Source organism: Myzus persicae, unplaced genomic scaffold (assembly GCF_001856785.1).
Source record: "Myzus persicae strain clone G006 unplaced genomic scaffold, MPER_G0061.0, whole genome shotgun sequence".
NCBI lineage: Eukaryota > Metazoa > Arthropoda > Insecta > Hemiptera > Aphididae > Myzus > Myzus persicae.
The window spans coordinates 64,036-167,030 of NW_019102521.1; the positions used below are offsets into that span (position 1 = coordinate 64,036).

General features: G+C 30.5%; 8 protein-coding genes, 1 long non-coding RNA gene and 2 pseudogenes across 25 annotated transcripts in view; 5 read left to right on the plus strand and 6 right to left on the minus strand.

Annotated features, from left to right (window-relative positions):
• The first annotated feature begins 2,850 nt into the window (after positions 1-2,850).
• LOC111032428 (N-alpha-acetyltransferase 11) lies at positions 2,851-4,613 on the plus strand. The gene is made up of 2 exons (XM_022312756.1): positions 2,851-3,056; positions 3,891-4,613. Exon 2 carries the CDS (start codon positions 4,023-4,025, stop codon positions 4,563-4,565), a length of 543 nt encoding a protein of 180 aa, XP_022168448.1. The 5' UTR covers positions 2,851-3,056; positions 3,891-4,022; the 3' UTR covers positions 4,566-4,613.
• Positions 4,614-6,259: 1,646 nt separating this feature from the next.
• On the minus strand, positions 6,260-14,662 carry LOC111032414 (breast cancer anti-estrogen resistance protein 1). 3 transcript variants are annotated; one of them, XM_022312726.1, is made up of 10 exons: positions 14,204-14,661; positions 13,609-13,752; positions 13,399-13,545; positions 13,218-13,314; positions 12,796-13,118; positions 12,461-12,734; positions 11,766-11,986; positions 11,244-11,405; positions 9,367-9,600; positions 6,260-6,319 (listed from the first exon to the last, which is right to left on the minus strand). In XM_022312726.1, exons 1-10 carry the CDS (start codon positions 14,246-14,248, stop codon positions 6,293-6,295), a joined length of 1,674 nt encoding a protein of 557 aa, XP_022168418.1. In that variant the 5' UTR covers positions 14,249-14,661; the 3' UTR covers positions 6,260-6,292. The 3 variants fall into 3 exon arrangements, with proteins under 3 accessions (XP_022168418.1, XP_022168416.1, XP_022168417.1); XM_022312724.1 differs by lacking the exon at positions 6,260-6,319 and adding an exon at positions 7,260-8,385 and having other exon boundaries at positions 14,204-14,662; XM_022312725.1 differs by lacking the exon at positions 6,260-6,319 and having other exon boundaries at positions 8,888-9,600.
• A 916-nt stretch (positions 14,663-15,578) lies between these two features.
• On the plus strand, positions 15,579-35,332 carry LOC111032416. Of its 10 annotated transcripts, XM_022312730.1 has the most exons (11): positions 27,188-27,304; positions 27,653-27,974; positions 28,583-29,250; positions 29,791-30,075; positions 30,612-30,734; positions 32,585-33,075; positions 33,135-33,350; positions 33,433-33,504; positions 33,573-33,751; positions 33,833-33,913; positions 35,238-35,332. In XM_022312730.1, the coding sequence occupies exons 4-10, from the start codon at positions 29,872-29,874 to the stop codon at positions 33,904-33,906; spliced, it is 1,359 nt and encodes a 452-aa protein (XP_022168422.1). In that variant the 5' UTR covers positions 27,188-27,304; positions 27,653-27,974; positions 28,583-29,250; positions 29,791-29,871; the 3' UTR covers positions 33,907-33,913; positions 35,238-35,332. The 10 variants fall into 10 exon arrangements, with proteins under 10 accessions (XP_022168425.1, XP_022168420.1, XP_022168423.1 ...); XM_022312733.1 differs by lacking the exons at positions 27,188-27,304; positions 27,653-27,974 and adding an exon at positions 15,579-15,674; XM_022312728.1 differs by lacking the exon at positions 27,188-27,304 and adding an exon at positions 25,701-26,218 and having other exon boundaries at positions 27,653-29,250.
• A 4,678-nt stretch (positions 35,333-40,010) lies between these two features.
• Positions 40,011-40,938, minus strand: LOC111032426 (annotated as a pseudogene).
• A 6,131-nt stretch (positions 40,939-47,069) lies between these two features.
• On the minus strand, positions 47,070-52,161 carry LOC111032427 (GILT-like protein 1). The gene is made up of 5 exons (XM_022312754.1): positions 51,718-52,161; positions 51,363-51,494; positions 48,245-48,406; positions 47,545-47,691; positions 47,070-47,430 (listed from the first exon to the last, which is right to left on the minus strand). Exons 1-5 carry the CDS (start codon positions 51,790-51,792, stop codon positions 47,302-47,304), a joined length of 645 nt encoding a protein of 214 aa, XP_022168446.1. The 5' UTR covers positions 51,793-52,161; the 3' UTR covers positions 47,070-47,301.
• Positions 52,162-54,763: 2,602 nt separating this feature from the next.
• Positions 54,764-57,191, minus strand: LOC111032417 (annotated as a pseudogene).
• A 12,038-nt stretch (positions 57,192-69,229) lies between these two features.
• Positions 69,230-71,924, plus strand: LOC111032430. Its single transcript, XR_002604307.1, has 3 exons — positions 69,230-69,480; positions 70,093-70,238; positions 71,043-71,924. It is a non-coding gene; the product is annotated as an uncharacterized LOC111032430 (long non-coding RNA).
• A 7,981-nt stretch (positions 71,925-79,905) lies between these two features.
• On the plus strand, positions 79,906-84,684 carry LOC111032422 (MAGUK p55 subfamily member 7). 3 transcript variants are annotated; one of them, XM_022312748.1, is made up of 13 exons: positions 79,906-80,159; positions 80,226-80,292; positions 80,366-80,652; positions 80,714-80,845; positions 81,301-81,333; positions 81,967-82,134; positions 82,209-82,405; positions 82,474-82,592; positions 83,341-83,700; positions 83,843-84,045; positions 84,118-84,258; positions 84,312-84,497; positions 84,579-84,684. In XM_022312748.1, exons 2-12 carry the CDS (start codon positions 80,244-80,246, stop codon positions 84,486-84,488), a joined length of 1,866 nt encoding a protein of 621 aa, XP_022168440.1. In that variant the 5' UTR covers positions 79,906-80,159; positions 80,226-80,243; the 3' UTR covers positions 84,489-84,497; positions 84,579-84,684. The 3 variants fall into 3 exon arrangements, with proteins under 3 accessions (XP_022168440.1, XP_022168442.1, XP_022168441.1); XM_022312750.1 differs by having other exon boundaries at positions 83,521-83,700; XM_022312749.1 differs by lacking the exon at positions 81,301-81,333.
• Positions 84,685-86,165: 1,481 nt separating this feature from the next.
• On the minus strand, positions 86,166-88,164 carry LOC111032423 (protein canopy 4). The gene is made up of 5 exons (XM_022312751.1): positions 87,816-88,164; positions 87,617-87,737; positions 87,410-87,544; positions 87,254-87,338; positions 86,166-87,195 (listed from the first exon to the last, which is right to left on the minus strand). Exons 1-5 carry the CDS (start codon positions 87,913-87,915, stop codon positions 87,016-87,018), a joined length of 621 nt encoding a protein of 206 aa, XP_022168443.1. The 5' UTR covers positions 87,916-88,164; the 3' UTR covers positions 86,166-87,015.
• A 381-nt stretch (positions 88,165-88,545) lies between these two features.
• On the minus strand, positions 88,546-90,082 carry LOC111032425 (PXMP2/4 family protein 3). Of its 2 annotated transcripts, none has more exons than XM_022312752.1 (6): positions 89,854-90,082; positions 89,648-89,782; positions 89,490-89,585; positions 89,198-89,360; positions 89,009-89,128; positions 88,546-88,941 (listed from the first exon to the last, which is right to left on the minus strand). In XM_022312752.1, exons 2-6 carry the CDS (start codon positions 89,743-89,745, stop codon positions 88,840-88,842), a joined length of 579 nt encoding a protein of 192 aa, XP_022168444.1. In that variant the 5' UTR covers positions 89,746-89,782; positions 89,854-90,082; the 3' UTR covers positions 88,546-88,839. The 2 variants fall into 2 exon arrangements, with proteins under 2 accessions (XP_022168444.1, XP_022168445.1); XM_022312753.1 differs by having other exon boundaries at positions 89,930-90,081.
• Positions 90,083-96,225: 6,143 nt separating this feature from the next.
• LOC111032421 (mitogen-activated protein kinase kinase kinase 13-A) overlaps positions 96,226-102,995 on the plus strand; it is an 18,084-nt gene continuing 11,314 nt past the window's right edge. For 2 of the 3 annotated variants that reach the window (XM_022312741.1, XM_022312743.1), the window contains exon 1: positions 101,600-101,762. In XM_022312741.1, the coding sequence (XP_022168433.1) occupies positions 101,626-101,762 (137 nt within the window). In that variant the 5' untranslated portion in view covers positions 101,600-101,625. Of the gene's footprint in view, positions 97,031-101,599; positions 101,763-102,995 lie in introns of those variants that run through there. The other variant, XM_022312744.1, reaches the window with a different exon arrangement.

Genomic DNA, 102,995 nt, shown 5'->3' on the forward strand with positions numbered 1-102,995 from the left:
AAGTCGTACGAGAGAAGAGCAATATAAAGCTTTGAGAGAATTGGAAAGTTTGAATTCTGATGATGCGCGTATGAAAATTAAAGCATCTTAACTCACGACAGCAAACAGACTCAATATGGTAATGAAATTCAAGATTTAGACGAAAAAGATTAAAGAATACCTGACTCTTTCTTTCTAGTAACAATATTAGTACTTGAACCATTTATCGAGTACCTACGTGTAGTTATGATATTTCTATTCCTAGCAAAAGACATAATGGATTGGCATTTTCCTACATTGAAGCTTAGTGTCGTAGAACTAAACTACAAGACAAGAACATCAAGCTGGAGGATAACACAATCTGTTATTGACTCAATTCTCCTGAAGGTTTTTAAATCGTCAGCAAACATAAGGAACTTAGACTCTGGGTTAACCAATTTAACATAGGCGCAAATGGGGGGGGGGGGGGGGTAGTGGGTATTAGCACCCCCAAATTTAAAATTAGCACCCTCAAATAATTGTTGTGCTTATGCATCAAAACGTCTCTTTACAAAAAAAAAAAATAATTAATGTTAATAAAGTTATTGACTCATTTGCAGAAAAAGACAGACGTATAAATCTTGTATAAACTTATACATAATTCTTGTTCCTGTAAATTGTAATACTTATATTGACAATTGTATTAATTTTTAAAAATGTAATAAACTAAATATTCAAGGTTAAATTGTTAAAAAACATTTTTGCTCGAAAAACTAAAAAGTCATTAATGCCTCATAGTTATAATTTAATTTTAATTTAAGAAAATTGCAGAAAATTGCACCTATGCAATTTAAGACAATTGACCAACAGAGAAGTTTTAGATTTAGACTCTTGCTAGTTTTATTTTGAATTTTATTGAAATCTGATACTTATTAGTTATTATTACAGAATGTGATTAGATATTAGTAGTTTATGAATTCATGATGTATATATATTATAGGAACAATTCTAGTTTGGCAACCTATAGAATTTTTGATTTTTTTTTTTTTATGTGTATTTTTGCATGCTTTATAAGAATGCAAAAAAAAAGGTCGGACAAACTTAGTTTTGAAGTTATCGACAAAAAACTTCAAAAAGTACTATTTTTTCGCAACACGGATTTTTTTTACCAAAAACACGCAGAATTGAATATTTTCAATTTTTTTTTTCAAATTGTGTCCCCTCTGATATCTTCACCTCTCAAATTTAGACTCATATATTTCAACAATAGTCTCTCGACCACCTAAATACAAAGAATATATTTTTTTGTTAACTTTATTCAAAAACATACAATCTGTAATTTAAATTTACAATAAGCATGTATGCGGATAATGGATATACCATATACATTAATTTATTTGGCATGCGACGCGTGAATAAAGAAGCCACCCAATTGCGACACTTTAATAATTTATAACAGAAGTTACAAAGTATATTTAAAACTAATGCACTTATAATTAATTGTTTCAAAAATTATTTTTCTTGCTCGGTGATTACGCGTGTATCGGCACTCGTTACGCCCCGAGGTCTGTTTTAAACTAAATCGAGTATCTACTAATCTACTGTTCTACTTACCGATTTTTTGGTGTAGTAATATCATCTCGTCAAATACAACTTCTCGGTTGAAGGACGTCCAATCAACAAATGATTGCCTAGCAATATTAATTTGATGACGAATAAATTCGAGAGACACTTTTTCGGTCCACAAGTATGAAAATTTCACAATTTGATAAATCGACAAATGAGATTTTAAAAAAAAAGTGTACTTTCGAATGGACTGGTAAAAATCACACTTACCTTTTTTTTGGTTATTAGTATATAATATGACTGTTTACAACGCCAAACAAAACCGTCACATGTGCTGTACTCGGACACAATACTAAAAAGTGGCCTTTTTTACATTTAATTACATTATTTTTTGCAATAAGGCCTCAGGACAATAAAATGGCATGGACAGAGGACCATTCATTTGATGTTCAAACACTTCATAAATTTCAATGATTATTGTCATTTTCACTTAATACCATTTAAAGGCTGAATAAAAACAATACATGTTTCAGTTTCACCAACTAAGTCACTGATCGTAATGAGAAAGTATGACGATTACTTGGTTCGTTATCGGACAAAGTAAATAATAATAAGCTTAATTCATCTTTATTGTAAATTAACTATGACTTATGAGTTTGTTTTCCACATAAATGATTTTAATTTGGTAACTTTAAAATGACTTTTTAATTTCGTGTATACTTTCATTACCGACCTATTTATCTGCATTATTTTAAAATTAAAATAGATTTTCCGCTATTTTTAAAAGAATGTTATTTTTCAAGGTATAAGTGCAAAAACTTTAAAAATAAATAGGATATAGGTAGGTCATTTTTGATTTTACTAATGTATTGAGCGTTGAAAACCACACAATGTGAAAAAACAAATTGAACATATTCAATTCTGCGTATTGTTGGTAAAAAAATACGTGTTACGGAAAAACAGTATTTTTTGAAGTTTTTTTGCCGATAACTTCAAAACGAAGATGTCAGACAATTTTTTTTTACATTCTTACAAAGCATGCAAAAGCACACATTAAAAAAAAAATTTTTAAAAATCGATAGGTTGCTAAATCAGTATGGGTACGTCGTACGTCATGTTTAAATTAGGTACACGACTACGAGACTTCGGTGTAGGTAGTAGGTACTATATACTTATTTTTTCTCTACACCGAGGTTCAAAAGTTTAGACAATAGACACTTCTGGGTATGCAATAGATATATTATTATTAAATATATCTGTGGTGGATGCACTGTTTATATATCAGACTAGACCACAGTGATCAGACTGTTTGTCTTTGATAAGAGCATGTGAACTTGATACGAAATGGTGTATTTGAGTTGCGTGTAGTTGTGTTTATAATAATTAATAATTTTTGGCCAAGTAGTGTTCCATCTTCATTGCTGGACGACAAATAAATTATTTAAGTTTATAGAATTATGTTATGGAGTGGTTGTTTGTTTTAGCTTCAGTAGCCGCATCTTTCATCGTCGTAATTTTTTTTATACTCATAGGTAAGAACCGTCTATATCTTTTGTTTTACGCATTTCAACTACAAACACATGACTGCTTTGTTTAGGCAATGACATTATTCTCAATGGCGTTAGAATCGGATTAATCAATATTGTATGATAGTTAAAAAAAAAATACCTCAAGCTTTTAAATTTTTTATCTTTAATAGTAGTAGTTGAATTTTATTTATTTCATTATCGGGTTAATGTTTTTGAGTAATATGTTTCAAAGAAATCAAAAAAATATATAATACAGAATTAATAGTACAGTACAAATATTAACATTGAAAAAACAATGACAAAATAAATCTTTAAAAATACCATTTTGTTATGATTTGACCTATGTAATAAAGTCTAATAAAAATAAATTATATAATAATGAACCTATAAGTATAGTTTTACTAAATTTATTTTGATAGAAAAGTGACTATTTTTATTTTTATGTAGAGAATATACTTATATTTTTTTTTTCGAATTATTAAATATGAATATTAAGTTAATCATAATAACACACTAACTAAAACTAATATTATATTTTCCATCTGCTCAAAATTTGTCTTACAAATGTAAAATAGGACAAATTTGTGTTTAGCATTCCCATTTGTTTTTCTTTCTACTAATTTAAGAGTGATTGGATCTATTATAAAACCTAAAGATACAAATACTATTTGTTTTTTTTTTAATTTTAATTTGAAAGTAAAATAATATGAGCAATTTAAAACTGTAACAATACAGTCACATCTTACTTGAAAATAAAGTTACAGAAAAAAAATCGAATTAGCTACCCATCTATTTTATTAATTGTGTAAGTAACTATATTTGTTTTTACTTTTATAGGGTGGTGCTTGGTTTGGAAGTTATACTTGTCAAAATTTAAACTAGTACGGGAACTTCTTTCTCAGCAGACACCTGAAGTTAATAGTCCTAATAAAACTCAAAAGACTCTTTAAGTAACTAAACTGCCAAAATATGAATATTCGCTGTGCTAAACCAGATGACTTAATGAATATGCAGCACTGCAATCTGCTCTGTCTTCCTGAAAATTATCAAATGAAGTACTACTTCTACCATGGTTTGTCATGGCCACAATTAAGTTATGTGGGAGAGGATGAAAAAGGAAACATTGTGGGTTATGTTTTGGCAAAAATGGAAGAAGATTGTGAAGATAATCCTCATGGGCATATAACATCACTTGCTGTCAAACGGTCGCATAGACGATTGGGACTTGCACAAAAATTGATGGATCAAGCAGCGAGAGCGATGGTTGAATGTTTTCAGGCAAAATATGTATCATTGCATGTGCGAAAAAGCAACAGAGCTGCATTGAATTTATATACTAATACATTGAAATTTACTATTTCTGAGATTGAACCAAAATATTATGCTGATGGTGAAGATGCATATGCAATGAAAAAAGACTTATCGCACTTCACATTGATGTGTGCTGATGATGAGATACCAAGTAGTGACTGTCTGTCCAATGCTATGAAAAAAATTGAAATTGATTCTTAATGATTTGTATATTTTCTTATAATATTAAAATAACAATTTTAATATCAATATGTTTGGATATTTTTCTTTAAATTTAACTCACAATATATAAATATATTAATTGGTGATCGTGTAAAATATACATGACGTATGATGCTTAAATATAATATGAAATGTACTGAAACTATAATGTCATCAAATAAAAAATAAAACTATTTATATCGTTTCTTATAATTATTGCACAATTGAAATGAGTGGTTTCTTCACATATTCCTATTCATTGCAAAATAATAAACCCTACTTATTATTTTATGATTAAATAAAACCAAATTAGTAAAATTCTCTAAGTATGCGAGTACGGTTAATTCAATTAAAGTATCTATAGCACTGTATTAATAGATAATATGTTACTAGACAATAGTAATATATCATGTTTGTAATAAATTATACAATGTATGTTATTCTTTGTAGTCTTGATAATACACTTTTTTAAATACTGTTGATTGAACATTATGCAATACTAGTTACCTAATATCTCCTGCTATTACACAATAAACTCAAAGGTAATGAATTGATTCAAATCAAAAGTTGTAGTTAAGATTGAAAAGTATATACTCAACAATAATATATTAATATGTACTTTAGAGTAGTTACATCATTGGTAGAAAACAATTATATATTTTAAAGAAAATTCACATTTCATTGTTTTCATTTGATTAAGTATAATATTGTCTTTTTGGCCGCCACGATTATAGATACCTATATTCGGCCCTCAAATATTTTTAATTAATAGGCTACTTAAACATTTATTAGATTAAATAACATGTAATGTACAATTTCAATGTAGTTTTTTCTTTTAACTTAATGATAAAACTATCTTTAGATCAGTGCGATAGTAATAAAATCTAAAAATAATAACACATTTCCCAGATCAATATCAGTGCCGGCCTGGCCAGGGCTGTGATTGCAGCCGTGGCTCTGAGCTTTTATTGTTGTTAATTTATAAGCAATGTCCCCAGTGGGGGCATTTTCACCTCCCACAAAAAGAGATAAAAAAACTGACAAGATTTCAATTATATTTTAGTTTTTATTTATTGCAAATGCATTTATTCAAATTTGAATTCTAACATATACCATTATAAAGTTGGCTTACAAAATATATCTCGTTAACATTTCTACTGGTGGTGGGTAGGAGTAGGAGGAGACATCAGATATACATTTACCCACTACCCTAGGCATAGTTAATGAAAAAAATAAAAGGCCCCCGAGGAAAACTGCATTCGAGGCCTTTTACTTGCAGGGCCGACACATTTATCAAAACTGCATGAATTATTGTATCACTTGCTGCAACTAATAGGAACCAGAAAAGTAGAAAACATTTAAATTTATCGCTTTTTGTTAGGAAGTAATTGCTCATTGGCCTTTATAAAATATATTTGGATTTGTATTAAATTCAAAATTAGTGATAAAAGTTCAAGTTTAATCTAAATACGCAGATTAAGAGAATTCTTAGTAGTTAAAATTTAACTTGAAGACATTTATTTGATTTTACCATTAGTAAAAGGTTTAATATTCGGGTAACTTTGTTTAATGAATAATAGAAGAAATAAAAAAAAAAACAAAAATTTCTTGGTACACAATAATTTAATTTATGTATTTTCCATATATACCATATTTAAAATAAATAATTATATTTACTTCTAAAATTGGTAAAAAATATTGCTTGTTTTATGGAATGTTAAATTATTTCATATCCTCACCATAGCAGTCAATTTCTACAATACAAAAATTTTTTTAAAAAAAATGCTCATAATAAAAGTAAATAGTAATACAATTTTAGATTTATTATAAAAGTAAAAAAAATATGAACATGTTAATAAGTTACTCACATTGTTTAATTAGTTATTAATTACCTATTATATTTAACACTATTAGCTTCTTAAGATCCAATGAAAATATCCTACTTTTCATATTATAAACTATCTAGTGTAAAAAGATGTAGTTCTTAAATCGTAATAACATATCATATTAATCTAAATAAATATAGTTATCAATAAACACGATAAATCTAATATTTAAATTAAAAATTATTATAAAATATTGCACAACCTTGTTATGATAAATAAATACTCTATTGTTCATAAGAACATTATATAAGTTGTACGCTATATTAATTAGTATATTAGGTAATTATAAATATATCAAAACACACTACTGATTTGCCATTTATCGATAAAATATGTCAATTTTTAAATGAATAATATTAAGTCAAACTTGGATAAATATAAATGTATTACAAAATTATTCGACTATAAGCAAAGTAGCAATTGTAAATTATGTTACAAATATCGGCGGTTTTTTTAAACCGTATTTCAATATTAGAGGTTTGATGGAAACACAATAAACACAATAATTTTAATCTAAAAAAAATTTGAGGTTAACTAAAAAATACAATTTTTTATCAAATTTTGTACAACATGTATGAATATTTATGCACAAAAAACACGTAGGAACAAATCAAAATCACAGAATATATAAATGTTTATAAAAATAATAAATATACCATGGTTAAAATAAATTATATATAGACTAGATTTACAAATAAAGCTGATTTAAAAAAAATCAAATCCACAGCTACCTTATTTCATTTGTTTAAGTATAAGAAATTATTTAAAGGGAAAAGGTATACATTTAAAAAATAAAAATCCTAATGAGTTCAAAAAATGCAATTAAGATGTTAGTAAATAAGTAAAATTTTAAATGATTGTAACGGTATGCTGTTGAATAAAAAGTACAAATAGATGTTTAAATTGAGTGTACTATATTTTTCCCATACTTAAAAAAATGCATTGTAGGTAGTTATTTTTAATACTGAATGTAGAAATATAATATTATGTAAATTGTACTTTAAAAGAAATCTCAATAAATAAAAATTAAATAATGAACAAAATACAAAATTTTGAATAGTTTATTTTTGGATTATTCTTTGTAGTTAGCGGATCAGTGGGCTATGAACACTTCACTACTAAAGACTAAACTTTCAATGAATATTTATATTCAACAATAAAATTATTTGAGCAGAATGTTTTGAATGGCCAAATAAATTTCATTTATTGACATTTAAAACTTTTTTCATGCTAACATTTAAAATTTTAAACATAATATAAAACTTATAGACACAAATAATATAAAAATAAATAGTATATTATTTGTCAAATAGTTTTGTAATATGAATTAATTATTGTCAAATTATCATTTAGGTGTTTCAATGTTCAGAATGTCTGCCTTTAGATTTCCATAACCTTAATAATACTTTACAATATGCTAACAGATCTTTAGAAGTTAGTTGTAATGTAAGCAAATTAATTTTATATGGTACCATTTCAAGGTTAAATGATTAACATCTACATTCTCACAACTATAGTGACTGAATAACAATAGGTTTAAAAATTTTAACATAATTATTGTTTTAGGGTAGCTAGAACTTTTTTTTCAAATTTAATTTTGTAATGCTAACTGTACTTTTTTCGGCGAGAGAATGCATAGCAGACCATCCAAAATCAGTTTCCTGATTTCAAATTTTTCTTACATAAGTATAAAGCCAAAACAGAAAATAAGTCTTCATTCTTAAGATCCGAAACCAAAATTCACTATATGTATACCGAATATCATTGATTGTAAATATTTTTTATGATCGGTAAAGTCTTACATAAAATGTATTCAATAATAAAAGATTTTTATTATTAATTTTAATTTGAAATAAGTATGACAACGTGATATTAGCTGTATTTGATACATTTCTTTTTTTTAATTTCTGACTTAGTGAATAATGCTTCAAGATCTATAAACAAAAAATAAATACAACTACTCTGTAACCTTTTTTTGTTATAAAAATAATTGTTAAGCTATAATAGTTCTTAACTGAAAGCTCAGAAAAAAAAATTATAAAATATTTGTGCTTTTTCCAAGATTAACTCCCCTTTGACAAAAAAAAATAATTGCATATAATAATGCATATATGAGCTTTTTTTAAATGTATATATGTATGCACATATTTCATTGATTTTTAGCACATCAAGTTCCGATTGCTGCTTATAATATTCATTACTGTTACCATGGTAGTTGTAATAATATTCACATCAATAGAAAACTAGATATAACGAGAAAAAATGTCTCCAATGTTCATTAATTGGTTTAAAAAAAAAAAATTAATAGACAAAGTTCAGTGTCCCTCCCACCAAAATTGTTGCTAGGAGTGATAGACAAATGATAAATAGTTAACATAATGTATCTAAAATGTAAAGTATATTGAGTTTATATTGTTACTGCATTCCATTTTTTCTAAGATATTAATATTGTTGAATAGTTAGAAGTTTATAAGCTGCTAATAATGTAACTTTCACTGCTAATAATTGTCATTATTTTTTGTTTGGTAAATTGTTTACTAATTAGGAAGAATAACTTTAAAAATAAATTACTTAATGTATAGATTATAAAGTTAATATAAAATTTATTTCATCATATAAATAGTCGCCTAATTGTTACCTACACTTATATTGTTTTCATTTTTACTGACTTTATTAAAATGAAGTACAATAATAGACCATTTGCTATACATTTCAGCAAAAAGCACTAAGAGCTACATATCAAACAGAATACGGACAAAACATAAGGTTCATTTAACTTTTAAAACAGATATTTTCAAATCATTCACAATATGCGAGATTTCTACAACGCTGTCTACCATTTCTTGTACAGCAGTAACACTAGGAAATAACTGTGTGGCTATTTTAGATTTTTGAACTACTGTTGAAATACCTACAGATAAAGCTTTTGAACACTGTTCCACATGATTCTTCACAGTTGACTCTTGTACGTTTCGACATATTGTATCACCAACAACAACCAATTGATGTGCAATTAATATTATGTACTTGACTTTCATAACAAATACTGGTGGTGGGCGGTTCTCTTCAACTATTTGTAAAAACGTGTTAATGTGACTAGTTAACAAATCAGATTGACTGCCAATTTGGTGACTGTAGAAATTAAATATCTGAAACAAAATTTAATTTTTAAATATTTTAAAAGCTAAGAGATGTTAGGTTTACAGAGTGATACAGAGAGGTATACAGAGTGATTACCACACATGCTCATCCGTCATTTTTTCATTTAATAATTAATTTGTTCAAATTCTGATTTTAGTAATATATTGTTAAATTTACTTTAAAACCATATCATACAATTATTGCGATTTTTTGTACTACTTTAAGAGTGTTCTGTAATGATACATATCTCTGTTTTTTTTTTCAAATGAGAACCCCTATGTTTTACTGCCAATGGTTTAAATAGTTTCTCAGTTATTAAAATGTATTTACTAAAGATAATAGTTCTTAATAATCGCAAAACTTCAATAAATATAAAATGGATGTAATATTAAACATCCAGTGCCAGATTTAGAGGGAATGCAGGGTGTGAAATGCTCCAAAGCCTTAAAGCTGAGTTTGTTTTAGAGGCCTCAGGTTGATAACCTAGATTTTCTAACCATATAAAGGAATAAATTATTTAATGAAGAAAATAAGTATTTAAAAAAATCTAATATACTTTTATTTTTAACTGTTGGACTCAGTTTAATATCAACTTATTATTCAATTTAATGGAACACATGAGCCATGAGGTATAAACTTATTTGAAATGTTTAATTTTTAAATCCACCATCACTTTTATCAAATAAATACAAAAAAAGAATAATTAAAGACTTATAAATACCAATTTTTTTAAGGGACTACCAATATTAGTAGTTGCGCCACAGCCTCCGAGACTTAAGATTTGGCATAGATCTAGTATTTATATACTTAAGAATTAAGAATATTTATACAAATTTTATTATAACTGTTGAATAATATTTATTAAAATTTCCATCTTACCATGGGCAAATTTAAGTTTCTACACTAGACATAGCAGGTAAAAAAAATACATAGTATGTTAGTTCCTACACAATAGAAAAAAATACAAAAGTAAGTTCCTACATTGTAAAAAAAAGGTGCTTATGTTCCTCCACGGCAGAAAAATATATTATTATATATGTACAATTATGTGTCATAGTTTAATATATTATGAAATATAGAATATTTTTTTGTAACAATTATGAAATATTACATTCAAATATACTGAAATTAATTATGTATTATGATATTTTTGAGGTATAATATTTTATAAAATATTGAATTATAAAATGCATTTAAATTAAATATAATAGTATTTTTTAATACCATGTAGAAATCTACATACACACCTTTTTTTACTATGTAGTAATTAGCGTATGTAATTTTTTACTCAATACTGTTGAGTATTAATTTACGATTCCCCTTTAATAGACACTCATAACTTTCAAACTTGTTTGTATAGACCTATTATCTTTAGTACACGAAGGTTCCTAACAACTCAAAAAAGGTTTGTATGAATTTTAATATTGATGCTTCAACATTTTTAGAGAAATTATCTGTTAAACAATTTACAGGAGCAAAAAAGGGGTTGGTTGTGTTTGAAAAATAAAAGTTTGTATCTTCTCAGGAATTATTAAATAGGTGGTACAAGAAATTTAAAGATTTCGAATAATAAAAAGAGAGTGAGCATGCTCAGTAAAACACAATATATGTATCATATTAACATAAAAATAAAGATATTTAAATATTTTACTTTTTTATCATTAGTAGAAAGTCCAGGAGGACTGTCATTTTTAATGGAAGCACTAGTTGTATTTCTATTTTTGCCACTTTCATCACCTATGTATTCATAATCATCATCTTCTTCATCTTCAGCACAAATTAAATTTTTTTTAAACAATAACGTTGAATTACCCTACAAAAATAAATTAAATAGGTAATAAAAAAAGGTATCATTTTATTGTTTTTATTGACAATATTGAACAAACAACATACAATAAAGAAAAATAATAAATATTCCGCTAAGTAAAACTGATTGTCTATAGTTCAATATAATAAATAAAATATAAATTGATTTAACATACAACTATATAATATCTTTTGAAACTATACAATAATTTACTTCAATAGTCAATAAAAACTTATAACTTAAGTATCTAATGTATTGATTGTGACATGGAAGGTAAATTATATTTAGATTGCAAGTGCAAAATTGGTGTATTAGAGAATAATATGCAATATGCATAATATACTATAATAAAAATATTAATATTACCTTAATAAATGATGTGATCTGACGTATGTCATCAGTCAATAATTTGGCACATGAAATTAGCTTATCCAAGGCGTCTTCAGAGTATTCACATTCATTGTTTGAATCTCTGTATAATATGTGTGGTTTCCAATCAAGGCAATCCAAAGTATTGGTGGAAAAACTTATCATTTTATCAGTTTTCATTAAATCAAATACTAATGGATGAAGTTTAGTTGAGATCCCTAAAAAATGATATTTGTATAATTACTATAATTATTTTTGATGGTAATTATGGATACACGTCAATTTACCGCACGACAATTAATCAGAAAATAACATTTTCAGTAATAATTATTAATTTGAATATATGTTTAATTTGAATAAATTTGGCTCAACTCTGGTTACTAGTATGGTAAAAAATTTATTTTTTCGCCTTAGACTAAAAATGTTATAAAATTAATTAAATATATAATGTATGTACATTTAATTGAATATAAAAAAATAATAATTAATTATCAAGGTAGGTATGTAATAATAGTCTATACAACTATTAGAGAAAAATACGGACTGATAAAATAGGGTCTGAGTATAATGTTAGCTAAGACTGGATCGTTATCGATCAAGACCCTGCCTTAAAATTACCCTGAAAATAACCTATGTAGCTATGTTTGCGGTCAATTGCTTACGATAAATTGACGGAATACCGGTAAATATACCTTTATCACGAGCATTAACTGCATTTCCTAGACATCCTTCTGAAAATGCAATAAATTTATGTAAACTATTTTTTAGCCGCAAAGATACAATTTTGATATCAAGTAGATTAGCTTCCAAATTTTTTTGACTCCTCCAATTTGGTCCAGCATAATTTAAAAGCTGAGTAGTATTAGAAGAGACTTCTGATGTTAATTTGTCTAAGCATTCCAAAGCACTGTTCAAGTCCATAGATAATTCTTTAGGTTGTAAACTATTTGATGGAACATCATAATCCTATTTTCATATGAATTTTTTTTTAAAACAAATACAATATTTATTTCTGATATGTTTATACCTGACTACTTATAGTTAAATTCTGAAATTCGGATGGCAAAGAAGCTAATGTTCGATTTCTAGGAACATCATAATCCAGTCCAATACTACTGGACCGATTAGATTCACTTCCGCTTGTGCTACTACAAATACCACCAGTTGATAATGAGCTGATTGAACTACTTGGAGTGACTTGTCTATTCAGCGGTCTTGGTACATCATAGCTTTCTTTTGAAACAAGGGGATGTTGGTTTGGGAGAGGATCATAGCTATCACTACAGCAGCCACTGCTGCTTCCAATACTGAGTGGTCGTTTTGTAAAATCATTTGTTAGCCGATCTAATGCTAATCAAAAAAATGTTGAGATAATTTTGTAGATTGTATGTTGCAAATACTGTTATTTATAAAGTTATGGATAAAATTTAATATAATCAATTTACTTACCATGATTGGTAGGTGGAATATTATAGCCATTAGTATCAACAGTTTTTTGAGGAGTATCATATGTAAGGAGGTCACCCAGTTTCTTTTGTGACGTCACCTGTTTACAATTACATAAAACAAAATAAAAATAAATAAGAACAAAAATAAATAGGTAAAAAAAAATGTCAAATATATTAATTACAGTATTTAGGTTTGAGTGCCAGCTTTGATGCTTGCTTTCGTGATTGAAATGATTTTGATCTTGGATACAAGTTGATGATATAGTTTGAGGTTCCGTCACTTCATACACACCTGGTATTAGTCTAAGGCGATTTCCAGGACATATCCCCTAGATGAAAAAAGAAAATGAGATATACAACATACTAACATGGTCAATTGTATAGAAATATACTTGACGGCCTCTTAATGAACATAACCACCATCCTTCAAGACCAGCTGTATTTTGTTCTAATACTGTTAATATGTCATCTTTTCTAAATGCTAATTCATCAGGAGCTTCAGCAATATTATCATACATGGCTCTAGCAATACAGTTCTAAAAATAAAAATACCTACTATAAATTTAAGCAAAACCATTTAGCATATTCATAGTATACGTTATCATTAGAATCAATAGGATATGAATGCCAATTCTACAATAAGCCTAGACACATTTTTTTTAAGTGTGAAGATTGATCAACATTTGTTTTGTCTACATGAAAATGCACGAAAACGGACCAAACAATATTCTTACAAACTCAATTTTACAAACGTAGGTCATTTCACCAGGTCTAAACAATTATTATCGTTGGGAAGAATACATTGGGAGAAATTTTCTGTTAAACTACAAATGGATTCGGAGAGAAAACGTCCAATTTATGACTTGTATCTGGCTGGATATTATTTGTACCAGATAATTGGACATTACGTTGACTCGTGGACAAAAACTTAATACTTGATACACATTCCTACATCATGTTTTCAAATACTGAAATATAGGTACTCACAGTGTAACCATTATTTACCGAACCGTTTTGATGAAGCTGTAACATTTTGAGCGTTTAAAGGTAACAACTATATTATTCTTCATAGAAGATATGTCGTCTTGATCGTATTATTCGTGTCCGGCACAACGTACAGACTTAACGAAAAACCACGTCCAACCATATGCTGCACGTCGTCCATGATATTATGTTTAGTACGATTGTTTACAGTTTTTGGCGACAAATTATCTAGGTCTCCGTTGGAGTTGCGAAAAATCGGACGAATCGACATTTTTTCCGCCGTCTGTCCGTGACTCATACCGCGGCGACGACGCATGAGTCACGCGCCGAGAAGTCGACGAGCCGGCCGATGCAGTACGCGGTTCATGGCGTCCCGCGTCTGGTCCGGGACTCTGGAAGTTGGGCGACGGGCGAGCGACGGGCGGTCCGTCCTCGTAACTTGTTGTTATCGTCGGATTCGGGGATCGCCGAAATGATAACGACGCCGATACCCTTATCGGCCCCAGTCTCGATGACTTTTGGTTTTTGACGAAGGCGCCGCGGCCGTCAGGTGGCACCACTGATCCGTAGGACGGCTACGGCCGCGGCGCCCGACCGGGCTACCTACGCCACTACGCGAGGACGGTAACCGGTTACATAATATATATGTTGTATTTCTTCCGAGGTATATTACAGAATACTTATCCGTTGAAAAGAAAATTTTCGTTTCTTCCGAGTTCCGATCATTCCGTAAGTCCGAATTCCGATTTCCGATCGTGTAGAACGCATTCGGGCATTCCTGTTCGGCCATTAATTTAGCATTTTTATGCGATTAGTGTGTAGCACAGGTATACAATAATTTAACAATAATACAGGTATAAATTATCATTATTATGGGTCGAAATGGAATTAAAACAAACAATCTATAATTCCGTAATCCGTATTTCCGTGAACGTGACCATACATTTATAATATTATTATCTTAATCCAACAACAGCCTAGTCCCGGCTGGTCGAAAACCGATACCTATCGGCTATCGTCATTCGTCACTCGTCAATCGTCACTGCTCGACGGCAAGTCGCGCGTCGATTTATGAAATATTAATAACATGTCCTGCAGTGTCGTATTTTCCGGTGTTTTCCGCACGCATTTCTAGACGATAGGTTAGAAACTATTATTCATGTAAATTGTTTTCACAGTTTTTTATTTTACGTATAGACTTGCCCACTATTATACTATTTCAGGTGATCTATACTTTTATTTTATATTAGCAGTCGACTGCGAACAAAACTAAAATAAAACCTTTTTAATTTACCTTTCAATTCGTCAACCTGCCGTCCGTATCCATCTATCGATTTTTAAACATCGTTAATGATTTATTTTCTCTAATATAGGCGGTACCTACGAATTCAGCTGGTGATATCTGTGCACGAAACATAACTGCCTGTTGCTCATGCCAGAATCTCAAACGAATTTCAGACGGGGAACAAAATATGTAAGTGATCATTTTCAATATTGTTGTAATAATATTTAATCGACCGTTTTAAAATTTACATAACGCACGTTTTACATGTAGCGGTCCACGGCTTTTACCTATTATTTATATTAATATCATTGAGCACTATAAGTTATTTATTATATATATCTTATTTATGTATCTATACGATCTATATATAGATATATACCTAATATAAGTGTTATCGGCATTATTTTAAGTAGGTACTAACAGTTATTAGGTATGGGTACCTCGTACTATAGGTAATAGCTAATAATTAATATTAATTAGGTATTTAAGTATTATTCAATGTAGCACTGTATGATAAGTGTTAGTTTTTGTGTTTAATCTTCCTTACCTATATTATAATTATTGTCCACATAATATGAGTGTAATATGACATTATGACGTATTGACTTATGTATACCTACTAACTGCAGATAATTAGTTATTATCACCGAGATAACAATATTGTATACTTATGGTTATTTATCTCTGTGATTATTATACAATTATAGATGTAATAGAACCACAGACTTCTATATTTTAATAGTCTGTCTGTGGATAGAACACTGATAACGTGAATGAAGTACGCCTATCGAAGTTTCTCGCATTATAGATTTACAAAAAGTCGAGCTACTTTATTTGTACAAAAATTAATAATATATTACACGGGAAACGTGAAAACTCATTTATTTTAATTTTGTGTTTTATTCACTACAATTATTTATATAAAAAATAAATTATTAAGATATACACACGTAATAAATTTTAAATTTGACAAGTATAGATTAAAATATATCGCGTTATTTAGATATTAAATGTTTGCGAATGATATTCTATAATAATTCCTACGGGCTTTATGATATTATATAGGTATTATAGTATATTTATTAATGCAGGTAATTTTATAGCCAAAACAGCTAGTATAGAACTGTTATATAAACAATATAATATGATAATAGATTAATATTATAATTTATGAACTACTTATCTGGTATTCCGTGTGCTTACTTCTTTAGAAAACTACACTAATAAATGTATTATCTTAGTCCATCATATTCGTTTACATAGCACATTTACATTTTCACAGGTCCAACACTGCTGCAGTGACTTCTGAGTCAATATTATAATATTAATTGATGTAATATAAGTATTAACTATTAAGTATACAAAATATGTAATGTGAGATGTAGCGTTGAACTTAGTGTATTTATTAATTTTCTTTACTATGAAGTTGTTAAACTGCAATATTCTATTATATTTTAATCAAACAATATTTAAAATATCTGTTTGTCATATTATATCATTATAATTTTATTATTATTTATACTTCGATTTTAAAGTATGGTAGGTACCTTTTATCTTTACCGACTACCCAGTGATGAATTTGCTAAAAAAAATATGCATTTTCCACGCAAGGAGTTAAAAATGGTAAAAACCTTACGATTAGGCAAGTTAAAAATGTTCACGTTTCTCTCAAATTGATTACTTTCTTACATCCCTAAAATACAAATAACTTAATATTTATGGCCATTGTCTTTTGTGGATATCTATATAATTGTAAATTGTATTAATTATCAAAAAAAAACCATGAAAACTTGAAAGAAAAAGAGCCTCACTTATAACACATTCTATTTTTGGAAATTTAAATTCATAAAAATGACATACAATTTTATCTACCCATAAAGTAAAGTACACAGTTATATACTCTTAAACGGTATACCAGCTATATGGACTATGGTTGATAAAAGGTCATTGATCCTCAAAACGGTTTTTTGATAATCACCTAGAAGTGATATCAGGTGATTATCAAAATAATAAATACCATCTGCGAATTGAAAAATATAAATAATTATGGAATATTTTTATATTGTCACTTTATTTACTATATTATTATAGTTTATGCTGTAGACCCAATATACCAGTATAATACCACCTTTACCTATTATCTATAACATCATAAATGTTGGTATTCATAATTCATATATAAATATACTGTCCGAATTACTATGTTCATCCTCATCTTTACATTTAATATATTATATTGAATTATTTCTTATGGAAAATATGGATACACATCAATTGATCGGAAAATAACATTTTCAGTATTAATTTTTAATTTGAATAATTAAATTAATTCAAATCCTGATTTTTGTAATTTTTAAGTAGGTATACTTAAATATCACATTTTCAGTAATTTTGCTACAATAAAGAGCGATTCAATCGTCTTTATTAAATAAGAACCATGTACCAACCTATTTTACTTTAATTTCTTCAAGCGGATAATTTTTTTTAAATTTCGATGTATCTAAACCAAAATTTCAACGAGTAATTTCTGAGTTATTATGTGTGTAATGTGTTTATATAATTGGTAGGTACTGAGGACAATACAACTTAAACAGTTAAAAATGGTTTTACAAAAATATTAAATCAAAGCAGTATTATGGATGATATAGTATTTAATAGAATACTCCTAATATAAACATTAAACATCTAAATAATTGAGAACACTACGGTCCTTAATCATATTACTAATTAGTATGAAAAAGAAATTCAACAATATCAAAGATAGTATTATATTTTCTTAATTCGATGATTGATATAGTTTGAAAATGATGCTAAAGCTTGTGTGGATTCAACGAAATGTAAATTTGTTATATGTTATAGTCGCGTATTGCGTGTATGATGAATGGAGAAGAAAAAACCATCATCGACATAACGTAGTATGTAATTGTAATGTCAAAAATTATTATTGACCAACGGTAAAAATATGTAGACATAATATTTAGGTATAAGACGTTCTTCGAGTATTTTTGAACTAGTACGGTAATAATAACTGAAAAAATAAAATAGTATGAGTAGAACTCAAAAGTTTCATCTCAAAGGGCATTTCATATTGGTTATTTATGACTATTACCATTGTCTTATATATAATTATATTAGAAAATAGGAATATAGGTATGGAAATTGCAATTTTAATCACAATTACGGTGCCATTCTGCCATGACAGGCACTTAGTTTTCAGAAGTTAAGTGTGTGCACAGGAAAAAAGTTAATATTTTGTTCATTCATAATCAGTAAGATTTCAATAAGTACTCGAGCAGTCGAGCCCGTGAACATCCGCGTATTCGTCACCTAATTCCTATTACCTATGGGCTATGGGCTATGATCGGTACAGCTATGCCGGTAACACGGAGGCGATAAGAAAATAGAAAATCAAAATGCATAAAAACCACAATGACTACTAATCATATATTTGTTTATCTTGTAAGATGTTATACGATTGTTATAGATAGCTGTGGGCTATTTCAATTTGTCTGTCATTGCCTACTGTAATTGTTACGAAAGGATGAAGTATTGTAGATGACCCAATGTTGACCGGGTTAAATAAATTATATATTTAATAACTATCTTCAATTGTATATTATTGTGATTTATTTTATGGCTTAGTGTTTACAATGTTTATTATAATGTCACTAGTAAAAGCGTGTACATTAATTTAGCCATAGGACACGACTGAGATTTCACCCTTAAAATACGACATGTTTTCAATGCCTTTTGGATTTTGGTTACGACACTAATTATCGTTTTAATTTAATTTAATTTAAACTAATATTATTCACTTAAAACTATTTAATCTTTGCCAAGACCAAGCAAAGCTATATAGTTATTTATAAGTTAGGTATAACAATATACGTCACATCATAAGTCTATTTTTATCTGCTTTTTGTATAAAATACAACTATGATATTATTAATTCATTAATTACTGAATATAATTTACTTTATAATATTATTATTATTGTCTATACTCCTAAAGTTTGAAGTTTTTGAATTGTATTCTTATATAATTTAACAATGAACTATTTAATATAATATGTAGTAATAACTAATAAGACCAATACGGAATGTTATTATCAGAAATCAGCATTCACTAATATTGTATGTTATTTATACTATGATTTCATTAAAATTGAGTATTTTAAAATATTTTGACAAATATTATACATATTAAACTGATTTACTTTGTTTTTCATACATTCGATACAAAAACTAGTTCCGCGTATTTCATTTGTGGACGAAATAGATAATTTTGACAAATAACTAAAATAAAATATAACTTTAAATAATTAATGTGGTTTTGTAAGGCGTAATTTTTATTCGTCATTGTCTCGAATTCTTCATTAGTAGACTACGTCAACAGTCACTCAACTTTATCATACGTCATGATAAATACGTCTTTCAATAAATGTAGTATTTACTACAGGTTACAATATTAAGATATAATATAATACTCGTCACTTTTTCATAAAAACTATTATTCTAGATTTTTATTGTAGATTTACTATGCAGTAGTATATTCATATTTCATTTGGGTGGGGGGAGGAGGGTAAAAAATAATGAGTAAATTATGTACCACAAAAGGTAAAATAATGAAACAAATTTAGAAAATAAATCAGTGGAATAAAAAAACTTCACATACAACCCTACCTTCTCGAGCCAGTACCATTTTGATGGTAAATAGTGATTTGTAAACTGCAATGCAGCCAATACACGCACTGCCTGACCACGCGATGAAGTGCGCGAGTCTATCAGAGATCACTATTATAGATCAGTAGGTACTCACTACGCAACCCTTTGACAAATTTTGTGCGGCCCGCACTATAACTAAGTTGTTTGTTCTAAAATTCAAAATTAAATAGTGTAAATATAACAAAATACGTATTTTTTGGATTTTGTGTAATGTCGTATGCAAAAACTTTTATTTATCTTATCTTATTTTTCTTGCTAAAATAATGTAATATAATTTTGGAATACACTGAAAGAAAATCAGTATCAATCCATTTTACAAAATGAAAGAGCAATTTTAACATTTTTTGGGTCAACATATTTGTGCGAAGCGACTTTTAGCAAGTTAACATTTATCAAAGACAAATATAGAAATCGTTTGAGTGATGCACCCTCCGACGATTTACTGTGGTTGTAAACATTAAAATCACCCGTTGACATAAATAAAATAAATAGAGAAATAGAGAAGTTCCGTCCATCAACATAAAAATATTGACAATATATTGTGTAGAAACCTATAGGATATAACAAATATATTTTTTGCATAAAAAATGAGGGAAACAACACCCGAAAAATCCTCAATTCCCACTCCCAAGCAACGCCACTGCTAAGTTCTGTAGTAGACAATAGTATTGGTGTACTACTAGTAATTATATAAATATTTAGACCATCAGAAAATAATGGATATTTCCATTTACACTTGTTGAAAAGTATATTAGCACATAATTACAACAAATAACCAATCATATTTAGCTATTTTAAGTACTTAATATTTATATACTTACTAGTTTAGTCTTAACCCACTCTGTTAAGTGCATATTATACCTGATATATAAGCTGCTATACGCCTATACAGTTTTTGTTAGATCATTTTACATTTTAATATTTTATCTACGGTATACAATGGCTGTCCATAAAACAGTAAAAAAATATATACTTACTTTTTAATATTAACTGTATTATTTTTTGATTGGCAAATATCAATTTTAATATTTTAATTATAATATGCGCATAAGTAATATAATAATACATTAATATGTACATTATTTTATTATATTTACTCATATATTTTAATGAACAATTAATTATTTTTAAAATTGTAGTAATTAATGAAGAAATTAGAAATTATAATCTAAATGAGATTTTATTTAATATCTACACAGAATATTGATTAACATTTTTATTTATATGTCGAAGTTTATATTATCTAGTAATATTTATAATTATTGATAATGACTAATAAGTAATAATTTACTTATTACGTATTATAGGCTTTTCAGTTGTAAAATTACGTTTATTTATTTATTTTCATTGTTTAAAATTATACATTGTACATGATACATTAACTGAAATACCAAAAAGTTATCAGTACCCATACGTATATGGTAAATCTAATATTTAGTCGTGAATGATAAACAATAATTTGAATTGATTATTTTAGTTTCACCAAATGTTAAAAAAAATAAAGTTCCTATTTAGGAATAATTATTTAATAAAAATAAATACGAAGCACAAACATTATGTAATATATTAATTAGATAACTATTAACTTATAATGTATAATATAATCGTTGTTCATTGATATATTATTTGACATTTGTACTTGGAAATAAAAATAATAAAATTATCGTTAACTATATTTTCCTTGTTCAACAAAATTCTTAGTAGAACGATTAATATTTTGATTTTACAGTGTGTGTTGTTTTTGTGTCATCCAATCATCACCATATCATAGCGCGATAAAAATGCTTCAATCTTCAACATCAAACATTATCTGATAGAAAAGTGAATCTAAAGTCAAGAGTAAAATTTCTCAATATTCTGGGATTGTAAAAATGAATCAATAAAAAACTATATTTTTTATTCAAACTCAGTTTTTGAAGCATTAAAATAATATATGATAGAATAAAATCAATAATCGTATAATATGATGATTTCACAATGACTAATTTAGGACATAGGTACCTATTCTATTAAGGGGACGTCGTACCCGAACTTGTTATCTCTGTCTAGAGGTTCCCAATGTGCATAATATGAACATGCACTATATTAAGTATCGAATTTGGACTGTGAGTCTTGGCACGACGGACCAAGCTCTTATAGATTGTTTTCCCCATATACCTTTAAATAATCCAAAATACGAATTTCAGGGTATAGTGGTATACGTAATAATTTACTGTTACTAATCGCTACGACAAGGGAATCGTCAAAAAAATATAATTTGTGTATTATTTGGATAATCTTATTGGACCTCTGCAGCTGGACCGGCCTGTTGAGTCCAGTAGCAGCCATCCCACACTTTTAATACATTTTCACGGTCCAGGTCAGCCTGCTTCAAAATTTTCTTTTTCGGACCAGGGCCGAGGGCCCGCTCGGTGGCCTACAGAAGGGCTTGGATTGTCTACGCCACACACATCTCAATTTTGGATTTCCATACCCGATATAGTGTACGTATGTGCGTGCATCTTAACATACGTGCTGCTCGCGTACTGAATTTCCTATTAGTTTCTTACTCGATCAAATTTTTATTATTTTAAGTAATTACTTATTAATTATTACCAAATAATGGTATTATACCGACTCATATTTGCATGAGTAATAATTAGTGAATATAAAAACATTATTTCATTATCATTTATCAGTATCGTTATCTCTATTCTCCAATTGTGTATAAGACCTGCAGAATATACGTTTTAATTTTTACTCAAATATCATACTATGTATAATAGCAGTATGCTGGTTTCTCATACTAATTGTTTATAAGCAGTTTACATTCATGTCATAATTAGCGATTGTTAAAGTTTAATTACATTTTTTACGTTTGAATTTTATAAAATTTATTTCGCAAAAAAAAAATTGGAATAAACTTAAATTCTTGAATAACTGACATCCATAATAAATTTACATGTATGCGAAGCAGGAACAGTGGCGCAGCTGGGGAGGGATTTGCGCATTCAAAACTCTCCCCCACCATTTGCTTTCCCCCCTAATAAATGTATTATTTATATTATTTATGTACGAAAACATAGTTTAATTTAAACTTAAATTCCTTTTGCATAATCCTGGCTACTCCACTAAACAGGGAGATAATAAACTGAATAAAATTTTTTTGGGTTATTTGTGTATAATAATATAATATTTATGCATAAATGTATCATAAATATTATATTATATTATATTAGGTATTACAAACCTTTTAACATCATACTTCTATGCAGCAGCTTTATACACTTGCCCATATATTTTAGACAAAAACAATTTGATACATATTCGTGCTTTCTTATGTATTAAATATAGGTAATTTAACATAATACATATAATTTTAAATTTAGATTTCTTTATTCTCTGGGTTCCCTTGAGTTTCATGAATGTTAATATAATGTTTAAAAAGTGGGTCACGAGAGATGCGGGCAAATTAGTAGCATTAATTAATTGAATGGACTATATGCATTAGACTATATTATTTATGTATAAAATATATAACTAGAAAGACCATTTTTCAATTCAATTTTAAAAAAACTAACTGTAGGAAATGAAACGAATACGATATGATAAATTTCTATTATGTCGTGATTAAATCTGAAAACAACTAAACGAAAATCTTTAATTTTGGCCAGTTTTTGTGATGTATACATTTTTATTTTTGTGTACCTATTTATATTTTATGTTTATTAACGCCCATTTATCATTATTAAACGCTTTTAGTGTGGAAGATTTTTATTTTTTACACGTTATCAAAATATATAATATTATGTATCCAAGTTACTAGTATATTATATGTATACTACGTTGTAATGTAGAATAATAGAATGAACTATTGTAATTTGTCAATAATAATTTAAAATATTTTAACATCAATTTAATAAAGATGGATACCTACCTACACTATGAAAAATATTACAAGAAATTAAATGGGTCAAAAATTAAAAAAAAAACTTATTTTAGAAAGCGATATTATTATAATATAAGCACAATTCGTATATTTTAACTCTTTCCGAACAGCGTTATCTCAGTCCTCGGAGCAGCTATATATTATACTTACCCACTTGTTATTTTTTAGGAATGTATAAAATGTGAAGTGGATATACTTGTCAATAATCGCTATGATTATAATATCTTACTTAACTATGTATTATTATTATATTATTGTATCTTATACATAGGATTTAATCAATGGCAAAATGTTAGGAATTCGTACTATAATAATAATTGTTATTGCAAAAGACAAAAAAATGGAATAAAGACGCGTTGTGACGTCACGTTTGTCCCAGCAAACCTAGTTATCGCGTAACACAATTCCGTATTGGACGGCCGATAACAAAATACATCACGCAATGCACATCTGGTCTCGCTTTGGTCAGCGCTGACCTCCGAGATCGTTCCGTAACGACACGGCCGCGTATGCTCGGGACTTACCGATTGGTGGGCGGGGGAGGGGAGCGTCAATACGAGCCAATGTTTTTGTTTTTTATTCAACCGTTTACCTAACTTTAAGCCGACCATCGTCGTATTTTGATTTTTATCAAATCGTCTATACCGACGACGGTCAGCCGGATGGTGATGCACCCGATCGTCAGAAACCCGGAAACGCATTATCCACGCGCCCGACAGTGAAATAGTAGCGTGCCGACACACCCCGACACCCGACCGAATCGGTGTCCCGACATGATGTGCTCGGAGTCGAGTACGGAGACATCTAATAAAAAAAAAAAAAAAAAAACGTTCGTTCCACTGCCACAGTTAGTACCACTCTGTCGAAATATTTTTAAATATCGTTAATGGGGCACTCGCCGCTCGGGAGGGCATCGCTCCGTATCGATTCCCGCCCCGCGTACCTAATAAACAGTATATCGGACAAGCGTGGTGCCACACCGCGTACCACGCAGCGAACACCGTTTAACACGTACGCTATCCGTACACGCTTCGGGACAGCCTGCTGTTGCAGCAGGTACGTCTCGAGGAGCGTGTGGATTGCCGCGAAACCGACGTCGCCGCAGACGTGCATGTCTCCTCCCCGCGGCCCCTTCGTTACGCGCCGTCGTCCGTCGGCGGTGGCAGGAGGGGACGTCCTGCGGGCCGCCACCCATTGGCCCTGAACAGCTGATGACTGCCGTGACGTCACGGCGGAGCCGGACGCTGCGAGACGCCGCCGCCGCCGCCGCCGCCGCCGATCGGTTATCCACAATCCACTTATCCCCCACATGCTCGCGCGGCGAGTCACACGCGTCACTGTACCGAGTAGCAACACGGCCGGCCCGGCAGTCCGGCACACACCGACCGTCGACGTCGCCGTTACCTCCTCCGTTGCGTTTCGGTTTCGCCGCGCCGCCGTTATCCGTTCTTGTTAATACTATTATAATATATTTTAGTGGTGCCGACGACGATTCCGCGTCCGCGTCAGCTGTGTTTGTCTGCCGCGGCTGTCGACCCTCGCCGACGACGGTATTGTTGTTTTATTAATTTAGTAGTATTATATTAATTTCTATCGTAATAGGTTGGGAATTATTATTGTTATTACCTATACATATTACAGTAGAAATCTCGACCGCCCATTTTCCGGAGGTCCAATTTTAAGCGGTCTACCATCTTTTTATGTCGTGTTCGATTACTTAATACGATATATCTTTTAAATCGTAAACAGTCGTATACGACGTGCGCTTGCGTTTTTATCGTCGCGGCCGTTTTTTGAATTTTTCGTTGCCAACGAGTTTATCATCGTATACCACCTATATAGATAACACTGTTATTATTATTGTTATTGTTGTTGTACGGTGTGCGGGAGTAGTTTTTAAAACCTTTGCACGCTTTTGAAAACGTAACCGTTCTTGCCGGCCGGAAAACCTCGGGATTCGCGCAGTGTCTGCCGCGCACGGTCGATCGAGAATTTCCCACATTGGTGTCTGGTCCGGACAGCGCAAAACCGTCGGCGGCACGAACAATCGAAGCTCTAAGGACGTCGGCATGCGCCCAGTGGTAAGTGGGTCAGGATCGCGGTTATGATATAAGTAATGGTGCAATATGTTCCACTTTTTCTCCCCCTCCGCCCACTCCCCTCGTCGTTCTCTCCACGTCGCTCGGCACGACCGCCGTCGTCGTCGTCGCCCGCCGAGATTCGCAAACGTTTTCTCGAAATATAGAGACAGACAGAAAGGTATTATTATATTTATTTCTTGCGGTGTACAGGCGGCACAGTGATTACCTATATATTATATTCGTCTCACACCCGATGGCCTATATTTCTCGTCACGCCACAGCCCGTCGATAAAATTGTCATTTCGATATTTCGACACGCATTAGTGCATTTACGCACCCGTAGTGGCAGGCTGCAGCCAGCCAGAGACTCACGTAACACCCGGTAGCCAGCAGACCCGCGTCGTTCCCATATAGTTTACAGATAATAACAATAATAATAATAATTATTATTATTATTATATGTCGCGCGTTAATTACCTACGTCGCACACACACACACACACAGGCACGTACGTGTGTAATTGTGTATACACATTTTACACACATATTTATATGCCTAGTTCAGGGCCGTCCGACTTGTAATCTTGTACTTGACATTTATCAAACAATTTTCGTGTAAAACGTAATCGTTTCACTGGCGCGACGCGCGCGTGTATGCTGTGTGTGTGTGTGTATGTGTGTGTGTAGTGTGCACAGGTGTGTGTGCGCGACAGTTTGAGAGATCGCGGTTGCGCTTGCGCGCCGCGTTCGGTAAGCGTGTGCGGTTGGTGGTTCGCGTGCGCGCCCGTGTCTGAGTGTGTATGCGTACGTGCGCGCGCGCCAGCAAACGATACGTCCGCGGTGTGCACCGTGCCACCGTTCCACTTCTGTTCGCCGCCAGTTTTCGTGCGACGACGACGTGCCGCCGCCGTTGAACCCGATTTTCGTTTTTCCGATTTCGGTTGTTTTTTTTCCGCTCTCCGTCGCTCGTTTTCCAGGATTCAGGATAATTCCCGCGGTCGACGACTGCAGCTGCCGGCGGCCGCCTACACCCATCGCTTTGCAATATTATACTCCAAACGCGCATACCTACATAACAACCGGAACGGTAAGCGAACTCCTCGGGTCGGCACGCCGCGGCGTGTCCTGTGCCCGTTACATAAAAAGGATTATTATTAATTATTATTGTTTCTTTGATCACTTTTGTGATTTACAATATTACATCTGTTATTACCTATATAAATCGTTTCTCGTTTTCCGCTTCCCGGAAGACCGTTATTACAATTTATGTACTTTGTATTATGCATATATATATATATGTATATATATACATGTATCATATATTATGTATATTTATGTGCGTGTGTGTGTCGGCGCGTGCTTGCCCGCCAGCGGCATCGTCCCGTCGGCATGTGTATCGCTCCTTTACCTAATACCTATATTGTATTAATTGTAGTATATCACTTCTTCGAGAGTACGACAGTCATCCGAGCTGCTGTAGTGTGTGCCTGCGATTTGTTCGGCGGATTTGTCGATCGCGCAAGTTTCAAGTTTATAGAGACAAAATCCGAGCGTTCAAGGTTGACATTCTCACGGACGCGCGCTCTGCCCCGGTGCGGTGCGCGCTAATAATAATACCGCCGCGACCAGTCGTTAATATAATATTATCGTTTGTTAATAATATTATATTATATTATATTATACTACATTATATTTATAATTATGTATCGTATTACACACAGTACTATACCGTCGTATAGTGTTATTATGGTACCTAGGTAGGTATATAGGTACCTACTTAATTAATGCCTACTCGAGTGTTGCTTGTCGTTTTCGGCAATATCATTAAATTGACAATAATCATAGGCGTCGGAGGATAGTCACCCGGTCTAAGCATTTTTTACTATTTGCGTAACCGTTCACGTCTGGTTTGGACGCGTCCTGCTTCTGCTGCTGCTCGTTTTCGAAACAACTTGTTGTGGGGGGTAGTACTCGGCCGTTTTCGGCACTCCCGGGTCGATACAATTTCTACATTAGATTATTTGGGACCCGGGTAGGTATACACGTATACAAATATTTTTACCTATAAATAATATGTACGAAAACGAAACTAATTATAATAATGAGAAAGTTATTGTTGCCCGAAGGTAAACACCTCTCTCCCCTTCTATTAGCAAAATTTCGGCGCATGGTATTGCAACTTGTGAATTATCGACTAGGTACCTTCCTAAATAGTAAATATACCCAACTATCATTCGAATTTAACTAGTGTTAACTAAACATTGTTTTTAAAATAATACAAACGACACTCGTGCTATGATTTTTCTTTTTTTACACGTTTACGTCGACATTTTTACCTATATCGCCTGTGTATCCTTGTTTTCAGAAGCGAACGGAAAATATGGATTGGATATGATGACAAAAAAAAATATATATATATTGGGTTCTGTACTTGGCTAAGTAAACATAGGCTTTTCGCAAACATATTAGTGTAAAAGTGAAATTTGCTGATTGTGTCATTAACTCTTGAACTTGAAATACACTTAACAAAATATCTCAACAATCATAATGAAGCCAGAAATTACAACTGAAAATGTCAAGTCTGATAATTTTTTTTTGTTTTCATGGATTTCCAAACAATTGTTATATATAATATATTATATATATGATGCTCATTTAAATCTATTTTTTAATTTCCAGGAAGCAGAAGCTTTTATTTTTGTGATTAAAATTTCATATTGGGTCGACTTCCATGGTGGTGGTGGGAATTTGGTGTTTTCAGATTGTCTCAACTTTCAGTTTAGACATTTCATCTCTTTTAATTACTTTATTATGATATCTTCTTTTCATAAAAGATGGTTAAAACTTACACATTTACTTGTAGAAACGAAACTTAGCTGATAATATTCTAAGAGTGGGTACATTTACCTAATGATGGATGTAATCTATGATGAACAAGGACATTTCGATCATCAGATTTTTGTCGTCTACAAATCACATATAACTTAAATAAGATTATTCAAGATATCTTTTGCTGATAAATTTGACAATTAGGTAAGATTAACAGTACCACTACACGAGGATGTTAAATACTGCATTTTCAACAAATATATACTTTATTACCATATATTGAGACTTAGATTACTTATATTAAGTGACTTAATATATCATTTTAATTGAATTGACAATTTTTAGTAAGTATGTAGAGTTAAATTTGTTAATATTTAACAAAACTAATAAATTTGTTGGCAATTTCAAAGATTACTGTTACTATTGTATTGAGTGCTAGGCAGTACCTGTGTACTCTTCATGATAACTTTTAAAATTTTTAAAAATATTGTTATTTTTACATTTAATATTCTGAAAAATATATGTGTTATGTATAGGTAAATATTTGAACCAAAACCTATATCTGTATGTTCAATATGTGTTGATATTAAGGTGGATACAGGTTATAATTTTACTAATTTTAGATATTTTCGTAATATTAGAGCGGTCTTGTTTGTTTTTGAAATTTGTACAGAATTATGTGTTTAAAAAATAGTGACTTCAATTACTGTTTTTGAAACTTATCCTTTTGTGTTAATGTTTCAGATTGGATTATGATAAAGCATTAATATAGCTTTCGAATTGATCTATTAGTTAAATAATATTTTATATTATCTGTTAACTACCATGAGCGTTAATGTTGGTCTTGAAGACTCTTATCAAAATAGTCACAACGGGGCTTTTCAATCTTGTAGACCCATTAAAGCTCTGATGATGTATGTACAACGTAGAAATTCAATAATGGGGAATGAACCGTGTGACAACAATATTAGGATGCCCTCAAGTAGTTGGTCTGATAGTACATCGCAAAATATTCATCTCAAATTAACAGTAAGGAAATTTAATAAATAGTAGATCAATAAATATTTTCTTCACGTTAATACTTGTTTACCAAATCTGAAAAACTATAGAAGCCTATTAGATCATATTTCAGTTTTATTTTCTGCAGTAAATTTGTAATTATGATATGATTTTTTTTTTTCTTTAAAATATGGCTGTAATTTATTTAGTATACCAAGATAACTGATAAGTAACTATCTTCGTTATAGTCAAATATTAGTCACAATAAATTGTTTTTTAATTATTCTTTGTGAAAAGTAGTTCAAATCCTAATTTATTGAAGAAAAATATTCAATGCGTTCTTACTTGATTATAATTTAACTCAGTCTTTTTTAAACCAACAATCTTCTACATCCTAATAATACATTTAATCAGTTTACGAAATTTGTATTTATTTATTTAAGCACTTATTACTTATTGAATTTACCAATGTTTAATTTTAAGGCAATTTATTTTCCACAATGTAGTAACTATTTATTTTGTTTTGTTGTTTTATTACATTGTATTGTTTGTTTTATACATTTTAGTGTCAAGAAACATATCTTAAGGATACAACTACATGGTCAGATATGCAATACGAAGCGGAAGATACAGTTAGTGAGATAAAATATTATTACCCCAAAAAGAGGTTTTTGGAAAAAGCTGAAATGGTAAGATTAATATGCCTTAATTTGTATTACATTAGATAATTATCAATAAGGAGTACAGTTAGATGTATCATTTTAAATCTTTAATCTAAGTTATTAATATTAAGTTTTTAGCATAAATAACTTCCAGTAGTAAAAAAAAAAAATGGTTGGTACCTTTAGAATATAGATATTATTCTCTATAAATAATTATTGATTGATAATTTGATGAATCATGTACCTAGTTATAAATTATAATGTTTAATCATTAATCAAATATCAAAAATATTTTATATTTTATGTAGTTATTTTTCATTCTAATAAAAGTCTGTTAAAAAATACAATGAATGAATAAAATATAATATTTTTTGACACTAAGTTCATTAGAATTCATTTTTCTCCATTTGACTTCTTTTAAATCTAAAATCAAATATATAATTTTTGTTTATCGAAAAACATTTGTTATTTCAAAAACTATTAGTGATAATAAAATGAATGGAGGATCCTACATTGTGCTGGATAATACTGAAATTCCACTTTGCTCCATCTAAACTTTAAATACTTATATTTCATAAACAACTTGATCAAAGTTTGATTTTTATTTATCAAAGTACTTCAAAAATTATTCTGCTATGGAATGAGAAATTAAAAATGTATATTGTCATACTAAAAAGTAGAAACTTGAAAAATGACAGATAAAAAAAAACTGAAAACATTTTATTTGTAACAACTTAAAAACACAAAAAATAATATTTTCATTAAAAAGGTTTATAGTTTCTTCGATAAAAAAGCCACTCTGTAGTCTGTTTTGTACTATGTTTGTTGATGCTTTATTAAATAATCATACCATTGAGTGTTATTTAATAAGGTACCTAATTCATTAACTTAACTTTATTGAAAATATTCTTACAGTTTTTTTAATATTATTAATACCTACACTTATGACTAATTATATATCTTATGGTTTTAATTAATCCATGATTACTATAGCAAACAACAGTAAAAGTTGTAGCAGTATTATTATTGAATACAATGTAAACAAAATGTTAAATTATAAATGATTAAATAAAAATCTTTTGTTGTCATTCTAATCTAACCTCACATTTACATAGTAATATTCCAATTTATTGAATTGCTTTGATTTTAAATGTGTTCATTTTATTATAATTATAATGGATTTATTGACCTTAAAATTTGTCAGGTATATGCACAAATTAAAATACTATCTTTACACTGCATGGACCTATAATCGTTTACAGTGTTTAAATTATAGTTTTTAGGTCTATGGTGTACTGTTGTTTAATTAAAATTATGGTTAAACACAGTTTAAGCATGAGATTAAAGATTGTTTTAGTAATTATTTATAATGCTACTAATGTATGAAGGTAGCCTATGAGTGTTTAATTTTTAACACTCACTAATAAATTAAGATATTTGTAATACATGTAGATTAAGTTGTCGTTTTAGTAGAATATTACTAATTTTTTATTTATTAATAACTTAAAACTGTTCACCATTTCTAGCCCTATAAGTGAAAAAAATAGTTATCACTTAACCACCAAAATATTTCTGGCAATATCTTAATATGTAAATCGGGTAAAACATATAAAGTTAATGATTTCAAGGTTGGGATAGTGGAATAATTTACATAACCCCACTACTTAAAATTAATATATAGGTTTCTATAATATATGACAACCTGTATTTATATAAAGAAGTTAAGGTGCTCCATAGTATGTATTTCATTATTGTATATAAATTGTATCATTTAAAAATGTATGATTTCAATGTCTGCTCTCATAGTTGAGGCATAGAAATTGGTTAATGGTTTTGCCACTAAAAAAGTCTATTGTATATTATTTTTAATCTTATAGGAAGCCGATCAAATTGATACAGCAGAAAGAAATTTATCTTCCCAAAATCACTCTCCTACTAACCATTTAGGGGTATCTACTAAATGCCTAAAAGAGACTATTCTTCAATGCCGTAATGCTTTCAAGGACGATCCTAAAAAGCCAAATACTGAAGCATCTGAGTTCCTACAACGTACTTTTGGTGATGTTACCAAGAATAATAATTTAGACACCGAGGAAAATATGAATCTCTGTGTTCAAACTGCTCAAGATCAAAAGACTGAACCATATTATCGGTCTGGGTACAAAAAATTCACTTTAAGGCGTAATGAAGAAGACTCAAATGACTCAAACGTTATAGAAACCCCTACAGTGATTGAACAGTTACCAGTTAACTTAATTGAACAAATTGAAGTAAATGAACCTAGAGGAAGAATAAATAGGGCTTGTAAAGGAGTACGTTACCAACAATTCATGAACGATACATTATCAAAACGTCAAAATAAAAAAATGTAATTACTGAAAAATCTATTAATAATCAAAAAAATTAATCAAATCGATCTTTTTTTAGGGGACCAAAAAAGTTAGTGAGCACTGATGATACAGTTACAAAACGTCGTAAGGGTAAGAAATGTAACATAAAAGAAGAAAATAATCAAGCTCCTGAAATAAGTTCATTACCAATTCAATCTCGTCGTGAAACAAGAAATAGTGCCAAAGCAGCTGCACTGCGCAAACTAAAAGAAAACACTGACGAAATAATTGAAGATAATAAAAGAAAACAGATGTATGTTTCATATTAGTTATTACACAATATATCATGTACTTATTTTGTAATGTATTTAACATATAATTTTTTTTTTTTTTAGTTCTGATGATATAACTAAAGAACTAGATTCTACTTCAATCATGGTAGTTCCTAAAAAACGTTTTAGAACAAAGTATGTATTTTTTTTATTGCTTAATTGATTAAATATCAATATTTTTATTTTATTTTATATAATTTTAGTGAAAATGACAATAAATGTGAAACTGCTGAGGAACCTAAAAGACTGCCTTCACCAATATCTTCAGAAGCTAGTTCCAGTAGATTATCAAGTCCAGAATCCAGTACTAGTAGTACCTCTACACATGTTCACTATAAAAAGCGTGTATCACGAACATTTGCTGAAAGTCAAAATAATACAAGTTAGTATACATACAAGATATATTATTTTTATTGAACACAAATTCAATGTTTATTGATTGTTATAATGTATGTTTATATAGATCCTACTTCGTCTGACACCAATGTCAACTTACAAACTTTAGCAGATGTTGCCTTACGAGGTATTCCATTTTGATTGTCGAGTAAGTAATTTGTGCTCTATTTTTTTAAAGAATGAAGTTATTACTTTTTAAATCTGATAAATGTATTTATGTATATTGTTAGGTTATTTTTTAAGTTATTCATTATGAGATCATCATTCCAAAATGTAATATTTATCATTCAAGCATGATGCAGTTCATTCCTAAATTTTCAGGAAGTAATTTTAGATTAATATTTCAAGAGATTGTGAAGTCATTCATCTTATATTTCTAAATAAAAAAGTTACGTCAGTTTACAGCTACTAAAAAATATATAAGTGCTGATATAGAAGTTAAGTGGCCACGAATGTGTTACATTTGTGTTTTCATAACCTTATAAATAATAAATAAAATCATAGCTCAGTGTTCCATCTTCAATATTTTTCATTATTTCTACACTAAAGAAGCCAAAAATAAAGCCAAAGCCAAAATAAAAAAATTATCCTACTAAAAAGTAAACTTCATTTTTAATTAATGATAGCTCTACTTTGTTTTCTTCTGTATTACAAATTAACAATTATTGTAATGGATACAAATGAAGAGTAAATCACATTTCCATTTACTATCTCCATCCAACATATCTGGTGGTAAATTTGTGTTCTACAGATCCAATTTTGTGTTGTTAGTTAACATTTATATGATTTACCCATATAAGGTTAAACTAAAAGTCTGAGTATGTATATCAGTTTTTTATGTTTCAATTTTAAGCAAATAAATATTATATATATATTATATATTATTTAGCAACAGTGTAAAATATTGCTATATTAAAGTCTCATTACTTATTTGAAAATTAAAATAACCTAAAACTAATGTATAAATTCTAAATATATTTTTACCTTAGTTTTTTACCCTAAGTTTTTTTAATAGGTCAGTCGACTTTAATATTACTCTACAACATAAATCTGCTGGACACAATTTTTATAAGTTGTATGTTTAGTTGGGTTCACACTTATTAAAATGTATATTGTGTGATATTTACTCCATAAATATATGTTGTGGCACAAAAAGACCCATTTCCGACGTACGTATATTATGTGTAGTGAGGTAAACATTTTTGAAAAACTTGTAAGCATAACGTACATTTTTACCAGTTTGGACAAGGTTTTAGACAGACACAATACTTACAAGTGTTTGTAATTGTATTGTGCACAATAACAGTTATTCCAACTGGCCTACAATATATTACAATTCAAAACTTATTTGAATATTGTGATTTTTCTACAAAAGAAAATATAATTTAGTCTTAATTAATACTTAATTCAAATAATCTTAAAATTTGTATTTTACATTTATTAATATACATATATATTTTTTTAATTTTCAGTTAACAATTATTACCAGTACTAAAAAAATTACATTACCTGACCAGTGGCTCAGTAGACGGTTGATATTCTCACTGGCTGTTATTTTTTAATAAAACAATACCAATTATTTGTTAAACAAATCTTAGATAAATTTTTTTCAATTAGAAATTCGTATGATTAAATTTTATTGTAATTTGTTGGACAAAAAACAAGGGCCAAAATATATTTTAAGTCCATTTATATTACACTTAACAATTTTAGTACAATTTTCTTGTTTCTCTTGATAAGTTATATTTTTATTTGTTTTTCTTAACTTTTTTTTTTAACCATTGCCTACCTAATTAATAATTTTATATATTGCTCAAAAATATGATTGTGTATAAAAACAAAGCAACTGTTAAAATTGTATGTGTTATATTTCAAATGTTATTATGCTCAAAGTTTTAGTTAATTCATTTTATTCTTTTTACTATTAAATAGTAAGTAAACGTAGCAGTATCTTTTTGAAAATCCTGTCTTGTTAAATTAAAATAAGATCTGTGTAAATAATTACGGAAGATCAATCATTCCTATTTGTATTACTATAATATAGAATATTATCCACTTTCTATAATATTTTCTCAAAGTAACCTCTAAATTATTTTTTTAACTCAAATTTTCAATTATTTACCAGCACCTTAAATTTTTTTAATTAATCCACGCATTAATCATTTTAATGTACATAATATTGATCTCGAATTATGTATTCCATTAAATTTATATACATTTTTAGGCATGTTTGACTATTACCCAAAGTACTAGAAAATGTATATGTTAAAATCAACTGAGCAAACAATTTTCCTTTAGATGAAATGGTCACTGCCATGAGTAACGTATTATATTTTTCTTTAAAAAACACTTCATACTTATCAAATGTGTCTTTTTACTCTATAATTCGTAAATAAAATATTTTGTTTTTCATTATTACAGCAATTTATTTTAAGTATAATTTCAAACTTTAAAGTTATTTCAATCATTTTTGTTAGTTACCTCTACATTAATGTTTAGAACTACCACTACCAAACATGTCAATTATAGAGTTACAAGTTCCTTTTTTTTTTTTTTAGCCAACCATTTGTTTATTAGTTATTTTTATTCATATTGTTTGCAAATCAAAGGATTTTAGCAGTATTTGTTACTTGTTAAAATGTTGTATTTAAGTTATGTCTACATTTAATAATAAAAATCTAAATTGTACATAAAATGTCTTGTACCTCTAATTTAGTATTATTAAGAAAAAAATTACCTAAGCAATATACTATTGTTTCATAGTATAAATTAATTTCATTGATTTTGTTTTTATTATTATTATTATTATTATTATTATGAATTATAACTAATTGCTTTGTCTATCATATTGTACATTTGTATTATGACCAAATCGATATTAGTAATATTATCAAACAAACGGTCAATTTGTACTGATTAAGTTTGACCAAAATGAAACACCACCCAACTACGATGGGTTCTTATTGCGATTAATAAATGTTGTGTTTAATTTGTTCATATACGGTGTTATTTTTTTATATTATTTTAAATTATAATATATAATCATATATAATGTATACACTATAAGGCTTGATTTAAGAAACTGGGTGATATCAATGATTGCCAAAACATTATACCTACAATATATTTTTTCTTATCGTTTACTCAATTTTTGAATATCAAAATAAATTGTGTTAAAGTATTTTAAAATTTATAATTTCAATAGGTATTAATAAAAATCAATGTGTTATGTTGCTTGGGAGCCTTTTTATTAGCATTGTAACAATAATCAATTGCTATTGAATACAATTTATTCTATAGTAATAAAATAACTTTTTTCAGTTAATCACTATACAAGCAGAACAAAATTGTAAATATCTGATAAACATTAATCAATTAATAAATAATATTATTATTGAGATTTGAGACTGAGACGTAGTAACCTTGAAAAATAACTTCATAATACACTGCAAAATACTGCACTTTAATAAAAAAAAATTTTACTGCATATAGTATATCAATAATTTAATCTATTGCCACACAGCAATTTGTATTTATAAATCTTTGTCTATAATACATTATAATTTAATTAATATTTACTATGGAGAGTTTGAATTTTTTGCAACCTACTTATATGATAAATTGTTATCAGGCTCAAATACCTTAAAATTAAACCAAAGCGTTGTGATTATTAGTGTTAGCTAATAATTTGAAAACAAACCTTAGGTTTAAATATTTCAAACAATTTGCTTAAATATACAATATTTTAAAACATTTTAAATGAGAATAGCTAGGTATGAAAGCTGTCATTTAGAACTTAATTATTTTGTTAACTTTATATTATGACCATAGACGGTACTACGGGAGGGGCAGGGTATGCAACTGCCCCTCCTGTAGACCGTACTTTATTATTGCATCTAATATATAATTCCTTGAATTATCGATTTCCTAACTCTCAAAAGAAGGAATTTTTATAGTGATTACCTTGTATAGTAGTGTAATATGCTGGCACTAAGATAGATAAGAATCTTATTTTTGGACTAATAAAGTAAAATATATAAAATATAGTTTTAACTATTTTCTGGCCCCCCCCCCCCTGCCAAGAGGGTCTATGATTATGACATAAGTAATAGGTAGTATACTTATTATGCTATTTAATTATAGTTATGCATTTATATTTTTTTTATCGCATTACCCATTTCAAGTCTTATCAATTTGAAAATAAAATATTATTATCTTCAATTTTTAACAAATTTGTTTACCTGAACTTGTTAATTGTTATTATAGTTTTATATTTTTCATTTATTGTTCAATGATTAAACAATTAACATAACAAGTATGCACACACTTCAGGCTACTGCTGTACCTATTTTATAATTTATAATATAATATTTATTATTTAATACGGAAAGAAACATAATTTAGGTAACCTAACCTAACCAGGTATTATTATAGGAGTTTGGAAGGTCACTGGGCTGTGTGCCCTTGATCTATAAACCTTTACATTAAAAAAAAACCAAACACAACCACCTCGGTTTACCTGAAAATGGCGGGGAACTTCCAAACTACAAAACGGGTTTTCCCTTTTATTTCCGTGGATTTTTCGAAAGTTGTCGAGAAATCTGAAAATGAGCATAACATCTTTGCAAAGCACCTATCCCATACATAACTGTTAATCTGTAATCGAACCGCCAGCGTTCAACGTATCAAACTTTTAGGAAGTAAACCGCATAACGGATTTCGAAATCAAAGGTTCCAGAACGATGGCAATATATTTTTGAGGAGTCAATTTCAAAACCATCGACAGCAGGTAATACAAATTATTATAAATTATCTATAGTATAGGATTTAAAAACATTCGGTATAGACACTTTGGGTAAGTACTGTACCTATATTTTTAAAGTCTTATATTATGAAGGTGTGGACCTCAAATAAGTGATTGTATGTGGTTTAAATTAGACAGGTGGGCAGGGAAATTGAGTATTATATGGGTTGGTTACAAAATCACATCATCAATCTAAATTCTAAGACAATAATTGCTTGTAAAAAGCGGCTGTATATAGCCCCATATAGGTATGTAGGTTGTAAGCATAGACCTCACGCTACTAGACAAGCCATCACGAGTGTGTGGAAAGAATTACAATATAGAGAGCACTTTTTGATTACTCGTACGAACTGTAGTGCAGAGTAAGATTTTTAGACCTTTAATTTTATTTTGTATTTTATCGTAAGGATGATAGCCTACTTCACTGCAAGATGTTACGCCACTCGTAATGCTATTGTCATACACAGTTATTATCTAGTTCCCTAGTATAAGATCTATGGTCGTAGGTAAGTAGGTATAGAGTGCCTTAATAATTATTAAGGCTCTCTAAGTGGGTACTTACGGCAAACATATTGCACTTGTACTTTATACGTTGCATATTCGTATCGCTGTTTATCTCATCTGGAGTCCAAGAATGTTCAAACATTTTTATAACGGGTAGGTATATCTACGACGATTTTATTTAAAATACATATTTTTAAACGTTTCGCCTACGACTGCTTTGACTAGGCTAAATAACATAAATGTGTGACGACGACAAACTATTGTCAAGATAGGTTACACTTAAAGATACCTACTTATTAGTTTCTTACGGGTTCAATGGGTTAGGTTAGGTTAGGTTAGGTTCAATGAAAGTTATTCGAGGCTATACCTACAACGATGTGTATCATTGTAATATTGTAGTGTACCTGTGCTATTAATGTTCGTACCGCGTCGGCGAAAAACCTAAACTGTTTAATATAATATATTTGCTGTGTACACGAACGAGTGCGCGTTTTCGATGTTTATTTGGACATGTAAATAATAAATATTTAATTTCGCCAATAAAACCGTGTACATAAATAAATATATTATGTGCGACACGTGTATGGTACGCAACTCGATAAGGTCGCAGGTATATTATATTATGTATTGTGCTCAGTGGTGTTACAATTCTGATCGAACGACACGAGTGCCTGCAGAAATATAAACTGGGGTGGGCCAAAATCAAAAATCTCCGATAATGCAGCACATAGTGTTTATTTATTTTTTACAAGTGATATAATAATTCATATCAACTAAAATAGCATGGAGCATGCCCCCCGGCAACCCCGACAGACTTTTAATACACTTTTGCTTCATGGTTTAGTGGTTTACATAATAAATAATTAATAAAGATGATGCGACGAGTGATCATGAGGTGGTCGCCAACGCCGCCGTCGATCGCTGTATCACCGGTACAGGCTTATAGTCCTGCAGCTGTGCAGCAGCAGACTCACGAGCTTCCTCTAGGCCTTTTCCGAAGCGATTCGTATTCCACATCGACATCGCCGTCCTCGTTGTCGTCGCCGCCACCACCACCACCGCCTTGGTCTTCTAGCGCTGGTACAAAGTGTCGAATCCTGCGCAGAAAACGGGTCTAGTATATATTATTGAAATATTATGGGTTAGTCCAGAATTTTCAAACCCTAACATCGTCTCCACCCTTTCGAAATATGTGTATTACCTATAATATTTTTATGTGATTTCAGATTACCTAGATATCTACTCTCCTCGACACATCTACACGGGAAAATGCCTCAAAAAACAGACGTAAGGCCGTTAATTTTTTAGGTAGGTTTATAATCTACTATAGGTTATTAATAATTTTCAGTGGTGAAGTGAATCAAATCAAAAGCCATAGAGTCCAGGTGATAGGTTGTCAAACTTTTTTCGGTGTGACCCACTATGGAAATGTATTACATTTTGGCGACCCACAACATACCAATCAAACTTTATTTTGCACACGAATACAGAATTGTTATTAACAATAGTTAATTTTAATTTATTCATAACAAAAATAAATAGCGTGTCATCACAGTTTGGTCACCTCTGTATAGTTCATATAGTGCATCCCTCCACCAACAATCATCACAAATCACTGACAATCCTTCAAACTCATAATAATATAATCATGTCTGTACAGGATCAGAGTATTGTTTAATATATATTCATATTTTATTATATGGATATAGGATATTAGTTACCCGTGGCCAACAAGTACGTGATCGCCCATTTGATGCCTTTAGACACGTTGACGAGCAGCGATTCGATAATGGCGCCCACGAGCGGCGTGGCTCTAGCACTTTTCCAATGATCAGTATCAGATTGACAGTTCCCTTTGTGGCCATCCTGTACAGCGGAAGAGCTTCCCTGAGCGTCACTTGGATCTGCCGACCTGCCGACGTACGTCAACGGTCAACCACCGACAGTGTTGATACAGCATCCAACTCGGACGCCGTTACAGGAACCTCGGAACGCCAACGTCGCCAGCAAAGCGCACACGATGGACATGACGGATTTCTGCAATTGCAAAATTTATAGACACGAGTGGATTAGATTTTAAGAGGATGTTTAATAATATAAATAGGTAATAATTGTACTATATTATTATATTATAACTGTAAAATCTCGCCGTGTTGAGTTTCGAAGGTGAAAAAAAAAGTTCAAGATATCAAAAAATGTCTAGACATCCTATTGAATTTTATTGTACATTCGTATACCTATACTGGTATTTTATTGTATTGGTTAGTATTGGTTATGGTCCGGATTTTTATGTTTTTACACACATCACCGAGCATAATATACAGTTTTACAAGAATGAAGAAGGTAATTGACGATCTCAGAGTTTACAAGAAGTTTTCTTGAATATTTCAGGATAGTTGGGCTATGTTTTGTTTCATTAACATATCTTGGAATATTTTGTTATTGTCGAGAAAAAAATACATCTGTACTTGAATTATCAATTACCTACGATTGTAATTTTAATTTTGAAACCAACTTATACAAAAAAGTAATAATTTTTTCTTTTATTTTGCAATGAATTTTTATCACATTTTATAATAATTATTAGTTTTTCATCTTACAAATATGCGTAACTTTTCCAAAAAAATAAATTTAAAGATTAAAGCATATTTCTATGCCACATTAATTTTTATATATTATTCTCCTTTTTAAGAGAATAAGACAAATATTATACAAGCATATTTCAAATTGTGTTGAACCTAAAAACCCGGACTCTGGCAATGGTAATTTCAAGGGGATTTTACTTAAGTAAGAGATAACAATAAATTCAGGATGTCGACGTCAGACATAATAAGAATCTACTAGGTATTTATTTACATTTGTATATGGTGTAAAAAGTGATATGTAATGTGTCAACCATACAAATGCCTAATTGTATTTAATTAGATTTTATATTTAATTTAATTATACCTACGATTTTAATTTAACAATTGGTTGAACACTTAGTATTGTAAAATATAAGATACTTAATGAATTAGGGACCGCAGCTTAAACGTAGGTACTTATAGATTATTGCGACAATATTATACAATACATGTATCTGATATGCTATATGTATAATAATATACAATAGTCACTGTACTTATAAAAGTAATTTTTGTTGTCCTTGACGTCAATTATTGTCCATGTAAAATTGTTCTCGTGATTATCCATGGTGTTATAGATGTATTGTATTTAATTATAGTGAACGGTAATATAATACAAGGTATTATCCAAGTATATTGATAAACTCACAGTCTTGTCTGTATGGAATCGACTTGGCGGAATGACGCCCTAACATCCGCAGTTATATGTTTGTAAGTCTATTTGACATCCTTAAGTACTTCGAATTAGGACATATAAGTATCAATGTCTTACAATAAAATGTATTGGGTACATTCGCGTACAGCCCAACTCTTTTGTCGTTTAATAGTCATAGGATTTGCCAAAGCTTTTTCCATCCGCTGTACTCTCCGGATATGCGTTAAGTCTTAAACGCTACCTGCCTATTATATGGTTAACGGTGGCACGTGCATTTTGCAGTGTAATTACATTGGACTAGTTTCATAATGTCAATTCTCAATACCGTTTTACTCGATTTATGATCATTATTATTAGGTAGGATTATATTTATAGTTATCTTTCTAAGATAGCAGTAATTTTAAATTTCCACATAGTTTTTAGTTACAATTATTGATTATATATATATAGAAAATAAGTAAACCTTTTAGGTTTTCAACCATTTTCCAATTTTTAAAAACATTATACCGGTTGATTTGTCCAACTGGTAATTAATACCTCCGATAAAAATTTGTAAGAAATAACAGTCGTACTTGTTGCCTTCAGTTATTATTCATTCCTGGATTAAAAATATTGGCTCCAACACGTTTGGGTATACATAACGATATTTTTATCAGTGCATTGGGAGAACGCAGTGGCAGATGCAGGGTAGATGGGAGATAATTGGACTAAAGTTCCACATAGACGTATTATTTTTTTTTTTTTTTAAATATTTATCAAATTTAAACTTTTATCAACTAGTAAGCACTAAGCAAAGACGTACATTGATATACATTTTACCAGATTAGCTGTAGCCAATAACTAATAATAGGTACCTAGGTAGGTTGAATTCATTTTTGCAAAAACATCGTATTTGCACACCAATTCTCCTAAAATGATAAGTATTATTTTTTGCTATAAGAATATGAACTACTTGTATGATAGACCTTGTATTTTTTTTTCAAGCCTTAGATTAACAAATTTTATATTTTATACATTTTTAATTACAGATTAATTGTGGTTTTGTTAAAATTTGAACTTTAAATGCTTATAAAAATAATCATCCCTTTCCCTGTGTATTGTTAATATTTATAAATAGCTATAATAAAAACTTACGAGGAACCTTGTATTATATTCATAGAAAAACAACTAAAATTAATCAAATACAATTCTTGTGAAGACGATCTAAACTAAGGTTATCAAACAATTTTAACACATTTTTTTGTTTTCCCAATAATTCAAAAAAAAAATACTGAGCATTTTCAATTTTGACCTTCAAAATACCGACTAGATCCAGTTTTCTTCCAAAAACCTCCATCGATGTTTAAAATCTGATTATTTTTTTTTCTAGCAGAGTTGAGAAGTTGAAGTTGTATAAAAATTTTTAAATAGGTATCTCACCTAAACGTCTGAAATTATTATACTGGGCAAAATAAAAATAAAAATAAAATTATAATTAGTTTTCAATCCCCCCCCCCCAACTTCCATTCCATTGAGAAATCTTGCTAACGACACTGGGTGAACGATTGAGTACACACGTTGAGAAAACCTTTTTTTCAGACACAAAAAATGACTATAACGTTTATGTGGAAACATCATATTTGTTAAAAATACTATGTTTGGGTATATATTTTAAGACATTTTTTTATTTATTTTACTTTTTAGAGATAAGAAAGTTCATAGCCTAAAATGTTGTTATTTGCCGTTTGTGGAACTGCAGGAAACAATGGTTAATATTTAGAAATTCTACACTCTTCCTAATTCCTACTGGCTAGTCTGGCTACTACTGCCTACTTGCCCACCGTTTAGTTTTTGCTATATTATATATAAATTTAAATTTAAAACTCCCATATTAATATGCCCCTTCGACCAATAATATATTAATTCTGTAGCTACATACCCATATAAAATATAACTGCTGGATTATAAATAATTGTTATACACTGTGTTGGATTAGGTAGGATTGGTTCATGATCAATAATTTATAAATAAATATATTATTATTTTTACATATCTAAGTTAAATTATTACATTATAATATAATACCTACATAATAAAATTTAATTTACTTATAAGTAAATAGCATTAGTTATACTAAAATATAGGCGTAAATCATCAGTGGCTTTAAGACATTTATTTATTATTAAAATATTAAATTTAGACCCACTAGGTGTAGAGACGTATTACGCATTAAGCAACAACAGTACATAGTACATACTTCAAATAATCGAACATAATCTTATCAAGTCAATAAAATAAAAAGCAAAATAAACGAAAAGTGTGTAAATTAATTTCTGACTACTAATAGCCAATAGGTATGGATAACCTAGGTAGAAATAAAAATTGAATCTGATGTTGATTAATTATATTTCAATTTGAAATTTCATAATTTTGTATATGTATAGTCAGTATTATAGGTACCTACATATATAGCTACTTGTATATTACTTGTTCCTTGGAGATTTATTTAACGCTTTAGTGATTTCAAATTCAGTTATATAAATTATTATAGATGATACGAGGTTTAACTGTATAAAGTAACATAATATTTTTATATAAATTAATAATTATTTAGTTTTTAAGTATAAACGATGCATTTAATCCATTAAGTTTGCATGATTTAATATTGATCATATTTTAGTAATATAGTGTACATGTTTGTCCTCACTAACGAATTCCATCCGTTTATTTTTAAATTGAAATATCAACACAAATAGGTAGCACGGATAAACGAAGTATGATTAATATGAATAATAGTTCAAATTTGAATTATTCGTTTATGTATAAAAAATAATAACTGTAAATATTAGAGATAAAAAAGTGTAGTTATTACTTTAATTGCTGTGTACACAAGTGGGTAAACTATATCAGTTTTTTTTATCTTTCTGAAGCTGCTTTATATCAATATTCAGCTGTTCAAATAACTGGATATTTGGTATAAAACTATACAAAATATTAGGCATTAATTATCGTTCTAAAGGTTTATTTTGTTCAATGTTCATCATATTCCTGTACATAATATATTACCTACAATCTTGATTTTTCGTTTAGTACATATTCGATGACCTGGAGAGCTCCACAAAGGCTTAACGCAATTCAATAGGTATACTTATACCCAATTCATTATTGGTTTAAAATTTGAAATAATAATACAAATTATAATACTGGCTTGTTGGCTTGTTCTGAGATCAGAAAAATCAAAAAATGTTGGTAACTTATCTGGTTACCTGTTAACTTATCAAATATTAAAGTTAATAGTAATAAAGCCATTATAGTATTAAATTTGAAATAGTTTTTCCAGAAAAACATTCTCCTGAAATTGATATTGGAAAGGTTCAGGAATATAACTCGCGAGAAATGCTATTCATACCCCTTTATTTAGCATCTCATAGGTACCTGCAGTATATTTAGCCCGATATTGGTAGTAATTTGGTGTACTTACAAGGTTAGGCATACTTATTAATTATTATTAGTTATTACTTATTTTAGTTTATTACCTTTTTATGTATATGTTAATAAATTATATTTACTTTAATTTTTATACCTTATTTAAACTTTTATTATTATATAGTACCTATTGTAAGCTGCAGTTATGAATGTTATCAATTTTTGATGTTGATTTAATTTACATAATTTGTTAGGTTATAAATTATAATGTTATTGTAATTGGTAACTATCGGTAACTATTGGTCGATAGGCTATCTGCCCTTAGTTTTCAATTTTTAATAGTAAATAAATAAATATTACAGTAATGAGAAGCAATCACAATTTTAACTAAGCTCAGTCCAAAATAATTTTTTGAATATGACTGAAATGAGTTTTTGTATTATTTTAAAATATGCGGTACGTTACCAGACTTTCTTGTAGGAATGATTTTGAAAAATTAAGTTAAATTTGTATTTTTCATTAAGAATTCATACCATAGTTTTTGGTCAAGCATTTTGTTGATATTCACGATATAATAACTAGGTATGCAAAATACATTACACAATTAAATATTTTCGGTCAACTGCACAGTTATATGAATCACCGTCATGATATCATAATACATATAACACTGTATCATATGTGCAGTGGCATTCTTAGGAGTGTTTAATGGAGGACGATAGAACATTTAATCTCAAAGTTTTATAATTTTATTACAACAGACTCTTAGAGTCCAGAGACTACCTAACAATCAATTAAAATTTAATGAAAAAACCACTTTGTGGTGGATAATGTGTATAGGTACACTGTATAATTATATAGTATAAAGTATAAACTAATGGTTCCCAATTAGCATTAAGTCACGGATTCCTAGCTAAAACTTGGATTTGCCCAGCCACTGGGTATACACACAATTTTCACATATGTGCTATGGTAGAGTCCCCCCTTTATATGCATGAATACATGGGTACGTTTCAATTTTGTTTAATCGTGAAAATGAAAAAAAATCGGAGTAATGAACGAATGCCTGCGGCTTAGTTGTCCAATCAAACACGACCGCGGATCCCCAAAGGCCCTGACTATGACCCAGGTCCGCTGAAAACATGTTGAGAAACACTGGTATTATACTGCACTCTTACATACATACAATATTGATGAATATTTATTCATTTTATAATTAGAATAATGGTTTTAGACTGTATATCCATGCATGTCTTTAGGACTTTAGGTGAGTATGGAATATAGAATTATATTTAAAAAAACACACGGAAGATATTGTCGTATTGATATAATCAAAAAAAACTGCGTGTCTATGGATGTTCGTATTTGTATATGTGATGATAAATTAATATTTTAGGTTAACAATTAATTTCAAAATCCATACATAATATATTATTTATATACAAAGTTCATCTTAATCTATATAATGATAATGATAATATAATTAATAATAGCAAAAGTATTAACGATAAAATCATTATTATCAAGTATGGTACATAAACCGTTCAACATGTTTGAGTGTTTATGATTACACCGTTAGAGCATACGTCTGTATGTCCATGGCTGACTAGTTTCTCGCAAAGCGTCGACTCGAAGTTCACGAACGCTTGATTTTGATCATCATCATTGTATTCCTGGAGAGACAACAAAACGTAAGAAATTTAAAAAAAAATCAATATCGTGTTATATTATTATATTGTTTCTGAAACACATATGTACGTAATAATAGGTATACTATACACGCGTACATCGTCAAACACAATTGTAGGCACAAACAGTGGTCCTGGTGTCATGGCTTTGGTTTCCTTTTCAGCCTTGAGCATCATTTCGTAGCCTTCTGACGAAGTAAAACATTTTTTCACTTGGTCAACGTTCAAACCGCTTCCTTCGACACACTGAAACAAATTTAAAATTAATAATTGATTGTATTTTTCAAACTGCAAGGAAAAAACATACAATATGTATAGTGATTGTACGTAACGCGTTATATTTAAATATGATTTATTTTCTGATAAATTGTGTTAAGACTTAAAAGTATAATTTTTTTGGGCTGTGTTAAACTCTCGATAACTCGATTGTATGGTGGGTACTACACTCTTCCGATTTTTAAAACTAGTAAACTCTCCCAGGTCATTATGTCTACCTGATGGAAATGTGTAAACATAACGGACATAGCAGTAGCTATGGTGTATATACTTGATACTGTATAGTGTATACCCTTTTTTATAATACAATAAACTCTGCAGTTGTGTCAATAATTAAGTACATTTTATCAGATACATTGTACAGCTCTCTGTGCCGGTTGTAAAAAGTTATTATATTTTACCTGCAGTTATCATCATGCTTACCCGTTACTATAATAGGTACTAAGCATAGGTATACTATTAAATAGACTTTCTATATTACTGTATGTACTCAAATTGTATCCGTATAAATGTTAAATAGTACCGTTTTCTCAATGTGTCCTGGTTGGTCCGGATCGTACATGGCACAATTCACATAGTCTACTTGAGCTTTAGAATCTTCTATGCGTTTCAGCACACAGTTATGTATTGTGTTACCACGGCATTCTTTAGGTCCGTGCTGGCAAGTGAAACCATGATCCGAACTCTAAAATAAAAAAAACAACATAAGAATATAATTAATCGGCTTGTTTAGTTTTATAATTCTCAAGTTTGACTCCGTGTGATATGAACAATGAACATTGAACTTATTATATTATATCCATATGGCTATAATTATGTATTGTATAAGCAGGGGCGTGATTAAGGGAGATTTAGTGTTCACTGCCCCCCCCCTGCAATTTAAACTAATTTAGAAAAAATGTACTACCTAGTGAAATAAATATATTTGAAATACGTTGAAATTTGATCATAAATAAGATGTAATTAATGTGGAATATAATAAACTAATAACTTATAGATACATATAAAGAAGTAAGAGTATGGCGAGGCCATTAAAAAATTGGTATAGGTACCTAAGTGGATCTAGTAAATATATATAAGCAATAATGGTCAACGACTGTTACAATTGTTATTTCAAAACTTCAGCATTAAATGCAATTTATTATAGTGATGAGTAGTCAGTGCTAGTCAACTGGAGTAAGGACTTATTGATATATTTAGGTATCCTATGCCAAGTAAGTATAAGTGCGATTTACATCTTTGTTGAAAACTTTCAATGCATATAATTATTTGGATATTTTGAAAATTTGAGGTTTTAAATGCATATTTTTGAGTTTTTGGGCAATGTACATACTTTGATAGTTAGTTCATTATGAGTATTTAAGAAAATATTTTTCGAGACCCAAAATCAAAAATTAATTGATTAGAAAGTCGATTGAGACCAACTCTTTATGATTATTGATACATTTAAGTAATTGAAATAACGATAGACCATATATTTTATAATTATTGCGCAACTCAAATTGTATATACTAATTTTGATGGTATTCTTATTAGATTAAATTTAATGTTTTATAACTACAGTAATATTCATATTATATTGAATTTATGCGGGAAGCAAGTATTCGCTGGGGAAGCCGGCTCCCACCGTAGTCACGCCTATGTTTATAATATATTTAAATCTATTATACCTATATAGTACATCCTACATATTATTCTTACAAATTAGATTATAAATCCCGCTGAATCCCCTCGCCGGAAGTCGGCTATACATTTCGACCCAGAACCAAGTACCTTTATTATAGTAAAGCTTGTCTTGCGGAATGCATCGGAAGGCAAACATCTATGTTTAACGATAGATACCTTGTATCAATACAACATTTATGAATAAAACAGTTGTACGGAATCACTTTGAAGATGGACACTGTAGACTCGGGTTTGAAACGTTGAATTTTAAATGAAACTAATAAAGTATATATCTGTAGATTCTATAATAAACCAATCTATGTATAAAGCTTCAAAAAATTTGCATTTACAAATATTGTGTCATCATCATGTAAACACTAAACAGTGCACCTGGTAGGTACCTTAATCTTTAAATATATATATTCTTCACTATTTAAATATTTCTCAGAGAATGTATCTACATTATAGCTATTAGCTGTATACGAGTGTAATGCAGTATTTAACATGTACCTACTTATTGTAATTTGTACTATAATAAGCATAATTACTTGTTGAATAATTCCAGTAGGTAATTACTATTTGAGACAATGTTTGTTATTAAGCACTATTAATTGTATTGTTCATTGTTAAGCTTGACAGGTACCTAGTCATCGAATTAAATTTGTTTTATATTAATACGCTTCGACCCACCTACTAAAAATTATCGTGTTCTAAATACACGTACATATGGTTTGAACTTTTGAAGTTTTTCTAACAATGCATTTAATTTGCAATAAATGGTTGATTATAATTATTACTTATTATCATCTCATTGAGTTACCTAGTTAATTTAACCTGATGGCTATAATTGTGTTCATTGCTTAAAATTAAATATAGAAATATATTACTTAAGGTAGATCAATCATAAAATATTATGGTTTAAGCTTGTTTTGTGTATATTAGGAATGAATTTGGGCATAACACTATAGGGCATTTTATCAAAAATTTACCTAAAAATTGTAAGCACGTTAAGGCGTATTCCGAAGTCCACGTTTGGGCACAAAACCATAACAGTACAAAAATAATCAGCATTGCAAGAAAAATAATAAATTAAGAAAAAATATCTACTGAAGAAAACTAAGTACGAATATGTTTTGGAAAAATTATCAAATCGAAAAAAAATACATTAAATTATATACAAATAATATGACAACATTTTGCAGCAAACTACTCACAATAGTACAAATGATAATAGTATACTAAAATGCGTATTATTTTTATTTCTATCATAAAAATACAAACATAATATTTTTGGAATACTATTTAAGCAACCTCTTAATGGTGTACTATGGGTAACCGTTAATAGGCTCAAAATGATATGCGCCCAATCATGCTTTCGTGTAGATAAATATCAAATATTACGCCCAAACGTGTTTTTCCCATAATATTTATAGGTAGTAGGTACTAATGTACAGTACATACATAAATAACTCTGTTGACTTAAGTATTATTTCTATTGGTAGAGCCGTAGAGGTACCTAATTAAAAAGTGTTATATAAAATATTAATTAGATATTGAAGTAACGTAATATCTAACCCTATCTTAAAGATAAAATTGATTATTTCATTATTAAGGAAAACACATTGATGTTTTATTATTGTTATTGTTATAGTGTATTTGATTATTTGTATAAATAATTACAGGGTTTGAAATGATGTATTTGTGTGCAATATTTGTGTAAGCTTCTGTAGTATGGGTGGTGCCGTAGGGGACACCCATGATAATATGCAAATAGTATAAATGACAAATTCGTTTCTCTTATAGTAATTATATACCCTTTCGTAATTTTTGAATTCGTGTCAATATCAACCTTAATTTATATCTTATATGAGTATAATATCTTTGTTTTTAAATTATAATTAATGGTTAATCTGAGTGGTAGTTAAATAAAAAGCGAGAAGACATTGATAGTGTGTATTATATAAATATGTACTTACATATGCTTTACCGAAAGGCACCAAGTTTAAGTTCAAGTATTGCTGTACTTTACAGAAGTGTGGATGGAGTTGTGCCATGATGAAATCTCTGCTGTCCGGACAATGAGATTCATAGTAAACCGAAACTTTCAACTAAAAAATAACATCAACGATATTTTACACTAATTATATAAAACAGGACAAACATTTTAATTTTACCTATATTCTATATTTTTCGTTGAAAAACAAAGACATGTAAAATATAATGTAATGCAATTGCTACTACGTCATACCAAATGGATTTATAATAATAATATGGTGTGCAAATCGATTGTTGACAAAATATTATAATCTCGAGTGAAATCTAAATACTTACCGGGGCGCGTTTGATCCTGTCGGCCGAAACCGTAGCCAAAGCCGCCACAGCTACCACAAATATTAAACACTTCATGATTATTTTTTTATCGTCCTTTGTGTTTTTTTAGCAGCAGCTCGGGTACTTGCAGACGGACGGACTGGACTGCGCAGTGATCTGATACGATTTTCGCTCCTCGTGCACTCCTGCACAGCGATGGCGTAGTAAATTGAAACCAGTTTCTTACCGAATACGATTATCGTGCACACGACATAATATAGGTATACCTACCTAGTACCTACCTAAGCTACACGTAAAGTATAGACATAATATTACAGACACCTGTGTATGATGCGATTCTCTTGCGTAATGGCCGTGTACGCACACTTTACACGACGTGACCCCCACGAAACGATAATAATATTATATATAACGTAGGTACGCATAGTAATATTATGTATGTATCGTCGTTGTTACCTATAGGTGCACTTGTGTGTGCGTGCGTGTGTGTGTGTGTGTGTGTGTGTATCTTTAAACGAATCGGTTTTTGTTGGCAAACAACATGACCTCGTTGTCTCGTTAGAACTAATTATTATATCATAATACAGCCGTATTATAATGGATTTTTATACATGCATACTCAACGCCCATGTGCGTTTCGGAGTTACAGAACGTTAATTTTAAGTCTTAAGAGTTAAGACGATATATTACTATGTATAATGTACCTTTATTGTACCTAGGTTCACCAATTATTGCACGTTTATACAATTATACGTAAATATGAAGGCACATGACACATCATCGAGCGACATCAGTATACAATATATAGGTATAGTTATCACCATTGCCGTGCCTGTGATTGCAATATGAGATGATTTCAATGAAACATTACATTATTATTTTAATTCGCACAATAATATTATTGAAGTAATTTGTATTTATTAAGACGACGAAATTATTACCTAAAACTATCATAATATGTATATGCATATGATGAAATAATAAATTAGCGACTTTATATTATATTATAATACGTAGAGCCTTATAGTAATTAGCTAATAAGTCGTTATTAGTCACACTCTATAAAAGTTAATTCAATTATAGTTACACTTTATACTTTATGTGTAAAGGACTTAGCGCAAAAAAATAAAATTAGTATTTTTAGCAGGTACCCATGCAGGCATCTGTATTGTATACACACTTAGTATGCCCATGATAATATCATAATAATTAGTATTAATTAATATTACTATGTAAATTATGAGAAATTTAAGAGTATTTTAAACTGGACTCTTATTTTAGATTAATTATTTTTCTACTTTTTGACGATAACCAGTTAAGTTTACAAGTATTTTAAGCTTCACTGTAGTTCAATAATATCCAAGTGAGTATTATTTTTATTTTTTTATTTTAGAAACAAATAAGCCGAAGCCAGAGATACTCATTCATGAAAAAATTTAATTAATTAATTTAATAACAATAACAATTTTATCGTAATATCCAACAAGAAAAATAGTTTGTCAATTAATTATAATCAAAACAATAATTTTTGAAACAAAATTGTTTAGTAGATCAAAGTTCATATATTTTATAATTTGTAATACGATGGCTATAATTCAGTAAATACAAAGAAATACTACACAAGAACTACAACTACAATACCTATGGATAGTGAAATAAAATTTTTATCAGCTCTTCCGTTATATTAATTATAGGTAGGTGCATTATTATTTATAAATTATAATAGTACATGTCCTACGCGCTTCTATATCTATATTATGCTATGTTATTTAAATTCAAAAATAAAATCTAGGTCACTTGTTATTACGTATAAGACTATAGTCGTTTAAAGGTGCAATTAATTAAAAACTAAAATTTAAGCTATCGTTGATGTGATAATTATTTGAATCTCTAGGTACCTACCTGGCTACCTATAATACAGAATATAGAATTTTATTTTGTTTCACTACAGATATAGGTGGGAGACTACATTTTTGCTTGGGGAAAGGAGTTATATAGGTACCTACTTATGTAGTTATGTATCATAGAATATAAGATAAAGTTTGTTTTGGGATTCAAATTAGTTTGTACGATGTATATAATTTATTCTCTATTAATTTTTAAACCGTTAACGATTTACATATATAATTACAATAATAATATCTTTCGCTATAGGTATGATCTGAATTTTAATTTCCTTCATAATATATTAATTAAAATTGAAAAGTATAAATATATATGAGTAGATATAATATTTTTAAATACCTATGTGTGGATATACATGTAAACATATTCTTTTGCCCGAAACTTAATTTTAACTGACAAAACATAATAGATTATTGTATTAGGTAATAAGTATACGAATATACAATTACTACTAGCTCGAATATTAAAAGTTGTTTACTCAATTATGATGATAAATAACAAAAAAACAGTGAAGGCATTTAAAAGGTATCGTCTGTTGATGTGGCAAGTGAAAGAAAAATCACAGCAGGGGAAATTTCGTAAAGACGTTGGGGAATTGTTGAACCTTGAAATATCATAAGAAGTAAACAAATTGTATTAAATAAAACATATAGGTAATAGGTACCTCGAGGCTCAAGGTATATTAACCTATACGTTATTACTTATTTACATAAAATTTATTTTATTTGGATGTTTAAGGATATACAGAAGAATTTGCAAGAGTGCCGCCAAGTGGTACCATATAGTTTTACAATGACGTTGTGTCCTAGTGGTTTTGCGGACAGGTTTTCTGCAAAATAGTTGTTATAACAACTTTATATCTAATATATAATAAATAAATCAAAATAAACCCCTGAAACTCAGTTATTCCACAAGAGTACACGACTAAATAACGTACTTACCTATGTAAGTATAGAGTACGATTTAATTTCTATTTCAAATAAAACAGGTTCGTTTTATATGTTCTTACACAGTTACACGTCATAGCAGACACAAAATTTCTGATCAGTACGAGTCATAGATATATCTAACATAATAAAATATATTATTTATAAAGATATTCAACCCAATATATTATATAAGTTATAATTCAGGCATATTACGTAGGTATGAGGAGGTAGTACCTATAGGCTATTTTATATTAACGAATAACGATAGACATTTTGTTGGCGTAATGTGAATCGGTTGATCGAATGAACAACTTTTGCGTCGTCGTATAGTGGTTAAAAGGATAACTATAGGAAAACTTCGTACAACAAATATAATGATCAATCATTTATTGTTATATGTTCCATGTAGAGTTAGATATAGGGTTCAACGGACACTAATACATAAATAATAATGTATAAAATAAATTAAACTGCAATCGCGGAGAACAAAACTATAATACTAATAATAAAATGTACCTATAAAAAAATAAGAAATCGTGGTCGTCGTGAACTCGTGATCATATATAATATTATATTATATAATATATTCGTCTCGTTATACTATTTTCTTCACTTCGTTTCTGGTGTCATCGACCGTCGCGGGTTCGGACGGTTTCCTCGGCAGCCGCGGGTTGCTGCACTTGATGAATCGCGTCGGACCCCGTTTCGGTTTGACCTTCGGCAGCGTAAGGCGTCAGGTGGTCTTTGATGTGATCGGTTCCGTGGCCGAGTTCCGGTGAGAACAATCCGTGTGGAAGTGAAAATCCTGAAACGTCAATGCACCTTAATAATATATATATATATATGGATAAATAAACAATATATATATAGCTTGTGACCGAATACGCGTGTATATATAGGTTAAGTCTGCGTCGAGTGAATGCGATCAAACGAGCTTAACCGATCGTAACGGCTTAATTCTAGTCCAAGTACGTAGTTTATATCACTTAGGTAGAGTTTTGGTATGTATTATTATGATATTGCACTCTGCGGAATTATTTTTCAAGTAACATTTGACCCCAGTTTATTATTGCGGGTAGTTACGTAAATATATAACACCACCCATGATATTTTATTATACATTCCGGTATCCATCTAAACTATATAATAAAATGAAATAATATTATGTCCAACAGAAAGTTTACTGCAGTTTCAGAATTTTCTTTTCGATTTGATAATAAATCATAAAAATTATATTATATTATACAATTATTATAAGAGTGAAAACGCGTTTTTGCAATATGTTAGCATAATGTTAGCAATTTTTTAGCAAATATGGTTGATATGGTTGCCCATTACTTAACGGGTGGGCTTAACCAAAACCTAAACTATTTGCTAAACACTTAATTAATAATTCAAATTTGTGTTTAAACAGCGAACGACCGTCGACCGAATTCCAAGGTAAAAATATTATGTACTTACGATAAACGGATTTGTCACATGCCACTTGGGCACTTGCATAATTTTTGTTTATGCATACCATTTCGACGATGTCGCATCGGGTTTGTGAATATCGGTCAAGTTCAACATTTTAAAAAGCCAAACAACACTATCGAGTCACAGTTTCGGCATCAGGTCGTCGTTGACCTACAATATATTATACTTATATTATGAGCATATAGGTAGGTATATATTTTATAATAATATATTTAAGTACACCTACATACAATTTGCAAGGTCACATTATATCTGGGCAAATACATTTTATGATGTCAGACATTTTTTGATGTAAAATTTACTATTTTATATTTTGTTACTGCAGATAATATATATATATCTTTTTTTATTTAAGAGAAAAGGCTTCAACAATTTACTTAGGTTATTAGCCTGACATTAAATTATTACATGGTATTTTTCAGATAATATAATATTCGTGTAAATTTTAAATATACAAAGCGAACGGCATTATAAATATGAAATGTTCGATGGTGATTTACTCAAAAAATATTAATATGGACGTTTACTCGTATATATACCATGGTTAGAACTTTTAAATCAAGCAAAAGGCGCATTCACAGCTACGTCGTGTGTCGCGTCGTGTTGATTAAATCGCATTGTGATTGGTCATTAATTTTTTAGTGTATCATGTAATAACCAAGTTGCAACCGAATAAACTTAGAACTAACTACAGTTAAACTTTTAAACCATCATATTGGTTACCAGTTATAACCATATAGTCACCGAAATAAACGTAAAGTGGGCGTATCAACTATTAAATTGCTCTTATAAACTCACGAGGGTGTGTGGACATACAGGAAGCAACGGTGTGCGATATGGCCCTCGTTATCCCGTTGGCGATGTTGGTCAACAGCCGCCCGACGGTGGCACCCGCCAGCAGAGCGAAGGCGCTGCCGATGGTCAGAAGCAAATAGATTAGCTTGGAAATGGTTTGGTGGTGTTGCGGCTTATTGTGACTTTGGCCAACTCGTTGTGGCGGTGCATTTCAATTTTCCAGCTGCCCGTTAAGGCACCACCAGTCATCAGGGCCAAAGTGATATCGAGTAGCGTATCCCGAACCGTCAGTCGACTTGTCCGTCTGTAGCACGCGGACTGGTGGACGGCGTGGCCAGCAACTGCCATCGCGAACACCGTCAGTCTCACGCACCTGAGCTAAAAGCGGTAAGCGGATGGTTACAATAATTATGTAATGCTGGTAAAATCTGGTAAAATATTATTCTATTATTTGTATACCGCTACAGGGTGATTCACTAAGCTTACTCCTCTTTTTTTTTCAATTGTACAGTTTTCAAAATTGTGTTAAAAGGAGAGCTGTGTTTTTTACCGTTTATAAACAGTGTAAACGAGTAACAACCATACACATTTTATGGGGGACTACCTGATAGTATATAGTAAACTCCACTTGGGTGTCTCCTGAATGAAGAAATTGGTCAAGTAACTGTAGGCAAAATGTATACTTATAATTAATTTACCATCTAAATATACATGCAAATGCCCATTGTATATGTTTTCAGAGTTGTATTGTTTCCATAACAAGTGACTGCGATAAGTGAAAAAATATACCCGAGAACTGATGAGATACTTATTAAGTATTATGTAAATCATGATGTAGGACTGTTTTTGTTGAGGCAGATATTATATTATTCGTAAATCGATTTTCTTATTGTGAGTTCAATACCTAGTAATTATTTAATCGTTAATTAAACAGTCAGCTGTATTAGTTATTTTATTCATGTCGCTGAAAAATCAGATATTAAAATGTTGGTGAGTAAAAAAATGAATATTTTGTTTTATGTTTTACCTTCAAATATTATTACAATTATTTATATATACTAAATAAGTACATGTACTTAGTATACAAATAAAAACAACTGTACACGATGGTCACTTACTTGCTTAAAATTGGGATAATACCAATATATTTATATAATACCTATATTATGCATTTTTTAGTTTGTTTGATCTCATTGGCAGTCATTATGTTCTATAGTTTATAGATTTGTTTTTTCCTGCCCAAGAAATTAGGGTTCATCAACATTTACCTCCGTGGCTTTTATGATTGGACCTATATCAATAAAAATTTTACTAATTAAATTTAAATACATCATATAAGTATAATTTCTTTTTTACCACAATATACAAAAAAAAATGTCAATCCCAATTTTTTAAAATAACATATTTTTCAAAATTCTAAAACATCCATTTTATAGAATTATTTATTAATAATATTGAGAAAAAAAAATTTTAAATCAGTTAAGTTTTGATTGAATTAGAACAATTCTTAGTTCCAATTATAGGTACCACATATTGTTAAATTGTTAAATGTTACTGTTCTCACACATATTAATAGATAGTTATTTTAAATCCAATGACGAATAAACAAACACGCTATTCGTTGATATTTTATACAATATGTTTTGTTTGCTTTTATAATTTTTCAACATTTACACTGTGAATCGCAATTATATATTCAAATCAATTTTACATTTCTAAACTAAACGATGTTCATGTCTTATCTGGGAAAATGTTTAAATGTGCCATTAAATATACATATTAATAGTAGCCTAAAAGTATTTAAAACAACCTAAATAATAAATAAGAATACTGATAAAATATATATTATATTTTGGTTGAGGTTACTAGCTGATATTGCAGTTATAAAATATGTAAAAACTGTTCGCGCATCTGGTATCATAATTTTAAAATGCAATTGGTGCATAATGCAGGTGCTTAAATATGTGTTTAAATAACTTCATTTGACATAATAGTTTTAATTTAAATTTTATTTCACTCTATTAATTTAATAAATATAAAATTAAATGTTCAATTCCAAAGTACGCATAAATAATGGTATAAAAATAATAAATTTAAAAGTAGTGTGTTCGTTATTGTATTTTTATTATTTATTATAAAATATAATATTCTAAAAGATCAAAAAGAAAATATAGGTAAGCGTTTTTCGACTTGTAGGTTAATCGTGGTAAATAGGAAGGCCATTAATCAAATATATATACAATTTTTTTAAACATTTATTAGAATATTAACAACTGTAATGGGTGTTATAAGCATATGTGCGTAATATTATATGCAACAACACGAAGCACAAGGAGAGAAGTCACCCAGCAATAATTCTCATAGTCGAATATTAAATTGAAAAAAATTTCACTAAAATATTGGCACTAGATTTTGAACTAGAGGTACTGAATTTCCAACCAATTAACATAATGTATATTTTGTCAAGTCATGAGCTTGACAATATTTACTAATCTTTCGTGTCATTTATATGAGTATATATTTATTATATTACTGTTAGTTTCGTAGCATAGCAAGGGCTTTGACATATTTTTGATGTCGGTTCCTGGATCAAAACCCAGAACCCTTTGTCATATTAAGAGAAGCCGAAGCCGAAGACGAAAACATTGATACAAATGGTGACCAAGAAGATACATTTGAAACCCAAAAGCCACAAATTGATTTAAATAAAATACAACATTTTTCAAAATCTTATCATATATCTGGGTCCCAGACGCATTCACTTGGAGTAGGTTAATACACATAGATCACTTCACAGCACAAAACAAAAATAGTTTTACATTTTGTTTGATCTTATGCTTAGTAATAACTAATAAGTGTACTGTGTAGTGAATAATACGATATTATCATTTAGGTGTAATAGGTATTTAATTTGGTCTCAGAGTTCAACTTTTGTAATATTATTTATTATTTTATCGTCATTAATGTTTCGGACATATTAAATTGTTTGATTTCTACATGTTGGATTAAAAAAGTATATTCTTATAATTACCACCGTGGTAAAACTTGTTATGTCAATCAATTAAAAATGTTAAATATTTCAAATCGATTTATTTTCCATTCTAAAGTACAGTTATTTATTTTTAGGAATCGGGTCCGATAGCACAGCTGGCGGTGGATACATTTTATGAATTTATGTATTTTAATACAGACTGGTTTTGAAGTCGGTCGTGAGTCCATACAGTCGACGCAGTTATTTATAGTTATAGCGGCTATTCTATTGTCAGCAATATTTACGATCTACCACATGTCCACATTGGTCGTTAGTATGAACTTCGCCATTTCTGTGACCTCCAAGCCTGGCTAGGTTTTGTTTTAGTTTTAAAGTCATAACAGATTGCACGCGTTCATTTTCATTGTTCGTTTTCTTCTCGCAGTACACTGCGATATTATTATATAAACATGTTATTTAAAATGCCTAAATATTACTCCTTAGAACACGTTAAGCCCTGCAAGGAATAAGGATCGACCACCTTTTTCATGTCAAGGGCCAAAAAAACAAGCATACATTTTCACGGTCACACATTTACATAAATGCCTTGTTTTATTTCAACGAAAATGCATGATTATAACAAGTTTATTTAAGTTCGCAGTTGTTCGGCAAATTTATTGAACAAGGAAACAAAGGAACACCGTTTTAATCCTTACTTTCCAGTCCATTATACTTGTCTTAGTATTTTTATACAAAATTATAAATTTCACTCGAGAGCCATACGCTTTAGCTCTAATGAGTAATGTCTACTCCTAATATTGTTTTATATTTTATTGTAAGAATGGTAATAGAAATATATAATAATATGATAGAATAATACCTACTTTAAAATATTGTTTCAGTAGAGTCCCTTAGAATTTTTGATTAAACAAAATTATTATCATAATATTATATTGAATTTATAATAGTCAGAATGGCCCAATAAAATGTAGGTACCTAGTTATTTTATAAGACTCCAATTTTTCGTTTTAAATTAGTTTATAACATTTAAAAAATGAATAATAATTACACACGTACTAAGGATTAAAATGTTTGAAATTTCTAATTTGAATTAAAGTCTAAAAATGTTAAATTAAGTCAAATAATAAGGAACTGTCGCAACACAATTTTTTTCATTTCATTGTTAAACGTTGCATTTAAAAATTTAATGAGCACAAATATTTGTTATTCCTGAATATTATATATTATTATGATTAACTACTAATTATAAAATTTTGATGGTCTGGAGCACATTTCTATAGACATATTTTGTCCTCTGAATATTCGAATCAATACATAAGTTAGGTTATATTTTATAATTTAGTTTTTTTTAACTCCTCTACTGCATCTTTATTTTAAGAACCAGAGGTCCTTATAAATACGATACATAATTGGTGTTCACAAGATAATCAGTAAATAATATATAAATAATGTTATACATAAATAAAATATCATTTAATATACATGCATATTTTATATAGGTAAGTTGTGAAAGTTAGTTTTCCTCGGTGAATGCAATCTCAAATAAAATCAAAACAGAAGTTAGGATTGATGGATTAATCTAGTGCTGCTTGTAATGTTTCATTAAACCTTAAAAATACACACCTAATGGTTAAAAAATGTACAATAATAAGTAAGAACAAAAATTCACGCTCAAAATATAATTAAATGGTTGGGAAAGTAATTCAGTTGCCAATTAAAAGGGAGATAAAATAAAAATGTTCATTATTGTACCTACCTACCTACCTATTTACTTACTTACTTACCTACTTACGAACAATTTACTAGCAAGTGAAATTTTTTTAAAGCTGATCACAGCATGTTGGCACGCGTGTCCCGATAAAGTTGGCCACTTCTAGTTTAAAAGGTCAAAGTAAAAAGATTATCTAATTTTTAAATGAATTCTATAAATTATCAAGTAAATTCAAACAATAACTAGTATTTAAAAAAATTAATTTTTTCATCGATTGAAGGATTGTAGATTACCATACTTAATAATCTGAATACTGAATGGATTTTTATCGATCTTAAAGGTAATTTAGTAATTATAATATTAGATATAATTTAACCATCATCGTTGTTTTTCTACAAATCATTGTTATGAATTGCGATAGTTACATAATATGATATAAGTAATTATTGACCTGTATGTCATAATTCGTAATAATCATAATAATGTATTATTTTGACATCAAATTATCCATAATTATTAATTCTTATTAAAACCTTGTCAGGTTGTTACCTTCAAGCAAACACTTAGCGCACTTATTTATACAACTTAAAATACGTGTGCGTATTTTTTTTGCTATTTAACTACATTAATCCGGAGTATTTCTTTAGTCAAAATATGTATACATATGTATATATGTATATTATGTAACTAGGTAACGTTTAAAAGTTAAAAAATTTTTGATTTTCAAAAGTGATTTAATTATTTATTTATTATTTTGACGTCTTATCCGTGATTTTCTTGCATTTTAAATTGGTGATTTGGTTTTTAGATGTGCTGTGTCTGTGTGTGTTTAATTTCACCGACAGCCGTTACCATACTCCGAAATTACGGTATCACCGTGGTATTACTTTATAAACATTTAGCGTATCTTGTAATTAATGTTATCATTGATCAGGAATCGTAATTATAATCTTGAAATCTTACCTTTAAGTTTTATTTTCTGTTTAGTTCCGTATTGTTTATTATACTCATAATATATCATGTACCCACCTACTTAAGTTAAAACCTTCTTTTTCGGTGGTTGGAAATAACAAAATTATTCGAAAATATTTCCGTACATCCGATAGCCTATAGGTGAACGTAAATAGTATACGATAATAACTCTGCAATGATGCAACAATAATTGTGTCAGTATAATTTATTGTTTTCAATACGGTAATCTCTAGTACTGTTAAGATTTATTTCGAGACACAGAATTATTTTACTAGGTATATTATATGCCGGAGTGTCGCCAGCGGGCGGCTTCTCCACTCAAGTCCCTCTAGCTGTTATAATTTGTCCTCTTTCTAACCATCTATCATGCTCATTATTCTAAATATTGTATAGATTGTATAAGTCAAGAGAAAAAATGTATAGTATATACACCTATAAAGGTGCGTTTCGCTCGTTTTATAATTCGATAAAAAACAAAAACTCGAGAATGTATTTTTAAATTGCATATTATGAAAAGTAAGTATCTCATCTCCGGGACTCCGTATATCATGCCTGTATAGAGCGGTGTGGTACGTCAGACATAATAAACATTACCTGGTTATATACTATAAATGTTTACGGTCGAAATTATAATATAGGCAGTGCATTATACCTACACAATATTATATGAATTGCGCGCTGGTGCCGGGTTTCGTATGCCACGGACTGCGCAGAGGAATCACAAAATAGAATATATAGGTACTATGTGCGCGTCACAATAATAAATTCGCGTCGGATCGGTTTACATATTTTTGTATAGGTAGTTTCATTAAATAACATTAACACATATATTTTAGAAACGAGACAAAATATTGTGTATTGTAATGGCGGTCGACACTCTCTCTCTCTCTATCTCTATCTCTCTATTTCTCTGTCTCTATGTATGTATAATATTATATTTAGGCGCGTATCGCGTGTATATTCTGTTAATTTATATCACACACACACACACACATATATATATAGGCGTAGGTACTATACTGTTATACTATTCACTGTCTACCGGGACCTTGTTTTATTCAGGCGTTTATATATATATGTGTATATATTATATACGCGGGGCATTGGCCTATCGGAGTATATAGATGATACATACGGATACCGGGAGATTATATATATATGTACCGGCGGGCCATGTGCGCTCTTCAGCTCCGCGTGTGTGTGTAGTTATAGAGACTTTCCCCTCGTGTGTTTTTGAAAAAAAAAAAAAAAAACGTGAAACGAAGTATATAATGTAATATATTATACGCTTATACCTAAGTGTATACGTATATATAATATACAATAAATACGTATGCCAACACGCGGGTTGGCGTAACTGTGAATAGGCTTTTTAAAATTTTTTCCCGGTATAGAACAAATTGACCCCGAGCATCTGGTCGCATTCTACAAAAAAAAAAAAACAAAAATATTACAACAAAAGACCAACATATTATACGTGTATACTATATTATGATATACGTAATGACGGTAATGCGTGTATGATATATCTATATGGTTACATTAGGTGGATCGTTGATTGGTAGATAGATCGCAAAACTAAATAATATTATACAGCATACACTTCATGATAAATTACAAAACACAATGAACCGTTAACATTATTACAATATATTATAGTCGGTCCGAAATGTCTGCGATCAGTTGCCCTTTGTCTCTCACACAAATTCGAGACTCGAGTAACGTGGAATTACGGGCGATCGTATATAATGATATTCCTTCACACCGAAAATGTTAAATTAATAATAACATAATATTATATAGGAGTGTATTGACCTGTCCTATTTTTTGAAACTTAGAGAAGAGCGCACGCCACGTTGTACCTTCGTAATTTTATTCTCCGTTTTCGAGGGAGAGAGAGAGAGAAAGAGAGAGAGAGAGATAGAGACGGATATATATATTATGTGTTTATGTATAAATATATATATATATAGAGAGAGAGTTGTAAGTATATACAATATCAGGTAATTAAACCTATGTATATAAAAGAAAAAAAACTATTTTCCACCAAAGTATTAGATACTTATATGGTGTTAAACTATATAAATATGCTGACAAATAAATAATCACAAGGTTAATAGAAATTTTCTCTTCTCTAATTTTTGTAGGAGATCGTTAACCTAATAGATTTATTATATATATGTAATATGTATATATATATTACTTATATATTTATATTATATACGTTTTAATTGTTATTAATCCTCTGCTGCAGTGCCTGTTATTATGTAGAGAAGCCCATCGCCTATATATAATAAATATCATAAATTACGCGTAGTATAAGACGTGCATACTACATGGGACATATTATACAGGGTGATTCAACAAGAATGATCCCCCCCCCCCAGTTTTTCCTTTAATAATCAAATTATTCAAATTCTGATTTTTGGAATATTTAAATGTGCATTTAAAGACCATATCTTTAGTACTACTTAATGAGTGTTTTGTAACGATTCCTTTTCTATTGTAAATGATTTAGCAGATAATTTTTCATAAAATTATGTCGTATCGGAATCAAAATTCGAATGAGTACTTGTTTAGTTATTTAACTTTATATATAGGTATACCTATAATAAGTCCATAATAATAGGTTTGGAATAATAAAGGACTATGATGACTGACATTTTAGTGATTAATATCAATTTTAAGGACAGTTATCCTTAGTAGGTGTAAATATTTTAATAACTTAGGGACTACTCGTTTGAATTTTCGATTAGGTGTATCAAAATTATCGAAAAATTTCACAGTTATCCACTAAACAATTTACAGTAAAAAATGGGGGTTCAAGACATTCCCCATATAAGTAGTAAAAACCGAGAATTTGAAAAACGCATTATTAAATGCAAAATGGGGATGAACAGAATCACACTGTATACTCACATTTATATATATATATATATATATATAATATAATAATATGCAGGTACGACGAATATGATTTTATCGAGTCGCGCGAAGAACGAGATATTATAGAGAGACGTAGACAATGATGACGAATTTTGCGTGCGTCGTCCTGTTGAGGTGGTTTATTTATATCTTTATTGTGTTCTTTTAAAGTATGCATTAAAACATGTATCCTTCAGTTGCGAGCACATTATTGAAACGAGTTACATTTTATTATATTCAATTATCAGAGAGAGTTCGGAGATGTTCTTTTTTTTTTTCTCATCCAATACGTTACCGACAATAAAGAAAGTCTTCGGTTTCCATTCGAATAATCGAATTTCGTGTCTAGTATAACGTAGTTTTCTTACGAACATTTCACCGTTATTCTCCCCGCAGATAGTTAGGTACACGCTCCACTGTTATTGGTATACACTCCAGTACACGTGGAGTCTGTAACACACACGTGTATTAGTAAAATTGTAAACTATAATACATTGTTCTGCATGATTAAATGGAAAAAAAATGTTTGATATCGTCAACGGATATTATAATATTATGTATTACACTCGCATAGTAATGTAATTAGTTATAACTTCTAATAATGTATCTGTGAATTGTATAACATGCGTATTAGGTATAAATGTGTTATGATTTCGTGATACATGATATGACGAAATCGATGGTTATATTTTACACATATACTATAGTGAGGTCTTGCAGATATTTGTTAAATTATTAAAAACTTATTAGTTTTCATTCGACCTCGAGAAACAACTATAGGCATTTTTGATAAGATGTCAATTTCCTACACGTTTTTCGATATTAAATCGTCGAATATTGTTTTTGCACTCAACTACGTTTCACGATAAACGTGAATGGTGCTCTCAATAACAACGCGTCTATGTATACATTACAATATTATATAGGTACTACGTAAACACCCGACTAGTTTCGTTTACACATTTCAACGTGTAAACACAATTATACGTTTTAATTATTCTGTTGGTGCACTATATAATATTGTTGTAATAGCCATACAATAGTATTATGCACTTATATCATAGTGTTGCATATATCAGTGCACATTTATCACGCTGAAGTGTACGTGTACTACCTACCTAATAATAAAAGCGGTAAACGGTCGGATACCCCTTAACGATTTAATGATACGCAATGTGCATACTCTCCATAATAGCGATATCGCTGGATAATAATCATGATAATAATATTAGGTACGGATCCCTCCGGCGTGTCGATTTAGGCACAATTTTTGTTGTCTACAAAGATTATAAATCATCCCAATCGCCTACCGTTTGGCTCCTATTTCTTTTATTTCTATTCTTCGGTATCCACGCACAGGCATCGAACCTACTCAACAATAATGGTCCGGGACGACACAATGCGACGCGTACAAAGCAGGTTAGCGTTCGACGTCTGCAGTATATGCATATAATACGCGTACCGGCAATATAGGTAGGTACCTTCATATCTGTGTTAATGTATCATTTTCTTTTTTATCTGAAACTAACGGAACAGGTCATTGGAGTTCCGGGGAGAAAGTACTATAAGTTATAACTGTAAACACGACGATCCGAAAAATCCCCTAAAACTGATACATTTTCGGCGTTTTACGTTTTTCATAACCAGTAGCCGAGTGCGGCGTGTACCTAACGGGACAGGTTTGAAATGGGTCCGAAACCGTATTATAACGGTCCTGTGACGTAAAATTTGTGGATATTACTGTAATTTTTTTTGATACCCCGCGCGGCGACGACGGCTACCGTTTCGTATACCTATTATATATAGGTACACATATATTGTGTACGCCTTTCTCCGGAGACGAAAAAAGAGAATATTTCAATATAATATGTGTGTGCGTGTGTGTGTGTGTGTGTGTGTGTGTGTGTGAGAGAGCTGGAGAAGAGAAACGAAAAGACGAAAAGAAGAGAAAATCATGGGGGGGGAGGGGAAAAAATCCGCCACAAAGAGAAAAAGGCGGAACCGCGCGCGAGAAAAGGCGTGATGATGGAAGAGAATAGGAAAAAATAACGGTGGGGGACTTCGGGACGGAGGAACTGGAAAAAACGGGTAGAGAACGAGGAGGAAGAGGAGAAGTAAGAAGAAAAAAAGAAATACTTTTCAAACGCGCGCACATTATTACTATTATTATTATTATTATTATTATTATATAGCAATAGGCGATATATGTGTTATCATCTGTGCGCGGTCGAGTTTAGGGGTCAAGGCCGCCCGTTAGGTGTTCTCTTTCGTCGGATACCGTGCCGCGAACAGTTAACATATATACATGTATACAGGGTGATTCTGCAGGCATGCTTACCCCCAATTTATCCATAAATAATGAATTTATTCAAAATTTATAGATTTCGGAATTTTGAAGTATACCAAAAGACAATACATATACTTCAATTACTTGGATTTTTCTATGCCATTTAAGGAGCTTTCTGCAGTGGCTCTACAAACTTATTTTTTCAAATGAGAACCGCACCATTTTTATTGAAAATTGTTAAATAGATTACAGGCTTGAAAATATTGATGTACTTTTATCTAAATAAAAATTTGAATTATCATTGTTTCTGAATCATTAAACTGTAGGATCTACTAAGGATAATAATCGCATGGATTTCAATACATGGATACTATGATGAACATTATTAGTAGGTATTACTTATATTATTTTAGCCTTCTATAATTTGACTAAGCGTGTGACAACTATTTAATAATTGATGGAAAATCATTGTTAAGGGTTATTAATAATATCGTAAGAAGTTTAATAACCAAGAAAACTACTAGTTGAGGATCGTTTCAATTTCGATTTGAATGCATCAAAATTTTCATAAAAATCATTTGTCGTAGGTACTCTAACATGAAAAATGTACAGTAACATTGTAAAAGCCGTTTCTCGTTCTTATCAAAAAAAGTTCGTGTCGTTACGTGACGCATTTTTCAAACTGTATACAAATTCCAAGTATATTTATCTGAAAATATGGTATTCGCGACACTACACTTGGTACTAGACAATTTCAAAAATCGGGATTCGAATAACTGAATCAATTCAAGGATGAAAAGGGAACGATGATCTTAGGGGTCATTTTGGAGGAGGCATCGGGGCCCCCCCCCCAAAAAAAAATTGTTTGAAGCCCACTCAACATTGTTTCGGGTAAAATGTGGATGTTTTTCCTATGTACAATTTCAAAAACACTAATTACTTACTTTGTTTAGTAATAATAATATGATGTAATTAAACTCACTCAAAAAATACGTAGCTATATAGTGCAGTTGAGACATGTGGTGAGCGAGGACGTAGACTATATTAGCTATCACCCGTATGCCCAATTTTTTCGATCGAGAAAATGTCGGCACTCCGGCAGCGGAACCCTAACCTAACCCCTCCCCCCCCCCGGCCACCATCCCTTACTCAAAGGCCTATAGTTACGCCTACGAATGAGCAGGTGAGCAGCCGGCTATCGCAGGTGCGCGAATCACTCTGTATACAATATATCGCGCACGTGATCTCAAAACACACACACGAAAACGCGTATTTTATAACGACGTGCTCTGTAGAGAGTGCCCGCGGTAATACATATTATATAGGTACGCCGCACTATATTTTATTCGGACCGGCCGACTGATCTCATTTATCTCGCGGCAGACGCGCGCGCGAAGAAAGATAAAAACGGCGGCGGCGGCGGCGTTGGTGGAGGCGGCGGCGGCGGTGACGGCGGTGACGGCTACGACGACGACGGCGAGGACGACGACAACGGTGATGATGATGACTCCGCGGTGAGTGCGAGTTCAGTTCAACTACACCTACCCGTCGGCGCACACGTGTTCCGGCCATCAAACGTTCCGGGATTCAATTTTATTTTTCAAACAATTTTTCTCAAAATATTTTTTCTGCGCTCTTTCGTCGCCAATATAAATCGACGAGACGCTCATCACATAATTTTTACAATATTTATATTATATTTCCATAATATTCTATACACGATGTGCAGCAGTATAGGAAATAGCGTGTCGTTGTGCTCTAAAATCGATCGGTAACAATCCTTATTAACACATATATATATATAATATTCATTTATCATTAATCACTTTATAATATACCTCTAACGTATAATAACGACCGTAAATGTTCTCCGGAAATAAATTTTAGAATTAAAGACGTGTCCGCGTACCTATACAATGTACAACAAGCGCATTGCCCACGATTAATATTTTAATTTTATGTCCATTTGTACACGTAAATATTGGTATTTAGCGTGTAGGTTAGCGATTATAAAATAGTTATCGCTCATTACTCGATAAATGATCGCATCTGATTTATAGAATATACGATATGCATAACATAATGCTCGTCGACGGACGACTTTTTGTCCGTTTCAACTTTTACTACAATATTTAATCTCCGTTTAATTTAATTGCAATCAGCCATTGGCACATCATATGTGTACCTATAAAATTCCTATATAATATGGTGTAGCGGGTTATGTCGTTTTATTATATTTTAATTAGGTATATTAATATTGTACAGACTGTAAGTCTAGCGGTGCAGGAGTTCATTTATATATATTATGTCAAATAGATAAAAATTATTCTCGGTCGTTTTTCGTTTTCGTGATATTGACATAGTGTTATTATTTGATTTTTAGAACGGAGAGCCACCGAAGCTGTCAACCTGGATTAGACGGTTCAAACAGCCGGCCTAGACCTATAACGGCTGTACAAAACTGAAGGGATAACGCTTATCAAAATCAAATCGACTTGCTCGTGTAACACGCGGATTTCCACTATACCGGTAAGCCAAAATTTGTTGACGATTTTTTATTTAAAAAAACACAATAACCACATTGAATGCGTTTTAGTGTTATGTTATTTTTATTGGGAATATGCGAGTTATGCTTTGGTCAATTAATATTTTCTATGATATCACACTATAGGCGCTTCTTGGGAAGAATTAAAATTAATTTAAACGGAAATTTAGGAAATGTATTTGTTAGTCGTTACTATTTTTAGATTTTTCTTTTTTTTTTTGCAGATGAAATATCATCATTTTTATAAATTATTATTTATTAATCATATTAGTATTTTTTGTACACACTAAATTATTCCGTGTAAATTGATTCCTAATCAATATGCTTTTGACTTAACTGAATTCTGTTTAATAAAAATAAAAAATAATTTTATAATAATAGTTTTTCATGTTTAATATTGATTTTGTATGCATATTTAATATTTTTGCTATTGAATATTAATCGTTTCAATCAAAACCTTATTAATCGCCTAACATAACCAATTTATAGTATTGATTTCAATAAAAAATTAATTTTCATACTCCAAAATACGAGTATACAGAGAACTCATAGAAACTTTACACTTGTTTCGTTAGTTTCTATAAACATTTTAAGCCAAGCAATGAGTCAATTTGTTAATTTAAAATATTGTAAACCTTTAGTGAATAACAACTATTTCACCATTCCCATACAATATATAATTTCTTATACCTTAAAAAAAATTATTATTGTGGTAATAACCATTCTAAAAAAACTAAACTATCAGTTATTTTTCATTGTCTAATATATTACGATTATAAATGTTTCAGGAACTAAAATGAAGACCTCGACCGACATTACCATCAACAGGCCGAAACCATTGTTTCCAAAACCTAGTTGCTAAATAACCATGATTTATTATATTAATAAATCTACTGTATATAATTAAATATAAGTACTTTTCTTCCCTTGGTAGTTCGAAATGGTAGTTTCAAGAACAACCCCTACTACGTTTCAGTTAGGCAAACAAACTAACTTTTTGTATTTTTTACTCGGTACCTGAAATAAGTTTGCCTTTCGTACGGGGTTGACTGAAATGTTACTTACATTGTGCTACTATTACTATCTTTCGTTACATTTTGTCTGTAATTATTTTTATATTTATTTAGATCTATTTTGATATATCATTGATGTAAAACAAATATAATCATAATAATCGTCACTTAAACATATCATATTGTAAATCAGTGTAAAATATATTTTTTATGTAAACCATGTTCATGAAATTATAATGTTTAATTCAGTTATACATAAATGAGTTTATATAAATGTATTAAAAATGAAATTGTCTAGTAAACAACATATGTACGTCACAATTTTTATAAAATTGTATTATTTAAAGTTTTAACTATAAGTATGATTAGACTTAAGTCCTGACCAATAAACTTAGATGTTCCGACCATGACTCACCGCATTTTTTTATTATTATTTTTATAAAGTCTCTTGATAGTAAATTTATATTTCTAATAATTGTATAAATACAATATAACTGTAATTTAATATTTTAATTTTTACATGTTGTAAATACACTAAACATGGAAATAATCGAAGAATTTAAATTCATTGCAATGCAATCTAATTTTATAAAAATTAAACAGTTAAATTTGAAATTAATATATAATATTATGTTGTATATTGTATAACATATGCGTGGTTATTATTTTATTAATAATAAAAAATTAATGATTTAAATTTTTTTTTTCCATTTTAATTTATAAGTAATAACAAATTAGTATATAGTATATTGTGACTATAATAATACAGTTAGTTCGTTACATTTTTTTAATAGGCTATAGGTACATGTACTCACGATCGTAGATTTCCGCGATTGTTTATTTGTGTCAATGGATAAAATGTTTGAAGTTGCTTGTTTTGTGGGACAAACCCGTCGGAAAGTTACCTTGTACGTTTCCATTCTTGTCTTGACATACTTAACTAAATGTAAAACAGGCAACAGCATTTTAAAAGTAATCTAAATAATTTCACACTCTACTTCCGGCTTCCACTCACAAATTGCACATTTCTTCTATTATATAGTATTTTATTTATTATTACATATTATACAGTGTGTTTCCGATTTCCCGTCTAAGGTTAACATCATATATATTATGCGCCTTCACACAACAATTTTTTTATTCACTGGGCGACAATTGGGTCGTCTAGAATTCAAACCAGCTAAAAAATTTGCACTAACGTTCAATGAATCATCGAATGCGTTATACGATTATCGACAAATTGAACAATACAATTTACTTATATATACACAATTATTACTAACTATAGTCATTATAACTTTATAAGATGGTATAACCGGTATAAGTTATAATTGTATAGGTATACGGTATGAGGTATAACGCAGTAACTAGTAAGCATCAAGCAAGTATCAAGCACAAGCGCAATAGCGACCCGTCTACACGGCGTACCTAACCTAACCCTCAACCAAACACACTGCCACTCCGGCCTAAGTGGGGAATACCGAAAATAATTATATTATGATAAGATCGCGGTGGCTCATCGTTGCGTATAAGGTAATCTGCGAGTGAGTCGAGGGTTCAAATCCCGTAAATCCCGTATTTTTTTTTCATTTAATTCTCGATATCTCTCCCAAGATCGGCCACAGCACTCAAAGTTTGATTAGAACTCGCGACTCACGTAACGATGAGCCACCGCGATCTTATGAGATTTTGATTTGGTCCCACTTAGACTTGCCAGAGTGGCAGTGTGTTCGGTTGAGGAAAGTAAAGATGGGTCGCTATAGCGCTTATTACTTGATACTTGCTCGATGCGTACCGCGTCATTCTCCCACAACAAATCGAACATGCGGGCACCCTGCAGGTCGCCATACGACCCCAAGATCTATAAAGATGAGCGTTTGTAAATTGCACCCACATTGGCCGGGTAACAAAAATACCAATGTAAATTGAGCCTAGGATTTTTTGGTTACTAAAATGAGTATAGTAAATTGCACCTATGTATAAGTACTATCTAAGTAACCTTGACTCGTCGACACCGATATCTAGAAATATTACTATTGGGTGGAATTCACTACATAGAAATTTGTACCTGAAAAATACCTAGAGCTATTTACAATTTTTTCACCTCGTTGGGCCTAATTTACGTTTGTTCATAAAGATTCTTTGTAGATCTCTATCCTATCGGTACGAGTGTTCAGTAACGTTGGTCAGAGTACCAGTGTGCACGGATGAGGAGATAACGCAGACAATGGAGCTGTATCAAGTATAAAATATATAAGACATCATTTTTTACAATACCTACTAATATTTAGTGATTAATATCCTATATTGCGCTAATGTATAATCAAACAATACTACATTTTTCAGTATGTCAGTGTTATATGTTCAATATTATTCAAGTTCAATATCAACGAAAACAGACAAGAGTGTAGTCAAACTATAATTAAAAATAATATTTTTCACATAAACAAAAAGAAAATACGTCCACGTTAATAAAAGACACGCGCGACGCATGTTATAATATAGGTAGGTACTCACCATAGAATAGGAATAGGTATAATTAAAATGTTTTTCTCCTATGAGTTGAACACATTTATATCAAACAGACCATAGTCAATAACATTTATGTTAAATAGGTATATATAGTTGTAATCATACTACGGAACTTAAGGTTTACATTTTTACATGATTCCATATAGACTACTATACTATAACTGTAGGTAGAACCTGCAGGCGTTGACCGGATATAAATAAAATCGAGATGGGTTGCAATCCACCTGCGACGGATGGTTATAAGCAGTGTCCGGGAGACCGGGACTTATTGAATTTGCATATTCACCATAGCTATTGCCTTAGAATATTCAAAGTAAGATAAACATTTGTTTTGAGACATGAGGAACTTAAACTGCAAAAATTGATATTGCATTTTTCGTATCATTTTTTAGGCTATTTGCATACTTGACACATTTCTGTATGTTCAAGATTTATTTTAAGTAAATATAGGTACATTTCTATAGTTAAAATTATTTTCTTTGACTATTATGAGTCTACCAATATACATTTGGTACAATTCTTAACTTCTGGTGTTATTTGTTTTGTAAGCTTTGTGAAAGGTTGGTAGGTTCAGATAGCCGATATTTGGTTGCTCAGTATCAACAATAAAATTATAAATTTAAAGACATTGCGAAAACTTACAAACTAATAAATCGGGTTTTTTTAATGATATTATTAATTGTACATATATAATTTGTATATATATAATGATTTTTTAAAAATTTTTCGAGTGATAATGCATGTAGTATTTACCTAATATTTGGGACAGATCCAGTAGAGGGCCAAACCCCCTTCCCCCAAACTACGAGAGTCATGTGTTTAACCATTGTATATAAATATTATGAAATATAAAAATATAAACACTGTATGTCTTTATTTATAAACAATGGATATTTGTATTTGTATAGTTACAAAAATTTGTGTTGCCCCCTCCCCCCCATCTATATGTTCTGGATCCGTGCCCGCTTAATACAATAAGCCATAAGGTACCTATATCACTTGAATGTAAACATTTTGTAACTTTGGGTGAATCCATTGGCATGATATAGACTTTAAACCACAAGAAAAACAAAAATAATAATATTATTACACGTACCTATATAATTTTTTCATTATGACATCGTAGGATAGCCAATACATATAATATATTATGCAATTTTTCTACTGGTATAAAATATAAAACTATTATAATCTATACCTGCAATAGCACCTCCAACCATTAAATGAGAAAAAAAATGTTCGACTTCTGTTTGTAGAAACAAAATCCTTATGGGAGCACGTTTTTCAAAATCCTTTCTTCTTGCCACTACATATATTCTAAATTTCATGACTTCATGATCACACGTTGAACACTGTAGAATTTAATTTAATTTTACAGTACAGATGGCGCCATTGGTGTATTCCTTTTTTTAAATTCCATTTTGCTGGACAGATGACTGTTTATAGCATTCTAAACGGACCCTAGTCAATAACATTTATGACAATCAGTATTGGTTTACTTGTACTTTAGACAAAAATCTTCACTTGATTAAATAGACCATAATTATTTATAATATAGGACAAATTCTAAATTGTAGTCACATTTCAATGTACATTACTTGATATTTAATTCTGCTTAACGGAAAAACCAAAAATTCTAATTTTTTTTATTTGGTCATGGGGTTTGGTATTTACCCCCTCCCACTCAAAATATATAGGTGACTGCAGTTATTATCATCATTAATATTATATACACGCCGTAATGGGTTATTTATTGAACGCAATACACTCGTAATCTAAATAGTAAAAAAATTACATAAAAAAAATATATTGTATAATATTTTGAAAATTAAAATTCAATATTTTATTTTGAATTTAGGCAAATGGAGGGTAAGTGTACCTAAAGTAGCAGCCTCTACAGAATAGGTTTCGAGATGGATATGGATTGGCCGGCGGTGGGTGCGGATGAATTTTAGCAACGGGTGGTTAACCCGCGCAGTGAGATATAGATCGATTCTGATAGGTAATAGGTATTATTAATTTACCGTATAAATGTATAATAGGTGAATGCACCGACTATGCTCACGTATAGGCTCCGGGACACGGATGTAGATACCTACCTAGTGAAAAGAGCGGCAAACCCGTTAACCTAACCTAACAATTTGCGCTTGATTCCTTCTTAAATATTCCATCGACCGTCAACAATAATAAACAATAATAATATACATTTATCGCTCAGCTCAGAATCTAAAATTGAAATGAGTATTGCGTGCCAAATTGAATGTGTCGCATTCAATAATATTAGATGTACCACGGTTTGGCCATCCTTGGTTAGACTTTAAGATTTTAGTAGGCATACCTACTTTTAGAATCTGCGGTGTGGAGCGATGAATGCATTTGTTTATTAGTATTGGCATACTCAAATCCAGGACAGTAGACACGGCAGGAGGGGTAAAGCACCCCTTACAACATAGAAAGTATTTAAATGTACTTACGAACGTTTAAAACTCCAAAAACCAACATTTGAATAAATGTATATAATTTTATCGCAAAAATCATAGTTCAGAGTGCATACAAAATCAACTTGCACAAACATTATTATATAGGGTAGGTATACAAATATTTAGTATGCGGAGGAACCCGCTTAAAGTGCTTCTCAACCTCAGGTACAATTTCTTGAAATTCGCATATTATATTTGTGTTAAAACTTTGAAGCAATGTGTGTAGGTAAAAATAATATTTTAATCTTGTTACACAATTTCTCGTTATCTATTATGCACCGAGTCATAGAACAACAAACTGCAAATTATGTAACCGCTGATGGTATTTTCGTTATTTTATAATACCGCAGTATATACCGTGATTCGGTATGATTACCGTTGTTACCAAAAAAACCATGCCACGGTTATTACCAAAATACGGTATACCTACATTTATTATTATTTTAATACAATCATAATGACATAATATATTATTATTATTTTCATAATTTTCATCACGATTTTGATATCATACTATACTCGAGACAAAACCCAACTATTTTCATAGGTAATTTTAATTTACCAAGATCCGGCATTTTCCGGGGTAATACCTTACTGGTTATATATGGTATATTCTCTAATACCGTAGATATTTTCAAAATTTCAACTCTACAGTGAAAATTATTGCAAATGGTTTAAATTGTGAATGAAGGCGAAGGATGTAAATTATTATTTTACGATGCTATTATGTGTTTTTTTTTGCGCCTGTTATCATCTATTTTGGAGCGGTAAAAATGCTTCCATCTTCAATATCTTTTCTGATAGGAAAGTGAATCTAGCCAGTACTTTGAGCAATCAAGAGTTAAAATTTCAGGTACTTCTCTTAATTATTGAGTAAACAAAAAAAAAAAAAATAGGGAAAAACAGAAATTTGTATACTCTTAAACAGTTTTTAACATAATTTATATATATTAAATTTGAATACTTAAAATTGATTTTATTTTATTCAAAAACGAATTGCCGTTTAGATGCTTGAAATTGTCATCAAATAATTTTAGGTATTAGCATTTTATACACTTAACACTTGTTATAATTTAAAAATATTTTGATTGTTTTTGGTAGAAAAAAAAATCATGGAATGAAACTAAACTTTTTTATTTTTAGTTCCAATAGTAACCACTATGGCACTATTATGAGTAGACAATCTCGAATATTAAATACGACTTTTTTTTTACATGCAAACATTTTTTATCGACAATAATGGAAAAAATTGAAAACTACATAAAATATCTCAAAAATAGTCAAAATATTTTGTAAATTATATTATGCGAGAAAATAAATTTAATCAAAAACTCGTTATACCTAAAAATTCTCGCTATTCCTTATTTTTTATTTTTCCCAAACCAGGTTATATTTTACTTTTAATCTAGATTCACTCTTCTCCCAGAAAACATACTGCATTTTTCTTCTATAAAAAGTTTCTCTGGACAAAAAAAATCACATACAATTAATACATTATCTCTCCACTTTTTTTTTATTTTTTTTTTTTTACAAGATATTTACAATCTATTCATAGAACAATAAAAAAAAATTTGATAAGAGTAATAAGCATGAAAAATATGACGGAAGAAGCCACCCATTGATGACACTACCTATTTTATTTCAGGTTAGTAAGGGGATTTTCTAGAATTCATGCATTTAGCATTAGCAGGTCACAACACCAGTTACGTTTAAGACGTCTAGCGGGATTGCCCGGAATCGAAGGGATTGCTAGATTTTTTTATAAGAGGGTTAGGATGGTTGGTTAACTTATTGTGGAAACGCTTATAATATAGTTTTTCTTCGTCTTTGGCAGAATTCATCCTGAGGTCTTGATGTATACATCAATAGAATTCTATAGAATGGTTGGAGACATATAATGTGGAGCATTAAGTAGTTTCCTTAGCGCAATAATCTCTCCACTCAGAATTAAAAGTTAAAACTATCTACTAAAGCACAATTTTTTTGTTTTAATGTTTTGACATAATTGAATATTTCATTTTATTTGTTTTTTCAAAAATATTCATGGGATCTTGGAATTGTACGTATATTGCTATATTTTACAATACGCAATAACATTTTCAAAATGCTTTAGTTTAATTTTAATCTATTGTTTATTCACCTATACCTACCACTAATCTATACCATTCTGCACTTCTAGTCAATGGCGTGATTGTGTTGGCAAGGGGCGTACCTAAAGGCCCTAAACCATAACTTGTATAAAAACATTTAAGTACCTAAACATTGAATAAAAATGGTTTAAACTAGAGAATGGGATGGGGACTATGAGTTTTGATTTTGATTGATAAAATAATAATTCTCCTCCCTCCCATAGTTTTTCATAAAGTTACGCCATTGTCTACCTTAAGTCCGTTTCGACTCTAATGATATTATATTAATAATATAGTCAGTAATAAAAAATGTACTCTCATGTGAAAGATAAGAACGAAATGTGTTCCTGTCGAATCCGAAATTTGACAGTTCCACGGTCTATGGCGTCTATGCCCAATGAAAATATAATTATCAATTACAAACCTAATGATCTAAAAATCAAAATTATACGCCACACAAACTGCAACATGTACATGTTCAAAGGTGTAATTTTTATTTAACGACGGCCATAATATTAAAATATAATATCATTTACTTCGCTACGACCATTATAATATATTATTAACGTCGCTACGAGCCTTATATCATAATAAAATGCGTATTTAATTAATGTCGCGACGACGGGGCCGATCGGCGATCAGATCTGCAGTACGGCAGATGCGCGCGACTTTATTTCGGGAGCATTTCCATCGCGATAACGCAGATCGGCGGCCGGGTGACGTATGTCGCCGAGTTCGCGTCCGGTAAACCGAAAACGAATAGTCGGCGGGTGTGAGTACGTGACGACAACAAACGACGACGCAGACGTCGCGGTCGCGTAGACACGCCTGACGCCACGGAGCGCGTAGGACGGCGGTGCTTCTATTCATAACCCGCGCGCGGGGTCGGTCGTGGTTACAGACACGCCGCCCGCGACCGTGTCTTGACTCGTCTGAGGACGCGTGGTCCGACCCGACAGACGACGACCAATGTCGTTAATACTCGTTACGGTGACCGCGCACATCAGCTTGTGATGAGCGGTGCCCGAGACACGGAGCTAAAATGGGACGAGTTGCAAGAGCTGTGAAACGTGAAAAACAAACAAACTTCAAACACCACAGACTTCTACAACTTACCGTACTACGGTATTGAAATCGGCGCGAAACCGAAGCGGTGGGGATTTTGGCGCGTAGTTCCTCCGACAAATCGGTCGGAATCGGATACGCCAACGCCAACGCAGCGACATCCAGCAGCGGATGGAAATAATAATAATAATAATAATAATATAACAATCAATAACAATAATTAAAATCGAGGATTCGCCGGTGACAGGTGGGCGAGCGGGCGGGAGCAGCCCCACAAGGCCTGCGAGCGGCTGTGCTGTCGGCGGAAGAGTAGGAGGGGAAGGGAGGCGCCCTGCGTTGGCGGCACTGCGGCGGTTTCAGCTGACCCAGAATCGGATCGCGCGCGCCAGCCAGTCCTGCGGGAAAAAATAAAATGAGAGAAAAAAATAGACAAATACTACGCTTATACACAATATTTTAATATGTGTCGAAACGAAGCTGTATGACTGCAGTGGGTCACTGACGAGGCTGTGCTCACCGAATTTTCTTTCGATTATCGCGGAAAATTATTACCGTGAACCCAACCGCCGCTAGACACGTACAATTTATATCGTCGTAGTGTCTATGGACCGTATTCTGACTAGGTGATGTCGACGATTACTGTCGAGGACCGACTTTCTTCTGTTGCTATGCACGTCGCCGAACAAGTAAGATGATGTGATGATAAAAAATTCGCCACCGACCGTCTTCTGACTGGTGTGTCGCTGTTGCAGGTGTACTGTTGAAAAAACATGAGCCCCGCAATGGAACAGAACAACGTTGGTGGGGTCTTCGATCCCGGTAAGAAGACATTGACAAAACTTCCAAACACTGCGGATGTATTGACTGGTGATTGTATTTGTTTCTTGTTTAGCTCTGGCCGGCCTACTGGAATCGTTGGTGGGATCGCGAGACGCCATATCTGCGTCCAAAGAAGAACTGGACTTCTTGTCCAACTTATTGCAAAGCAAGGAACTGCATGCTTTGTTCAAAGTCTACAACACCATTGTTGACCGAGTACGCGACGATCGGCGATGCTCTCCCGTGTTGTCGAGTTCCATGCAAACCACTTTGGACGTCATGGAAGTTATATTGCCCAGGATCTCTCTCAGCGAAACATCCAGACAACTTTTTCAACTATTGCAAAACCCTCATATACAGGTATGTGCAGAAGTCTGACTACGTTGTATTTGAATTAATAACTTTATGATGAACACTTTAGGGACTTCTGTGTGCCCATGACGCAGTAGCTCAAAAAGACTATCTACCCCGACTGCCAGACATTCCTCAAGAGATGGATGAGGATGAAGAGACAATCAAGATTGTGCAATTGGTTAAAAGCACTGAACCATTGGTACTGATATGTAGTGAAATGTCCTAAGCATGATCATGTTTCCTTTATTATGGCGGTGTATACTACTGTTTATTTTTATTTATATTAATATAAGTGCTTGTTTCTTCACTACCAGGCAGCAATTGCTGTAGTTACAATTTGTTATCAACAATAAATTAGTTCCTAATAATTAGATAATTTTTGGATTTGGTTCATTCACCATCTTCTCCACAAGTTGTACCTATGGCATTTGCTTGTAGCTTTTTATTTTAAAAAATGGTAAAGTCTTTATTTTATTCTAGTCCACTTTTTGTTTTGTTTTTTGTGTTTGTTTTTTTTTTGTATATATTTTTACGTACCTAATACATTTTTTCTTTTTTTTTGCAATTTGCATTTTATTTTTTAACAATTCACAACCATAACTTCTTAATGGTTAATCTGTTGTTTTTTGTATTAACTGTTTTGCATTTCACAAGGATGGGGAACCTGATTCAGCTGAACCAATTGTGGTAAGTAGGGTGATAGGTTTATCAGGTGTACATTTGTTTAAAACGTTATGAAACCATTATTAGTTTTTAACCTTTTGCCATACAATCGTACAGACAATTCTATGGTTAAAATGTGTGTTATAACATTGTACTGTATTATTTATAGACATAAAACAGTTAATTAATGTGTGTCATTAATTAAGTGAGCATGGTTTTACATTAGTGTTCTAATTTTTTATGGCCTAGTGTTTTGTACTACTCAGTATTTATATTAAAGTTTTTTAAACTATTGCCAATAAGCCAATAGCTCCAAATACCTCAATATATTTCCCCCCCCCTCCCCGATGACATAATAATAATTATATTGTTAGAAAGAGACGTTTCTTTTGTAAAGTTATTGAAGAAATCAATAATGTATGTTAAAATTTAGAAATCACAAAAAAAAAATCATACGTAGAAATGAGAATTGTGTTGAACATGTATTTGTAAAGCTTGAAAATAAATCATAGTTTACCTGTGTAATTCATTTATGATAAGATATAAAAATTACTTTATACTTTTAATCAATGAAAATAAAAAGAGACAAAATAAAAATGACAATCGATTGCTAATAATTGTAAGGTTCACGATTACAACAATTGGTGAAAATTGCAGGGTGCCACAATAAAAACTGATGAAGAAAATGGAAAAATAATTATAGCAAGGGTCATGCATGGTGGTGCTGCTGACAGATCTGGTTTAATAAATGTTGGTGATGAAGTTTGTGAAGTGAATGGAATTAATGTTGAAGGAAAGTCGCCAGCAGATGTACTCCAAATACTAGTATATAAAATCAAATTATGATATTATTTAAGTAATGAAATAAATGGGAAGTAATAGTTTTGGTTTACTCATAGCAACATTCTGAAGGGACAATAACATTCAAATTGATTCCGGCAGACCCAAAAGGTGGATCGCGAGAAAGTAAAATGAAGGTCCGAGCCCATTTTGATTTTAACACTGATGTTGATCCTTACATTCCATGCAAAGAAGCCGGTCTAAGTTTTACCAAAGGAGAAGTGCTTCATATTGTTAGTCAGGATGATCCTTATTGGTAATTTAAATTAAATTTTGGTTGATTATTATTAGTTTATGATAAGTTTATTACATTTACAAATCTAGGTGGCAAGCCCGGAAAGAAGGTGACCGTAATATGAGAGCTGGACTTATACCTAGTAGAGCTCTGCAAGAACGTAAAATAATTCATGAAAGATTGTCTATGACCGATCAAAAAAAGAAATGTAAGTAGAAATGTGTGTTTTATATTTCTAATCAAAACAAAATAATTATAATTTGTTCACATTAACTGTTTTTTTAATAAAATGAACTATGCTATAATTTTACTGATCAATAAAAAAAGGAATTTATTATTCCTATGATTGTTTCTACCATATGTAAATTTGGGATATAAATTATTATCTGTAATTTCAGTCATATGTTGGACATGGTTTTAACAAAACCAAAACTTAGTTTTAAAATTGATTGTTGGGACAACAATATATACTGTACCATGTGCAGTTTATGTTTCTATGCCACTGTATAATTTAATACTCATTTATTAGTACCTAGTACTTAATTACCTAGATATTTTAACAGTATATTATGTATAATATTCTATAATGGTTTGAAACTCATGTCCAATTTGTTAATACAAGTTTTATATTGAAAATGGAGTTGGTTTAAATATTTTACATTAATAGCACTGCAAACACACAAGTGTACATACTATATACATATTTAAATAGTGGTTTGTTTAGTTTAATTTTAATAATCATTAATCAATTTAATATTGTAAAAAGTACCTATTTCTTTATTATTATTATTTTTATTATTGGGTATTTTTTTTCCTTTCTAATAATAAAATATAATATAACATACATTTTTATTAATTTAGTGTTTTGATTATTCTTTTATTTTATTTTTTTATTAACATGTTTTTTGTTTAGTAGTGTATTGTGATTAACATGTGGCTATGTTTGCGGATTACAGGGGTCATGGATACCATTAATGGGGGTTGTATTGGTGGGGGCGGAATGACATGTTTGCCGGACCGTTCATTAGCCAAAGACCCATTATGTGGGTCGTTGGCCGCTCTGAACGATCTCGGTGAAGACATGGCGTCCGAATGTTCGGTACGTACACGTGTTAAAAAGGTTATCTATGACGCAGCTGAAAGTGATGACTATGACCGTGAAGATATTGCTACATATGAAGAAGTGGTGAAGTTGTATCCGAGAAATGAGCTTCCCCGGCCCATTGTTTTAGTTGGTCCACCTGGTGTTGGTAGAAATGAGCTGAAGAGACGTATTATGGAACTAAATCCTGACAAATATCACACACCTGTACCACGTGAGTAGAAGACAAATGTTTAAATATTTTTAAAACACTTTTTTATTGTTGGAATTATTGGTGTAATAGAAATATTTTAATTAACAATTGTCGAAACATTGAAAAAAAAAATTATTATCACTTAATTATTTTCACTTAATAGATACATCCAGATCTCCTCGGCCTGGAGAAGTAAATGGCAAAGAATATAATTTTGTGTCAAGAGAATTAATGGAAGAACAAATAGCCCGTGGTGAATTTTTAGAATTTGGTGAATACAAAGGCAATCTTTATGGCACATCTTTAGAAAGTGTTAAATCAATCATACGTTCCGGACTTACATGTATTATAAATCCGCATTATCAGGTAGAATTCAAAATCCGTGTTTTTATTATAATAGTTTTTTTTGCCACCTGAAATAATGATTATCTGTTGAAGGCATTAAAAATGTTACGTACCCCTGATATAAAACCTTACATTGTATATATTAAGCCACCAATATTTGACATATTAAAATCAACTAGAAATGCAGCATTTGCAATGTCAACATTTGATGAAACAAATTCTAGAGGTTTTACAGTAAGTGTACATTGAAAAAAAAAAATTTACATACTACATGAAGTCATATTTAGGATGATGAGTTCAATGAGATACTAAGAAGTTCAAAACGAATAGAATTTCTTTATGATCATTGGTTTGATGAAATAATAGTTAATGATGATTTCAAGTCGGCTCTAGAGCAATTATTAGAAGCTGACCATAAATTAAAAACCGAACCATTATGGGCACCTGCTTCTTGGTTACAGTAAATTTTTACAGTAAGCATATCATAATTTTAGCTCTTTAGTGTTAAGTAATTACCTAAGTACTATATACTAATATATCATTTTTGTCAATAGTTATGCGCGGAAACTAGTCAATGATTCTTAACCCGCCACCAAAACAGTATTTTAAATGTCCAATAGAACACATCAAACTTTGACCAAATAAAAAATGAATCGATCAACCATTTTGTTCTAGTTTTGAATGTATGTAGTCATATAATTTAAATAGATTTTAAAAATAATAATATAATAGTTAGAAGAGTACTGAAAATAAAATTCAACTCTTTACACACAATAATTTATTTATGCTTTTAGAAACAATGTTAAATAACTTTTAATAATATGCTATTTAAGGTTGTGAAATTTATTTTAGATTATAACTAATCTATTTTTACTCATTTCTAGTCAATAATTTTTTAAATCCCACATTTATTGAGATTTTATTAGTAAGTCTTAGGTCTTACAAGTTATGTTTTCTGAAACTTTATCATTACTAATTACTTAGAGTAGGCATTAAGCCAGTTTTTGAGAAATGTATTTTATTTTATACAAGTTATGTTACTGTCAAATAGAATTTACAGCATACTTGATTCAAAATCATACACACAACACACCAGACGTATACCAACATGACGTGTAACTGTTGTTCAAATTTAATTTTGATACACGCTGTATGATAACATTATTTATAGATACTATTTTAAGTAAGCTGTTATTATTGTTGTATTTCATTCATATTTCATGACATGCCCACATGCCAATGGAACAAATATTTGTATTTATTTTTAAATCTTATTGAATTAAGTTTAAATCTGTTCTGCAGCCTAAGGTGGAGATGAAAATGTATGAATTATTTATCAACTTACTCTAATGATGAAATACATTAATATATTAGGGTACATTTGTTGAATAATTAATTGTGTTATTGTAACTATTTTTTTCTCTATTTAAAAAAATGTTTTAATAGTTTATACAGTGGTTTTTAGATTATTGACGTGAATTTTATGTATACTCAACATTAAATAAAATGTTAATTTAAATCATATATACTTGACACTGTTTTATATTATGTATATTCCTAATTTATTATTTTAAGAAACTCGTTAAGTTTTTAATAACAATATATATATTTCACTTTGCAACATTAAGTGATACCAAAAGTTACATTCATATGAATATGAAATTTTTAATATCACATGAATATATTTTTTTTTTTTGCATTTACCATTTGTCGACAAAAAAGAAAATGTAAGAAGGTACATAAATGATTACTTTTTAGTGGCGTCTAAAATGATCCACCATTTGTGGTTTGCATTGCTCATTAAGAAGTCGTCCTATGACAGAAGAAAAAGCTGTCTGGTCGGCAGAACAAAATTTTGTTGATTATCTACCATCAACATGGCACAATTTGTACAAACTAAACATACTTTTAGTATTTTAAGATTTTTAAATTTTAAATTAAAAGGAAGGTTGAACAACAATGTACAATACATTGTGCATTTGTGCCTCAAAAGGCAATTATGGTAATTATTTGACCAACTTGAGCAGGGTTGTCCAACCCACGGCCCGTGGTACATTGTAATATGCCCCCATATCAATTTCAAAAACCATCAATAATTTATATACATTATACTCGTAATGATAAAAATATTATTCTCAAAATAAATTACACCTTAAAATGATTTAATAGTTAACAAATGTATAATCGTTTTTTACAATCGGATAGCGATAGTACATTACCCGGTATCGTATGATTTAAAAAAATGTATTATTATAAAAATATAAGTATGTGGCCTATGACAAATTCTATTAGCATAAGTTTGACCCAGCTTCCAGTATTAAAATATTCTTAATTGAAATTTAAAAAAATTATTACTAATGGTTGAGTCTTAAAATTTGTTGTAAATTTATTAAATATAGCAAACATTTCATTTTTATGGCACAAAAATTACAAAAAATATATGTTTAAAACAATTATGATTACTTGATACTCAGTATGAGTAATAATAGCTAATGAGCTGCTAATCAATAATATAATATGATACATTAGTCAGAATTTTTAAAATACATTAAGGGCCGTTCTTATAATGCCCAATTTAAAGTTAACTGACACTTAACCAGCAGAATTCTGCCAGGAATAAAATCTGTCAGCCGGTTAGCATTAAACGACACTTAAGCGGACATTGTTTAGAATGGCCCTTAATTTTTAGGATAGTAATTAGTAGTGATAATTTACAATAAGACTTGGGACACATTAATTTATTATATACTCATAAAAAATAAAATATTACATGTATTGTTCTATGTTTAAGTGAATTCAAATGACTTACAGACTATAATAAGATAAAAAGTACCTGATTACCATATTTACTTAATTCGTTATTATAAATAAATGATTTTAGATGTCAGATAGTTATACTATTATTGCATTTAAAATTCTTTACGTAATTTCAATGATAATGTTTATGAAATATTAACTTTATGTACAAACTTCAAAACGTGCATCAATTTTTTACAATTCTTGATTTATCCGTCTCGTATCTCCTTTGGATGGAGATGCTTCATCTAAGCATGTTTGATCAGAATCTTTTAATGCACGGTCTTTGCATAAATAACTTCTTAAGCTTTCAGCTTGATCGTTAAAATACCATTGCTCTATATCTGATTCGTAGGTTTCCAACAAGTCTTCACACTTAAAATAAAATACACATTATTATTTTAAACATTTATCATTTTAAATAATTACCTACCTGCGTTTTCATGTTTGTAATTTCGACCGAAGGTTTGTCCCAAAGTTCATACGGTATTCCAAGCTCAACTTTTACACCTTTATTCCTAACAACAGACAAATATATTTATTTTCAGTTCGTAGTGCACAAAATGTACATTAATAACAGCTAACTTACACGAGGCCGTGTAGTGTTTGAAAAGTTTGACTCATTCCTTTAGCAAATCGTGTACTATCGGTCCTTTCTTTGTGAATATTATACTTGAGTATTCTTTCACAAAGGCCATCTAGTGATTCGACTAAACGCAGTTCCCTTAATGACATAATATAAATAATATATTTTAAAGAAACCAACCGTAAAATATTAATGATATTTGAAACTCACGATTTTTTGTATTCTTTTTTCTTTTTTGGTAGATCGATCGAATAACCGAGCTCCAAATATTCACTCGTCTTACCGGTCTCCAATAAACGACCCTCTAATTCTTCCGCTAATATTTTGCAAACTAAAACAATACACACAATTGAATGTTTACAATTAAAATCCATCACAAATAATAATACATTTAATTATATTCACAAACCTTCACATTTATTAGCATATTTAACACCATCCTCTGCTGTAGTACTCAAAGATTTAGCTATGAGCAATATGAAAACTAGTGACTTTATTAACAAAATCATTTTATTGATTTTACTTGATACTTTGTTAGATACTTAACAATACATAATTATATAATACTCAACTTTGATAATTAATTACTATAAATTTAAGGCAAACCGATTACCAAATACTAAAGAAGTTGTAATTATTTAAAAATCGATTTTTTAATTTTCAATCCTGGGGGCTTCGGCGGGAATTCTGAACCGAAATCGAGCTTCGACTGTCGAGTAATACCTATCCAATTTCAATTTTCAATGTTATTTTTTAAATATTTTCTTATCAACACTGTGGTAATCGTTATCAAAGGATATAAAATTATCAATGGAATAAATAATAGATAATGATTCACAACGTTTTTTTAAGAGATAAGTGCTGTTCTCTATAGTCTTTACGTCGTGCTGATGGCGTCTGTAATGTAATTTATGCTTACTGTGATATTTATATTATTAAAGACAGTGTTTTCATTTTAATTGTTTCTGTATAATTAACAAAATATTTCAATCTGATATCGGGCTTATTATAGGCATTGGAGCTTGGCAAAAAAATTAAATTATGATTCTTATCAAGTCCTAAATTGGAAAGTTGTTTATTTTAACTATTACATTTTTGTTCAACATAATATTATAATTATTTATAAAATACACCGTAACTTTCTCTCAATAACTTACGTTTAATAGACATTTTTTAAATAACTTTTTCTATAAGTACAAAAATATATATATTATATTGTAATACAAAACTAAGTTCAGAAGCCATTGATCTCTAAAGTCTTATTTTTATTTAACACCCACCTATTTGAGCATTTCCCAAGTTTTTAATTAATAAATCTATAGTTATATAATATTCAGATAAATTAATGGATAATTAAAACTAGTCAATAAATTAATAATGAAATTAATATAGGTAGATACATTTTATAATAATTTCTTGATTTTGATCCTTTGTTATTTAACAATGTTGGCTCGTCTGAAATCATCTGTGCGTTTTTTGTATGTTATAAACATGGCCCAAAAGAAGCCAACCATATTGTGGAACAACACTCTCAACTGCAACAAAACTCTAAATTAGTGAAATAAACTCAATAAATAAATAAATTATGAAATAACTGTTTACCATTGGAGGTACAAATTTAACATTAAAGAACTGTATCAATGAGACAATCTGCCAATTTGCTTTTAATATGGGCCAGTAAATTGCATATATTTGCTTCATTGTGTCTTCATGTGATTTTCCCTAAAATAATTAATATTGTTATTATAGTATTGTATTCAGTAGCTCTTGTGTAAAATATTAATTTCATACTTCAAATCTTGACAACACATATAACGAAAGAAACTGATAAAATGGTGTAAATAATAAACGTTCAATACCAAATTTTAAAAAAACCATTTTTGATGAATTTTCTGGAAAAGTGCTTTCTAAAGACTCGTAGAAAAAATGAGGTACTGGCCCACCAAATAAGAGACTGCAAAAAAAAAAATTTACTACATTAGTACACTACATTAGTATTGTAATTATTCAATATAAAAATTACACGTTAACACTAATAATAAATAACATTCAAAATGTACATAATAATCTGATTTTTGGTTACCCGAATAATCCAAAAGCCACAACACTGTCCTGGTCAATCATCTTAGCTCCAGCAATGTTTTGTAAAGTAATGTTTCCAAGTGATGCAATAATACAACTAAAAAAAATCATTTTTAAAAATAATAAAAATATAACCTGTATTTTCTAATAAGTAATTACCTGGTAATTGATTTTGTGCGGATAGGTCTGGAATTCAAGCGTTCCAAATAGGTCAATACCAAACCTTGTAAAAATTCAGCAGGTTTTGAGAGTGCCATTTTGAAAAATATACCAATTGCTTTCTTATAATATAATCTGTAAAAATAAACAAACACATTTGAAATGTAGTTGTTTTTATTTAAATGGGTATAGATAGGTTATTATACATTTATAAAAACCGCTAGTGCTTAGTTTTCCTTAATTTTTACTAAACGAAATAAACAATTTAATAAAATAATAAACCTTAGAAAGTAATAACGAAACGTATCAAAACATTTGGGCTTGGACGCTGAATTCCACAAGTGAGTGTGAGATGTTTAGATGTTTAGTGTTCAAACATGTTATTTACTTTCCAACGTGACATCGGCACATCGCACGTTCTCGTTTCCTATCAAAATATTTCCTATCTCAAATTTCTGGGTCAGGTAATCATTGTTATTTACGAATACTCGCGGAACACTAGATCGTGCGACGTGTATCGTTCTTCAAAAAACGATTGACTATTTTTTTTCATCATAGCACGTACTATACGTTTGATAATATTATTATTATTATTATTATAGGTACCTTAAAATATAATATTACACCTACAACTGATCCTGCATTCCTACTGATATAAAGCAGGAACCGCCGACCACAAGTACCGCTCTTCATTTTTATTTGACTGTTCAATAAGTCTATAGACCTTTGTGCTACTATTATAGACAAGCAACGAGTGTAAAGTAAAAACATAGAGGGCGCTTTTTGTTTACTCGTCCGCTCATTATGTATGGTTGTGCGGGGTAGTAGGGTAAGACATACAGATTTATAGATTGTTGTATTTTCGTCGTCGAGACAGCCCACGCCTTTGCAGTTTTTATGCCGCTCGTAAGTCCTAATGGAGTTCTCATGTAGGTACAGCTCTTCAGTAATCGGTTTTTGTCTAGTCGTACCACAGAAGAACAATAGTAATTATTATTCTGTGGTAGTACAAGCCGTAAGGTCGATGGCCTATGCGCGTAGTACAATATTAGTGTACCTACAACTGAACCATAATGTATGCTATTAATTACTATAATATTATGAACTTTATAATTTCATAAAACTAATGATAGAACGCATGAAATAAAAAATCACAGTTATGTTTATATCTAGGTAGTAAGTGAGTATAGATAAGTAGAATGCTGCTCTCTGATCAGTGATCTCGTTAGTCAGCTATTTAGATGAAGCTTAATATAAAGAATGTATCTAATATCTATAGACATGTATTGTCATATTTAGAAATATAAAAAATAATTATTTAATATTATGTAATATAGATTGTAGACTACCTGTATAGTGTACCTTGCATTATATTTTTTCATTGTCACGGTCGAAAACATTTTCGTTCACAAACAATGTCAAGGTAGATTTTTTCACTCAGGGTACTAGATCAACATACTACGCCACTACGAGCAGAGGTCTCAGACTAACTTGTGAAAAGGAAGCACTTGAAGTTTAGCGTGGAGACTGGAGGATGCTGGTTGTCCCGAGAAGATTTCATAAGCAGAACCAGTATAAAACTTAACCTACGTCTACTGGGGGCTCTGGAATCGGTGTTTTTGTACTAGCACCCTCTAGGGCAGGCAGTCTCGGGTCCTCTGTGCCCTGTAGGTACCATAACCGCTGTGTTTTTTTTTTATTATTTCACAATTTAGGCTGCATTAGACCTTGGCAGTAATTGTCGAGGTTGGTCGGTGTTTGATATTTACATTATGAATATGGATTATGAATTATTAAAACCGTTATCAAATCGTAGAATAATATTTCTGTTTCAGTTTATTGTATAGGTACATATATAAATATAGTGTAAGTACACCGTACAGATTGAAACTAGATAACAAATAATACCAACATATTCTAGTAGCTAGAGGTAAGTACGTGAAACATCGTTTTAAAAAATTATACATTTATACAGTAGCTGTATTATCTGCAGACTCCACCGGGGTTAAAATTTATCCACCCATCTACCTTTTTCCGTTTTGCTATTTTATTTTCTGTGACCAATAGCAACCCTAATAATATACAAACAAAAAAAAAATATATTTACATGAGCACAAACAAAATTCAGGTGTGAGCCAACATTTAAGGGTTGAATTTCGGCATGAAAAGTAGCCTATACGAACCGTCCGGGAGCCCAAGGAATATGTGGTGCCAATTAGTCAAAAACTGTGTATATTTACACAAGAAACATCAGAAAGGCTTTGGGTTTTATATTATATGACGTTGACACGTTGTTGAATTATTAATATTACGCATTCGTGTTTAGCTAAACTATATTCGAACGTAATACAATTCTGAATTCTTAGTATATTATCACGATAAATGTATCAATTTCTTCCCTCGAACTTGAAGAAATTGGTTCCAGTTTATTAGTATCACTTACCTAGCCATAGTTTAATTGGGAATAGCGTTAAAAATAAACGTAAAAACAGAAGATACTGTTGGTATGTACCTGAAACATCTCTTACTCTCTAAAATACGTAATCACTTGCTATTTCATCACTATAAAATAAATACCTACACAAAAATAATTAATAATTATATATACCTATACTAATTATAATTAAAATTGAATACACATTATTATTTGATATAAAAGTGTGCAAGTAGGCTTAAAGCATACAAACATATTATAATATTATATTGATACTGATGATGTACATAATGCTCGTAAAATAAATAGTATATATATTTATTACAAGCTTCCTATACAAGTTCCTCTAACAATTAACGATTTTTGGGCATTTTGATTTTGCTTATTGTATATACTATTCTGGCTAATTTTTAATTTTACCTATTACTTAATTACCCATCGTTTTTTAAATAAAACCATTACCAGTTTTTTGTTTAAACGATAGGTAAATAACCAAGGCAAGTAACCTATTTCTTTTTTATTTCATAATCAAAAACAGATAGTAGGCACTAATAAATGTTTAGTGACCAGTGTTCAATGCTTTAAATAATAACTCAGCATTCTGTATAATAGGTTAATAATTATAATAATAATAACAATAATAATAAGTACATAAAATAAGTTGTAATAAATCTATACCTACCAACATTTTTTGTTTAGTAGGCGTCTATGGCAAACCGCAATGTATGCAATATTGTACAAAGATTATACAACAACATTTTTTAACATTATTATTATTATTAGGAGATTTATATTTTATATGATAAAATGTGATTATTTATTTCAATTATTTAATATAAATAATATTTACTTAATACTATGATTTATGAAAGACATTCATAGTTTAAAATTATTTGGTTAAGTATGTGGCGATGTTACCATGTTGCCATGTTAGTATAATATTATAAAATGACCTCCAGTATACACAGTGAATACAGAACAGTAAACTTTGAGAAATCGAAAACTTTTAGCAATAAAGGGTAGGTACCTAAAATTGGCTAAATAAATTACAAGGTTAGTTGTTATATTGCGAAGGTTGTTATGTAATTAAATTATATACATACAATAATATTATTATAGGTAGAGCCAGTCAATATTTTACAGGATGTTAATTATAAAATTCAACTCAAAAGTTCACTTTGTTTTTTTTTTTATTTATTTAATTTTAAATCTTTGTATGCACTAAAGATGTAAGTAACTACCTAGTTACTTAATTACATATTTAAATATTTTTAAATTATTACATAGATTAGTTCAAACACGATGTAATTAACTGATTTGTTATTATTATTTAATAATATACAATTTTCTTTAATTGAGAACCACCCTTTTATACATGTTATAAATTGGATACATAAAAAAGGTGGGCAAGTAAAGTGAAGTAGTCAATAAGTGTAACGCAGTCCGCCCTTCGGTACACATCATGGGTTGTAATGGATGTGTTAAATTTGAATTCAATATTTCAATGATATGAAAAATCGTTTACGAAAAACGATACTGAGCGAAAGCGGTCAGTTAGCCTATATCACAAAGTATATTTTATGATATCGTTGCTATTAAAAAGTAATTAATTTTACTAGGTATTAGTAATATTGCAGGTTGAATTCATTTTTCTGAGGTTTTTTTAACCTTCAAAGTACTAGTTAGGCAGTAACCACCATCAAAGTTTAAGTTCATAGTATTTTTAGTGTTTTCTACACTGCAGCTAAAGATGACGTCAGACACCCAAAAAAACACATACGCACATGATTGTAAAACCGATACATTCATCGTTCAGCTCAGAATTTAAAAAAGGTCATTAGTGTATAGTGTATGAAAGAATAAGTTTTGGTCAAACTAAAAATGTTTATGCAGACATGTAATTAAACAAAGACTACCGTTATATGTATATAAATTACGTATGTATGGATTGTTGAGTTAATATAATAAATACCTATACATCAGTGACGGCGGCATATATATCATTTGAAGCAATTGCTTCATGTCTAATTTAGGTGGGTGCCGGTGGTATAATTGTAACACCTCAATACAATTATTGTCATAACAAATATGATAATTAACGTGGTAAATTATCATTTTGATGTAATGAAGCCGAATAAAGGTTAGGTTGGTGGTAAAAATATTAAAAATGTACAATTTGCTTCAAAGACTCAAAAAGTTCGTGCCGCCACTGCTCTACATAATAATAATATAATATATAATAATGAAACACGTAAGTAACCTATTTAGTTACATATTTAGTATATGCACGCCACTAATGAAACTGAGACAGCAACTATCATATTTTTGGATTGTCCTTACGTATATAAACTCATCACAATATTGACTATCACTATTGCAACAATCTCGGTTGTCGTTATCATAATATAGTTTGAATCCAGCTTAAGTTACAGTTATTGTAGTTACCTAAACCTACCATATCAAATTCACATATTTTCATTATGTATTATAACATGTGATGAAGTGTGTTATGATTAAAAAACCATTTTTATTTATGAATATAGAATAACAATAAGTATCATATTTTAAAGCTACAACAAAAATGTTTATTTAATAACATTTAATCTATTAAAAAAAAGGTCTGACCCTTCACAGCCCATAACAATGATTGCATACATGATGCCTCAACAGATGGTACATAGACCTATAGATTGTGCATTTATTATTATTATAGACCTAGTACAGTGGTTAGAAAAGCTGATTAACTTAAAAGTCATCACGGTTATGAACCTTAATTTTTTATCATAACCATGGAAAGATTATTTGTTACAGGAATAATATTATATATAGGTACCAATGAAAATATATTTTAAATGCAGGTCATCTTAAAATTTGTAGTTTTGTTTAAGACTTAAAGTATGATCGATTTTAGATTTGTCAGGTCACATCATACATGTGCATCGTTTAATACTTTTTTATTGTTCAATTTTAGACGTGTAATCGCCGGCATAACCTATATTATACCTATCACGTAGTCAGAACGACTGCTGTACCCATGTTCAGTATATTGTTATGTATTTCATTATAAGTTTTCAAAACATCATCCGAGACATAAGCACATCTCCGCGGCTAATAGCATTTTTGTAGCTCGGTTCAGATTAGGTTAGTCGTGTATCGTTATAAATTATAATCAATCAAGTTCAGTGTTTCATCGGGTTCGCAATATTATGTTGCGTTATAATAGGTTGAATTGTGTGTAGGTGTATAACATAATATTATTTTATTATTATAGTAACGTGGTTATAAAAACTTAACGACATAAAAATGGACGTAATGGTTTTATCACACATTAAACCGTATATAGGTAATGATGCATAGGTAATAGGTATACATTTATAGGTATAACGATGTACGTGGTATAGGGCGCGAAATGTTTGTCGGGGTCTAGTTTCGTCTCACCTGCTGCAGCGTTAGAAAGCAGAAGGGGAAACCGTTGGACCGCAGAGCCGATCACGTAGTTGCGACCCCTAAAAACTTTTACCCCTCGCCCAACCACACTCACCCCGCCGAGACCTCCCACACACCCCTGTGCACCCCGCCCAGACGTGACGTCACCGCAGACGGCTCGAGGGTGTCGCGCGACGGGGCGGCGCGGCGTGGCGCCACGCGATCGACCGGCCGGCCGGAACGACGCGGACCCTCACCCCCGTGTAGACACGGTGGCGAACCTGAGAACCTTCGCGTCTCGTCCCTGCCGCCGCGCGCACTCCGAATATTTTTATCACGGTCAAATGCTAAATACGCGACAGTCGGCGCTCCGCGGTGGACGCATGTACGCGCGCGTATACGATACGAAAAGTGCATCGTCGTGGTGCAAGATAATAGTGTTCGTGTAAAGTCTCTCGCCGGCGTCGGCGGCATCGTTTTATGGCGTCTGCCCAGCAGTAATAATAATAATAATAATAATAATAATAATATAATCGTATCGACCGAGCGGGGCAAAGCAGTGCACGCCGCAGACCGCAGCACATACAATAGCAACTGCACGGGTACATTTATTACAATATACCGAATACCACGATTGCCGACTCGGGCTGTGCAGGTTGTGACTTGTTGTTGTATATAGTGGTGGTGGTGGTGGTGGTGGCAGCGGTGGTGGTGGAGGTGGTGGTGGCGGAAAGGTGAGAAACCCGGTACCGAGAAGATCTTTTATGTCAGGTACCTGCTTCGAGTGGTAAAAAAACGACGACGCTGCCGGTGAGGATAGTGAATGGGCGGGGAGGTGTTGTATTCCTGCGGTGTACCTATATACAGTGACCGTGCGGAGAGCAAAGATTAGTCATCAAGGTCTTTGTGCGCGCGGGTTGGCTAGTGGCTACGCACGTCGGCAATACCGGTTTCTGCTCTCGTGAAGGTGGCCCAGTGTGTCTGCGTGCGTTCGTATGCATATACATTATTAAATTGTGTGAACGTGTTCGCGTAGTCCTATAACAATATTATCATTGGTGTATACACGACAGGTAGAAATTCGCGTACACCTGCAGCTACCGATAGACTGCAGAAGAAGAAGAAGAAGAAGAAGGTGCGCATAATACATTATACAGTTTATGCGTCGTTCGTGTAGTTATATTACTTACACAATATAGTTCTCGGTCCGTCGCGTACAGGTAGTCGTCCGTCGCCGCGTGTCTTAACCCAGGAGATCGTCACCGTCTCGTTTTCTAAATAATATTATATATGTTTGACTCCGCGAGTGTTTTGTGCTTGGCGCCCTCTTCGACTGCAAGTGTTTTGCTTCGGAAATCCGTTGTGCGGCGCAGTACCATATAATAATAATATAATATACATAGCAGTGCGAGTGACATCGCGATGGACACCGTCCGGGCCGGAAGTGCCCCGAATTTAACCGCCTACATCGAAATGGACCGATTCGGAGGGATATCGAAAGCCGGCGAAAAACTAACTCAAAGGTAAGTTTTCACTTTCGTATACATATAGGTAACTACTCTTATGTACCATGTGTCATAAGTTTGTGAGTAAGTGAGCTTATGAACTGCCTAACTGACCGTATACGGTGTTATATTATTATAATAGCGATGCATCTTATTATAAACGTAGGAATACACTCGCCCGTGAATTTTATTCCAAACCACAAACGTATTATATTTGTCGTGCAAAAGTATAATATTATCTAAAAAATTGTTCATTTGTTAAAAACATTTGTTTGTCAATTACTTATAAATTAAAAATTATGACATGACGTAATTTTTTATACACATAAAAGTAATTATAAACCTAAGTTAGATACATAAATTCGTTTGTTTTATATGAGCTTACTATTTTTTTAATATAATAACTGCCTATCTATGACATTTTGGCTGCACATTTAATTCAAATACCACTTACACAAATTTGTTTCAGAAATAAGACTATATATTATTATACACAAAACTATCTGAGGGATTAAGTGAAAAAAAGTATAATAAAGTATAATTTAGATCAAGTTTTTTTATTTGATCCCCAAAAATATGTAAAATATAAATTTGAATCTTATACTTAAACCTACTTGTTTGTTTCTATTTAAGCCCATTATTTTAACTTAGTAATGTCACCCATACTTTTTTCTATGAGCCGCGTGTCCGCATTACACGCAATACCGTATGTACAGACATTCGGTGAGAGAAGAGAGAAGACCACTTCTATGCTTAACTTGTTTTTTTTTTTTGGTATTGATTATATCCGTTTTCTCTCATATTTGAGTGAAGATGGATACATGTATTAGTTTCGTAATAATGTATTTTTTAGTAGAATAAGTATTACTTCACAGTCGAAACGTTTTAAGTACGCCTACCGTAATGATCCTGTACTATACCAATAGGCAGGGTAAAGGGGAGGGGGTTAGGTGTTCATCTCCACCCTTAAAACCTTTTCAATGAATGCTATTGAATTCATTTTTTAGTCTTATAAAAAACCGGGTAGCTTTTTGTATTCTACACATTAGTGAAAAAGATACGATGAAGTGATGAAGGGACATGCCCCATTATAGTGACTATATAATTTAATAATTTATTACCCATATGCTTTTACATCTTATTTACCATAGTCACCATACCCCTAATTATATTTATTGAACTTTTTATCTAGATTATATGGTTATTTCTTAAAGTAGTATTTTTGGGATTCTCATACATTTTCCCTAGTATATAAGAAAACTATATACAAAAACTGACTAAAATCAATAATGTTGCAATTATTCAAACAATAATAATTAACTGTCCATTAGGATTTGAAATATTTTCCGTTTATTTATGAAAGTATTTGATGAACATTAAAAATATTCGATCTACACGAGAGCTTCTTTAACTTGACATTTTAATACAATCTTGTAACTCATAGGTATCTGGTATATGTATTCAAAGTCTAAGGACTTATTAACTAAAATGGATCAATAATAAAATTAAAAACAATTATTACTCACTAACTATAGGTGTATGCAACTTATATTTAAGTACTACCATGCAGTATAATTGTATTAATATATATATATAATAACGATTATGTCCACGTTCCGTATCAGGTTCTACCAATTTGTTAGTACAAATTAAATCGAGTATGATTAAATTATATACTTACCGGTCGAAATCATAAATCTAATATAATATTTATTAGTTAATTGTCCCTATTCGATTGATCACATTTTAAAGCTTAGATATTATATTGTATATTATAATCGTATTGAAATTTGCATAATATGTAACTTTGAACTTTAATTAATTAATATTTTTATAATAGACAAAAACTTAATATTGCGTAACATAATATTATATTGTAATCTGTGCCATAACTCTTAGATTTATTGATTTAATCATGTTTATGGCTACTGATATAAATAACGCAATAAGTTTATTTATTATTTATTTTCATCTATTTATCACGATTTTCTTGTTTACAATTTCAATAAATATATCAGTACAAAATTACAAAAAATTACTGTTAAGATTTTAAATAAATTCTTTTATTTAATACCTTTTATACTTAAACTGTGCGTATATAAATTGGTATAGTGTTACCTATATAATAATATTAATTGTTAGAAATTCGAATATAAATTATTACAGGTATGAACATTTTTAAATGCATTTTAATTTTCAAGGTTAATAATATATTGCCTTATTATGAAAGTTATATTTATGCATGTTAAAAATATTATGTTCATAAGCTTACCGTTAATTTCGTAGTCTTGTACAGTTTATATTTTGTTAATTTAAGCCCTAAATAATAAGTTTTATATTATAGAGATGTATACATACGTTGCTATATACTTTGTAAAATACATGATATAGTTTATATTTATTATATAGTACATAACATTAAAACTTGTACTTACTACTTGAGGTACTATTGTACTACTGTACAATTAAGTATTAACCAATAGGTGAGGTTAGGTTCTATAGAAATTAAAATATTCAATAGTATAAAAATAATTCCAAATGTATACTAGTTATCAGTGATGAAGCAATCCTTGAAATTTTAGAAAAATTTAAAAATGCTTTCAGTGTTCTATGAACAAATTACGCATGATGTAACCATGTATTCAAAATGTAATTATAAAAAAAATAGTATGAAGATTCCTGCTAAATTCTAAAATGTTATTTACCCATGGCATGAACGGTGACAACATCAAGCTTATAAGGGATTCTAGTTAACTTTTCCCTGCATGATAAAAATAGTAGCCACCGCTCCCTACATTTAAATGATAATAAAATAAACTAATATCTTAGAAAGAGAATAACTGTTGTATGTCTGTGTAATTTTTTATTCTATACTTAGTTAGTAGGTATGAGACTTTAAAAAAAAAATAAATAAAAAAATTATATGGGTTTAGATACTAATATAAATTATCCGTTATCGTATATAAAATAATAAAAATGCTACCATTTTATCAATAGAAAATAATTAAATACATTTGCCATAAATTCATAAACAAATTTCCATTGTTATTTATTCATCGAGTAGTTGAATAAACTAATTAATTACCAATAACATAACATATGCATAAGTATTTCTTTGAAAATATAAATAAACAACAACAATATTTTAATAGCTTCTATATGCCTATTTATACACTTACAGTGCTACCTACAGTGAACTAAAGTTATACATATAATATCAGCTGACAGTTGCATATTTGTAATTAATCAGTTATCACTTTATTATAATTTATAACAAATATGTATTATAGTGTAAACTGTATCAGTATCATACATTCATACTGTTTAATAAAACGTTTAATACCTAATAAGCCCACGCTAAACATTTTTTTTTATTATGTAGCCTTAGGTACCTCATTATTTTAATAAATGTTTCAAGTATTGGTTCTATATATAAATAATTTTAATATTTTAGCAATAATTTTGAATTCTTTCATCGACAGTAAATAGAATAATGATTTAAAAAATGCATTTTTGTACCACATCCAATAATAATATTTGTTTAATTGCCACGTGTCACAGCTATGTGTGTATAATAATATACATAATATATACTTTAGTTGTTTTATTGTTTAGTACCTAGTAGTTTGTCTTTGTTTTTATTCTATAGCGCGAGTAAAGGTGGTAGTACTTCTTTATGGTAGTGGAGATTGAGTCGGTCAAGAATCACGATGAATAAAATACTTAGTAAATACGTAATAAGTAATAACCACGAATAGCACGCATTACTGCAAAACCAATAATACGTGTTCATGTGTATAGACATATTATATAGGACATAATATGTCGTACATAGTGATATAATAATATTACGGCACATATTATTATAGACTTTCGTCGAACCATGCGAGTGAAACTAAAATATACCTATATACTTATGGTGAAAAGTGTCCCGCACATGTCACCTCCAATCACCGTATAATATATATAAAAATAAACTATATAAAGCTGTATTATTATACTTCTGGTACCTATGTAAGTATCTAAGTATATACGGTAATTATACGTATATATAGGACATATATAACTATATATAATTTGTATTCATGCAAAGGACTGTCGTACCTATGTGTATTTCGCGTATACATTGCCGCTAATTGCATTACACACACGCGCGTCTGCGCTGATCACGTGTTCCATTGTCGTCATTTGTTTGCCTTTGAGAATTCTCTAGTTCAGTGTATATATAATGTATTGGGTATTCCACATACACACATTCACATTCATATGTATATAAAAATATGTATATACCTAGATCGTATAATATGTACATTGTACATTTTTTGTGTATACATGACATTGTATATATATATATATATGCACGTTTATTAACACACGCACTCGTGAAGTGTTTAATGTGACGTAGCCGCGAGTTTTTTACTCCGATAATTGTCTATCGTTAATAATGTGGCAGTTACGGTGTGGCGTTTGAGCGTTTGCCAGCCGCAGAGGAGCCCGAATAACCTACCTGCCAGTATTGTAGTTCGCGTCTGTCACGTTCGTCCAATGTGCACACACATAGCTCGTTATTTCGTCGGGATATTCGAGAGACACTCGCTCCGCTTTCCTTCACAATGCTCATCAAAAAATTGTTCCTGCGAAGGAGGTCCAAGCAACAGCCACAGCCGCAACAGCAGGATGTTTCGCAGGACGTCAACAGCGGCACCTGCACAGTTAACGAATCGTCCAATAACGAGTATTTTACCAAAAGGCGAGTTACCTTTTATGTGTGTCGTGTCTGTGGTCTGTGTGTATATGTGCACACCGTTAATGCTATTTGCTTGAAGACAATTAGCGAGATAATTTAAAAAACTTAGACGCGTTTTCGTAATCCTTATTGAAATCTGAATTTTTTAACGAACTCTTCTAAATATTCTAGTTTTGCATTTGTATAAAAAATTGTGTTGCACCTATATTATGTTAATATTAATAACTCCCCAGTCCATATAAAGGCATAAAGAATTGTTAATGAATAAAAAAAAAAGAAATCATTTTTACCATTTAATATTTTAATATTTCCAGTTTTGTGGTTATAGAAAACTGAGTGATCTCATAGTCTCTTACAATAATTTGTTTTCTTATTTTTGTCTCAAGTATAGATAACCTATAATAAAAGTAAACATGTTTACTGTAGTTATGCGGAAAACATTTCCATTTATACAATGTACAGTATAACATAGTATATAGGTAGTCACTATAGCCAGAAAGTCTAGCTAATATATTATTATTATACTCATTACATACTAATAAAAATTAAAAACAACCATTGCATACCACAATATTATGTTCTGTAATCTAACCTGACGGCTGACACAAACAAATAGATAACCTATTAATTATTATACCCAAATATGATAGCCTTGTAAGTAAAAAAATCTTGGTACATGGCATTTGACCTTTTTTTATAAGAATTAATTATTTGCCGCTAATGTTTAACCAGCAATAAGTGTATTATACGATAGTATGAAAAATTAAAATAGCTATATTATTAGAAACATTGCCCTTAGTGAACCTCACAACATTTAAATTTTTTTCAGAATAAATTAACTTTAGTTAATACTTCATTTGTTCTATTTCTATGTACACTTAACTTAATATATGGATAAAATAGTATGGTCTGTATACCTACTTTTTGTATTTTGAAAATTATTAATACAATATGTTTACATTGTTCATTTATATTAGGTATTTTATAAAAGTACCTAACGTTTGAATGAGGTTTTTTTCTTCATTGACATCTATATTTTACTCTCCATATTCTATAAGTTTTTTCTGCATTATTTTACTTCGTCGGCTGACTTTTTCTTGAATTATCTTTCTGTAGTTTCCTATTCTTAAATTTCAAATCTTCTTTTTCGTAAATTCCTATATTTCCCTGTATGTATAGTTGAGCTCCGTAGTAATTTTTCTTATCACCCTAATACTGATTCATTTCAAGGGTCCA

What these genes read in the sequence shown, in the direction of transcription:
- LOC111032428 (XM_022312756.1), top strand. Translation starts at nt 4,023, where the DNA reads ATGAATATTCGCTGTGCTAAACCAGATGACTTAATGAATATGCAGCAC.
- LOC111032414 (XM_022312724.1), bottom strand. Translation starts at nt 14,248, where the DNA reads ATGTTACAGCTTCATCAAAACGGTTCGGTAAATAATGGTTACACT. An exon ending in AGATCACATCATTTATTAAG is followed by an intron (nt 11,406 to 11,765) that starts GTAATATTAATA and finishes TTATTTTTGTAG; the next exon opens with GGTAATTCAACGTTATTGTT. An exon ending in AGTGTTCAAAAGCTTTATCT is followed by an intron (nt 8,386 to 9,366) that starts GTAGGTATTTCA and finishes TTTTGTTTATAG; the next exon opens with ATCTTGAAGCATTATTCACT.
- LOC111032416 (XM_022312733.1), top strand. Translation starts at nt 29,872, where the DNA reads ATGAGCGTTAATGTTGGTCTTGAAGACTCTTATCAAAATAGTCACAAC. An exon ending in ATATTCATCTCAAATTAACA is followed by an intron (nt 30,076 to 30,611) that starts GTAAGGAAATTT and finishes TATACATTTTAG; the next exon opens with TGTCAAGAAACATATCTTAA. An exon ending in TTTTGGAAAAAGCTGAAATG is followed by an intron (nt 30,735 to 32,584) that starts GTAAGATTAATA and finishes TTAATCTTATAG; the next exon opens with GAAGCCGATCAAATTGATAC.
- LOC111032427 (XM_022312754.1), bottom strand. Translation starts at nt 51,792, where the DNA reads ATGAAGTGTTTAATATTTGTGGTAGCTGTGGCGGCTTTGGCTACGGTT. An exon ending in ACAGGATCAAACGCGCCCCG is followed by an intron (nt 51,495 to 51,717) that starts GTAAGTATTTAG and finishes GTTATTTTTTAG; the next exon opens with TTGAAAGTTTCGGTTTACTA. An exon ending in CAGGACACATTGAGAAAACG is followed by an intron (nt 47,692 to 48,244) that starts GTACTATTTAAC and finishes AATTTGTTTCAG; the next exon opens with TGTGTCGAAGGAAGCGGTTT.
- LOC111032422 (XM_022312748.1), top strand. Translation starts at nt 80,244, where the DNA reads ATGAGCCCCGCAATGGAACAGAACAACGTTGGTGGGGTCTTCGATCCC. An exon ending in TGGTGGGGTCTTCGATCCCG is followed by an intron (nt 80,293 to 80,365) that starts GTAAGAAGACAT and finishes TTTCTTGTTTAG; the next exon opens with CTCTGGCCGGCCTACTGGAA. An exon ending in ATATCACACACCTGTACCAC is followed by an intron (nt 83,701 to 83,842) that starts GTGAGTAGAAGA and finishes TTCACTTAATAG; the next exon opens with ATACATCCAGATCTCCTCGG.
- LOC111032423 (XM_022312751.1), bottom strand. Translation starts at nt 87,915, where the DNA reads ATGATTTTGTTAATAAAGTCACTAGTTTTCATATTGCTCATAGCTAAA. An exon ending in AAAAAAGAATACAAAAAATC is followed by an intron (nt 87,545 to 87,616) that starts GTGAGTTTCAAA and finishes TATGTCATTAAG; the next exon opens with GGAACTGCGTTTAGTCGAAT. An exon ending in TTACAAACATGAAAACGCAG is followed by an intron (nt 87,196 to 87,253) that starts GTAGGTAATTAT and finishes TTTTATTTTAAG; the next exon opens with TGTGAAGACTTGTTGGAAAC.
- LOC111032425 (XM_022312752.1), bottom strand. Translation starts at nt 89,745, where the DNA reads ATGGCACTCTCAAAACCTGCTGAATTTTTACAAGGTTTGGTATTGACC. An exon ending in ATGTGTTGTCAAGATTTGAA is followed by an intron (nt 89,129 to 89,197) that starts GTATGAAATTAA and finishes TAATTATTTTAG; the next exon opens with GGAAAATCACATGAAGACAC. An exon ending in TTAAATTTGTACCTCCAATG is followed by an intron (nt 88,942 to 89,008) that starts GTAAACAGTTAT and finishes GTTTTGTTGCAG; the next exon opens with TTGAGAGTGTTGTTCCACAA.